Raw genomic sequence first — 121,896 nt, 5'->3', positions numbered from 1 at the left:
ATTATTATTATTATTTTTTTTATTAATCTTAGTGATTGATTGTATTGATTTCCTTCTGTTTTTTATGCATGGAAATTATTGCTTGATTATTATAATTTTATAATATTTTTATTAATTTGCGGTATTTCCAGATCTTTACATTAGGGCATGTCAGCACTACAGAACAAATGAGGCAAAGTAATACAAGCTAAGATTTACAATTTTTGTTGTGATTTAGAACACTTTTCATAATGTTTAGGACTAAAAAATTGTAGTTAACTGGATTTACTTTAAAGTAGATTTTATATTAGGATCTATTTTGTGTGCATTTCAGACAGAAAACAGCATTCATATATTTTTTCATAGCTGCAACTTAACTAAAAATAAATTGATTTAAACATTCAGGAAATTGCTGCTGGTAAAATACTGTATTCTGTGTGCTAAAGTACTGTTTATTCTCTACAGGTGGGAACAGTATACAGTAGATGTGGTTCAAACCTGCTCCAGCAGGTGGCGGTACAGACTCAGCCTGCGCTCGTATAGCGCATGCGCGTCTCGGCCGCTCAGACCCACGTGTTTTACAGCGGCTCTCCACGCGTCTCCACTGCGGGCATGAGGAACTCCAGCCATGAGGACAGAAGGAGCCCGAATTCTTTTTAAAAACAGATAAATACTGTATTATAAATCCCACAGAGCTCGCCTTTATCTCCTCTCCTTTCTCCAGTAGCTGCGGGGTGATTAGTTTACTGACAAGATGGGGAAGGAAAAGGTAGGAGGTCAACCACACATCACAGCGTGCTACTTATGCTAATGCTAATGCTAACTTAGTGTTGGTAAAGTAACGTTAGTTAGCCTATATGTTCTGTCCTGCTGATGCATTTATTGTTTTTAAATTAACGTTAGCTTCCTTAATCGCGTTAAAGGGTGATTTTGTGTGTTTTTTTTTTATATACCTAAACTGACACCAGCATACCTAGAGCTAACTAAGCCTAACTAAATTTTAATGGTAGAAACTCTTATTTTTAAATATTTTGCAGCGTATATAATAGTTTTTAGTTTTTAGTATGTGATCATATTTTTAGAGGATTTTGGTGTGAAATGGACTTTTGTTTTAGTTTAATATGAAGAGTAGCAACGTTTGTCGAACAGTTGAATTTAAAAAAATCTCAGAAACTGAAGTGTATTCGTTTAAAAAGTTTATATGTATTGTTGTTTTTATCTATTTTTATTTTTTTCCAATTTTTAATTTCTAATCAAATGTTTTAATCCCTTTTATACTGAAAATGCTCACCTGCATTGTAAATAAGGCTCACCCGTAATGTACTGCCGAGTTAGAATAATTGATTGAATGGTTGATTGACATCATTTAAAGGTCTCATTTCCTTTTTTTTTTTTTTTTTTTTTTTTATTTAATTAATCAATTTTGCTGGCTTAAACAGGCTTTTTTGCTCAGTCTAAAACCCTGTTTATTCCCTTCAGACTAAGAACCAGAAGACGATACGAGGGACCAGCTCTCACCGGGCTGAGGAGGATTACAGTACTGTACCGCACTCCTTCGTGTTTCATCGTGGTCAGATTGGTAAAAATATCGGCCAGCTGGTTGAAGACATGCGACGTGTCATGGGCCCCTACACAGCAAAGTCTCTGCAGGTATGGAGCGCTAGATTTTATATTAATTCATTTATTAGGAGAACTTTATTACTTTAAAATGTTTGAGTCTCTGAATGTCTGTTTTTTTTTTGTCTTTTAGGTTCGAAAGAAAAACAACTTTAAAGATTTCGTGACCGTAGCCGGACCTCTGGGAATCTCACACTTTCTTGTGTTCAGTAAAACACAAACCCACGTTAACTTTGTAAGTAACTGAATCACGTTCTTTTATAGTGAGCACTCTGTAGTAAATGTTATAGAACATTTCTATAGGTCTTAAATCTCCTTGCTTGGCGCTCTGGACCAGTATTTTTTCATCTCCTCCTACCACAAATAATTCAGAGGTTTCACAAAAGCTACTGAGAACTAGTATGATTGTTATGCTGACCTTAAACCAATAACACCAATTTTCAAGCGATTTCACTGTCACAGACAAATTTCCGGTGTCGGGTTAAAATCATGAGTTTAAGCTGGTCCTTAAACACTTAAAATCTCTTAAATTTAAAAAGCAGGGTTATTAAGGTCTTAAATTGTCTTAAATTTACTGTAAATTTGCTGTAGGTATTACATTTTCAGGTGGTCTGTTTAAAGCCGGTGGGAAAGCACATATTAACATTAGTTTCAAGTTAGCAACATTACCGGGCAGAGAACTAAGTACTAACTATTTATTAAAGTCTTAAAGATCTTAAGAAGCGTTAAATTTGACTTTTAAAATGGGGGAAGAACCCTGCATCATCCCCAGTTTTTGCAAAATCTTAGCCGGTGACTAAAAAGTCTGTCTATAAATTGTGACTTGTCTTCAGATGTGAGAGGGTGTCAGACTTCAGTCTGTTAAACGTTTTTTTTCCATAGTCTTTTTGAAGTTATCTAGTGCAGTGGTTCCCAACCTATGGGTCGCCAAAGATCCACGATGGGTCGCGAAGCCCTCTTGATTTTAAGGGGTTTCATTTTAATACTATATATAGTCTAGGGTAAGCAAAATGCGCCGCGCTGCGCTGCGCTCTCTCTGTCTCTCTCTCTCTCTCTCTCTGGCGCGCGCGCGGGCGCTCTCTCCGGCAGTGCGGAGCTGAATTCAGCGCGAGGCTGAATATAATAATATAAGAATATAAAACTCAGTTTAGTTAAATAAATGAAAATGAGTGAGGGCCTGTAAAGTTAATCAATTATTGTCCAATATTTGGACAGGTTGAGGTTTTGGTGAGCTGTTTTACTGATTTGAAACTGAAACTTTGTTTGTTTTTATTTTATATAAATTATTTTTTATTCAGTTTAAATAGTTGTATTATTTTATTGATCTAATTATTTTTTTCTTCATAAGATAAAAATTCCTTATGTTTTATGTATCAATTTTTCCTTTTTTACGTGTTTATTTTATTCATCTATAGTAAATGTCAGTTTTTATTTGTCATTTCTAACCCCCCCCAACCCCCCCCCCCCCCACCCCAACCCAATTATACACTTACATCTTTTACATTTGGGGGGGGGGTTTATGTTGGGTCGCCAAAGCTTTCAATGGTAAAAATATGGGTCCCTGAAGAAAAAGGTTGGGAACCACTGATCTAGTGTATTGGTAGTTTAAGAAAGATGCCATAGGTTGTAAGAACTACCTCAGGGGGGCGCCATACAGCATCAGATGGAGCAAACTGTAACTTTACACATCTGTCTGTTCGTTTTACTGGAGAAAAGCCTGGGTTCCAAACTGTACTGTGATTTTTCTACTGTTAAACCTTTAATACCACTTGAACTGCAGATGTCCACACTTCCATTACTGTAATATTACTGTAACATTTCTTTCTACATTATTTTTTATGTAGTTATTTATTTAAATAAACCTGATATGAGATCATATTGCACATTTATTGGTATTTTTCGTACCAGATTGTGTACTTTTAAGAAAAAAAAAACTGTACAATATATTTACATACAGTACTGTGCAGATGTTTTAGGCATCTGTTTGAATTTCAGTGAAGAAAAATCTTATCTCAGCAAAACACTAAAGCATTACAATAAATACAAACAGCAATTTTACAAAAAGCAGAGCTTTTGTTGCACCATTTTCGTTAAAGCATCTCCTAATCTCTCCTCCTCATCAGAGTTTAATAGAATTATTTCTAGTTCTCATCATATTAATCAACACCTGGTTTGTTAAATTTTGGTAAATGTGGTAAATCAGATGAGCTGCTGACAGAACTGGACATAATATACACATGCTGGCTGAGGAGCATCCAGGAGAAATCTGGAATCTCTACACTTTGTTCTTCAGCTCGGCTCACAGGATATAACATTTTTAAAGTTTAAAAGGAGAATTCCTTGTTACGTTTGTGCCTTTTCAGGTAAAAACACTCATATTCCTGAGATAAATGGATTGGTGTAATTTGCTTTGGTGTTTAAAACTTTTGCACAGTACTGTTAAAAAATTAAAACAGGCTTTTAGTTACAGTAAATAAAAACATAGCTTTACGAATAAAATAAGTGTGACCAGTTTCTCGTATTTTATGTTCAAAATATGTTCTAAACTTAAATTGCAAGCATGATATTTTATTATACTTTTTTGCTATGCTTCGTGTCCATTATGTTACAGAAATTTGACTTATATAATAAGAAATTACACAGGTGCAGTATGTTGACGTTTGCTTTGCCAAGAAATATGAAAAAAAAAATTAATTACTTATGGTATTTGGTATTGAGCTCTTTAGAACTGTAGAAGTAGGAATATAAATAAGACTTCAGCAGGCATTTCACAGCTGTACTCAGTTTGCGTCAACCACGTGAGCTACACGACTGGTATTTCTGGGTGTTTTCTCACACTAGCAGCGTTTTGTGAAGTATGTTTTTGGTCATTGAGCTCCACTGGCTACCAGTTGATGCTCGCATCAAATTCAAAGCTCTTACAATCGCCTACAAGGTGATGACAGTACAGGCTCCTTCCTACCTGCACTCACTCCTGAAGGCTTACGCTACCTCCCGGCCGCTGCGCTCCTCCAGTGAACGTCGCCTCGCTTTGCCAAACAAACATTCACACAAAGCAATCCAGACTGTTCTCATACAGAGTTCCCCAATGGTGGAACAAACTACCCTCCACTACCAGATCAGGAGAATCTCTCGCTATCTTTAATAAACTCCTGAAGACAGAGCTCTTCAAAGAGCACTTACTCTCCTAACACCTCTAACTAACTAACTACTTCTAACCTCATCTCCTTCTTCCTCTCCTTCACTCCTCTATCCTATTATTCCCCTTTGACCTCCTTTTATCCCTATCCAAAGATGTTTTACCTTTAAACTTATTTTACATTGTACTTGACTATTGTAAGTCGCTTTGGACAAAAGCGTCTGCCAAATGTAATGTAATGTAATGTAATGTAATGTAAGTATTATGAAAGTGACAGTTTTAATGTGTTAACCGTTTGGGAAGTAACTAAGCCTTTGTTTTGAGAGTAGATGTGGGCAATATGGCATTTTATTATATGAAACATTTTCTTATTATACAATATCTATTACTCACTCATTTCATTATAGAAAGTGTAGGTTACATATTTGTTAAATTTAGCTAAATGTGGTAAATCAGGTGAGCTGCTGACAGAACTGAACATATTATACACATGCTGGCTGAGGAGCATCCAGGAGAAATCTGCAATCAGATATGTTAATATTTCTTGGCAAAGCAAATGTCAACATACTGTACCTGTGTACATTCTGATTATATAAAAGTCTAATTTCTGTAACATAATGGACATGAAGCATAGCAAAAAAATATAATAAAATATCATGCTTGCAATTTAAGTTTATAACATAAAATATGATGGATCAGAGCCTAGGACTGAGCTCGTACTGAAAAAATCCAGCACTGATCCAGCACTTTCTACAAAAACATCCGGTGGGATAAAACATATATTTAACTAGAAATGAATCCTACAATTTTTAAAAACTGCAGTGTCATCGTTCTCCTGTGGGGAGCTGTGATTAATTGTGGAAAACAAAAATAATAGCTCCTTTAAAATTTCTTCTGACTCGTTTAGTGAGATATTTAAATTTTTTTAGTCACAAACCCGATTTCTAAATATGTAACCCGATGTACGTCAGTGTTTAACATGAGATCAGCGATATAAAAATGTTATGATTTATGATATGAACGTATGGGCTTGTAAACACAACTCAAATAATGTCAGGCTTCGAATTTTACCAATCTTACCAAAACCAGTCTTACCAAAAGCTGTATTTTAAACCATTTTTACACAAAATTATTTAATTAAGTGTATGTTCCATAAAACTAGGTCAGACACCTAAAGCAAATTTCTAAAGCAAAATTAAAGTTATGAAATTGTCATTTGTTACATAAGGATTTCAACTTTACAATATTTAGTCATATAATTAACTGATCATTTTTTTTTATATTATATAAAAATTGAGACATGGGTCTGGGCTCTTATTGGTTAAGGATCTGGTGCATTTTGACTGCAGTTGTGTAAAGAGAGAAATAGTGTGGTAAAAAAAAATTGGGGGGGGGGAGGATTTCGTGATATTAAAAAATTGTGTATATGTGTGTGTGTGTGTGTGTGTGTGTGTATATATAAGAGATCAGGGTCCTCAAAGCACCCTGATGTTCCTGAATGCGGATGAAGATATGTGTGTCTGAGTTCATAGATGTGATTTAAGTGCTTTGAATCCAATTTCTGATGCATCAGAGCAGATTCTTTTAAAAAGCTTGTAGTAGTAGTTTAATTAGTTGAATTTTTTCTAATTTTCTGTTACAGAGGCTGGCACGACTTCCCAAAGGCCCCACTCTGTGTTTCCAGGTCACTAAGGTACGGTGGTGAATCCTTTCTCTTGTGTAGAAGGCCTGTCACTATGTAGTATATTTTTAATGAGGACGAAAAGACACAAATGATGAAAAATTGTAAAATGCTGATTGCACAGTGATTTTATTCAAAGTAAACGCGCTGATGTGTCTCCAGCAGCTTCCATCACAGAGAATGAATAGTTTTGGGTTGATTTTATTTATTAGTAGTAACTTTTTAATCATTATTTTTTGTTTGAAGTATTCTCTCATCAAAGACGTGGTTTCATCGTTGAAAAGGCACAGAATGCACGAGCAGCAGTTCACTCATCACCCGTTGTTGGTGATGAATAATTTTGGCCTGGACGGGATGCACATCAAGCTGATGGCCACCATGTTCCAGAACATGTTCCCCTCCATCAACGTGCACACGGTAACGATCACGGCATCAACCATCATTTCTCTGGTTTCAGATTTGTTGTACTGTATTTTTTGCACTATAAGGCGCTCTGGATTATAAGCTGCATTTTAAGAGATACTATAAGGAACTTCTAATTGAGCAAGTGTATAGGGGTGTTGCTAACTAAGTTAAGTAAAGCTAAGCTAAGTAAACAAAACTGTAATGAAAAAAAAACACTTTCTTTTAAAGTCAAACAAGTGCTGTATGTTAAACTACACAGATTTACAGTAAGCTTAGATTCCTAAATTTCTCCAGAACTAAGGCAGGAGCATTAGCATTAGCGGCTAACCACTAGCAGCAGTTCTAGCCGGGGCTAGGAGCAGACTACATGCCGATAATACTTACCTCTAAACAGGGAAAAAGTGATCATGGTTAGCAGGAAATGCTAATGCTGCTCCAGCAGTGCTAGCCAGGTTTAGGAGCAGACTACAGGCCGATAATTCTCAACTCTGAATGAGGAAATAGCGATTATTGGCTAATGCTAATGCTTCTCCATTACATTTTTGGGAAATTAAAGTATTTTAGGTGCACCTTATAGTGCAAAAAAAAAAGGTATCTTATGTACTTATGGAAAATATGATGAATGTATAGTCTCCTGAGGTTGCCAGTGATTTGACTTCTCTTCTGAAGATTTTTTGACTTATGTTATCGTGAACTAATGCCAAGTCTGTTATATAAAGAAACCTAAATGATTTCTTTTTGTTTTTAAGGTCAACATCAACACCATAAAGAGATGTGTGCTGTTCAGTTACAATGCAGAGACTGAGGAAATAGAGTTTCGACATTAGTAAGTACCCTCTTGTTGTTCTGTATAGTGGGAAATGTACAGGGTACACATGATGAAAGCTTTGAAAAATGATTCTGCTGTGATTGTTTTCAAAGTAAACGCACTGATGTATCCCATAACATTTTAGATTTATAGCTGTGTGCATCGAAAACTGGCCTATTAATCCATGCATTCTCTCTCCTGCGCCCTGCAGCAGCCTCAAGGTGGTTCCTGTGGGCATGAGCCGAGGTGTGAAGAAAATTATACAGGAAAAAATCCCCAATTTGAGCAAGCTGGAGGACATCAGTGACCTGCTGTTGGCGTAAGTTGCTAAAAGGACGTGAAGGAAAGGTTGCTCCGTTGGGAGGATAACCGTAGAAAACGTACAAAGAATGTCCTGGAAAAGTTAGTTTCTTAAAAGACAAACAAGAATATAAACATGGAAACATTAACTCAATAGAGCACATGGTGTGGCGTATGTGTTACAGACCCTTTAACAGATGTGGAAACTTGTGGATCAACACCAGCAGAGGACATGTCTCTCCAAACCCACACTGATTGGTGGAAACTTCACCTCAACTAGACCTCGAGCAGTTTGGACTGTGTGTCTCTCCACTCTTCCTTCAGACTCTGCTCCCTTGATTTTACAAATAAAATGTAAAAATTACTGATGATCAGTGATGGTTTGGAGAGACATGTCTGTCATCTGCTGGTGTTGATCCACTGTGTTTTATTATCAAGTTTAAAGTCAGTGCAGTTTTGTTTTCCCGATAAATCTTACAGCACTTCATGCTTCCCTCTGCTGATAACAACTTTTATGTAGATGTGGATTTCATTTTCCAGCAGGACTTGGCACACTGCCCACACTGCCAGAAGTACCAATTGGTCTTATAAGACATAATTAATGTTTAAAATAGATCAGAACTAATATTTTTTTGAGATGCATCAGTATTTACCTGATTCTAAATCTTAACAAAACCATCAAGTTCTGGTGAAATTTAAGTTTGGGAAGATTTGGGAATTCTAAGCGATATAGCTTGAGGCTGGTTTAAAATATAAACATTTATAATATATATATATTTAGTGAATTCTTGAAAGAGCCTGTATTGTTTGATGCAGATGATGATGCTTTTAAACTGTGTTGATTGCTCAGTGATCTTTCAAAGTAAACGCTCTGATGCATCAGTTTCAGTCTGGTCTTCAGGAAGTCGTAGCGTTTTGAAGATTATAACTGGATAGAGCTAGGCGATTAATCGATTTTATCGATTAATTCGAATTTACAGTTAAGGACGATGAGTTTTAATTTACCTAAATGTGTACCTTTGCTTGTTTCTGGTTACAGTTTAACCAAAAAGGGGACATTTAAATGAAAACTTAATAAATAAAAAATATTTAACCATTTTTTAAAATCATCTTTATTTTGATTTTTAGTAGGGGCCAAAAATTGATTCAAATCTAAAATCTTTTTTTATTTATTTATTTATTTATTTATTTATTTTAAATCAAAGATTTTTTTTTTTTTTTTTTTTTGGGGGGGGGGGGGGGGGGGCCATATCGCCCTGCTCTATAACTGGAGGAACGTTTCATGTTCTTGCTCTGTTAGGGGGGCGAACCTGTCGGAGAGTGAAGCCGAACAAGACGGGGATCACAACATCACAGAGCTGCCTCAGGTGTACTCAGGCCGCGGGAACATGAAGTCACAGCAGAGCGCCGTGCGACTGACGGAGGTGCGGGATTGTGCCCATAAAGATCATAAAGTCTCGAGTCTGTAAGGATAAGCCACTCAAATCTGTTCTCACACTGTGATTTGTGATGTTTTATAGATCGGCCCTAGAATGACGATGAAGCTGGTGAAGATCATGGAGGGCATGGGAGACGGGAATGTGATGTACCATTCGATTTGTAAGTATCTCAAGATTCTGACACTGAATGAATATTTGTTCCTAATATCCATATTTTTCCTAAAAATCGTGAGTGCACCTAATGTATGAATTCTACCAGTCAGATATTAAGGAGCAGTAAAGCCACTCCACTAAAGTACAGAGTTATAAAGGGTGCGTTTTCAGTGAAGTTTCTCCAGCACTAATGCTAATGCTGCTGCACCCAGCCTTAGTGCTGGAGAAACTTTACTGAAAACTTACCATTAGACAAAATATTGAAATTCTAAGCTTACTGTAAATAAAAGGATGCGCTTTACTCACCCAAATAAATGGTTTTCAAAAGAGAAGTCTGTGTAGATTAACATGCAGCATATTTTTTTTGTTTACTTAGACGCTTCCCCCGTGACACCCTTGTTCCCTTCGATGTTAGGCATCCTTACTAGTGTGCTTTATGCACCTTATAGTCTAAAAAATATGGTACATAAAACACTAGAAATGCTAATATTATTTAAGAAAAAAAAAGAAAATGCTTTTGATGTTTAGACGTTGGCTTCCACTTAGTTAAGAAGTTTTTCCTTCTCTTAAAGAATAGTCTGTCACGGAAAAGATATTAGATTTTTTTATGTGTACGTATATAAAGCAAATCAATGTTTCTTTTGATATGTTGGTGAAAACATAGTGTACCATGTAAGTATGTTTGTATTTATTGTTTGCTAATTAACAAAATTTTCTTAAAGATACAAAATCAGAGAAGGAGCTTACGGAGATCCTGAACAGGAAAGAGGCTCGTCTAAAGGAAAAGGCTGAACGCAGGCGGAAGCAAGAGCAAAACATCGCCCAGAAGAAGCAGCAGCAGGAAGAAAACAAGTACGTATCTTGCTCTGACATTCTGAGAATTGAAACTAACTTTCCTGATTTATTCTGTAGTTGCACCTTTCAACTGTAAAGTTAAAGTAGAAACCAGTAAGTGCTGAAGCGCTGTGCGCAGGCTGCAGTTCATCGTTCATCCACTAGACTGCAGCATAAACCTTGTTCATGGGTTTAAACCCTTTGGTAAATCCATTGCAGAAATCTTCTGAGAGCTGATTATTTATTTTTTCTTTTTTCACTTGTGGAGGAAGCAACATAAAGACTAAACACCATTAACTGGATACCCCTCTTGAGAGTACTTCAGTCAGTCCAGTACAGTGAGTTTAAGAGCACAGCAGACCAGTGACTTTGAAGCTCTGTAATTGAATAGAAGCACTTGCTCTTGAGTTGGACAGCTTTTGAATGTTGGGAGACGATTCCGAATATTACAGAAGCCTTGCACGATGATGCTGTATCAGGTTTGGTATCTGCGATCGGTTGATGGTGCTAAAAGGTGATCATTGATCAGTACCAGCCTTTAAAAACACTAGTCAGTCCATCTTTAGTATGAAATCTGATTCTTCCTTTAACCACTATCTTTAACTGTTTGCAGGAAAAAGAGTCTGGAAGGGATGAAGAAGAAGAGGAAGTTGGAGGGAACAGCAGCCAGTGACAGTGAAGTGGAGGATCCTGGTATGCAGGAGGACCAGGCTGCAGACACAGAGTCGGAGGATGAGGCAGAATACTACAGGCAGGCTGTCGGACAGGAACCTGATGAAGGTAGTATTTTACATAAGTTTATATTTATCTAAGGTTAGAACAAGAGGTATAGCTGTAAAAGCTGCCATTTCATTTACATTTTGGCTTAAAAGTCTCCACTAAATTCCACTTTTTCTTGTTCTTTGTAAAATATAATGGGTCTCTCTGAGTTGTTTATGATGCTGCACATGAAACTGCTGAAGCTAGTATAAAAAAAAAGCAGTGTCTGTCAACCTGTGAATTAGTACTAATGGCCTCGACCACTTTGGCTCGCGACCGCCCACAGACAGAGGTGAAGCTGGGCTGCAGCAGAGCAGACTCTGCCTCTTTAGCTAAGCTTAAAGCTTACAGCTAGCTCTGTTTACACAGCTAGTTAGTGTTAGATATCTTGTGTAAGTAACTGTAGGTTTAAATTGGATCTCCGGTTGATTCTGCATTTTACAGAGACCTTAAATATACACTAGGGAAGCACGTTTTGAGAGAGCAGCACAACTCAATAGAAGCTGATTACTTTTTCGAGTAGTCAACGATTATTTTTGCCTTGTCTTCCATCTCTAAAAATAATAGAAACAGTTAAACATGAGATTTAAAAAGCTTTAAAATGTCTGGATGTTGTTTAAATGTGGAAAGTACTGATATTACTTGAGTAAATATGTAATCTGTTCTGTTTGGACACTTTTGGAGACACAGACTAAGTTGAGTGTAAACTGTATGAGTGAGCCAGTTACCCATCTCCCATTGCACTTCTGTCCCTAGCACTTAATAAAGTGACGGCCTCTTTAGAGACCACTAATCCAGTGAACTAAAACAGGGTAATACAGAAACACTGGAGCACTTTTTTTTCCCCCCACAAAACACAGCTCACATGGCATTCTTTCATATTAGAGACCCAAATTACAGATATTTTAAAATGATGGAATGAGACCTTTAATTTCTCCTCCCTTCTGTCTCCTCAGACATGTTTCCAAAAGCAAAGAGGAAACACGGCCCTGGCAAGTCACCTCAACCCTTCAAAAAGAGGAAACTTTCTGCCGCCAACGAGCAAAAACAAAGCCCTCGCTTTGCGGGTAAACCCTCTGCTGGCAGGCAGTTTGGGGGGAAGAAGATGGGTAAAAGTGATGGAAGGAAAGAGTTTGTAGCTTCAAAAAAAGGACAGTTCAGCAGCAAGTTCGGGAGGAGCAAAGAGGGAAAGAAGTTTGGAGGAGACAAAGGAAAAGGCTCTGGAAGAAAACATTCTGGACCAATGAAAGGCTCTGGTTCTAAGCCTAAAGGACAGAGACCAAAAACAGGCTCTGGATTCAAAGCAGGGCAGAGAGGCAGCAAAGCAAAGAAGGACTTCAAGCGCAAGAAAGGCAGGGGTTGAATGATCAGCGGATGCCGAGATTAAACAGGAACCTGAACTTTTACAGCACTTCAGCTGCACTGACTCTTAAAAAAAAGCCTTTGCTGGTGGTGTTGACGGAGTTTTCCAGGTTTAGATCTGCTGAGTTCGCAGAATCCTCTTCTCTCAGAGCCAAACAGAGACTGCTTTCTGTCAAAGTCTTCCTTGTAGAGGTTTGTGCCTTGTGTAAAAATGTTCGTACAGTGTACAAGTTGCGTTGCGTGTGCGATTGTTTGTTTGTCAATAAAAAATCGGGTCTGAAAACGAGTGTTTTGTGTTTTTGCATCAGATTTTTATGGTCTAAGGTGGAAGTGGGTGTAGCATGATTTGGAGACGCTGGCGTGGGTCAACAAGTCAGCAGAGGAAGTGAAAGACGTCAGGCTTGAGTAAAGTGTGCGCCAGTGTCATAGTAAATGTCAAACAGGAAAACGTACATATCTGAATGCACATCGCTGCTCAGTCACTCGCTGCTCAGAGAGCTGTGTGCAGCGCGTCTTTGGGTCACAATACGGTTAGTGAATTTTACTTTTTTACCACCTGAACATTCACTGAATTGCAGTATGGAAATGTATATTTTGAATTAGTTAGCTTAAGTTTGTACTTCTTGTGGGAAGGATAAGAGCTGTATTTCTCTGTTTTTATCTTTATATAAGTTTAGTGTTTAGTGAAACATTTAGTAAGCTTTTAGTTCCCTGTGTGAGAATTCTAACTGTGCTTCAGATGCAGTTCTGTGATTGTAGTATTTTCTTCTAGCAAATCTTCAGAAAGGATTTTAGAAGGTAGATTAAATTTTTAACTGAATTACCTCATTTTAAGTGTCATGGGCTTAATTTATTCATCTTATTTCATTTTTTTTATTCTAAATTCGGCTTAAAAAGAAAATCACTTTTCTGATAAAGTTATGCCTGGAATAAGCTTTATGATTTTTGGAAAATGTGAGGTTTAACTGTAAATGAGGTTCACTCAATGTAAACTGCGGTTGTTCATTTTGGATTTATTGATCTTTCGGGTTTTCCCCTTTCAGGGATTATATTATTATATTATTAATATTATATTATATAATATAATAATATATTATTATTATTATATATTATATTATATAGAAAGTTTTCAATAATTAAAGGAGAATTTTATAGTTTATGCATTTTTTTTATGCTAGACCGCTTCTGAAATCATTGTAGAATCCTTTGCGGCTAAGTTTGTTCAAAATGCTGTGTAGTACAAAGCTTTTTTTGGATATTATTTAGTTTAAGGGAGCCCTTTCAGTGAAGAACCATAGATCAAGAAATAAATGGTTAAAGTATAATTATTCTTGTCTTTTAAAAAAAACGAATGTTTTTTATTAATTATATTCCTTCAGTTATAAAGGCAAGTGTGCACAGCTCATCAAAATATTAGTTTCTTTTTTACTATTATAAGTATGTTTTTGAATTAATTAATTACTCCCAAATTCTAAATAGAATTTTGTGATTTAGAGCATTTATCTGCAGAAAACAGTGAAGGAGATGCAGTACTTTCAGATGTCTAATAATGCAAAGAAAACTTTCATATTCATTTAGAAACTACAAGAAATACTTTATAAGTTATTTGGTACAATAACTGCTTTTTAATCACAGCGTTTGTGCTTTTTGGCATGTTCTCCTCCACCAGTTTTACACACTGATTTTGGGTGACCTTATGCAACTCCTGGTTCAAAAAATTCAAGCAGTTCAGCTTGGTTCCTCAGGGCTGGAGATTGGGCTGGTCTTGACAGAGTCTTGATCTGGTGGTCCTTTGTCCACGTTGATAGACCTATTGGCATAGAGCATTGTCCTGCTGGGGAAAAGTTGGGAGTTGGGGAGTATTTTTTGGGCAAAAGAAAGCAAGTATTCTTTTAGGGTAACTTTGTGTGTGAGTTCTTCAAAAAAATCTAACTTAAAGTATGAGATTATGAGGGTAAAACACTCAAGTACACACAGAAAAGTATATATAGAGAGAGAAGGCTTTATTGTTAAGACAATTAATTAATTGTGGAAATGTGATGTTTGGGCTACCATTAAAATCTACACTTCTGTGGGACCAGATTCATTTTATTGGGTTAAAAACATGGATTTCAAAGCTTTGATTAGTTTAGATGTTCAAACGATGAGATGTTTTATATTTAAAACACTGAAATCAGTACCTGGAACCAAAAATTCATAAGAAATCTAAAATAAAAAAAATGAAGTTAAATACAGAGAACGGCTTAACCAGAACTTTCCTGTGCTCACTGCGTTACCATGGAGGCTGCTGATGTTATCAGACCACAGACTCTCCATTCCTCAAAGTGCTTCAACCACTTCTTGCTGCATGCAACGCTCCAAATTTCCAAGACCATATCACTTTTCATGTTTACAGTTCCTTAACCATTGTCTGTTGCTACACAGTTAATCCGTTTCTAACCAATTCTGACCAATCAGTGGAGAAAAAAAAACACCCTTTACGAGTATTGGAGAATCCCACCTGCATGTGTGTTGTTTTTTCTTCTTCTAACTTCCACCAATTAGTATTAGCAACCACCATCACACAGTTGAGTAATGCGAAGGAACACACTTAAACGCACACAGCAGAGAAATGCACTCAAATACAGTATAAATCGGGGGTTCCTAATGTAGGGGTCATGACCGATTTTAACCAATAACATGATCTCTTGCGTTAATCAGCCTTTCTAAGCCACACACAGAACATCTTTGTGCATTAATGCAGACCCAGCTATGATATTAATTAGTTATGTTTTTATAAAGATTGGAGATTTTGTTGGGGTTCACAAAATGTTGCACAGTAAAAAACATTAAGAACCTCTGTCCTTAATTGACGCTGGCTTTATTAATGCTATCAACAACTATCAGTGAGCGATCCAGCTCTGAAAAACAGTTTGCATTGCAGCCAACTGCTCCAGCACTGTCAAGGCACTGCATGAAACCATTCAGTGGTTTGTCATACGTGTCTCTTCACATGTCTGATATTCGAGCATGCTTCTTTAGAGCAGTGGTTCTCAGAAGTCTTAATGGACCCTCAGATGATAGAATCAGACGATTCAATATTTTACAGATACAGCTCTGGGGAAAAAAAGGATGCAGAGCTTTCAGACCTCAAATAATGCAAAGAAAACAAGTTTATGTTCATAAAGTTTTAAAAGTTCAGGAATCAATATTTGGTGGAATAACCCTGGTTCTCCTCCACCAGTCTTACACACTGCTTTTGGATAACTTTATATTACTCACTCCTGGTGCAAACATTCAAAAAGCAGTTCAGTTTGGTTTGATGGTTTGTGATCATCCATATTCCTCTTGATTATATTCCAGAGGTTTTCAATTTGGTAAAATCAAAGAAACTCATCAATTTTAAGTGCTCTCTTATTTTTTTCCAGAGCTGTATATTTGACAACCACTGCTTCAGGTGTATCCTCTGATAATTCGATCAACATAAAAATAATTTAAAAAATCTTAGCCTTTAGGGTTTTTGTATTAGTGATATGATAATATGATAATTTGGTCATCTATACTTTACTGGACTAATACATTTTTGAGACGACTCTTTATTTTAATTTCTTACATTTTCACACTTAATTATCTGTACTTTTTAAACATAGCGGTAGAATACAATTTTTACTTCCTAATAATAGCCTTAAAAATCTCCTCCTAAGCCTCCTATTACTCCTGTTTCATTTCAGCTTGTTTTTAATCCAGATAATCCAGATAAATCTCTCTATCCAGATAGAGATAGAGAATCTGATTGTGATTGGATGTTGAGAAGTATAATCATATACCATATTTACCTACATCCTATTGGTTTATACTGTGATCCATAACACCTGCACACCAAGTCACGCCCTCCACAATCCAGCAAGAACATAGCAGTTTTTAAAACGTCCAACTAAGCTTCTTCAATATATTTACATTCTACTAAAATACATTCATTTTCAATGGGCATATATGCAACTGAAACACTATTGAACCTAGTGCATCCCAAATCTACCAACATTACCATTAATTACTTTTATACTTTAAGTATAGTACAGTTTTAAAACCAGTACTTTTACACTTTTACTTAAAAGAGTAAAAAGCTTGAGATGATACTTCAACTTCTAGAGAAGTATTTAAAACCCAAGTATCCATAATTTTACCTGAGTGATAAATGTAAATACTTTTTACATCAAAGAATAATCAGTAGTATTATGAAATGGATTCAGAGTTAGGGAATTGGTCAATTTTATAGTCCTCTTTTGCCTGCGCAGGATTTTCGTCTGAATTATGAAATAAAACAGAGTTTTAAATGTATGGAGTGATGGTATGTCCTTTTTCTTAACTTTTAAACTTTTAAGCTTTTAAAAATCCAACAAGCTAAGGGCAGATGGCACTTTTAGATGGTAGGGTACACTTCAGTCAATGGCAGTTCAATCAATGGCTGTTATAGATACACTTTATTGGCCAAATTGTCTCTTTGCCTGCCTCTGATTTAATAATGTACGGCTTGGATGCATCTGTCGGCCATGGAAACCTATTCCATAAAGATCTCTACGCTCTATTGTTCTTCAGCTTATCTAAAGATGCTTTTTTAATGTCCTTTAAAGAGGACATGCCAGCAAAATAGAACGCAGAATGTTGTCACCATAATCAACGTAAGTAATGTCTGGATTTCCGAGAGTTAATATCACAAAGCGTCGTCTGTACTTTTCTTTTCAGTGTCATAGTTTGTGGTTTTTAGATGTCTAGAAATAAGACTGATAATAGATTAAAGGAAGTTTGGTGCAGTTTGCAGTTGGTGGTCAAACATCCTGTTTGTGAACTGTTTTTTTTTTTTTCATAGCAGATAGAATCACATTGGCAAAGATAGCAAATCTTTGAGGTACTGTCCCAATTTCATAATACAAAGCAAACGAAACCTTATCAGCAAAAGCCAAAAACCAAACCCTGTAAAGGTATGGCGTCATATCACTAAACATAATCTTGTGCCTACTGTTATTAATGCAGCATAAATGCAGAAAAGTAAATTCTATTACCTACTGAGATTTTAAAGCCAACTTATTCTCCCTGGAATGCTCTAGACTGTTTTCTAGGAATGTTCATGCATTTTTTAAACAAGATAATACAAAAGCACATGCTGCACACATTACAAATGGCTTGGCTGAGAAAGAAGAGAGTATGGGAGAATGTGTGGAGAATTTTGAATTGTTGTTAAGCTTATGATAAAATAATAAATAACATATATTGGATTCATACAATCCATTCTAAGAAACTTTTGTCCCAATTTGTCTCTAATTTGAGGTTGTAGTCTATATATACTAGTGCATCTCAAAAAAATATAAATCATTGAAAAGTTACTTCATTTTAGTAATTCAGTTAAATATGTGAACCTCATATATTATACAAATGTATTAAACACACAGAGTGATCTATGTTAAGCATTTATTTGTATTTTTTTTTTATTGTTGATGATCATGGCTTACAGACAATGAAAACCCTTAGAATTAAAATAAAATTAGAATATTATATAAGACCAATTGGTACTTTTGGCAGTGTGGGAAGTGTGCCAAATCCTGCTGAAAAATGAAATCCACATCTCTTTAAAAGTTGTCATGAAGTCAAACCATCACTGATTGGTGGAAACTTCACACTAGATCTCGAGCAGCTTGGACTGTGTGTCTCTCCACTCTTCCTCCAGACTCTGCTCCCTTGATTTCCTTTAAATGAAATGTAAAATTTACTGATGATCAGTGATGGTTTGGAGAGTCATGTCTGTCATCTGCTGGTGTTGATCCACTGTGTTTTATTATCAAGTCTAAAGTCAGTGCAGTTTTGTTTTCCCACAAAATCTTACAGCACTTCATTCTTCCATCTGCTGTCAACTTTAATTTCTTACATTTTCACACTTAATTATCTGTACTTTTTAAACATAGCGGTAGAATACAATTTTTACTTCCTAATAATAGCCTTAAAAATCTCCTCCTAAGCCTCCTATTACTCCTGTTTCATTTCAGCTTGTTTTTAATCCAGATAATCCAGATAAATCTCTCTATCCAGATAGAGATAGAGAATCTGATTGTGATTGGATGTTGAGAAGTATAATCATATACCATATTTACCTACATCCTATTGGTTTATACTGTGATCCATAACACCTGCACACCAAGTCACGCCCTCCACAATCCAGCAAGAACATAGCAGTTTTTAAAACGTCCAACTAAGCTTCTTCAATATATTTACATTCTACTAAAATACATTCATTTTCAATGGGCATATATGCAACTGAAACACTATTGAACCTAGTGCATCCCAAATCTACCAACATTACCATTAATTACTTTTATACTTTAAGTATAGTACAGTTTTAAAACCAGTACTTTTACACTTTTACTTAAAAGAGTAAAAAGCTTGAGATGATACTTCAACTTCTAGAGAAGTATTTAAAACCCAAGTATCCATAATTTTACCTGAGTGATAAATGTAAATACTTTTTACATCAAAGAATAATCAGTAGTATTATGAAATGGATTCAGAGTTAGGGAATTGGTCAATTTTATAGTCCTCTTTTGCCTGCGCAGGATTTTCGTCTGAATTATGAAATAAAACAGAGTTTTAAATGTATGGAGTGATGGTATGTCCTTTTTCTTAACTTTTAAACTTTTAAGCTTTTAAAAATCCAACAAGCTAAGGGCAGATGGCACTTTTAGATGGTAGGGTACACTTCAGTCAATGGCAGTTCAATCAATGGCTGTTATAGATACACTTTATTGGCCAAATTGTCTCTTTGCCTGCCTCTGATTTAATAATGTACGGCTTGGATGCATCTGTCGGCCATGGAAACCTATTCCATAAAGATCTCTACGCTCTATTGTTCTTCAGCTTATCTAAAGATGCTTTTTTAATGTCCTTTAAAGAGGACATGCCAGCAAAATAGAACGCAGAATGTTGTCACCATAATCAACGTAAGTAATGTCTGGATTTCCGAGAGTTAATATCACAAAGCGTCGTCTGTACTTTTCTTTTCAGTGTCATAGTTTGTGGTTTTTAGATGTCTAGAAATAAGACTGATAATAGATTAAGGAAGTTTGGTGCAGTTTGCAGTTGGTGGTCAAACATCCTGTTTGTGAACTGTTTTTTTTTTTTTTCATAGCAGATAGAATCACATTGGCAAAGATAGCAAATCTTTGAGGTACTGTCCCAATTTCATAATACAAAGCAAACGAAACCTTATCAGCAAAAGCCAAAAACCAAACCCTGTAAAGGTATGGCGTCATATCACTAAACATAATCTTGTGCCTACTGTTATTAATGCAGCATAAATGCAGAAAAGTAAATTCTATTACCTACTGAGATTTTAAAGCCAACTTATTCTCCCTGGAATGCTCTAGACTGTTTTCTAGGAATGTTCATGCATTTTTTAAACAAGATAATACAAAAGCACATGCTGCACACATTACAAATGGCTTGGCTGAGAAAGAAGAGAGTATGGGAGAATGTGTGGAGAATTTTGAATTGTTGTTAAGCTTATGATAAAATAATAAATAACATATATTGGATTCATACAATCCATTCTAAGAAACTTTTGTCCCAATTTGTCTCTAATTTGAGGTTGTAGTCTATATATACTAGTGCATCTCAAAAAAATATAAATCATTGAAAAGTTACTTCATTTTAGTAATTCAGTTAAATATGTGAACCTCATATATTATACAAATGTATTAAACACACAGAGTGATCTATGTTAAGCATTTATTTGTATTTTTTTTTATTGTTGATGATCATGGCTTACAGACGATGAAAACCCTTAGAATTAAAATAAAATTAGAATATTATATAAGACCAATTGGTACTTTTGGCAGTGTGGGCAGTGTGCCAAATCCTGCTGAAAAATGAAATCCACATCTCTTTAAAAGTTGTCATGAAGTCAAACCATCACTGATTGGTGGAAACTTCACACTAGATCTCGAGCAGCTTGGACTGTGTGTCTCTCCACTCTTCCTCCAGACTCTGCTCCCTTGATTTCTAAATAATATGTAAAATTTACTGATGATCAGTGATGGTTTGGAGAGACATGTCATCTGCTGGTGTTGATCCACTGTGTTTTATTATCAAGTCTAAAGTCAGTGCAGTTTTGTTTTCCCGCAAAATCTTACAGCACTTCATGCTTCCCTCTGCTACTGACAACTTTTATAAAGGAGACGCGGATTTCATTTTCCAGCAGGACTTGGCACACTGCCCACACTGCCAAAATTACACAATGAATTTTATGTTTTTTTATTAGCTGTAAGCCATAATCATCAACAATAAAATAAATACAAGCTTAAAATAGATCGATTTGTGTGTTTAATACATATATATAATATATGAGTTTCACATTTTGAACTGAATTACTGAAATAAAGTAACTTTTCAGAATCAGAATCAGAATCGGGCTTTATTGGCCAAGTATGCTCACACATACAAGGAATTTGTGTTTGGTTTCAGTAGCTCACAGTGCACAATAATTGACAATAACATTACAGAAGTAAAACATTTACTCACATAAACACACGCACACACATACAAACATACCTGTAACCTAACTTTACGTGTGCAGAGTTGTATATTTACAGTAAAGTGCTGAGTGCAGCAGTAAGGACACTGGTGCAGTCTGAATAAATAATTAAGTTAAACTGAGTTAAATAAGGCATATAAATATGAGAACAGAAGAATTACTTGCAGAGACAGTACAGTGTGTTGTAGCCACTATCACCAGATTAATAAAGTGCAGTACAGAGGGTTAACAGAGTGAGAGGGATGACATGGATATGGATGTATGTAACAGTCTTGTGTGGATGTAACAGACTGTATCCTGGATGTTATGTTGTAGTGTTCAGCTATTCATGAGAGTGATGGCGTGTGGGAAGAAGCTTCTCTGTAGTCTGGTGGTCTTGATCTTCAGTTGGCTAAAACGCCGTCCTGAGGGGAGACGCTGGAACAGGTGGTGTCCAGGGTGTGACGCATCAGAGACAATGTTCTCTGCTCTTTTCCTGGTTCTGGAGGTGTGTAGATCTGGCAGGGTGGGTAGCTTCACACCGATGGTCCTCTCTGCAGACCTGATGATGCGCTGCAGTCGGTGGATATCATGTTTGGAAGCTGAGCTGCCCCACACTGTGATGGATGTGGTGAGGACAGACTCAATGGTGTTTTCAATGATATTCAACATTTTTGAGATGCACTAGTGTAATATATAAATATAATATATTACATTAGTGCTTTACAGTGCTGTAAAGGTTAGAGAAGGTGATTTGGAACCAGAAGGTTGCTGGGTTGAGATCCACTGGATCGTCATTCAGTGGCTTCTGGAATTCCAAATATGCACCTTTATCCTAATGTATGTGTTTTACATGTGGAGGAGGAATTCTGTTTTATTCAAATGCATACTATCACTGAAGTTCTCTTATGAACTTATGATGATACACCGTTATCTTTAAATAATCTAGCAGCACTCCTGCCGCAGTTTTCTTCACGGCCAGATTTGTCACCCTTTTCCATAACAGTCACGTAAACTCTCAGTGAGGTTAACATGTGGTTATCATTTATTAATCTTCCATAACATCACTTGAACTTTCTTAGTCAACAGCTCACTCATCACTGGACGAGTGTGTGGCAACTTCCACTGTCTTGTTGGTAGATTGAGTAATTTTTGTGGTTTTCCAGCAAAAAAAAGAAGTTTAACAACCTCAAATCAGGATCAGTTCATCTTTATTTTCACTCAAAAATACATAGAGTGTGAGCCTCATTTACAATGCCGCCGATCATTTAAAGTTTAAAAGGGAATTAGAAATAATAAGGAAAAAAATAGTAAAATAGTATCAGGTTTCCGTTTTCACACTCTGACCTCTGATCTAACACCGATAAGTGTGGCCCTTACACAAATAGTAGCAATACTTTAAATGCACTCGTCTGATAAACATGCAGTGAGAAGGTGAGAGCAGCGTGTGCACTTTAAAAATAATAAATAAAATAAATTTCTGAATCAGTTTCTCTGATTTTGCTATTTATAGATATATGTTTGAGTAAAATGAACATTGTTGTTTTATTCTATAAACTACAGACAACATTTCTCCCAAATTCCAAATATAAATATTCTCATTTAGAGAAAAAAAAACAAGTTTTTTTTAACTAATATTAATATTTGGTGAAATAACCCTGCTTTTTAATCACACTTTTCATGCATCTTGTCATATTCTCCTCCACCAGTCTTACACACTGCTTTTGGATAACTTTATGCTGCTTTACTCCTGGTGCAAAAGTTCAAGCAGTTCAGTTTGGTGGTTTGATGGCTTATGATCATCCATCTTCCTCTTGATTATATTCCAGAGGTTTTCAATTTGATAAAATCAAAGAAACTCATCATTTTTAAGTGATCTCTTATTTTTTTTCAGAGCTGTATGTAAAAAAAAAGAAATTCTAAAAAGACCATAAAAATGTACATATAAAAAGTAAAGAATTTATAAGATATAAAATAAAAAAAGTTAGAAAAAGATAACAACAGTAAAAGTAAAGTAAAATGATAAGAATTATAAGATTTGATTAAATGATCAATGAACTAAGAACATAGTAATCAAAATAAAAACATGAGAATAAAAAAAAACTAGCTAACTAAATAAATAAATAAGTAAATACAAATAAATAAAACAGTGCTCCAAAAAAATTTTAAACATGCTCCAAATGTAATCTCTACAGGTACCCTCTGATCACTCATCCTCACAAAAGCTCGTATCAGGTTTCCGTTTTCACACTCTGACCTCTGATCTAACACCGATAAGTGTGGCCCTTACACAAATAGTAGCAACACTTTAAATGCACTCGTCTGATAAACATGCAGTGAGAAGGTGAGAGCAGCGTGTGCACTTTAACACATAGACAGCGCAGCTCAAAAACAAATCTTAAGCAAAGCTAGCACTTTAATGCAATTTGAACATTTACATTTTATTTAAAGCAGCTGTCCATATTTTTTCTTTTATATTAAAATATGTATTTCAAGATATTTTTAGTGTCTCTGTATATTTTTTTCAGTATTTCTTAAATGAAAAAGAAAAAATAATAATAAACAACGCAATATACTAAAAAACACAGCATTTCATTAACCTGCATTAAAAGTACTCCCCTACATGCTCTGTGCAATTACATGTTCTCACCAGAGAGGTCACTAAATCCCCCATGCTTGCAGACTGCTACTTTAAATTATAGTTTTTTTTTCTTTTTTCTTTTTCTTATTTCATTTACTTTTATATATATTTTTTTAAATTCTAAATACAGCAACACTTCTACCTCAAACAATTAAACAATTTATGGCGATGTGGATTTCATTTTCCAGCAGGACTTGGCACACTGTCCACACTGCCAAAAGTACCAATTGGTCTTGTATAATATTTTCATTTTCTGAGACACTGATTTTTGCGTTTTTATGCAATTAAGAAAATAGCTCATTTCCTGCACAAATGCTCATTTTGTTGTCACAACACAAAAACCTGGATTCATTTAAACTACTGTAATTCATTCAAAACACTAATGCAACATATAGCCAATCACAGTTCAACCACTGTCAAAATTATAGCAGATAATATTAATAAACTACATAAACAGGTAAAAGAAAAAAGTTAAGAGTGTCACTAAAATATTATTGAAATAGATAGCAAAAAAGCGAAAATACTGAAATAGATAGAAAAGTATGAAAAGTATGACATTCTCTCTCTCTCTCTTTTTGTTCACAGGTAGCACAGTATGACGGAAAGGAACAGTTCCAGATGTGATGACACATTTAAATCACAGCTGCTGCCGTACATCTACGGCGTAGAGCTGTGCCTGGCTCTGGTGGGTAACGTTTTTGCCCTGTGGCTGCTGGTGACAAAGGAGAGGAGGAACTGGCACACTGGGGTGGTGTTCTCCTGCAACCTGGCCATCAGCGACATCCTTTACGCCCTGACCCTCCCTCTTCTGATCATCCACTATGCAAGGAGAAAAGGGTGGCCCTTCCCTGAAGCCGTCTGCAAAATAGAGCGTTTCCTGTTCTCCTGCAACCTCTACGCCAGCATCTACTTCATCATGTGCATCAGCGTCAACAGGTACCTGGCCATCGTCCACCCCTTTTTCACCCGCAAGCATGTGAATCCAAAGCATGCCAAGATAGCCAGCCTGCTGGTCTGGATGGTCGTAGCCATCATCTCGTCTCCAATCCTAAGTTTTGCAGGCCTTCGAAAAGTGAGGTGCAGATCCTTCTCAAACAGAGACGAAGTACCGAAGTACAGCTACAGGATCTTCATGGCTATCTCAGGGTGCCTGGTTCCCTTTGTGGTCACGTTTGCATCGTACTTTGGAGTAATATGGGTGGTGTTAAAAAATGCCAACATCACCACCCTGGAGAAGAGAAAAGTGGCTCTTATCGTGTCCTTGGTCTGCGTCCTCTACGCCATCTCCTTTGTGCCGTACCACATCCTGCAAATATGGCACTTTCACTTAAAGGACAAAAAAATAACCAACTGCACCGTGGACATCGCGTACCAGGTTTCAAAAGGACTGGCGAGCCTGAACATGTGCCTTCACCCCATACTCTACACTGCTGTGTTCGATAGCATCAGGACTGCTGTTTGCTGTAAAAGGAGATCCAATGAATCTCCAATGAGTCTCCAATAAATAAATAAATGAATAATCGGTCTTCATTTATGTATTGTCTAACAGTAGGCCTATAAATTGCACCTATAATTTCACTCATCATTGTGTCATAAGTTTGTCTCATTATTTTATATTTAGCTTTTCAATTTGGCATTCCTACATCCTACCATTACTGTCCTAGCCTGCAGTCCAAGCCTTCTGGTCTCTGTATCTTAGATGTAAGATTGATTAAAGCTGTGTTAATAAAGACATATTTTATTTTTGAAAATTTGTCTCCTGGTCTAAATGATTTGTGCATTAAGCGGATTAAACAAAACACTTTGTTTAACAGTTTTGCTAATCAGTGCATACACAGGACCAGGAAGAAGAGTATATGGGTGACTAGAACAACTGGCAGAACAACCTGTTTAACTCTTAACAAAAAAAAAAAACAACAAAAAAAAACGTGTTATAAAGCTCTGGAAAAAAATAAGACACCACTTAAAAATGATTTATTTTACCAAATTGAAAACCTCTGGAATATAATCAAGAGGAAGATGGATGATCACAAGCCATCAAACCAAACAGAACTGCTTTACTTTTTGCATAAGGCATAAAGTTATCCAAAAGCAGTGTGTAAGACTGGTGAAGGAGAACATGCCAAGAGGCATGAAAACTGTAATTAAAAACAGTGATATTCCAGTAAATATTGATTTCTGAACTCTTAAAACTTTATAATATGAATATATGTTTTCTTTGCATTATTTGAGGTCTAAAATCTCTGTCTTTTTTCTTATTTCCTGCAAATAAATGCTCTAAATGACAATGTTGTCAAATTTTGTCTTATAGAATAAAATGTTCATTTTACTCAAACATAAACCTATAAATAGTAAAATCAGAGAAACTGATTCAGAACCTGAAGTGCTATCTTAATCTTTTCCAGAGCTGTACATCTGAACAATATAAACTGCCTAATGTTTAATTCTCACTAAAATGACATTAAATACATTAAAATTCTCACTCGTTAAAATCTAGCCAGGAACTGATGGTGCTCATAAAAACCCACAGCAGATTCACATCCTGGCTTTTTACACACATAATCAGTTTTAAGGTATTAATAACAGCATTTTAATAGTGCTCATATGTAATGGAAAACTCTCACCAAACCCTTCTCATGTTTTTCTGAAGGTGAAAGGAACTTCCTTTGCTTTAAAGTCAGTTTAGACCACAAATCCACATCCGTCCAACCTTTAGTGTAAATCATCTAGAGAGGGGATTTTCTTTTTAACACTAAATCATGCATTTAACTGAACAGGTTTTTTTGCACAATGTTTTAAAAGCATGCGAATCTATCCTTACAAGCAGAGAAGATATAAAAGCTATACATGGTATAGAATGAAATAGCACAGATTATTTTGTCGCTGTCAAATCAAAAACACTTATCTCCATTTTTGTCGATTTTTTGTTTACTACATAATTTGAACAGACAAACTGTCCCTTACACTGTGCCAAAATTTCTTGATGGACGGACCAATAGAAACTCTTCAAAATGACCTGAAATAAACCTTTTTTTACATTGACTTCCATTGAAAGTTTACAAGTTTTTTCCTCTCTCCTGTACAGTTGCTGTTTTGTGTTTTTCATTGGACAGTGACGATATATTAACAACCAGTAACAACACAATTATAATAATTTGGGTAATAATATGTTGTATAAACTTCTGTATATATTTAATACTTCTGTTGATTACATGTTTGTGTTTCTTGACACAATCTCAAAAGTTGATTCAAGTGTATTTGTGAAGACAATTCTACTTTTACTTCTGTTTCAGTGCTTCACATTTGGTTTCCACTTCCCTTTTTGCATTTATTTTTAATTCTGTTCTGCTGGTAACAAGTTGTTTTGCTGCTAATGCTATCTCTCACTTTCGAGATTCAAGAAAATTATTTTACAATCAGATTGAGGGGGATTTTAATGATCTTTATTGTACAAAAACTAAACCTTTTGCCACAAAATTATCTCTATAGATTTTACTGTGTAAGCATTTTCAATTTATATTCTAGTGTTTGAACATGAATATTGTGGTCCCTTGATGGCCCCTTACAAAATTGTACATTTCATACACATAGAAGCTACAAAATAAAGCAGAAACAGACGAGAGATTTGAAAAGCAAAATCCACAAAAAACCACAAAAATTAAAGCAAAGAGTGGCAAAATCCAAACGCAAATAGTTTTTAAATTACCACAAAGAAAAATAAAGTAACCAAGTATATTTAAAAATATTTTTTTAATTTTGTTCTCTCTGTTTCTAATTTAATTAAAACTTTTTTATATTGATTCTGATTTTTTTCTGCAATACTTGCCCCCTTTATTAATACTGTGCATTTAAATATATATATATATATATATATATATATATATATATATATATATATATATATATATATATATATATATATATATATATTGATTTGAAAAGTTACTTTATTTCAGTAATTGAGTTGAGGAAAATGTGAAACTCATATATTATATAGATGTATTACACGCAGAGTGATCTATTTTAAGCGTTTATTTCTTTTATTGTTGATGATTATGGCTCACAGCCAATGAAAAACAAAAAAAATCAGTCTCGAAGAAAATTTCGAATTCGAATATTTTATAAGACCAATTGGTGCTTTTGGCAGTGTGGGCAGTGTGCCAAGTCATGCTGGAAAATGAAATCCGCATTTCTATAAACGTTGTCAGTAGAGGGAAGCATGAAGCGCTGTAAGATTTTCAGCTAAAAAACTACAAAACTTCAGTAAATTTTGCATTTCATTTGTTAATCAAGGGAGCAGAGTCTGGAGGAAGAGTGGAGAGACACAGTCCACGCTGTTTGGGGTCTAGTGTAAAGTTTGCTGACAACTTTTATAGAGATGCGGATTTCATTTTCCAGCAGGACTTGGCACACTGCCCACACTGCCAAAAGTATCAATTGGTCTTATATAATATTCTAATTTAGTAAGACACTGTTTTTTGGGGGATTTTCATTGGCTGTAAGACATAATCATCAACAATAAAATAAATAAAGGCTTAAAATAGATCACTCTGTGTGTAATACATCTATATAATATATGAGTTTTACATTTTAAACTGAATTTCTGAAATAAAGTAATTTTTTAGTGATATTTTAAGTGTTAGAGATGCACTAGTATATGATATATAACTACAGTATGGGGCTGACTGAGCTCCTCCCCGCCCGTAGATAGTGCTGTTTAGCCCTGATCTCCAGCTCGGCCCCCAGCCCGGGTCTTTTCTCACAGGCGCTGCGCCAGGATGCCGTCGAATGAATACGACGAGTAAGTGTTTAATTTTTTTGATTAAACTATAAACTGATAAATACGGACATTTATTAAGCTAAACCACACTTATAACGCTCTCTTTCACAGCTCAAAGCCCAGCTGGGCAGATCAGGTGGAGGAGGAGGGAGATGAAGGTGCGTAACCCGGTCTGTTACAGTTAGCATTAGCATTAGCATTACCTATCCGGCGTGTCTGAGTAACTAGCTAGCGATTAGCTTAGCTTAGCCTAGCCTAACTAACTGAAGTGAGGCAGGCCACAAGGAGCCTTACCAGAGCTTTAACTCCCCCCAAACTACCCGAAAACTGCAATAATATACCACATTAATCTAATATATGCGTTTAGTCGAGCCCTGTGATAAAAAAAATGAGAAGTTAAATGACAGAAATAACAGAATTTGAACTATTGTCGCCACATTAGCTCGCAGGATAACTATTAGCTTAGCTAGTTAGCTTGGTACAGTAAGCATTAGCTCAGCTATAGTGTAGCTTATCTCTTTACAAATGGAGAGCTAAAATGAACGTTACCTCCTTAACTTATATATTAACGCACAATTCAGATAAAACACATTGAATTAGAAGAGCTGTGTCCAAACTTTTGACTAACACCCTGTATAATTAGCTAGGAAACCCAGGTTAATATGTGTATGCTGATAAGGCAGATAACTACTAGTGAATCTCAAAACATTAGAATATCATTAAAAAAAAGTTACTTTCTTTTAGTAATTCAGTTAAAAATGTGGAACTTATATATTACATTTTATTTATTTTATTTAGTGTCTCAGAAAATAAGACCATCATATAAGAACAGTTTTGGTACTTTTTGCAGTATGGACAGTGTGCCAAGTCTTGCTGGAAAATGAAATCCACATCTCCATAAAAGTTGTCAGCAATGGGAAGCATGAAGTGCTGCAAGATTTTGTGGGAAAACACTGCACTGTCTTTGGATTTAATATATAACATAGTGGATCAACACCAGCAGATGACATGTCTCTCCAAACCATCACTGATCATCAGTACATTTTGCATTTCATTTGGAAATCAAGGGAGCAGAGTCTGGAGGAAGAAGAGTGGAGAGAGACACAGTCCAAATTGCTTAAGGACTAGTGTAAAGTTTTTACAATCAGTGATGGTTTGGAGAGCCAGGTTATCTGCTGGTGTTGGTCCACTGTGTTATATTAAGTCCATAGTCAGTCCAAAGGCATAAATGTGGGTACTCACCAAGACAATATCAATTTGTACAAGAAGCACTGATTTTGAGGTGTGTGTGTGTGTGTGTGTGTGTGTGTGTATATATATATAAATAACACAATGTATTTATTAATATTATTTTTTCCTAAAGGCACTCTCCCATCACCGAAAGAAACTGTCAAGGGTAACATCAAGACTGTGACAGAATATAAGATTGATGAGGATGACAAGAAGTTCAAGGTATGAACTGATATTTATAGAATTGCTCAAAAAGCAGGATTTTGAGTTTTCTAAATAAGAACTTCACTGACTTTTTTTTTTTCTGTTTTTCTACAGATTATCCGAACCTTCAAAATTGAGAATAGAAAGGCTTCTAAAGCAGTTGCCAGGCGAAAGGTATGGTTGCTTTTGCTAAGACTTGTTTAAACTTTTTTGAATGTCTTGCTAACTATTGTCTCATGGAGGTGTGTTTTTTTTTCTGATATCTGTACAGAACTGGAAAAAATTCGGTAACTCTGAATTTGACCCACCTGGACCTAATGTTGCCACCACCACTGTGAGCGATGATGTGTACATGACCTTCATCTCCAGTAAAGAGGTGAGTGATTTTTTTTTTTATTATTATTGAGCGGGATTGACCATATTTGTCAAGGACTCCTTTGCTGTGTGCATGTTAAGGCATGTTTTGTTTTAATAGAGTTTCTTGCTATATTGTAGTCCCGATCCGATACTTTGGCAGTGCAGTAAAAAAATAAAAATAAAAAATACATAAATAACACATCCAAGTTGTCCCTATAAAGAAAAATTACTTAGTTATTATTGAAACGATTGTATTAACATACCATTTTAAGTTAATTTTAATGTACTAAATATCCATATAAATAATTTATTTTTCTTAAATAAACAAACTTAATGTCTATGAAATCAAATATCAGACATAAATATGTGTGCATGTGGTTTCTCAGTTGGGGAATCATGTTTGTCGTGTTGAAAACACATTTTTCCTTCCTGTTGCATGAAATCGGATCCGATTTCGGATCACGTGATCGGATTGGGGACATCCCTAGTATTGCAGGGTACACACACAGACAAACTTTACTACATCTACTAGTTTATCAGTTTCATGTCAGTTTGTTTGTTCTGCTATTTCTACTGTTGGTTGGCTCATTCTTTATTTTTCACCTGCACACCTTCCAAAAAACACTCCTGCTTCTGCTTTCAGTGGGAGTTATGGTGCTTTCACTCTGACTTTGTTTGGTCTGGACCTTAAGACTTTTTAGTTTTGTTTAAACCAAACAGACCCGGCTGCAGAAACATTTTAAAGGGGGGGCATTGTATTTTTTCAGGGGGGCACATTTTTTTCAAAAAGCCTTTTATTTGCTTCAAATTGAACAGCGGCTCTATGGCGACTCCAGTGCCGAGAAACAACAATCTGTCAATAAAATCCCAAAATCTAAACAAACAAACAAACAAAAAACAATAGTGCAGTGCTTTGTTCATTCAATTAAATTAAAAGTCAAATATATGCAAAAACACATGCAGTGAAAAACATAAGCACTGATGTCAGAACACTGACTGAAGTAAACATTCATGCTAGTAGGGTTAACTACAACAGCTAGGGAGTACAAGGAGCAGAACAGAGAACTGTTCTGCCTGCAAGAAACCTAAGTTTGTGCATGTGAGGGAGGAGGTGTGGTGAGCAGAAAGAGGTTTACTCCACTTTTAGTAGAGTGGCAGACGGCGTTTGTGTTTACTCCAGTGTTGACTTCAACGCTTACGTTTCCAACTGAAATGAATGGTGCTGCTTCCTGTCCATTCTCATGTACTCCAGTGTCACTTGTTGTCCTCTTATTTGTTTGGAAATAAGTCCGAATATCCATGCCACACGAACAACGGTGAGCGTAGCTGTTTCTCAAGTATGAACTTTAGTCAGTGACCCGCCCCCCTCCAACTGTAATTGGCTAGAACGTTGCCTTCCTTCACTGATTGGTTGAATTGAATGACTGACAAACTGAGATAGGAAAAATAGAAAGATGGTCACTCAGAGGTGAAAACAAAACAAAACAAAAAAAAAAACATATACGGCTTCCAGTCCAGTCAGGGGGGGCGTAGCTGACTCTGTGGGGGGGCACTGCCCGCCAATGCCCGCCCATGCCGCCGGGTCTGAAACCAAATGAGCAGACACAAAAAATGCTGTGAACCAAAGTTCAAACCAAAGGAATCATATTTGGCCTGACCAAAGGTTTGGTTAATTTGCGGTGTGAAAAAAGTGGTTTAGACATTTGGATCAATAATAGTAATTTTATGGAGACTATCACCTATTAAATAATATAAGAAGGAAAAAGAACAGGGGTTGCACTTTTATCTTATTGGCGAATATTTTAGAAATGTAGTATTTTCTCTGCATTGAGCAGAAGTTCAAACATCCACAACTAACACCATAAATCGGATGGTAACGTCTGCTGACTGCTTGAAGCAGCTGTGATTGGCTTGGCAGTATTTGGTGAGCTGAAAGTGAGCATTGGCTCAGTTTATCACTAGTTAACATCATATCTGAAAGGGATGAACTGTCTTCCTCCTGCTCCTCTCATCTCCTCGATTCCTCCACTTTCTTTTGGGTAAGGAGAGTAGCAGTAGGAAGGAAGTGGAGGGAGAGGAGGAGTAGCAGAAGTTTCTGGATGCTGGGAGGGTCTTTTTTTTTCAGCAGTCATCTGGTGTATGTGCTGCCCTCTAGAGGAAGCCTCCAGTAATACTGTAGCACATAGACCAGAATGTGATCTATTATCTTTACAGTGCCGTCGGTGGTTTATGTGAATGCATGGTCAAACAGATAGTATATTTCTAGCCTTTGTCTTGTGTAGTCGATCCTGTGTGCTCATTATAGAATGTTACAAACCAATAAATAAAGGGTATATGCCAATTTCTGCCTTCACTGGCTTATACCATTGGGTAATCTTAATGTTGTGCTTGATGTGCTTCCTTTTTATATCTTTTGAGACTAAATAGTTGCATTTTTCCATCCTTTGCAGGACCTTAATGCACAAGACCAGGATGAGGATCCTATGAGCAAGCTGAAAGGTCAGAAGATTGTGTCTTGCCGTATCTGCAAGGGAGACCATTGGACCACCCGCTGTCCCTACAAAGACACCCTGGGCCCCATGCAGAAGGAGCTTGCAGAGCAGTTGGGTCTGTCCACAGGGGATAAAGAGAAAGCAACAGGTGTGTTATCACAGACTCGTAGCTGGTAAATGTTTTAAAGAACAAAATTATTGTAGTTCAGCGTTTTAAAATCATGTTTTCTTTTTCCCTCATCCAGAGCCTGAGCCTGCTCAGCCAGTCCAGAGTAAAACTGGGAAGTACATTCCTCCCAGCCTGCGAGACGGAGGCACGCGCAGAGGAGAATCCATGCAGCCTAACCGGAGAGGTGAAATATCATAAACACAAACACACTTTCTCACGTTTATTGGATGGTTCTTATTAGCCAGTGCTAATGGTTTTACATTTCTCTCCAGCTGATGACAATGCTACCATCCGTGTCACCAATCTGTCGGAAGACACGAGGGAGACGGATCTGCAGGAGCTCTTCAGGCCGTTTGGTTCTATCTCCAGGATCTACCTGGCCAAGGACAAGAACACTGGCCAGTCTAAGGTAATTTACATGCACTCAAAAATCACGAGACCACTTAAAAAAAAGAGTTTCTTTGATTTTACCAAATTGAAAACCTTTAAAAACCTTCTCAATTTTTTAAATGATTCCAAGATGCATGAAAACTGTGATTAAAAAACAGGGTTGTTCCACCAAATATTTCAGATTTCTTTGCATTATTTGAGATCTGAAAGCTCTGCATCTTTTTTTGTTATTTTAGCCATTTTCATTTTCTCCAAATTAATGCTCTAAATGACAATATTTTATTTGGAATTTGGAAGAAATGAATGTAGTTTATAGAATAGAACTATAAATAGCATAGCAAGTAACTGAAGTGGTCTCTTTAATTATTTCCAAAGCTGTATACAAATAGTGAGGTGAAATTACATGCCTTTTGATGGGTATCTGTTCTATAAGAAAACTGCAGTAGATGTTGCAGTAATGCTTTTAGTGAACTGGCTTTAGCTCTAATTTGCTTTTCTCTTGTATTTTTTTTTTTTTTGCTTTCCAGGGATTTGCCTTCATCAGCTTCCACCGGCGGGAGGATGCTGCCAGAGCTATTGCAGGAGTGTCAGGCTTTGGATATGATCACCTTATCCTCAATGTGGAATGGGCTAAGTAAGTGTTTCTACAGATAAAGCATGTGTTTCTGATTTTATAAACAGGGTTCGTTTCATTTTAGGCCTACTATAAGTAATTGCAATTATAGTTTTAGTAAATTTTTGGTTTTAACCATGTCTGTACTGATATTTTAAAAATCGTATGGTCATGAATGCAGGGAAAAGTCATGAAAAAATCATGGAAATGTATTGGTTAAAAAGAGTAAGAACCCTGTATATAACTAATAACTAGCTGCACCTCAGTAACACATTGTCTTTCTTTTTCAGACCTTCCAACAACTGAGAGTAGGACCTCTGTTCATATTCCAGGAGGATGAGGAGCATTCTTCCAGTAGAGTTTGGCTATTAATTGAATAAACATGTTACAGATTAAATGCATTTGCTTCTTATTTCACATTTGTGTGAGGTTACTGTCATTTACCCTGAATAATGGATAAAAACACCACATCCATATTAACCAATACTCTTGTTTACCATGTCCTTCTCTCAGCTGAGAGTTAAAACTAGACTAGAGGAACTGACACTGATCTGAAAGGAATTACCACACTTTTAATGTAACATCTATTTCTGTAATTAAAAAGAAAACAGAAGTACAGCCAACTTTTGCTATGACTGTTAATAAACAAACAGGCTGGTCAAAAGGTTTACACTCTCTTGGATTGATGATGGTAGAGTCTGAATGTTGCACAAAGCAGTGCTTCTCCATCCAGCACATCCCAAAGATTCTCAATGAGGTTAAGATCTGGACTCTGTGGTGAACTCTCTCTCAATCCATGTGTGAAAACGATCTCATGCTCCCTGAACTTTCACAATTCCAGCCCCATAAATCCTGACATTTATTCAGGTAGTCAGCTGACCTTATTTTTTCAGCACATACTGTTGCTGAACCTAAACCTGCAGACCAACTGCAGCACTTTCTGCCATCTGAAACACTAACAGTAATTATCTAATGGAGGGCTGTTTAAAAGCAATGTTGTGACCTTTTTTTGTATATACATATTCTAACATTGATTAAAATATTGAAGAGGTACTTTCAGTCAAAATGTGAAACTGATGCATGACAGATAAATGCTTAAAATGGATCACTTTTTGTTGATTATAGCTTACAGTCAAGTAAAATTCAAAAATCAGTATTTTAGAAATATGTATAATTTAAGACCAATTGGGACTTTTAGCGTTGTCTTAAGTCCTGCTGGAAAATGAAAGTGGCATCTTTATAAAAGTTGCCAGCAGATGGAAGCATGAAGTGCTGTAAGATTTTGTGGGAAAACAAAACTACTCTGACTTTAGACTTGATAAAACACAGTGGATCAACACCAGCAGATGACAGACATGACTGCCCAAACCATCACTGATTGGTGAATAATAATTAAAAATAAGACTGAGTTTAAACACTGTTTAAAACCGTTAAAGCTAAATATAATACAGATCAAATTTAAGGACACAAGAATTATTTAATGGCTGTAAGTAAGTGTTCCTCAATCCTGGTACTAAATGAAACATTTGCTTCCCACTGTTAAATCAGGGAAACTGAAACACAGGAACCATTAAGACCACAAACAGCTAACATGTACACACTACAAATACCGTAAGATGGATCACTGGATCAGAATTTAGTCTTAAAAAAAACAACAACAGTGACACGGATAAGAGCTTTATTTGAAATATTACAACATATAAAAACTACATAGAATTTATTCCACTGCCTCAGAGTGGAGATTGCAAATACACATAAAAATCACATTTAGAAATTGATAAAACATCACTTGAAAATGGCACTGCACTGCACTGTCCATGGAGACGCCACTCGAGTGGCGGCTGGGCTCAACACCAGCTTAGTTAATGGAATGGATGAAAAGAGCTGTGTAGAATTAATTATGCTGTAGGAGAAGAGCTCTAGTCGGACATCTCCATCTTCTCCTGTTTCACAGGTTCTGGAAAAAAAATCAATAGGGGGGGACAAATTATTTTTTTGACTTCACATAAACACTGAACTTTAAAATAAATAAATAAATAAATAATAAAATACATCCAACACCACAAAAGTCCCACCTGTTGCATTATCCTTCATCTTCTCCAGGACGCATTTCTTGATTTCAAGTCCAATGGCTTTACTGAGGGGTGGAGGCACTGCATTTCCAACCTGGCAAAAGTAAAGAAATGTATTAAAAATAAGATACTGCTTGTTTAACTACTCTAGCAGGCTCTAGTAACACTGAGTGAGGGGAAAGAGGAGACACACGCACACTAACATTAGCTTAACTGAACCTGAAAGGATTTCCTACAACTTTGATTGGCTTACTGCCAAATTATACTCATGTATAATAATGTAGACTCAACTAAATGATTTATTCAGGGTTCATACAATTTATAACCAATGAATTTCCATGACTATCCATGCATTCAAGGCAAATTTTCTTCATGCCCATTTGATTAACATCAGAGCAGATAGACAATAAAACCAAAAGTCAACTAAAAGTATGAAAAAAAAAAAAAGAAAGAAAGAAAAATGTATTTTAGTAGGCCTGAAATAAATAAAATAGACCATTTTTAATAATAAAATATGTGTTTTAAGCCATTGTGTAGGCTTAAAATTACTGAATTAACTCTGAGCTGATGTATTTGTTGGTTCAAAATAGATTCTCCATAGATAAATGGAAACCATGACTCAACCATGATCAAAACTTGGGTATTTTTATTTTTCCAACACTTATCCAGGCCTGGAAATTGCCATTTTCTAATTTTTTCATGACCGTACGAACCCTGTTTATTAAATTCGTACCTGTCTGTGTTTGTCCAGGACGTTGCCGAAGAAGCGGTATGTATCTGGGAAGCCTTGAGAGCGAGCACATTCCCTGACGCTCACCACACGGTGCTGCTCCGGGTGCAACACACGTCCCTGGAAGAAGACAATAGATCTTTGTTCAGCAAAGCTCCACCGCTGATGTCTACAGTGGCTAAATTCTGTACCAAAAGTAGCTTATAAAAATAAGCAATTATTAAAAAATTGCTATTTTTTCTACTACTGATGCAAGTTTCCAAATACGTGTAGAGCTGTACCTGCTTGCCCATGGGCTCAGGGTTGGTTACAGTGGTGCTGAAGAAACCGTCCCACTCCAACCTGCCATAAAGTCCAGCCCAGTGGTTGTGGCGATTCCCCGTGTGGGGCAGACACCAGGGGATCAGGGTGTTAAACTGCCTGTCTGCAGAGTCACAGGGTTTTCCTGAAGAGACAAAATTAATATGCAGTTAGAAGCACAATTCAGTTATCAAAAACTAGCTAGAAAAACACAAAACGTAGCTCTGCTCAGCCTGAAACTCACCTCCAGCACAGGCACACACTCCTCTTAATGCTCCAGTTCCACTGCGGCCGTTCTTTTTATCAGCATGGGTGTAGCGGAGCTTCTTCGTGGTGGTCCCGTCCCGCAGTCGTACCTCAATGTTGGGCAGATCCCTCCAATCAGAACCCGGGGCCAGAGGAATGTGTCGCATACGGGCTGCCACCAAGGCACTCATGTCCTGTAAGAAAAAGTGAGGTTTAAGAATCAATAGCACTAAAAAGACTGCTGTACAAACTGATCTTTTACATTACTGTGTTTTTTACAGGCATATTGGTGCATTTTCTCTCTACTTGGTACTTTTAAAGTGAAGTATCTAATGATCCATAATGAATCCTGCTATTAAACAAACAATTCCAATTACAATAAGAGGGGAAAAAAAAAAAGTTCAGTTAATTAATTGATTAATACAAAAATCTAACATTTAAATATGGTTATTAGGGTACTGGAAAGGCAAGCTTCTGCTACAATATTAAAACCAGCTACAAGATGGTGATAACATTATGGCTAAGCAGTGCAATGTATGTATACAGCTGGCTGATGTATATTGTGTTTGTAAAACAATGTATTCATCCTCAGATCAAAGTATATAATCAAGCTCTTTTACTGGTATAATACTTTAGGGCAGTTTGATACTTTTTCAAGAATAATGTGCTGTGTTAGTTTAACTGGGATATTTAATGAAAGAAATAAATCAAAGTGTAGCTTAACATTCTAACCTAACTTAGAATAAAGAAAATATGCCATTAGCTGTGCACAAGAGTGTGAGACACAGCTTTAAAAGGATATGTTTACTACTACTACTGCTGCTTGGGCTCTGCATTTGATCATTTTTGTTAAGATTATCAAAATAATAACATTTTGCACTTGCCCATGATACTGCAGTTTAAGCTCATCATAACCTATTGTCCTTGACAAAGCTAGGCGTGCAAAAAAAAAAAAAAAAAGCTAGTTTTATTCTGCCTTAAGATTAGAAAAGTTTCTGATGTGATGCACCATTTCAACACCAAATAATCAGTAAGACCAACCTTGCAGATATGGTCCCTGAGGATTGGCTGGTATTGTGCGCCTCGGATATGCCTCTGGAACCAAGACTGTGGCTCCCCATTGTAGGAGATCTCTAAAGCAGCAGCTCCGTTACGAATCTCAGGAAGGTCAGACATAGTGTCCCGTACAGTAATGGTGCGATAGACACCACCGTTCCCTCTGAAGCATTAGAGGGAAACAAAAAAATAAAAGTCCAGGCTGATTTTATGCAACAGTCCAGGAGAAAACAGGCAAGATCCTGCTTTAGACAGACACACTGCCATCAATAAACTAGTTACCGTGTGACGTTGGTGACGTATTTCTTTTCGTCCACTGCAACGTTGAGGGAGCACGCTCGTGGAGCAAACACGTGCAGGGGTTCAGGGTAGCGAGGAAGCTTCTCACCAGGAGCAGCAGCCAGGATAATCGCCCTGCGTCGTGTTTGAGCAACACCATACTGTCCAGCCTATAGGAGTAAAGGTACATGCAAAGGACATTTAATAAAAAAAAAAAATAGATCTGTTTTACCTCACAGTTTAACCTTCAATCTGTAGTAACATTTTCAAAACTCTAAATACAATCTGTGTTTGCAGACTTTACTATTGAAACAGTTTGTTGGTTGTACACTATGAATTAAATTAGATTTTATTTTTTTTTAACAGTAAATACCAGAAATGCATACCTGAAGTACACCAAACGTGCACTGGTAACCCATGCGCACTAGGCACCGTAGAGTAAGCTTTAAGACCATGGAGCGTTTAAAAGACACAAAGTTCCGGACGTTTTCCAGCAGGAAGAACTTGGGCCGGTAGTAATCACAGTAACTGTAAGAGATTAAAAATAAAGCTTAATAAAAAAAAAAAAACAGGCCTGACATCACCTGACTGCAGGCACTCAGATCAGTCACATTATTCTGAAGCCCATGGCCCATCAGTAGTGTTCTGACCTCACCTCAGATAAGAGACAACCAGGGAGTTCTTAAACTTGGAGTAAGTGCGAGAGTTGAATCGGTTCATTCCACTGAAGCCTTGGCAAGGTGGCCCTCCACACAGCATTTCTACATCACCCTTCTGTGGGAGTTTCTGGCCAAGAGAGTTGGTCTTCTCACCAGACATGACCAGCTTCAGGAGCACATTGCAGTCCTCTGTGAACACGGTGGTGCCGGGGTTGTTCAGCCTGAAGGCCTGTGCAGCAGGATCCCACATCTCAATAGCCCAATTGGTCTCAGAGATGCCTAGAAAAGAATTGAAGACGTACATAAATAGAGTTTTACACCCATAGTTAATTGTGCAATGCATAATCAGGGGTCTGTTACCTGCTTGGTGGAAACCTTCAGACAGCCCACCACAGCCTGAGAACACATCAAGTGTGCGCAGCTTTGGGACCTTAAGCTCCTGAGCCTCCTGCTCCGGTACATCCTGAGAGGAAGCCTTCCCTTTTCCTTTACCTAGAATTGGAACAATGGTCAAATACATATTTTCCATAAAAACTACCAGACATGAATAAAGTTTGAGAGACCTTAACTTGAGTAAGAGTGCTCTATCAAAAAAGTGGAAAGTAAAAAGTTGAAAATGTTCTTTAAGCGCCACATTTGTGAAGTACTAAATTATTCAACTTCTTTGTATTTAAGAATTGAAAAGTTTATTCTAAAAAACATACTACAAGCACTGAATGTAAAAGTACAGGACTGTTTTATGTAGTCATTACAGAAAGCATTGAAAAGTTTAGAGTAAAAGGCAGAACAGGAGCAGTGAGTTCTAATAAGATCAGTTTGATCTCTTTATTTACTCAATGATGAGCATAAAAAGTAGTAAAAAAAAAGTATAAAACTCATTGAAAATATGGTTAATTAAAAGTGGAATGGGGAAAAAAACAAAAAAAGCATTTTAGTATTATATAGGGTTTAAATACCTTTTCCCTTGCCTTTTCCTTTGCCCTTATGCACAACTGAACGTGCATGGTTTGGTGGGTCTTCAAAGCTCTTGGATTTGGAATTATATGCCTGTGTTGGAGAGAGGGATTCTCAATTTATGCAAATCAGTTCCTTAACTAAAAGTAACCCATTTTATAAGCAGGTCTTCCTAAAGAAAGTCTCAAATCTTACCTCTAGGAAGTAGAACCGATCAGGTCCACCGGTGGAATACTCCTGCACACTCTCCACCAGGTCCTCCCCATACTCTACACGACACCGGCCTAGCACATCTGCCATGTTTACAGTCGCCTCCTCGTCACTCCAGTACAGTTGGTTTATATCAGTGTGGTAGCCTGCTTTTGGCCCCTTGTGAGTGTTCTCTGGCCTGTGGAAAAAGGTTTGAAAATAGTAGTTATACAAGAGTTAAAAAAGGACATAAAATGAGCTCTTGAAATCTTCAAAAAGATTCAATTAACACTAGCCTGAGGGCTGGGAAAGACAGAACAGCTTTGCTCAGCTTATTAAAAAACTGTTACCTGTAGAATTTGTAGATGCGCAGTTTGATCTCTGATGTGTCCGATTTGCCATTGCTGCGCTTGTTGCAGAAAATCTCTTTAATACGTCCAACACGGAAGGGCTCTGGTGCATCCAAGTTGGATCCCTTTATGTAGTCGGAAGACTTCCTGTAGTATTCTGGGTACAAGTCCTCATCCACGTCCTCCTTCCGGTGAGGACGCTTCATTGGACTTGCAGCTTTCACACTGTCATAGATAAAACACCCAGTCAAATAAATGGTCTGAAATTTCCAACATGGGGAAAACAATTGCACAAATAGGGCAGGCAATAATTGTGCAGATTTTACCCTAGTCAAAGATGTCAAAAGTATTGACATTCATTACTTTGATAGAAGTATAGATACTAAGGTTTTAAAATACCTGACGTATTTACACTATAAAATAAAAGAATAAATAATTTAAAAAGTGAGTTAATACTAACTTTTTAAAATCAAGTGTAAAAAAGGTACTAGTTTCAAAACTAGTAAAAGCTTTTGCTCTTAATGGATTGTATCCACTTTCATTAGGTTTACTTTTACACTTTTTTTTAAATGCATGTTTTAGATGCATATGCGCTCATTGAAAATTAATGCATTTAAGTAGAATGTAAATATGTATTAAAGAAGCTTAGTTGGACAGTTTGTCTCGAGTTCTCTTGAGTCATACTAGGCTATTATACCATTCCGACACCCTATTGGTTTATACACACTATCACAACTGCAATCCTAGTATGAAGCCTAATATAATAAAAGTATGTGTTAATACCTCTCTACACCCAATCACAATCAGATTTACTCCATCTGGATTGGAGAGATTTATCTGGATAGTTTTTTTTTTTTAGAGATTAAAAGAGGAGTATTAGGACATTTAAAAAATAGTATTCTAAGGCTAGGTTTTTAGAAAGCAGAGATAATTACGTGTAAAATGTAAGGGAAAAAAAAAGAAAAGTTATAAGCTGTCTAAAAAATAATCACTTCAGTAAAAGAAACAAACATTTCTGCTTAAGTAAGGTAACAGAATGTGTATTTTGGTACTAATTGCAGAAGTGTTTAATACCTGTGTAAAAGAAAGACACCTATGTAAATGTTAAATATTGCAAGCTGTAATTGGTACAATGCTTACCCAAAGTTAAAAGCCTCAGATGGGAGATAAACACTATCCCCCACTTTGTACTGCTCATTCTTCAGGCAGGCCAGAGAATAGAAGACTTTGGAGTCAGTCTCCTCATCTTCCAGAGGCTCAAAAACATGAGGTGTTGCCTGCTCCTCTTTCTCCTTGTTCCTGGTACAGCTGGCACAGAACCTGTAAATACAAACAAAATGTAGGATAAATTTCTATTGAACTGCCAAACAGAACCTCAAACTAAAAAAGGGATTATAAAGCTAAACTCACTTGTACTTGCAATCTTCATCAGGAACGACTTCAGGCGGAGTCTCAAACCGAGCAAAATCAGCTTCGTACCACAGCTGATAAAAGAAGCTTTTCCCATCGTCGTCAATAACTTTAATGTCATCGATCAGACCACCCTGCAGAAAAGAGAATTGTGTATATTTAAACTGTTTTAATAGGTTACATGGAGAAGTAGAGAGATTACAGCAGTAGTGGTGTGGCATAGTGGATAACACCACCACCTGCCAGTGAGCTAACAACCACATCATGCGGGAGACTAGGGTTCAATTCCCGGCCCGTGTGACTGAATGCTATGCTACACCGATAAGAGTCCTTGGGCAAGACTAAACACTACATTGCTCACAACGCTCCTCATCCATCTTACTCTAGAAGACATTAGTGGCGCTGCTACACTCCTGAATATATAAAACCTATGTGGATGTATGAAAGACTCTTTAAAATTTATTTTAAAGCCATTTGACCAGTGGTAGGATGTTCCCCCCCCCTTAAATGTGAGGTTTCTTCCTCCTCCTGCAGCTCTGAGGGAGTTTTTTCCTTGCCTCCGCGCTCACTGGGGGTTCTGTATTCTGTATTTTGTATGTTTAATGTTTTGCCTGACTCTTTGTCCTGTGATCACGTTTCTGTAAAGCTGCTTTGTGCCAAAACCAGTTGTAAAAAGTGCTATACAAATAAATTTGACTTGACATTGGCCAACCTCTAACAGGAACAACTCTGTAAAGGTATGTAAAGGAAAAACGTCTAGCCTAATCACCTAGTGACCAGGGCTTGTGAGAAAAGCCATGATTTAAAATCTCACCTCCATAAACCAGTTGTCTGAAGGTGTCTTGTAAAGTACGTTTACTTTTTCATGCACAAAGCTCAGCTGCATGTCCTCACACTCATCCACAAGGAAGAGCTCCAGAGGGTCTGAGGACTCGCCCAGAACTGTGTCCGTGCCACGGCAAAACCAATGAGCGTGAAACATCATCTCATCGTCCTCCCACAAAGCTGTGATCCTAAAAACAAAACATGAAAAAATATATCAGTCCAACGTTTGTTATTCAGGACAGATGTGCTGATTTAACTAGCCAAGCACTTACAACACTACAGTTGTGTCAAACTTATTTGCATGTAGTTATGCATGGGCCTAATAAACAGGCAAAAGTTATTCAGCAAGTTTTACTCCATTGTCAGAGACTAGATTTTATTTTATTTTATTTTATTTTACATATTCACATAAAACTGAATGATCAAGTATGCTCTATGAAATCTTAAACAAACCACTGGATTACAATATTTTGATCAATCATATTCTAGAGATTACCTGGCTAGGTAGAGTGGATTAGAAGGATCTGCTGGGCTGACCGACACATAGTCTCCAACTTCCAACACCTCGTTCTCCACACGAACCTTCATGTAATAATCCCGCTTTCCTTCAGTCTAAAGTAAACAAAATATTTGTTATGTAACTTCCAGTTCTAGAAAGTGGATAATCAAAACTCTACTGCAAACTGCACATACCTTCACAGGCTCTCCCACCCATGCAATTTTGTTTTTGGTCTGCTTCTTCTTGGCTTGAGACATTTTCTTTGTATCTTTGAAAAGTGGCAAAATGTCTTCTTCATCTATATTCTCATCCTCCTCTGCTTCTTTCACAGCCATGTTGGGACATCTGAACAAAATACAAGACACATACTTACAATCCAACCTTGATAACTTGCCAGATTAAACCAAAACGTTGATTTAAAAAGAAAAAAAAAAAAGAAAAAAAAAAAAAAGCTGGCACAAGTAGTTTTTTCATGGCAACTAAAAGGGTTAGATTGTAGGTTTTCCTTCCATATTAAGCAGCAAAAGCCTGATTAAGCCATTTGATTAAGCTTGCCGCATGAAACATTTCACATCCTGCATGCACACACCAATGACTATGCTCAAATTATATTGTGCAGCCTTTAATCATTTACAGGCTTCGTACACTTTTTAACCAATAAATATCCATGAAATTTTCATGACTAACTAATCAAAATCGATTTTATTTGGCCTAAAACGAATCTTATAAAAATGCTGACACACAATCTTTAATAATAAAATGTCAGATCCTGAGAGCTCCATTGTTTAAGGCTAAATTACTGAATTAGTTCTAAGCTGACATTTGTTAACTCAATAGATCTTCATCAATAAACAGAAACAAATATTTGTAGATTAAACTTCCATGACTTTTCCAAATTTTTTTATTTTTATTTTTTTTCCCCCCAAAACTTATCCAGGCCTGGAAATTGCCATTTAAAAAAATTCTATGACTTTTCCAGGTTTTTTATGACCGTACAAACCCTGCATTTATCCATTTAACAAACTGCAGTGTGATCTAGAACACAATCTTGTAGATAACACTACTACAACAAACATGCAGACAGCAGGACACTGCAGCTAGAGTACAATTAAACAAAAGAAATTGTGTTTTAAGGGAGAAAAATGTACCTTCTCTTCTGACAGGCCTGCTTGCTGCGACCACTGCCTCCAAATTTGATCATGTCTTTACAGGCTGAACACTTGCCACAGTCAGATGCTTGGCATACCTGGGGTACACATTAAATCATTGATTTCCTGCAATGATGCACTAATAAAAACAAGAGAATCCATGGATAAATCAATAATCTAGTAACATCCTCATCAAGAGGGGGAAGCAATGGAGTATATTTAATTGAGTAAGGCATGAGTTCAATCATCTATAGACATTGAATTTTACATTAAGTATTTTACATTAATAATAAGTTGCAATTCTATTTAACAAAAATCTTAAACAATGAAATGCTGAAATTGATGTATTAAAACTGGTCATGATAGGAAATTAATATCTAAAACAAGACCAAGCTGAGCAGTATATTCAGATAGTGGAAGGTTGAAGCTCACCTCACAGACTCCACAGCGCTGCCTCTTGATTCCTCCATCTTTATTATTCTGATCAATCTGATCGGAGAAGAAGGTGTCGAAGATCTGGTAAACCAGCTTAGTAGTTGTAGCTTTGGTGGGTCCCTTGAGATCCTTCTCGATCTTTGTAGGATGGCGAATGGCCTGTCTTCTTGCTGCTCTCCTGCAATACGGGAGGGGAGGAAAATGTGAGATATAATAAAGCACACAAACATCAAGGAGATGAAACCACTATCAGCCAAGCAGAGATGGAACCATGCAGCTGATTATGGAAATAAAGGAGAGTAAATGAATGCAGAGCTTTTTTCAGGGTGGGTGAGGTAGGTTGTGTGACTGCTCAGTTACAAAATAAAACAAAAAGTCAACAAGGGTCAGACCTGACCTTCAGAATTTTCCTTTACAAGCAATTCTAAACTTTTAAAAAGCACAAACTTATAATAATAAAATTGTATAAGCAGTATGAACACAATAAACTACATCACCCATCCACTACAGCCACTGATGAAGCCTGGCAACAACACCGGCCACTGCGAGTAGCCATTGATCAAGAGATACCACAAATGCCACAAGCACTCCAGAGACTCAAAACAGGTGTTACCTACCAGTACAGCAGCATGCTGCATTAGGAAATGCCAGAGGAGTGTTAGACGAAAACAAAGCACAAGTAGCATCAAAGGGTTTAACAGTAACCCAGCTTAACCACCACCCAAAGCAGGTATTTAGTCATCTATTTCCAAGCTTTTTTGTAAAAATGTCGTAAAACTTTAGTGCAAAGGCATGGACAGAAAAGAAAGTTCCAAACGTTTTAAATTCTTTGAAACCTCTTGGCAATTCTGCATGATGAATAGCTTACAATAAAAAGCCCAAAAATAAAGCAACAAACTTCCTATAGTCTATATAACTTGATTTGAATCGATTTTTCACATTTCTGTGGTAACTGTTGGTTTAGATTAGAGCGTTTCTCATTCTTGGTAATGGATCAGACCTGCCCATCACATTTTAGAGGACTGCCTGCTTTAACAAGCACTTTTGCAGTTTCACTGAGGGTGTTTAATCTCCAGGGCGGCAGGTCTATAATTGGTTTGTTAACAGAATTTCTATAATTGACAATGAAACTTTTTTTGCATTATAAAAAATAAAATAAATAAAATAAATGGTAAAAAGTAATTTGTACTTCTATGCATCAGTCTGGACTTCCTAAATAACAAAAACGAATACCTCAATACAATGGAAACTATAGTTAAAGCACATGATCTACCAGATTTTAAGCTTTTAATAATGTGTATTTAAATGTAACAGTCAATATTAGTTTGTATAAAAATTATATTTATGGTGCCAAACACATAGTTCTGAAGATTAACCACTATAAATGATCTGAGGGCAGTTTTCTTTTGCTTTTAAAACTGAAAATGTTAAAAATGGGCAGAGTTACTGTGTTTGTAACAGAGAGCTGTGATTGAAGTGTGTTAGGAGAAGGGAAAGCCATTATTGCAGGAACAAAGAAAAGGGCTAAAGAACCAGAACCTGAGGCACCAGATCACAACACCTGCCAGCTAGCCAACTGCGGTGCTTATTGCCAAATCAGCAAACAAACATCTACCCCATTCCTACTGGAGCACACTAGGCCACTATACCCACCTCTTGCCCAGGGTGACTCCAGCAAGTTTGATCAGGTCTCTCATGCAGGGGGTAACAATGATGGGCTGCTCATCTGAGTCCCCAGCCTCATCATAGCTCTCCACCTGCTCCACCACAAACTGAGCATGGCGCAGCAGCGTGTCCTCAGTGAAGCGGTTGAAGTTCAGTCCGGCAGGGGGCACTGTGGTCTAGGAGAGGGTGCAGAGGCCAACATTATAAATTAATCCATACAAATGGTCTGCCAGTTGCTGATCAGCAAAGCTAAATTGTGTTAATTCTTAGTGCAGTTGAATAAAAAGCAAAAACAAAATGTTATATTCAGCTTAAGAGATCAATGCAAGTCATAACATGTTTTTATATATAGACTTCTAATATGTACACTGAAACAACTATTGATAACTTCTTTGAAATAACTCTTGATGACTTCCACAGTGCAGATGGGAACTTAAACCATGCATGCAGCTTTTATATTTAAAAGAAAAGTGCAAAATATTAAGGGTGCTGATATTGTCAGGATGGATGAAGTGGTCTTAACTTGTATATGTTTAATGAAATGTAAAGGAAACCATAGGTTAGCTAACAATCGTAAATCGAGAAATCACTCCTATTTAAGCAATTTTCTTTACCACAATATCACCCAGCCCTACTATGTAGTGATTCAAACCATTGAACTGGAAAAATAGGCCAACAAATTAACCAACTACTGCCTGTAATTGACTGCTCATCTCCTTAATGAGCTGAGAGATGGGGGGGGGGGATGACAGTGTAGAACAAGTGATTTTTAAATTTTACCTCAATTTTGTTAAGCAAGTCTTCATATGTGACATCAGGATTCTTCTGAAGAAACTCCACCACAATCTTGCTCATGTAGATCTTCTCCTGCATCAGGGCAAAGATTGGAGAGTATTCCTCACTCGGCTCCATGAGGATGTAGTCAGCAAAGGCTGTGGAGAAGATGAGTCAGAGTCAGTCAGGGCCGAAGGCTATACCCATCACGCAATCACAAAACCAAAAGACAAAATAATGAGTTCTACCGGTGGTGAAGCCAATCAGAGCTTTCTCTCCCCCATCAAAACCTGTGATCCACCAGGCATTGATTGGTCCCAGTTTTTTGGCAGGGACACCACCTAGAACACAATCAAGATGTTAAGAGCTTGCAACAGTGCTTTGATTGAGTAAAACTACACAATCTGTTCAACTGGATGCTCTGAACTTACCATCCATGCAAGGATTATCATCATAAATGGGTTTAACAGCACAGCTGAAGTACAATTCTACATTCTTTTCGATGAGTCCAGAGTCAAAAGGACACAAGTGGCCACGCTTGTCATACACACTGAAACAAACCAAGAAAATAAAATAAGTTAAATGTTGTACAGATAAAAAAGTAAGGCTGGGAGTATTAGAGTTTTAAATTTCTCATCAGACCTGAAGTTTGTAATCTTGTGCTGAGGAAGGTCATCATAGCTTTCAAACCCATCTTCGTTTGAGTCAAACAAGGAAAGACGCTCATCAGTCAACATCTCTGGTTCATCAAGCTGATCAACAGAAAAAAAAAATAAGGGTTAATAAGCACAAGAAAACCTAAGCAAGTTGCCAGCAAAAATGGAGTATTCTACTATTTGAAATAATGGAATGGAGGTAATTGGGAAAGACATAATATAGTGCAAGCAAACAATGTGAACATATAAAACATTACAACATTACCGCATCATCAGGATCTCCCTGGAAAAATTTCAGGTCAGAGTCATCCAGATACTGTCTGCAGTCAGGACACTTGGGTGGAGGCGTCTAAGTGTAGAAAAATAGTAATCTTTTAATTTACACCTATAGCTAACTAAATGAACAGGGTGTGCTATATAATAAATTAATTAATTAATTAAATAAGAAAACAAAAATAGGGCATCACCTTAGCTGTGCTCACAGGCTTGGTTTTCTCAGCATTGGCGGTTTCAATGTCAGGCCTGAAAAAAGCAAAAAAATAAATAAATAAATTACTTACAGTTCAGAATGATCACTTGCACAGAACAGTACATATCAGTGTGGAAAATAGGGCTATTAGCACATCGCTATTTAACAGCTATAAAATAAATTTTGAGTTAATCATTCAATTTATTAACACTTAATGCTGGGACAGCAAATACAAACTTACTTCTCATCAGATTCTGTTTTAAGACGTTTTTCTTCACGGACCTAGAGATTAATAAAATAATAGAATTACAAAACAGATAAGCATACTAATCAATTTGCACTTGCTTATAGGACATAATACATGTTCAAGTGTCTGGATAACTCTTAGTGAAAAAGTTTCTTTAAAAACATGGCTCAGTGGTTAGAGCATTGTGTTTAAGAGGACTGGTCGTGGGTTTAATATTTAGATTTGGCAAGCTCTTCTTGGCCCCTAAATCTGCCCTCCACTCCAGGCAAGTATGCTCACCAAAACACTGTGCTTGTTCACTGGAGATATGAGTCATAGCACAAGCATAGAAAAATTTTATTGCCTTCTTAACTGATGCACAGTGCATCTGTGCCCTGTAAAATGCATTTCTAATCAAATTCTGAAGCAGATAAACATGAAACTATATACACACACAGCACAACATTAAACTGGAGAAGTGGAACAGTTGTCTGGAATGATTATGCTCCATCCAATGTTTTTGGGATGAGCTAAATGCAAATCAAATCTCCACAAACCAAAAGAGGTTGTTGTACTGCATTTGGAAGCATAACTGCAGACACAGTTTCTCCAATTCAGTTTTTTTTTACTGTGCATTTAACAGTAAACACAAGCATATGGGCACTTGCCTCCTCAACATCAGCCTCTTCAGTTTTAGTCTCCATTGCCGTTTCTCCATTTACCTCATCAGACTTGCGCTTGGGTCTGTGGGACAAACAAAACACACATTACTCCACATAACACTTCACATCTAAAAGAGAACAATGGATTACACTTCCATTAAATTAACAAAATGTTGTTCTGCATAAAAATCTTTGTCCCAGGTTAGAAATTTAGTCACTATCAGTGTCAAATTGATTACACTAGAAAAAGAAGGTGTTCTTACACTCTGGAGAACATGGACAGGATAGTGGGTTGTTTCCCAGAGTTCCGTGTGACTCTAGAACTGCCAGGAGATTCTGTTGGGATTATCAGAAATACTACACATTACACCTATTTCAAGGCAACACATTAGCTCTAAAAGTTAAGTGCAAACCATCGCCTGCATCTTACTTTTGGGCTCAGAGTCTGCTTTACTGCGTCGGCCACCCTTGCCCTTTGTAGTGCTGGGAGACTTGATAGCATCTCCCTCCTCCTCTGCATCCATATCACCTTCCTTCTCTCCATTACCCTTATGAGATCCGTTTTCAGAGATGCCATTTGAATGGCCATTCTGCTCCACGCCATCGCTCTGAACATCCTTGCCCAACGCAAGAGCTTTCTTCAGCACAGCTTTTACCTCTGATGTGTACACCTCCTAAAAAATGATTAAAAAAAAGGAAAAGAAGGAAAGTAGTAAGGAATAGCTGCCACTGGAGGACAATGCCCATGATTAAAGCACTAAACAAATAAATAATACAACACTCACAGTGGAAAGTTCAGAGCTCTTCAGCTTGGCTTCAAGATTTTTGAGCTGGTCCTGAGTTTCATCCCGCAGGAAGTCCTGCAGTAACCTGAGCTTCTCCTTTACACATTCCTAGAGCAGAATATGCATGTAATAAGACATTTTGGGGAAACAGATAGGAAAATCTTAAAGTCTTTACGTTGCAACTGTCTGCTGTAGCTGCAACTGAACAGTACTTACCTCATCTGACAAATTCTCTCCACCCTTGTCCAGCACCTGCAACCTGAAAGTACAAACAGTAGCCCAATATTAGACCATTTTTCTACACACCAGTCCTACTTTGTGCTTTTGGGACATCAACCTTATTGTTTGTTTGGGTTTTGTGCCATATCAGCAACATGATGGCTATTTTATGGCATCAACAATGTTCATATCTTGAGCATCACAGTCTTAAATTAGTGTCTTCATATGAAGGACTTCCAGAAAATTAAGTATTTTAGCTGGTGGAATAGTTTCAAACAGTTCTCTCACGTTTGTAACCCTATAAAAGTCCTTTCTGGTGGTCAAAAGTGCAGGGCAGTCTACTTAGATATGTTTAATTGTTAGAGGAGTATCACAGAACTGGCAGGCTGGAGTCCGTTCGCCAACCAGGAGGTGACGGTGGGTAAGAGCAGTATGTCCAATTCGGCACCTAGTCATCACTGACTGTTCTTGTCTATTAAGGAAGTCCATATTGCATTTTCTATTTATGATTGGTGATATTTCATACAGTTTATTTTGTGGAGTGAGTATAGTAGGCATCTGTAATTGGGACATAGTTCCAAGAAAGGTCCTGGTTTCTTGCTTCCCTTGCTAAAATGTCTGCTTCATCAACCTTATTAACGGTCATCACTGCTAACAGTTTTCCCTGTAAGACTGGTTATCAGGCAGGTAACGGATGATTTGAACATGGCTAAAAGAAATAAACCGTGCACTGTAGAACCTTAAATGTTAACTACAGTACATGTCACTCAGGTGTCACTACTGCTAAAATGTACAAATGGAACAGAAGTTGCAGTGTTGCTGATTGGACCACAGCTACAAAGGAAGATCAGAAATTACATCAGAAGAGGGCTTAATTTAATGAAACAATAAGTAAATGCATGGAGCTTATGTATTTTAGAGAACGATAGGCAACAGGCTAGTCTGGGTGTTCAACTAATAGCCAGTAATTGTCCTGTATTTACCTAAACAGCTGTACACAATCAAAACATGAATATTCCACCACATAGCTTAAGAGTTTAAGATCTGGGTTTATACTAAAAATAAACAACTAACCAAGAAAAATAAATAAATAAGACAGTTACAGAAAGATTCTTTCTCCAGGACACTGTCAGAGTATATAACATACTACTCTTGATAAACTGAAGATTACTAGTTATTTATTAATACTGTGTGCAATAAAACCTGTTTAGCCATTACTTCTTACTACGTGTAATACCCCTATTCACCATGTGTAGCATAATCTGTTTATGCAGAATCACTGGTCACTGCATTCACCAAAATACACATACTGGGGAACAACGAGTCTTAAATTTTCCCCTCACGATTTGTTTTGAATTTTTTGTATTAATTGATTGATAGATAGTCTCTACATTTTCTGATACTTCTATCCTGATGGAACATTGTAAATTTTCCCACTGTGGGATGGATAAAGGATTATTTAAAGCTAATCAAACAGCAGAGGGAATGTTTTGGCCAAAATAAATAAACAGACTTTACTTCGGCCATGCATAATTGATTTTAATAAAGTTTCAGGTGATTATTCAGACATACAGGGAAAAATTAAAACCCCTACACAACAGTATTAGCTAACTGACAATACAGCAACACATGCCATAACAGAGTGGCAAACCCATGTTTACTAATGTACAGTACCAAAAAAAGAGTTTGGACAGATCTATACCAAATATCTCTTTACCCAAAGTATATGCCACATTATAAACTAATTAGCTCTTCAGAGCACATAGAAAAAAGGAGATTTGTTTCACACTGTTCTAAATTCCCCATGATAGATCTACTAGACACAGATAATCTGTCCAGTATCATTCACTTTACTTCAGTCCAGGATATATGAAGATATTCTGAATCACTGACTTCAGATACAAATCTGATAAAATTATTGTATTTTTAATTTCAGTTGGTAGAGTGCCACATCATATTGTATGCAACAACAAATTAAATCATTATTTGGTTGGAGAGTATTCTTAAAATATATTTTTTATTGAGTCTTGTCATATTGCTGGGAGTATTGTTAGAGTAAAAATAACATTAAATATTTAGCTATTATTTTAGTGTCATGTGACACAACCCTAATACAGTTTCTACTTTTCAGAGATGTATATACAGAGAGGGAGATTAAACATGTTTTTTTTTTCTCAAGGAATAGTTTTTTTGTATGTGTATAAGAAATATGTAAAATAATTATATCTTATTATTCATATTCTTACATATTCTCATGGTAACCTTAGTAAATGAATGTTTTCACTTGCTGCCTTTGGGCAACGTAATACAGGTAGAACACAAGCATCATGTTTTGGGAGCTTCCCAGCTCTGAAACACCCTATTCAAACGAATTGCAGTCAAAATATAAATTTATGTCTGACATATCATACTTTTCACACACTTTAGTTATAAGATATGGTTTGACACGGTCAGGCCAGGAACAGCAGCAGCAGCCATCATTTGGCGCCAAATTCAGGCTGCCCGGTGACAGCGAGCTAGCGCGAGCGGGCGCGCGGAGGGGAGACCAAAACAACTGCCTGACGGGTTAGCTTAGCCTAGCATGCTAACTCTAGTTATCAGTCACAGAATTGGCTGCAGTGCTTTGGCGGAGAGCCACAGCGCTAGCTAACCTAACCCGCCTCATTAACAGTAGTTAGAGCCACGTTTCTAACGATATTTAAGCTTTTAATCTTTATTAAAAAAACACACACACACAGCTAACCTAGCTAGCAGCTCAAACCCCGAACAACAGACTAGAGCCTGCTGTGGCTGCTGTGCTACACTGCAGGCTCCAGTCTGTTGTTGGGGGGTTGAGCTGCTAGCTAGGTTAGCTGTGTGCGTGTTTTAACGTTTTAATATAGATGTACAGCAAATTAAAGGTAGTTAGCAAGGTTAGGTAACGCTAGCTAACTAACTAACTAACTAAAGCCCAGGTGAGGTTAGGGTTTACCGTACCGTTCCTTCACATCCTCCGGCAGAGACAGCGAGGTCTTCGCAGGCATTTCAAGTGAGAATAAAAGCGGATAAAACAGCGAATACGTTAAAAACAACAAAAACACAGTGAACAATTAAAAGCGCCAATGTTTAAAACAAGCAGCAGCAGGAAGAGCAGCAGCAGCGGATCGCCGCAAGGGGACACTGGGGCTTTTTAAGGTTTCCCAGCAGATGCGAATGTGCGCGGGCCGCTTTCCCGCGGAAAGACTCGGACTTAACCATCCACAGGAAAAATAGGGTGCCTGCAGATAGAGAGAATACGTCCATTACATTTAAACTTAACTAAAAGGCGAATAAAACGCACCAAACTCACATAATACACTAATAAAACATTTACATTTATGTACAATAAAATGATAAACGACCCCCGCTGATATCCCGTCCTTAAACCATCCATAATCTAAACACCCCTTAATCAATCATGACGATATGGTTTCGTCCGTTTTTCATGTAAGGTAGGTGGTCCTACTGGAGAAACTCTACAGATGAGAGACTGCCCAATGGAAAACGTGCACAGGTTGAGATACCTTTATATACCTATATATATTTAGCTCTGAGAAATATTATCAGTTTCTCTGATATTGCTATTTATAGGTATATGTTTGACTAAAATTAACATATTATTTTATTTTATTTAGTTTATATTATTATAAAATATTGTCATTTATAGCATTTAATTACAGAAAATGAGAAATGGCCGAAATAACAACCCTGTTTTTTAATCACAGTTTTAATGCATCTTGACATGTTCTCCTCCACCAGTCTTACACACTGCTTTTGGATAACTTTATGCCACTCCTGGTGCAAAACGCCAAGCAATTCAGCTTGGTTTGATGGCTTGTGATCATTCATCTTCCGCTTGATTAAATTCCAAAGGTTTACAATTAAAGAGGTTTTATTTTTTTGTGTTTAAAAACACACACACAAAATGACCACTAAAGAGTCCTATGAAAACAGAAAACCAAACGATTTTAAAGTGACATTAAATTCTTGAAGAGCCATTTCTACACTGTTACATTTCTATATTGTAAGATTGTAGGATTAATTGGGCACCCAAATTGCAATGTACGTTTGAAATGATTCCTAACATTTTTATATTTGTAACGAGCAACGATGCAGCAGATAAAAAAATAATATAAAATTAATATAAAAATAATATTAAAATCATAGTAGTGAAGTAAAAGTGGAGGTAGGTGAAAAAAATAAAAATACTTCAGTAGATACAGATACAGCATTTAAGTACTAAGTACTTAGAAAAAGTATAGTTATGAACCTCCATAAAACAGCTCTGGCTGTGTCTTCAGCATCGGCTCTCCACCAACCAATCAGCACAGAGTAGCAGTAATGCTAGCGAATTTGTTGTCCAAAAATAGTCTATTATAGAAAAATGGAAAGGTATATGTAGGTTTTCTTTATTGTTTTAGTACAATACTTAATTATGCTTTCTAAAATTAAAATAATATCCTGGACTAGAAGTTACTATTGTTAATTTGTGTTTAGAAGCCGTTTAGCTCCATTTATCCCATTCATTGAAGACTCCCTCGCGGGCTCCCTCTAGCGGTGTAAAGTAATTTTCTGATTTAAAAGAGAAACAGAAAGTGTGTAGTCTCTTCATAAACCAGCTCTGGTCCTACATGACTTGAATCTCAACAAAGGCGGGAGATTCTCCCTGCTGAATACTGCATCCTGCAGCTGGACTGTAGATCTCTGTGTGTGTGTGTGTGTCTGAAGTGTGGAAATGCTGTCTGTATGGTTTAAAGGCAGGAAGGCATATCTGCCTGATATCTGAACTGAATATATATATATATATATATATTACAAATTACAAATTAGTACTTCAAACTCAAAAGTCATTCAAACTATGAAGGAACACATAAGGAATCATGTAATAACTTAAAATAAGTGTTAAACAAACCAAAATCCTCTGTGAAGAAGCATTTAGGAAAGCTAATCCTGTAAAACAGAGGCAATTCGTGCTCTTTCTTTTACTGGTGTGGTCCAGATGAGTGCCAGTTTCTTTCCTTTTTTTGATTAACTGACCTTCATTTCTTAAAGTACTATATTTCTTTACTTAGTTGAGTAGTTCTTGACGTAAAATGGATTAGAAGATTGCTCACAACTTTACAACTGATGCTCTCGAACACATTAATAGAGCAAGAAAATATTAACAGTTAGTTATTAACACTTGACAAGGGACAGCTGTTAGCTGTGAACTAATTTTTATGTTTTTCTTCATAGTTTTGAGGATTTTAGTGTTAATCTATAATGCGGAACATTTTAAAATAATAAAAACAATTGGATTTAAATCCAATTTCCAAACTTTAGACTAGAGACACCTGAGGTAAAATTTAAAGTAAAAGTTGAAGTAAAAGTCTTGCTTTAGAGATACTTTCTTTTCTGGATTTATGACTGCTGAGGTTGCCGGCTGCAGGAATGACTAACCTGGCTGATAGGCTACTGTCAGCCACAAGTGGGAGGGGATTTCTAATAACAGTGTCATTGTACTTTCCGGCATTGATCATCACATACTTTAAAGGGTTTAAATAGTTTGTCGTTGCATTTAATTCATAAGCCGTCATTGTCTGGGGACTCCAGGCCAGCTTTGGCCCTTGGCAATTGATTAGTTTGCTTGTATTGTTGCAACCATGCTGGTTTAAAGATCTGCCAGCAATTGTATTATACACTATTCAGCCAGTCCAGCAGAGGGAACTGTAGACTCATTTTGCCGAACTCCCCAGTCTTCTATCTCTTCTGTCTCCCAACATCTGTCCATCATGCTGACCACGAGATGGCACTGTTTGAGAGGAGTTTTAGCAGGGCCTGCTGCAGACACATGTGTGCAGTTGGGTGGGGCAGGAGGTTATGGGAGAGTAAAAAGAGATGTAAAAGATCTAGACTGCCAGCTTACAGCTACATGAGTTTGCAGCTGTTCTTCTGTGGTTTATCAGGCCTGATGTCACTTCCTGCTGACAGCTGTTGGCTGTGCTTCCAGCGGTATGGTCTCCCAGGGCCCTGGTGCATGTTCCCACCCAGGAATTCTGGACGTCTGACAGCAACCAGACCAGACCGTCCTCAGAAGCTTACTCACCCTCACTCCTCCGAGGCCCGGACGCTCCTCCTGAGCCAAGAACTCCTCCTGAGGTCTGGCGTCCAGAGGTCAGAAAGAGAAACAAGGCCTTCCCATGATGCTGTTCCCTTCCCATTGGCTCTCATCCTCCTCTTACCTCATATCACCCCCACACTGTTGCTCCACAACACTCCCACATGCCCTTGCAACTGGCAAAGCAACACTGCCCTGTCAACAATCTGAGCTAATGGTTGTAGGCCGCACCACTTTTCAAATCTGGTCATGTCCTAGCGAGTCTGTTCTTTGCTGTGTCGGTGCATGTTTTGCTTCACTCTGCCTATTTGGTTTTTCCAGGTAAGCTGTCTTTTAAATTAGGCAGAGGAAGTTCCCTCGGGTTGGGGCATAACAATAGCTTTCTTGATACCAGACAGAGCAGGGTAATATGACTAAAAACTCAAATATCGATATACAATATGATGAAATAGAGCTGGGTGATTTAGCTAAAAACTCATATGTTGATATACGATACGATACAATATGATGAAATAGAGCTGGGTGATTTAACTAAAGACTCATATGTTGATATACAATACAATACAATAGGATAAAATAGAGCTGGGTAATAAAATAAAAGTATTATGTCACAATATCTAAAGGCAAATTAAAGATACCTGATAATGCATCAAATTTACTGGTGTCAATCTACGAAAAAAAATCTGATTAATCAAAGCAATGTTTTTGTGATTAAGTCTGAAGCATTTAATATTAAAATTAAATAAAAAATGTATATAAATCACAAAAAAGTCTGTGATTAATCATAAAATCCTTTATTGTTGGGAGGAGACAAAATTAATAGTGTAGTGTGGTGTGGTGTAGGCCTATCGGAATAGAGCCTTATTTTTTATTTGTTAAAATATCTCGGGTAGTTTTGATGCTTTTATATTAATATCTTAGAGCAGCAGCTGTGGCAGTGTGTGTGTGTGTGTGTGTGAGAGAGAGAGAGAGAGAGAGAGAGTGTGTGTGTGTGTGTGTGTGAGAGTGAGAGACATTGGGGTTGATTTATTTTGATATGCAGTCCAAATTTGCAAACTACTTTCTAAACATTGCCGTAGAGACAGGTGTTTTTTAGTCTGGCATACCACAAACCACACTATACTTTTATTACTGTCCCCTCACAATAATACAGGCAAATACCAGTATTTAAAAAATGAGTAATGATTATAACAATATGTGTAATATTTTATACTTCATATTGACCTTTTTATTTCATAAAAAAAACAAATGAGTAAAAACCTGATTAAATTAGGATTAGTAAAAATGAGCTGTTACTTTGCCTCAATCGCTCTAGTACTCCTGTTTTTCCAGTACGGTGGGCGGGGCCAAGTTACTGTTTCATTGGTTTATAAACTTGTTAAATGGCTGGTTTATAGTCTATTCTGATGGACAACAGCTCTCAAATAGTTTTATGTGCAAAACAAAACCTTAAAATGAAAGAAAAAAAATACCCATTGTAATGGATGTAGGTTTTAAAAGGGTTAATTAAGCACCACAAACATGCCCATTTTTTGTTTTTGTTCCAACAAGATCCAACAAGATCAAGCCTCTCATGTTAGCTGTTAAATAAATATGTTGTGCGAGTATGATCATCTTTTTGTATTTTTCTTGGTACAATTAAGAAAAATGTATCAAAACAAGTATTGTTTTGGTATCAATATCAAATTTAAAAAGTATCTTATCAGTATTGAACATTTTTAAACGATATCCAGCTCAAAGAGACACTAACATTTTTTATAGCATTGTGACCTCACAATCGCTCAATACACTATGACATCACAATGTCTGAAGAGGCAGCCTCACTAGTGACTCATAAGTAAAAAGTACCAAAGGGCATTACAGAAACATCACAAAAAGCACCTGAAAGAAAAGAGGCTTGATCAGATTAAATGATGTCAAAGATGACAAATATTACACAAAGTGAAACAAGAGGATTTTGTTTGTATTTAATTTATTTTGTATAAAAAAAGAAAAAAAATGTTTATGTACCATTATTAGTGTTGTACCAATTTAGCACAGGTAGCTCACTACTAAACAAACACACACACACAAGGCTATTGCACACAAGACATTTTACACACATATACAGAATTTACACATACATACAATACATACATTACATACATTTTATATAAAGCGTAATAAAAAAAACACATTTTTTCCACAGGGTTATACACATGTATTTTACACTGAATGGAAGTGACAGGTATGCTTGCAGACGTAGCAAGTCTTCATGTAAAAAAAAGAAAAAAAAGAAAAGAAAAACGCGCAAGGGTGATTAAGGAAGAGCTGCCAAAGTGCTTTCTCTGATGATCAAGAGAAGAAAAGACTGCAGGGTTAGTGGGTTAAAAACAAACGCTGTGTTCTGAAGAAAATGTGAGATTTGTTTGAAAATTGAAGGATTGAGGATTGAAGGATGAGGTCAGCCCTGAACAACAGGAAGTACCGTAGGAAACGCTGGACGTCCTGTGGTCACGGGAATAATTAACCTCTAACCCGTGACATAGGAATAGACCACCCCTCCCATTTCTCTCTAAAGGTGTGTAACCTCCATGGGGCAGGACACACAGGTTGCGACAGGACCTGTTCGCTTTCTCCCAACATCAGAATTTCCTGCCTCATCAAATCTTATCAATGTTTCAATCAGTAAATGGTGTCAAATGTGGTTTAATGGTTTTCAAGACTTCACAGTGACCAAAACCCTTTTCTTTTCTCGACTCCCGACAGCTCAAAACCCAGTGAAAAAGGTGTTCAGTAATACTGTCACAAGGTGAAGCTTACGCTCCAAACACTTCATGCTTACATTCAGTTTCAGAAGAGCGCAAAACAGAAAGGGGGCATGGCGCTGCGTAGCGATGCTACAGCGTTGTCAAGACAAGTCCGGCGGATTACCGCCATCTCAGTGGAACATGTCAGTGCCATTCTGCTTTAGGAAGTGTATTTCTGATCGCGCCTTTCTCTTAGGAAACACAGTACAACAAGCAAAGGCCAGGGAGCAAGAGGTTGAGACAGAGAAGAGAACCAGAGACAGAGAAAAAGGGGGTTAATTATGAAATTGTACATGAATAAGCCATACATTAGATGGTACACAGGTTAGAATGCCATGCAATAATATAAGGCAGATTACTTTGCTTTCTTATTGTAGTACATGAAAGGGAATTACGCTTATATTAGAATACATAGGAAGGCTTTTTGCACTCTTGGCTCAGAAGGAGTGCACTGTGGAGTGTACTTTTTCACTCCCTCCCACTTAATCAGAACTGCTTAATCAGAGTTACTCCAACACTCACCTTTACGTGGCTTTGGACTGAGTGACTAACAGGTCAGTCATATATATATACAATCACAGAACGCTTAAAAGTGCATTATATTAAAGTTAGTTTTAAGACAAAAAAAAAAGAAAAGAAATCAGATTTTTTGGTCACTGCCTAAAACTGGGGCTAAATTGGCACAGACTTGACACAAAAAGTTTGGCTTTTCAAAGATTGTTTTCTTGAAGTGAAAAAATACTAAACACAAACGGTGAAAAATAACGGTTTCAAATGAGTAAAATCATTCAGTGATAGTCACAAAACCAGCCAACTTAGTCCATACCACAACTGTGACACTTGCTCTTAACTCTTAACAAGTTCATAGAAACTGCTTATGAATTCACGCACTTCTCTCTGTTTATGAGAAGACAACGCTGACAGCTCCAGCACAACTCTGATGCCTTCCGTCTCTCGCAGTTACGAGGCAGCTCTCAAGACACCTCTGCTTCCTTTCAGTCCTCTAAACGTGCTCAGAACGTGCACCTTTGCCCACGCAGCCTGAAAGGTCCTACGTTCAAACACAAGTCGTGCAGTCCTGCATGATGGGAATGGACTGGTGCTCGTGTTTGTTGGTGCAGTGCTCGAGAGAGCTGGAGCTTTTGAGCGGCACCATGCAACGCTCAGCTGGACGCCCACTCTGAAAGAGTCCCCAACAGCAGAGCACTCGCAGGAACTCCCTGCGCATGTCCTTGCTGCGTAGCGTGTAGATGAGTGGGTTCAAGGCTGAGTTCAGTGTGGCGAAGCCAAAGAAGATATCGGCATTGTTGAGGATTGGGCAGTTGGACATTTTGCAGGAGGTGTCCAACAGGAGGATGGTGAAAGCAGGCAACCAGCATACTATGAAAACACCAAGCACGATGGTGACCGTTTTGAGGAGAGCATAGGCCGGGGAGTTGGTGGCCTCCTGCTGGCTTGAGCGCACGATCAGGTAGATGCGGACGTAGAGTATAACGATAGAGAGCAGAATGATGCTGAAGATGGTGACCACGAAGCAGATGTAGTGCCTGGAGTTGAGAGGCAGAACGGCAGAACACACATTTAAGTCGTTAATGCAGTTCCAGCCTATGATGGGTAAGCCCCCGAGGAGAATAGAGGTGACCCAGCATGCTCCAATCAGCAGAAACATGCGGCAGGTCTTGTTGGAGCCATAAACTTTGACTTTAGTGATGGCAATGTAGCGCTCTATGGCAATGGCCAGCAGGCTAAACACAGAGGCGGCGAGAGCGATGAAGGCAGTGCCTTCTCTTATGAACCACTGCACGGGTACTAGCTGAAAAGTCCTCCGACCAGAGAGAGAAATGTTAGCGATGTAGGCCGAACCAGCCAGCAGGTCAGAAAATGCCAGGTTCCCAATAAAAAAGAACATGGCGGAGTGGAACTTCTTGTTCCGGAACACTGCAATGAGCACCAAAAGGTTCTCCAGGATGATGATGCTGCAGATAATGATAAAAATGATGTTCAACAAGCTGGGTCCATCTTTGCCATTGATGCGTTCATCCAGTTCTTCCTGGCTCATTTCCTTTGCACACTTATAGTGCAATTTAATGAGTGCCGTGTTGTAGTACTGGGAGTACTTGCTCCTAGTGAGGTCGTCAGTGCACTGTGACGTCATGGTCACAGAAGTCTCCACGTGCATAAGCATTCACCCAGTCGTCTGTTGGAGATTACCAGGGGGGCACCCAACCCGGAGTCACGTCTCAGTGGCCCAGGAAGTCCCTCTCGGTCGCCTGCACACAAACACACAAGACAACAAACAGCATGGTCACGGACAGGTCAAACAAATGTGGAGAACCAGATTTTATTAAATTACCTATTAATTCACATGCATCTGGAATTTGGCCCATTTTTCAGAGTCAGATTAGCATCATTTTATTTTAAGGATGGATGAGAGAGATCTTTATTTTGTTATCTGAAGGCGAGTTTTGATTGCACACATTGGTGTTTAAAAATAGCTCTAACAGAGCTCTGGAATTCCCCCTTTGAGTAAAAAAGTTCACAATGCAAGTCTGGCCACAGCCAAACTCTTATTAAACACATAGCAGAGTGTGTTTAAGAGTGTACCAAGATACCAAGAGAGTACTTACAACTTAGTTACAATCAGATCTCTACACCTACACATGAACTGAAGGTAGGATAGGAAAAAAGAATATTTTCTGCTCACTTTTTATGTGGGTTTGCAGAAAAGTGTGTAGGATGTGTGAAGAGAGAGCATGCTGTCTACATACTACAACTTTAAATAACCTTTCCTAGTTACAATCCCTGCGGTTTAAAAGAAATGGAGATGAGCAATGGCAACCATAGTCATTCAGATCAGCCTGCTGATAGATTACAAGCTTTTCCCCTGGTCAAAAATCCCCATTCAGCTGGAAATGAGTACAGACCCAAACAAAGCACAGGAAATGGTAGAAAAGAGGCTAATTCTGATTCTAAAATAGGCTTTCAGACCGCCCTCCACCAGACTTAATCTGTCAACATTCTTATTCTTTCCTCATTGTTTGCTAAAGCACCCCATCGCGCCATTGCTTGCCTCTCACCTCTCTGCTGGTTCTGCCACTTTAATGCACATTTTTTACAAAAGAGAAACACGCACAGAGCTTCAAACATGCAGAACATACCAAAACTAACCCATGCCACATCTTGTTTGCTAGAGATATCATCAAACCCCCCTTTTTTACAGAAATTATACAAAGCTCCCCAGACATGTTTCAGACATTTTAGTCATGAACAGTAATATGTTGAGTGTAATTGCATGAATCAGACTGGAACAAAATCTAGGTTTTCCTTTTTGGATGTGCAAGTGTGTACTAAAAGTCATTCTTGACTCACTGTTTCTGAGTCACTGAAGTAACTTCTGTACTGTCTGAAGCATGGTGAAAGGTGGCAGAAAAAATGAACTGATTGGAGCAATTCAATCTGTTTTCTGTATAGAGTTCTATATATTATTGAACAGCCACAGAGACCAATTAATGTCAAAAGACACTTTTTTTCATACACAAAAAAATAGAAATCATTTCTTGTCATGATATGACATTTCATTTACCTTTTAAAATGTACAAAAGTGTAAAATTGGAATCAGACAGCACTCAAAACACATAAACAAAAGACAATCTCATATTTGCAGTGCAACCACAGTATTACAATATCATTACATTTACATTACATTACATTACATTACATTTGGCAGACGCTTTTGTCCAAAGCGACTTACAATAGTCAAGTACAATGTAAAATAAGTTTAAAGGTAAAACATCTTTGGATAGGGATAAAAGGAGGACAAAGGGGAGTAATAGGATAGAGGAGTGAAGGAGAGGAAGAAGGAAATGAGGTTAGAAGTAGTTAGTGTGTTAGAGGTGTTAAGAGAGTAAGTGCTCTTTGAAGAGCTCTGTCTTCAGGAGTTTCTTAAAGATAGCGAGAGATTCTCCTGATCTGGTAGTGGAAGGTAGTTTGTTCCACCATTGGGGAACTCTGTATGAGAACATATCAGTTCAGTCAGTGCAAGTATTGCAAGTATTGGCCAATGCCCAACAAAGCTTCTTTACTGAGAGGCAGACTGGACTGAGCCGCAGAGACGACTCCACCAAGCGGAATGGCATCTATAGACAAAGGCAGGAATCTGAGACATGTGCATGACGCGCAAACACACACACACACACACCACACACATCACCTCACACAGCAACACAGGCGCTCAAACAATTAGATGAACACTACTCAAAACCTGTCAGCAACTTTCACACACGTACACACACTTGAAGTAAAGTAAACACACCATGACACACGGTGAAGGCACCGACAAACACCGACAAAAAGGTGCAGCTGGATTCGGACAGTTCTGTCAAACATCTGCAGCCCACAGCCCGTAATAACCAGCAGGCCATTTCCTTACGCAGGAACAAAGAACAATGGCCTCCTTCTCTATAGAGCACCGCTCATTCTCAATACCGCCGCTCGGAAGGTAAACTGATCTGAAATCATGCCAGACGACACTCCTTATCCCAAATTATGATTGATAAAGTCATCCTCACAGAAGAACCACGAGCAGTCACGTCTGAGCTCACTGCTAATGTTCACAGAGCTCACACGAGATTTATGACTTGATCAAAACACGAAATTTGAGGAAGTTTTGCTCACAGATTTTTTGTGCCTCAGTGGTTTCATCATTAACTTCCAGTCCACCAGGAAGCCCTCGTGACCTCAGCTCTACCTGTGAGACCTGGCTGTCTGTCAGGCCAGGCCTTTGACAGCGTGCAAAACCTGATGGACTAGTTTTTTGACTGCAGGACCGTCTCAGCAGACCCCAACAACCTTTCTCAGACACTTAAAGAAGAGATAAAGAAGAAAACACTCCTCTTCACTCTTCACCATATCCTGCTGCTGGCTCTCCAGGCAGTAACACACATGATGGGGGACATTCCCTTCTATAATCTCTTACAACCAGGAATGAAACCATGCTTATGAATGCATGACTGCACCACTGCTATAGAGCATCCTCTGCCAGACAAATGTCATATTTGTCATATTACCACTAACAAACTTCGGGGAAACTTGCCTTGGCCTTTATTAACGAGTTTTAGCTATAACAAGCTGAAGCTATTGGCCAATTTTTACTTTTTACTATCAAATACTGTCTCAATCATTTGTGTGTATGTACTGAAAATTAAGGAGGAAATATGCACATTTGTATTCAAAAGAAAAAGAGTCCTCAAACTGGTGATGTGCAGTGTATTTTTACATTTCCTTAAAGATGGGGAAAAGACAACTGAAAGCAAGCACTAATTTCTTATTGAGACCAGCTTACATGACATTGATATTTAGTGCAGCACATTATTGTGAAACCTGATTTAAACATACAGGAATTTTCACCAGGTTTCTCCAGGACTAAGCAGAGGTGAATGATTCAATATGTAATGTGATCGGAAATCGGGGCAGATCACATATTTTTCAAAGGAATGAAATCAAGTGGAGAAGATCTGGATCACTGATCTATCAAAAAATGTAATGTTATGTTGTTACTCCACAAGCTCACGCTGCCAATGTCACATTGATGAATGCTCTTGGGTGATCTTTCTCTTTCTCACACACACGTTTCCTCTTTACTAAATATATATATACATATGTTTATTTCCTGTGTAAAATCTTAGCAACTGAGTAACTTGTTAAAATATTCTAATAAAAAGCATGAAAACTACACCCTAATACAGTCAAGACTAAATTGAGTCTGCCAGGCCTAAACCACACTACTGTATTATTACTGTCTCCCTCCCACATATACAGAACTACCAGCATTTAAAAAAAAATCTATTATGACTAAGTATAAAACTGTTGTTGTGTGACATTTTCTGTTTGTTTATTTAAGAAAAGATGCATATTTAAATGAAAATCATGTATATGGTTGTTTAGTACTTGTTTATTTTGTGATAAAGATGGGATGTTTTGATACCATTGTTTTAAATAATAATACAAAAATAATTTTAAAAACCTTAAAGGCCACTTTTTTTTTACTGCATTGCCAAAGTATCTGTTACATGGATAACACATGGACGATGCACAATGAAGATGCAGAAACAATATATCGTGCAGCCCTAATTGATATAATATACATTCAAATTCAAGTAAGGAAATGCCTATAAAAAGGAAAAAGTTAATAAAAAGAAAAACTCAGACATGAGACTGATAATGCTTTCTGACACTGCTTACTTCCATCAGTTTTTTTAATTAAAAAGTAGTACACAGTCTCTGTAGTAAGTAAAATATTTTAAGCAAATCTCAATGCACAGTTACTTTGTGTTTTAATACAGAAACTCCTTAAAACCTAAGCATTGCAAAGGCTCAGACTTTTTAGACATTAATTAGAAAATCATGCCTAACACACCTTACTTACAGTTATGAGACATTCAGTAAAATTAAAGTTTTATAAATTCTCTGAAGAGTCTTCATAATTTGATTGCTCTTCTAAACAAGCGGAAGGCTATAAGCAGACAGTCAAACAATTACAGCTTGTGGTTTCTACACTGTGGGCTAATATTAAGAAATGTTTTAAAATTAAGAATGTTTAGCAAAATGGTAGTCAATTGGAGTCAAGACAAGATCTGAAAGACCAAGAAACCCACCATTTGCTGGTAAGAAGGGTTTCTCAAAACCTTCAAATGACAGCCATGAACCCGCAGAAAAGTTCAATCTGAGTAAGGAGTACTGATGCACTAATCCACTCTGTAGCGTTGGTTCACAAACTTAAATCTAATGAAATTTAAAATAGCAATTTGATCACGAAACGCAATGTTGTAAGTATACTACAGAACATCTAGGAACAAGTGAACAAGTGACAAGTGAACACAAGCGTTGTGGACTAGGTAATTTTGAAGAAAAAGGAACTGAATTAAAAAAGAACAAATCCCAGACTATGCCTGCACTTCATACAATTGCAAATGCACACCAAAACGTGTAAATACAAGGATTAGCTCTCCTTACTATGTGTGAATGTGTAATGCGTGTGTGTGTGTGTGTGTGTGTGTGTGTGTGTGTGTGTGTGTGTGTGTGTGTGTGTGTGTGTGTGTGTGTGTGTGTGTGAGAGAGAGAGAGCACTATAAAAAGGCCAGGGGAAACTTGCGCTGACAGAACTAACATCCTGTTCAGTCTACAGTGCCTAACTAGGAGACTGAGAGACTGAGCCAAAGAGAACAGAGATGTTCATACAAAGCTTTCCAGGTAAGGGGCAGGAAACAGCAGAAATAAAAAAAAAAATGCTTCTTTTGAAAGAAAAACCACATCACTGCCACGTTTCACTACAGATTTAAAGACGGCTTTACTTCTGAGATGGAGAAGCTGTGGTCTATTCCACGCTTTTGTTTACTGCTACTGTTTCAAAGATAAGGAGCATAAAAACAGACACAAAATCTATGTTCCAATCTGAAGGTGATTAATCACGCAATAAAAAAAAACTGCCTGAGGTTTAAGGGCATACTACATTGTAAAACATTATTAACAATTTCAATGAATTATAATGATAATGCTGGGCTATTTGAACATGTTAAAAAATATTTCCTTTATACTTCTGAACAGAAATCACAGTTAAATTTGGGATTTCACAAAGAAGAGTATCACTTTCTAAAGATCTAATAAAACAGAGTTCCAGAAAAATACACCCCTTAATATAATGTGCACTGTCAACAGATTGTGTTACGCAACAGCCAGTGGATGGGAGCTATGTTAATGTTACCTGTTAACGTGACTGAGGCTGCACTGATCCCAAAAGCTCTGAAACCTGAACTAAAGGCCTCAGTGTAGACAGGGCCCTACCCCACAGCGTACTGACAGTTCCACAAAGGCCCCAGGTGCTTGTTTGTGCTTCCCAGCAACACCTGATAAGCATTAATTAGTCCCCCTTTAAGGCACTTCGACAACCTCACCGCCCACCTGCTGCCTGGCTATGGCTTGACACCATTCTCCACTTTCTGCTGCGAAAGCTGCAATAACAATTGTAGCTTGGCTACGCAAAACAACACCTCGCATCTCTCAGTCAGAGCTTTTCCATGTCTGTATGTGAAATAAACCATATTAATACTGTGTTGAAAATTTTTAAAACATCATGCTTTGTATCACTTAGATAATGTCCACTTTCAATAAACATATACTGTATTTTTCGCACTATCAACGAACGTCTATTTTCTGGTCTACTTTCATACATAAGGTGCACTGGATTACAGGGCTAAAAGCTAAGCTAAGTAAACAAAACTGTAATAAAAACTACTTTCTTTCAAGTCAAACGAGGGATGCTAATCTACACAGATTTCTCTGCTGAAAATTGTTTATTTGGGTGAGTAAAGCACTTCCGTCTATTTAAAGTAAGCTTATATAACTGAATTTCTCCAGCACTAAGGCTGGAGCATTAGCATTGGCAGCTAACCGCTAGCAGCAGAATGCAGACTAATAATACTAATAATAATCTGAAAGGGGAAATAGAGGTCACCGGCTAATGCTACTCCAGCCCCGGTGCTGGAGAACTAAACTAAAACTCCTGTATAACGCTGTACTTCAGCAGAGTGGCTTTACTGCTCCTTACAACCTGACTGGTAAAATGAACTCAGAAGGTGCACTGAATTAAAAGGCGCACTGGTGATTTTTGGGGGAAAATTAAAGGATTTTATTTCAGGGGTATTTTGCCAATAATTGTTTGAATTCAATGCATATCTTTTTTCACTAATGTGGCTATTTCATTCTCATGCATGGCTCAGTTATGACTAAGAGAGTCCAGCTATCTATTATTACTGCTGCTAATGCATATCTGCTTATCAAGTACTTGTTTATTACTTAGCAATTAATTATCACTAAGTTAGGTCAATATAATGTGGCATGGGCAAGAGTGGCTGATAGCGATTATGCCTTCCTCTGTATCTTCTTTCCTCTTCCTGTCACCCACACTCAATTTGACCTTTCTTGCACAGCACTAGCACAGCCATTTTCCTCATTAGCCGCCACCCTCCTGGGCTTTTCAAGCTGTGTGTTTGTGTGTATGTGAATGCTTATATCAGCGTATGCAATGCAACCAGCCATTTCTCCTCCTCAGCCACCTCTTTTCTGTATGGCTGTGAAATGGGCCACACTAATGGGCTGGCTTAATGTGCACTATTACAGCTCTACGTGCTGGAAAACAGCTCTCAAGCTTCACTCAGCCCCATCATCATCCTCTTTATCACTTTCACATCCTTCTCTGCTCTGCAACACCTTTTAAGAAGCACTCAGTGGCTTTGTGGTGTCACGTCCGCAGCGGCACTAGAGAAAAAACATGATCAAACATGCAAGTCCATAGTTCACACACCATAATGCTGAGATTTATATCTAAAACACGTTAAATTATGTGTTATATCAGCAAAACATAAGCCAGCTCAATGCATTTAAAGATAGCAGAAGTTCTACACGCCCCCATAGCGTCCATGAATGCAGCCTTTCATGCTCTGGTCCACTGCACACTGTCAAACGTAATGATACTGACTGGACAGGTCAGAGCTACGTAATGTAAATGATATGGGAACTGAGGGAACTGGGAGGGAGTGAGAGAGGATGAGAAAGGAGGGAAAATTCCATGCTAAGCATGCTAAGGCCAAGGCCACAGAGAGAGTCATGAGTCAAGGCTGATCACTGAACAATAAGCTATTTTCACTCTCGCAGAATATTTACAGCATAAAACTGCTGTCAGCTATTCACACTTCTTTCTCAAACTGCTTGCTGAAGATAAAAGAGAAATACAGCCTCAAACTAGCTTGCTTAGAGTGGTGATAGGCAAGAGGTGATTAGTACTTCTGTTTTGTAAAAAAAAAAAAAAAACTCCAAACATATCTGTTTCATGTAGATGTTGAATATAAATATGTAAACTATGTTTTTTTTTAACCTTTGTAACCTAGAAAATGATCAAAATACATCTTTGTATTTTTTACTTCTATACTGGCTAAACTAAACTAAATTCTCAGTGCAACTCAGTGCAGCAAAACTTTCAGGTTTGCTGATATGCCACTAAAACAGCAAGAGAGTATTTTTAGAACTGTTTGTTTGCATGTCTATGGAAAGAGTTCAGGCAAGACTAATAAACAATAACCAAGAAAAAAAATCAGAGGCACTTGCAAAATCACACTCGGAAATGCAGTAATACGAAAACCAGTAAAAAAAAAAGGACAAGAAATGAAAAATGTGCAAAGGCTGACACATCAGCACATCAAAGGACAGATAAAAGATACATCAGACTCCAAAATCTGTCCAACATCGAGGGCCACCAATGCGAACTGTGCAAATAGAGCATGTCCGCATTTAAAAAAAAAAAACATTTACCCCATATTCGCCCACAGAAGACGATGCTCAGCGCTGCCTTCACCTCTCACGCACTCTGTTTCCCAGCCATCACAACACATGTAACCGCATTAAGCACTAAAAAAGCAGCTTCTGCAAGCTGCACCTCTCCGTTTATTCATTTTCCATGTAGGCAGGTTGGAGCATGCCCTGCATATGTACACACACACACACACATACACACACACACAGATATCCAAACACCCATCAGGCACCAAGCTGGGCTCCCCACCAGCCTGCTGGTACTGCTACTGAGCTTACCTCTGTACCACAGCCTCGGGCCTACTCTCACTCACACACACACAGACTGTTCATCGATTAGCCATGCAGAAACAAAGCAATTCTCAGAAATTAAGCGTGTTGTTCCACTCGACAGCAGCAACCGGGCAAACAGAAGCGGAATCCTGTGGAGACCTTTGGCCCTGAGCAGTCGAGAGGCAATGCCTATTTATATCAGGTTGTGAGAGAGGGCTTCAGATAGAGCTCCACTGGAAGGGTCTGCAATCAGAGCTCCTTGAAAGGTCTGACGGACTGGGGCTACTTTCAGATAGGCGTGTGCGTGTAGATACTGAGCGAGAGTAGGAAGAAGATAACATGCTAATTCCCAACACAAAGCACTGCATGACACAGTCAATTAGCTGAACATTGCAGTACAGTGTTAGGGATAATTGCAAATTGCTCAGCCAACTCAAGACGTGTGTCCTTCATTTAGTTGTACTATATTAAGGTAATTGCGCATAATGAATATATTGTTCTGAACTGTCCAATGCAGGCCTCTCAATTCAGTCCATATAAGTAGATACAATACATCCAACAGAGCAAATATAACACTGGGTGGACTGATTTCCCAAGTAATGAGAAAACCCTTCTTTTTTTTCTTAAAATCAAAAGCAAAGATGAAAAGTGTGCTCCTTGCATAAACATATTACACATAAAAAAGGAATTTTGCAAACGACTGAAGTGTTTCTTCTAGACTTTTTTTAAACATCAGTGGCAGGTCCACACTCACAACCAACTATGTAAATTTAAAGTCTCATGTGGTCCACTTGGCTTTCTGTGGTCTCAATATGAGTTCAATTTAATGTAGTACTGACACAATGGAGTACTAATGAACTAATGAAGTGATCACGTATTTCAGTGTTTCTGAAAAGGAGCAGTAAAGGGTAATACGTTTGAAATATTGACATATATTTCAAAACATTTAGTAAAGCCTTAGCGTACACTCAATAGTTTGAAGATTCCTCATAGGCAAAAAATATAAAAATTTAAAAATTGTTGTAGGCCAAATGCTGAGAAAAAGGTATGGATCATACACCTGAATATGTTTGGACAACGATTTTTTGTTCATACATTACAAAATTACACCATTCCTTTTTCATTTATAGTGATATTACAATAATTTCTTACTGAACTTTTGCCTCCTTACACATTGATACCTGTTCACAATTCTTCTCTAATTGATTTATTTTACTTTGTTTAACCAACTTAAGTTTAACCTTTCCTTGAAACAAGATCTTGCATGGTAGGCAGCATCTGTCCTGCATTATAAAAGCAGTTCACATTTGGGCACTTGAACAGCTTGACTGATGGAGAGAGCAGGAAACAGCATTAAGGGGAGGCAAATCTCCTTTTCTCTCCTTTCTTATCTCCAGAGCACGGCTGAGTGCTACCAGACAGGCTGGCCATATGCAGGCCTGAGCGTACACAAACATACAAACATATGCCGACATCCATTCACCCACATAAAAACAGAAGCAGAGGTATCTTATACGGAAAGCGTTATGTATCATTTTCCATATAAGCAGAAAATACAAACAGAGAGTGGACCATAAGCAACCATGATTACTTCCGTTTGTCATGCAAAGAAACTGCATATAGAGGCACAAGCAGCACGTGCATATTAATATAGGATTTAGTCAGCAGAGAATGCTCAGCTGTGTAAAGGTTAAGTTAAACAACAGAGGATGTCTTCGATGTGGTGAGCGTTTATATGAGTGCACTTTAACCATGTATGATTGCCGTGAGCAAAAACAGTAATACACTTGTGCTTGCACATGTGCTAGCAGCATACCCAACATATCAGATAAGGGTAGGACTTTATAGACACACAGGCCTGGTTCATGGAGAGCATGAACATCTGTGGTTAACACATTTCACATGACAAATGTGAATGTTCTGATCAGCCAAAAGTCAAGTTTAGAGACTTTTAATTTGCCTCCTTAGTAGCATATTTGCAACCAGCTATTTAAATTCACATTAATGACATTTAGCAGATGTCTCTGTCCAGAAAGACTTACAGAAATGCTTCACTTTTCACTCAGAAAATAAAAATTCTAGCATAAAAAATACAGTCAAATACAAACGTCAGAATATATTCCCAGGAACAAAAGACACAACAATCAACAGCTACACACAACACTGTGACTTAATGTACAAAGAATGAAAGTAAACCTTTAATAAGGGGAACATAAGTGATAAATTAGGTACTTGTGGAACAGGAAGCTCTTTTTTTGGCTTTTAAAGACAACAAGCAACTCTAATACTTGAATATCCACAAGACGATTGTTCCTCTACCTTCAGAGAAAACTCTGGACAATTCTGATCCTGGACTCTTGCGCTGTTTAAAGCTTTTACTGCTAAAGTACACCTAATTCAGCTTGCGTTTTAACAGGTAGTTTTAGTAGGTAAACCTTTACCTTTCATAGTAAAATCAGGGATCTGTGCTAGACTCTGATCCCTGATGTAAATGCTTGTGTTCCACAAATCTGCAAATGACCTACACAAAGTTGGAAGCATAAAATTGACCAAAATGACATAGTATGCTTTACATCAATCTGATAATTGCCATTGTGTTCGGAGATAAGGCTTGCATGTAGTTGCTTGGCCATGTTTGCAAGGTATGAACTTGTTTCATTGAAACACCTGAAATCCATGATTAAGGGCTGTGTCCCAATACATTTGTCCATATGGTGTATGCAGGGACTGGTCCATTTGTTGCTTTGTAAGCCACAATTGGCATTTTAAATCTAATGTGGTCAGGTACAGGAAGACAGTAAAGTAAACACAATAAGAGCAGGGGTAAAGAAGATGCTGTAAAACTGTACTGAGCTGATATGTGGTTTTGGACACCACATAATACAAAGCATCTCTTCTACAGACAATGCAATGCAATGCAAAGGTGTGCTGCACCAGAAATCCGGTAAGTAATCAGTAAGTAAGTGTCAGAACCCGCATAGAAAAATGTTTGCCATTTGCACAATGCTTGTTAATATTACTTTTCAGAAACAAAGACCATATAGCTACAGCCCTGGTACACAATTTTAAAGTTTTAAACTCAAGCTTAAATGCACTTTCAGTGATAAATTTGAATGTGGAGCCTTACAGCAAGACCTCAGACTGAGACAAAAACAAGAATGTACACAGATCAGCTGCTGTGGTGAGCAACAGAAAAAATCAGCCATAAAAAAGACAGAAGTCTGTGATATCTTGAGCATAGGAGCTCTAAGCCAAAACAACCACACGTTCCAGACTATAAGAATGAATATACCAAATAAACGTCTCTATCTTTGCACACTTTTTCAACTTGCTTAAGCTTGTTCCGGGCAGGCATGATGAAAAATGAGAAAGTCTTGGAAGAGCTCACTGCTCAAGGAATAAAGACACTGATTCAAAGCTGGTGTTCTAGGGCTCTTTGTTCTCAAAGCCTGTGCTTAAGGATGATATTTGTCCTTTCATTTGTAATGTATTCATCCCACTGGGGGGGAGAAAGAAAAGCTGCCCGGGAAGAGAGAGAGAAAGAGAGAGATTTTCATCTTTGCATCTCTTAATGGATCCTCTAATGAAGCATTTGTTTTGGATTGAGGTGAAACGAGTGGCCCTGGCAGAAGCAAAACTAGCATGGCGAGAGGCGGTGGCACTGTGCCATGTGCCTCGTGGACATGGCTCTGCTATGGTAATCTAAGGGAGATTTGGAAATTCGTTAACGATTTTACTCCGCTGACTTTTGTTAAGGGGGAGAAGGGGCGGGGCGAAGCTGCAGGAGGCCGTTTGGCCACAATTTCCTCTTAAAATACTGGGCAATGTCATCTTGCTTAAATGTGCTCTTTTTTTCTTCTCTCTGGAACTCTCTTGCCGCGTTTCTGCCTTGCTTTCACACACTTACGCCAACACATATATTACCACCAAACCCCAACGCATGAAAATACATTGTATGTATGAATGGGACAGTCTTAAGAGTTTACTGTCATAATGCCAGGAAATAAATGATCGTAGCTTCCTGTGCTATCATTTTCGAATAACAGCCTTCTGCAGTAGGCCAGCCCTAACAATCAGCCTCCTATTTCTTAATGATATGCCTTTATTATAAATGTGTAAAGTGCAATTAAATTGTTCTTTTTGCATTACACAACTTATAACAAGGTCAGAGCTCCTAGCTTGTAGTCTTGCTCAAGGGCCCAACAGTGGCAGTATCAAACCCACAACACTGTGATCAATAGCAATCTATCACCCCATCCACTGAGCAATCACTGACCTATTTATAACTAAGCAAAAAAATATGCTTTAAATTATTTTTCTGTAAAGAGAAAGTTCTGCTACTTAAAGTGGTATTTACTAGGGGTGCTAGGTGGTATTGATGTATGAACTCTTAAAACTTCATGAATATGAACTTGTTTTTTTTCTTTGCATTATTTGAGTTCTGAAAGCTCTGCATCTTTTTTTTTTTAAGTCAGCCATTTCTCATTTTCTGCAAATAAATGCTCTAAATATTACAATATTTATATTTGGAATTTGGGAAAATGTTGTCCGTAGTTTTATTTTAGAATAAAACAACAATGTTCATTTTATTCAAAAATATACCTTTTAATAGCAAAATCAGATAAACTGATTCAGAAACTGAAGTGTTCTCTTAATTTTTTCCAGAGCTGTACATGTGCATGACCTACATACGTTATAACGTTTGCTGACCTCGATATTGCCCATTTTGAAATTCTTAACACGGAGCGTCAATGAATGTGAACGTGCCTGTGTTTTATCTTGTTTTACAAACATTTATTTAAAATAATCAGAACATTCTGAATAATTACAAGTTCATTGCTCTGTAATTATTGTATTGTATTATTATGCTATTATAGTATCACTACCATTAATAGTGGCAAAAAACAGTTTTACAATAAAATGTAATGTTAGGAGATGGATTGGATTTTCACCAAAATGTACTGGTAAAACCAGTAACTGTGCCATCTCTAAAACAAACACACACACACTCACAGGCACACACACTTGCTATCTTTTTATCATGGTTTATTTATGGCTGCTGTTTATTTGCTGGTGGGTTCTTCGCATGTGGGTGAGAGGAGACACAAACAAAGGGGTGTGTAAAAAGAGACACTGCAGAGCCGTAGGAACGGCAGCCTCAATGATCGACAGCCCCCCCAATCTGCCCCACGGGGGGCCAGTCAGTAGAGAGGAGGGCGGGGAGGGGGGGCAGGGGTGGAGAGCCTCCGAGGCAATTAGTGTAATACATTCACTCTAAGACCAATCCTGTCAACCCTGAGCACGGCATGTCTAATTACACGTGCCCCCACATTGCCCCGTTTTGCATATCCTCTTCCCTGCACCCTTTCATCCCGCACCCTGCTTATGAGGACCATACCCAGCTTCCAACACCCACACACCCACAAATACACACACACACACACACACACACTCCTTCGTCTGCCCTCTCTCCTACATTTAAACCTGACCGCTGAGATCAAAGCCAGTAGCCACAAAGAGTCGATTAAAACATATCTGAGAGTCGTCCACCAGGATGTTATTACATTAGCAGCTAATGTCATTTTTGAAGCTCTCCACTGCTGATTTAAGCATGTCTAGACAAGGCTTTTCCTCAATAATGTGTTAATAGTGTTCAAATGCCCAACCTAAACATAACACAGGGTCACGTACAGGGGTTACGGGCTAGAAACACGGGAGTTCCACTCTACACACTCAAAACATTTTATAGAAATGAGCATATTCAACCACGATAAGCTTAAAGCATAGTCATATCATATATTGGTGGTTTGACACAGGGTTTGACCCTAAGATGTAAAGCACTACGGCAATAAAGTAGGCTGCAGCAGATCCGGCAAAAGAATCAGCCAGCCTGATCTGGGGCAGAGTACCTGAAACTGCTCTCATGTTTCATCAGCCCTGCTTTTCTCACACTTGCACTCACTCTCCCACACACACACACACACACATACACACACACACAGAGACACACATCCGTTAATGAAAGGCCCTGAATGAAAATCATGTTAGCTTTGTCTGGCACCCTCGCTCCAGTTCCATGCTGTCACCATAAGACGGACCCCACCCCTGCTCATATTCTCCAGCTTTATCAGGAGAAGCGTCTGTCTGTGTGTGCATGTGTGTGTGTGTGTGTTTGTGTGTGGGGGCGTATGTGAGAGACATTGCAAACAAGACTGTACATCCCGCATTTGCAAAAAAAGGAAAAAAAAAGCAGTGCTGATAACACATCATGTTTTGCCATCCAGAATTTGCAGGAACAATAGCAGACTCCCAAAGCTGCTATATCTACTAAATCTGTTATACGGGAAACCAAACAGAAGAGAGGAAAAAGAAGTAAAAAAAAATAGCCATCCCCTGTTCTGGTGTCACCAGCTGTGACATTAGGAGTGCTCTGTAAAGCATAAACGCACATAAATATATGTGAGAACTGGCTCGATCTCAAAAAATGAAGGATGATCTTCCAGGCCTTCTCAGAACCCCTTGACATGGGAGAGAGACACACCAGGGCACCCATTAATGCAAACCCCAACGCCCCACCCACCCCCCACACACACACACACAAAATGTGATATGGACCATGCTCCCCAGACAAAACTTGAAGGGCTTGGAAAGCTCTCCGATCTTCCAGAGCTCTCACAAAGATCGCATTTAACTTTCCCACTGGGTGTGGCTAAGACCTCTGTGCATACTACTGATCAAACTCAATCAAGGTCTACTTTAGGTGGTAGGTAATATACTATATACTACATAAGGTGAACTCAAACACAAACTAACTGAGAAAACCAAGCAGTGTGTCTGTTGTTTATTAAAATAAACATTTATAATGATATTCATTTGATCTTATATCACCAAGCACTAGTTTTCTATAGTTGAGTTGTTTTTTATATGTAAGGAAAACCTCTTGCGGACGCGTTTTCAGTTTTCCTGAAAGTAATGCAACACACATGACATAATCAGAAGTTACAGCAAAGACCGCAATCACTGCTTGTGTTAACAGTCAGTGAAGACATTGCTTCTGCAGTGCAAAGAAAAGCTTAAAAATTTCACAAATATGTATAATTTTGTAAATCAGCAACACAATGCAAATCATTGGCATTTGCATTGACAAAGTGCTAAGCACAGACAGAGGAACACCGAGAACTTAGAACAATGTTTAACTTTGACTTTAAGTTTGCAGTAATACCTTTTTGTTTGTATTATTACATACTATTTATAGTAAGTTTTCTGTTTTAACCGAGATTGAGAAAGTTTATCTAGAACTACATGAGAATTGGCAAACCAGAAATTGTACACACAAAATGTGTACAAGACACAGTGGAATTTTAATGAACGGCACCATGTGTGCACAGAAGACTGGGAGCTATTGTCCATGCCCTTGCACGTCCATGCTTGTGTGTTTTTGGGTCTTATCACTGTGCGTACATCTTATCAGTGACCCGTGTGTTTGTCACACTTTAGGGAGCACTGAACCTCTAGAAGCTCTGGAACGTTGAGATGCCACTAAACATGAGCACATGATCACTACACAGAAGAAGAGTCAAGAGTTGAGACAGACAATTACTCTAGGGTGATACCTTTTGTACTTTATTAAGTAATAATAAATTACTGTTTTTATAGTTATTTCAACACTTGCATAAAGTTTAGCTCTGCAAAGAGAACTTACACTAGTGTATAAAATAGGTGCAATTATGAAAGAGAACCAGCTGATGTCTCATCCTGCTTCAGTTAAATACTTGTGAAGAACACTTGTGTAATCTTTGATCTTCTGTTGCACCACATGACTATGTAATGATTAGGCCACACAATCCAACTGTAGCATGTCCCATGAGAACAAGAGCATTGAGAGATCTGCCTTTTTTCATGCTAAACAGCACAGTGGTCCGGGCAGGATCCATCTTTCACTGCCTCTCATGGACATTCATGACTCTGCATTACCATGTGGATGGGTCTAATCCCATCACAGAGGGCTGGGCTGAAAGAACAGGCTCGACGGAGACAGATCAGAAAGTCTCCACTTGCAGAAAACCCCCGACTCTTTCAGCAGAACCTTCTCTGACCCGTCCAGCTCCTGTACTCCCAGCTATCCCTCATCTCTACAGCCCAACAGGGGGGCGCTGCACCATCTTCTCCAGCTGCACAAACAAAGGCAGGCAGGGAAACAATGCAGTATCTGCTAAGCGGGTGGGTGGTGGGGGTGTGCGCCCCTATCTCAGCCTACCTGGCCCAGCTTCTCGGCATCAGATCCAGGAATAAGGCTGAAGACAGCAGAAAACCACAACGGCAATGTCTTGACAGAGCGCTTTTAGCCACAAATCCATCAGAAAATACTTTATGGCTTCATGCTTCAGTAACACAAGAAAGGTTTCCAAGCCTCTTTGTGGCCAGGAAAGTGGAGAACATTATCATAGTAGTGTGGGAGAGAGCCAGATGTGGAGCGTTTTTTTGTGCTGGTGCAACGATTGCACCTGTTTTTTTTCCTCTAATGCTGCAAAGCTGTGGTCTCATAATGGCAACGTACAAGGCTTCAACCATAACTTATAACGCTCAGAGCAAATCATTTAATGCACAGTTTAGCGAGAGAGCACAGACGTTTGTACAGACTTGACTGCTTTTGATGACTCACTCAAGAGCTTCCAACAACAGCAAAGGCTTGCTTATGTAGGAAGAAAAAAAAACAGATAAGATTAGAGTTGGTTTATGTTTGACTGCCTGAGTTTTGGTTCTGTTATGAAATATAAGCTCAGAAGCTAAAATGAAACAGCAAGAAGTTGGATGGGCCTTTTGAAGCTCTTCCATTTTGTCATGAGCTAAAAGCAAGCTTATCCTAAAATGGCTAAAGTCTTTCCCTAACTGAATCTCTGTTCAGTAAATATTTATAGTTTTCCCCCTGGAGTCCTGACTACATCTGTCTGCGGAAGACAGAAAAATTGAGCTGGGTGTCTGGACTGTATACAGCATAAATTGAGGGACGTGTTTTCGATTGTCGCCAGTGCTGAACGAATGCAAGCTACTGTTTATAAGAGAAGGGAATAGTGGGGGAAATGAGAGGCCGTGTGTGAGCTTGAGGTGAACAGGCGGAGGACGGGGAGTGTGTTGTCAGGGCACTCCTATTTCTTGGCACAGATTTTGAGAGCCACGGCTTGTTGGCTGTGAGTTGTGACTTGCCGAGCAGCAGCAGTGTCTTGAAACAGAAGGCGTTTATTTCGCTGCAGCTGCCACACCCAGGGAAAAGTGTTTTTCAGAACGGAGGGACGGAGGGAGGGAAGAGAGAGGGAAGGAGGGAGCGCATGCATGCTGGCTCTAAGCAAAGATAAAGTGGTGAAAGCCTTATGACCAGGGAAACACTTTAGGCCTGATTAATATCGAACAACCGCCATCAACACATACAGAGCTCTGAGAGATGGCACGTATTGATTAGCGAGAGAGGGGAAAACGCTGTCCTGCTTTACTCTCAATGATATTGCCAACAAAGCTTCAGAGTACATTGATAATTATTAAAAAGTAGGGAGTGTGTACAGTGATGAGTAGATGCTCACTTGTACAATGATTATTGGAATTGGACAATGACTACTTCTAGAAAAAATATTAGTAAATATTCTCAACTTGAATTAGGATAAGAGTGCATACATTAAACCAAAGTACACTCAATCAAAAATAATACAAATGTATGTAAATATAAATGACCTTTAAATATGTAAAGAACTACAGTTTCTTCACACGTTTAAAAGACGATTTACCCTTATTCATTACTAAAGACAACAGTAGTGCCTCTGTAACATTACTTACAGGGAAAATCACAGCCATTAGAACTTGAGCTTTCCCTACATGAATCTCTGCTCTGTGTGATGTTATCATTTCTGTGAAAACTGACACAATACAATGTCTATGTAGGCCGTGTCATGGATAGCCTCAGTACAATTACAGTACTGAGAATCTGGGAGCATGCAAGCAACAACAAGCAGTATATAATAACCAGTGTATGATACTGTTACTAGGTCTGTCACGATAATAACATCAATGGATTATTGTACGGATGTTGTATGGGTAGGACCTCAATTACTTTTGCTGACCTCAATATTGCTCATTATGTTTTTCTTCATTCCTTATAATAATTAATTGCTCTTAAAAATGGCACATTTGCATTAATTACATCAGTGGTGATAATACTGTTTATCACAATTATTCCTGTTCTCACTAATAAATTTACTTTATCTAAACCATGTTCTGATTGAATTTGCCTCATAGATCTTTCATTAACTGGCAGAAAATACAGTGCCATACAGAAAGTGATAATGCAGCATACTCATAGGTTTCACTATAATCAACATGAACCTACATGTTTAAAAGAGCTAAAGGGGAATCAAATTCTGAGAATGGATTGTGTGTCTTAATAAGTTTAGATGACATATAGATGTGACTTACTCATCCACCACAGGTTTTGCCTAAACCCAGGTGAATTCATACTTGAAATTTTGAAGCTGTGGACTGTCCCCATAGGCAGAGTTGAGAACCTTAACACTGGTTTATTCCAGTAACTGGAAAAAGTCTGTTTTTCCCATCATGCATTGGATTAACAAGTTTCTTTTGTTCTCGAAAAATCTCGCAGGACTGTCCTTGAGTTTGGCCAACACCAGGGATCTGAACTCCCCCAGTGACAGCTCCCTCCTGCCCTTCTCTACTCCTGCTGCCAAAACCCTCTGCTTCAGAGTCCTTGAGGAGTTGCTCCACCCACACAGAGACACAGCTCCACCCTTAACCCCCCCCCCACGTGACCGAGGCCAAAAATCCCACACTTCCAGTTCCCACCAGTGACTAACCTCCTTCATTTGTTTATCCTTCCGTTCACTTATACATCTGTTTATTTGTCCGCCTGTTTGTTTAGCTTCATTTCTCATGCAAGGTTCACAGCTCTGCCTTTAGCAGAAGTGGTCAAGATACATGTGTGACCTTGGAAAACAAAAGCCTCACTCATAAGGAACGAATTTTCCCCTCAAACCACTGGCTTTTTAAGGGCAAAGTTGAAATCCGGGTCATTGAAGAACTGTTCTCTTACCTACAACCCCTTTCAACCCCTTTCAGTAACTGTGATTCAGAGAGGTCTGAGATATCGTGAGTGTGAGACCAGACTGTACTGCGTCATTTCTGATACAGTTCAGTGTTGAGTAACACTGACATAAGATCAAAAGCACTAACTCAACATACTGTGCCAGCAAGCTTACCAGTATGTGTCAACAAGACCCTCAAATGTTTGCTGCATCTGCCTCTAGTTGTTTATTCTTGGCTAATCATTTCTCTTTCGTACATTTATGACCTTAATAAAGTTTGTTTAATTTAGAACAGTTATCTACAAGTCAGTAGTTCACTCAGTGATACGGGTTCATGAGTTAATTATCAACCTGGGGACTCCTAATCTGAAGATCAGATCTGTAGGAAGTCACTTTAGTGCAAATGCAATTTCAGAACTCAACATTATCTAAGCCTGTCTTTATCTCTTTCACACTTGCACTTTTTAGACTGGTTAACTTAAACTCTGGTTCAGTTTAATCTTTTAGGTTTGTTGAAGTTTGAATACGTTACTCACACTCAGATCAAAACCAAAACAACCACACTGATGCAATTGAGAGGAAGTGGTCTTAGTTTGGTCCAAAACAAACTCTGGAGCATTTTATTTGTGGCATAAACACTATCAGACATCAGTCTGGCACAGCTATCAGGTATACACTGCAAAAATTGAGCTAAAAGTCTACGTGAACACCATCTTCCTGTATTTAATTTCCTGCTGTCGTTCCAAACAGGTCTGACCAATAAGTGAAGAGAACTTTCTGACACAGTTTGTTGTGATGCACTGTGGTAAACCTGGAATTTCCCTGTGTGAAAACAAACCAAACCAAAAGGAGACTGCTAAAAATGTACACACTTGTGAACTGAATCGGACTAAATCAAAAACAACTATAGGTGTTCAAACACCTTAAGACATAAACTGACCCTAAGAGACTAGAGCACACTGTCATAATGACATTAAGTTATAAAAATCTTCGGAAATGATGTTATCATCACTTAGACACGTTCACGCTTCTTTATATAGCTTTTCTCAACTCCCTTGTCTCTGCTGCGGTCTTGGTCCAGACAGAAAATTTAATCGACTGTCCAGTGAGAATGGCCTAATGGCTGTAAGCACACACACACTCATACAGACACACATAATCCAGATTATCCATCTGCTATGCTGGGAAAGATGGACGATGAACACCTTTCACCACTGCAATAATGAGCATTTCCTCCTCCATATCAGGTTATCTGAGGAATTGAGGCATCTTGTACCAGAGGAACAGAAGAACAGACTGCGCCTCCCCCCTCGCCAAACACCCCTCTCACACTATCTCTAACCATTTGTCTCTCTCTCGGACACTGAGAAAAGCGTAACATTGCCTTGATGGTGTCACATGTTTCATTAACCTCTATCTGTGCCTATCCTTGCCCATCCATTCCATCATGACTTGACCCCGGTCCAGAACCTAGCCTACTCAAAATAACCTTGGAATGAAAAAGGAGATGAGGATATCTCTAATCCAAGATCTGCTCCAGCTGACCTACATGCATTCCACTCACCGTCTCTCTTCACAATAACCAGCTCACACAAGGAATGTCGCCCAGTCAAAACACACCAGAAGCAGGGCTTTGGGAGTCAAGCTTCATAGTGAAAAATGTCTGCACTGCTTTCCCCCTTATTGACTAGGAGTGAAAAAAGGGACTTTGAGAGCATTTCAAGTGTTTTAGAATCTCCCCACAGGCCCCCAACATGTAGATACCACCCCCCTGTCTCCTACATAATGGAATAATAGAGTCTTTTGTCTTATTAATACATCCTTTAAGAACAATGCAACGCATTGGTGGATGGGCAAATCATTCAAACTCTCAAAAGAGAGGAGGACAGGAGGAGGGGGTGCGTCTTACAACAGCAAGCTACATAATGTAGACTAGCACCCTGCCATGCATGGGCAAACACACTCCAGTCCTCTTTGTCAAATCAGTGATTACAATACACATTGTGTGGAGCAGGAACTCAGCACGAAACCCACAGGTTGATAGTTAACAAAACAGGCGTTACATATTGAAATAGTGTGGTGTAAACAAAATCATAACATGGTCAACACTGATCTTACAAACATCTAGCTACATGTGTGTTCAGTACATTTGCCAACCATCCTGAAAAACCCATAACCGTTTTTAATTGGAAACTTAAATTGATAAATGTTCCATATTGTACGAACTAGTATTGCACACACTTAGTTCCATATTTTTGAGGTTAACATATTATGACAGGATGTTCTGTATGAGATGAACCATCACACCTGATTAGAGTGTGTGAGAGAAAGTGTACAAACCCACCTGCTTTGCCTGACACCAGTTGTAAAATTGGTAATTTTGGTTCTTTAATTGGTAATGGAGCAGACTATGGAGATGTGACCGCTAGCTATATTACTTTCTATGCATTTTAGGGCTGCTCTGGACTCAAACAGCCACAAAGTCTGCTTGCAAAACAGTGACAATGGAGGATGTGCAATGTAAAATGACAAGAAATACATAATGTTATGCTATTAGGTATTTAACTGAAAAAAGATAATTCTTGTATTTTTATTTTGCAATATATATGATTATGAATATGCAAAATATTCATATGGAAATATCATTTCCAACTAAATTGTGCAGCCATAATGCATAATGTGTTTGAAAACACAGCTATTACCATGTTTAATAATGATCTTAATGCATGAAGGGGACCTTTACCATTTACATTTATGGCATTTGACTGACGCTCTTATCCAGAGCGACTTACAGAGGTTGGCCAATTTAGTGTTAGGAGTCTTGCCCAAGGACTCTTATTAATGTATCACAATATAGTCACCCAGACAGGGAATTGAACCCCATTCTTCCACATGATGTAGTAGCTCACAAGCAGGCAAGTGTTATCCACTGAGCCACACCATCCACCAAACGTGTTGAAGTGAGTGTAGAAATGAGGGTGTACGTGTTGAAGTGTGTAAATTAACGCTAGTTACATTAGAAATATTCGTTTTTTTCAGCTTCAATAACCACCTCATACAAAGTGGGAGATATCTGAGGTACAGAATCTATGTTAATCCAGCCAAAAAATAAACATTTTATGATTTCTAGTTGGGAAAGTTGGCAGCTCTTGTGTTCAGAACAGCTCGAAGTGACAGTAGCTGTATCACGACATTAACAGGAATGCTGATAAGGCCGTGTAAAATAGATAAGGAAAGGGTCATCTGTGATTTCGAAGGACGAGCCACTCGTTTGACTAAACAAACTAGAGTATTTGACTAACTTAAATGAAGCGTGTGGGTGTAACAGTGTATATAGTAGGAGGTCGAGAGACATAGAAAGAAAGCGGGAGACTGCGAGAGAGATAGAATTAGAAAAGTGACGGTTAAAATACGGTTTAAGATTTAACCTACGCTAAGTAGCTAACGTAATTTGCGTAAATTAAACGTAAATTCAAAGTGAATAACGTATACAAATGTTACAGTTTTCACAGTTTTAAGATTTTTTTCGTAACATAAAACGACTCTGCAGAGCTTTCAGACCTCAAAGAATGCACAGAAAACAAGTTCATATTCATAAAGTTTAAGAAAAGTCTAGAAATTAGTATTTGGTGGAATAACCCTGGTTTTATTCACAGGTTTCGTGCATCTTGGCATGTTCTCCTCCACCAGTCTTACACACTGCTTTTGGATAACTTTATAAATTACCACTCCTGGTGCAAATATCAAGCAGTTCAGTTTGGTTTGATGGCTTGTGATCATCCACCTTCCTTTTGATTAAGTTATAACTTATTCCAGAGGATTTCAATTTGGCAAAATCGAATAAACTCATCGTTTTAAGTGGTCTCTTATTTTTTCCCAGAGCTGTAACGTCATAGTTAACCGTTAATTTAACCTCGTTAGCCAGGCTAGCTAACCTAGCTTGCTAACTAAGCTAGGTTAACTAGTTACTTAGCGTAGCTTAGCTAGTTAGCTAACTAACAGTTAGTTAACCAGTTAGTAAAGATACTTACCCCATGTGCGGTGCAGGGAGAGGGAAGAACCGTGTGCTCCTGTCCTCAGTCGTCGTTTAACGTTAAAAGTTCACTCGCATTCAGCGTCGTTCATTCCTGACAGACGTTAGCCAGATGTTTGAGTTACCACAAGCCGAAACTTCAGTTAGTAACCAGCTTTACGAAAGGTAGTTAGCGGTAAGGTAAGTTTTAGACGGCTCACTGAGCCTCTCCAGAGCCTCCACAGTCCCACAATCAGCTCTGTCTGCGGTCAGGATGTACGAAACAAGATTATCGTTTTAAAAAGCGAGTAATACAATCCCCGTTTAGCGATAAATTAACGTTTATTCCACAGAGAAGGCGAGAAGGCTAGTCAGAGCGCGCGCTCGTTCTCTCGCTCACTGATGAAGCCACTCAACAACAGACTGACCGCTCGCGCGAGCAGCAGCAGCAGACGTCAGGGGAGGCGCGCACAGCTCTCTCTCTCTCTCTCTCTCTCTCTCTCTCTCTCTCTCTCTCTCTCTCTCTCTCTCTCACACACACACACACACACACACACACACTTTTTGCAAAGACCATTGAATAAACGTTAGCATCTTTCAATCAATGTTGGTCATGCAAAACCAGCCTTTTCTACCTATTTCAATACTAATAATCAATTTGTGTTTTTACATTCTGACATTTAATCAACTTATATTTAAATATTTTGAATAGTTGGGTTTCTTTAACACTTATCAAAGGCGTCAAAAGTATTCACATGCATTAATCTGTAGGTAGAAGTATATATACTAAGGTTTGTTATGCTATCCTATTACTTATTCAAAATGTATACAACAGAAGATCATATATATATACATATATATATATATATACATATATATATATATGTATATATATATATATATGTATATATATATATACATATATATATATATATATATATATATGTATAGCTCCAGATAAAATAAGAGACCACTTAATGATGATGTTTTTCCTTTATTTTTCCTTATAAAAACCTCTGTAATATAACCAAGAACAAGATGGATGATAACAGCCATCAAACCAAGCTAAACTGCTGGAATTTTTGCACCAGGAGTGGCAAAAAATCCAAAAGCAGTGTGTAAGACTGGTGGAGGGGAACATGCCAAGATGCATTAAAATTGTGATTAAAAAACACCAGGGTAATTCCACCAAATATTGATTTCTGAACTCTTAAAACTTTATAACATGAACTTGTTTTCTTGGCATTATTTGAGATCTCTGGCCAAATAAGCTCTGGATCTTTTTTGTTAATTCAGCTAATAAATTCTCCAAATGACAATATTTGTTTTGGAATTTGAGAGAAATGTTGTCAGTAGTTAAATAGAATAAAACGACAACGTTCATTTTACTCAAACATATACCTATTAATAGCATGGATCATATAAACCAATAGAGTGTCTGAATTGTATATGTATATATTTCTCTACATCCAATCACAATCAGATTCACTTTATCTAGGTGGAGAGATTTATCTGGATAGGGTTTTTATATGATAAGAAGCCAGAATGAAAACAACCTGAAATGAAATTGGAGTTAGAGACTATTTTTATATAGTAAAATAGAAGAGTAGAAAGTTTAGATAATTGTGTGAAAATGTTAGGAGAAGATTTTTAGGGCAAAATGTGCTCCCTACAAATTAAATTTATTAGAATAATAATAATTAAAAATTATTATTGTCTAAATATCTCTTTCTACACTGAAACAACACAGTGTAATCTATGTAAGAATAGATCACAAACAATACATAAATATTTAATGCAATTAATGCAACAAAAATAAACATAGTTTGAACATACTTTTGCTATATGGGATATTAATGCACTGCACATGCTCACATTACAGAGCAGTGAGCTCAGGTTTAAGCTATGTAGCTACCTGGATTTGTGTTGTGAATGAAAGAAAGTTAAAAAAAATAGAGAAACTAAGGAAGAGAGAAATAGTGGGAGGAAAATCTCTTCACTTTCTCTCAGAACAGTGTTTTGTTTTAACAGCCAGTAAAAAAAGAAAGTTTGAGGAAAAAAGAATGCAGTTTTTTTATTGTAGGACTTTATTTTCGCCCTTTCCCCAGGGTCCAAATGAGCTCCAGATGTTTTTCTTCTTCTGCGCTCTCTCTTTCTCTCTCACTCACTCTCTCTCTCTCTCTCTCTCTCTCTCTCTCTCTGTCTCTGTGTTTTCAGTTTCCACCTCCTCACTTCCTCCCTCCTTGCTTGAAAGTTGTGGGCTTCTTCTCACATTGAAACTACTTGGTTCATAAGGAGCTCTGACTGAGCTGGGGGTTTCTGTGAGGTTTAAAATGATAGACAACTGGAAAGAAAAGTGCAGAAATGAAAAAACAAGTAGTATTCAACATGTTTACATTTACACACTATTAAATAATCTTAAAAATATGTCTTTTTGTCTACTGATTAACACTGGCTGCTGGATCTAGTTGCTGATTACAGTATATATGGTCTTTTTTACCCTTGTTCCAGGCCTCATGTTGACCTCCACCAGTTATACACACTGCTTTTGGATAACTTCATGTTACAAAACTGGTGCAAAAATTCAAGCAGTTCAGTTTGGTTTGATGGCTTGTGATCATCCATCTTCCTCTTGATTATATTCCAGAGGTGTCCAAAATAATTAGGACAAATTCAATAGGACAGTTGGATTCATACGCTAGGTGCATTTTGTCCAAATTCTGCATAATTAAATCATTACCATGTGAACAAAGTCATGCAGGGTGGCTTGGTGTGAATTACTCAGCTGTAGAGGAACTTGCAGAGTCAGAATTGTTCACAGTGGGAGTGATAGGAAGCAGATGTACGAAGCATATTTAGTTTCATGGCACTGTAAGAAAAAAAGCACATGGACAAAAGTGTTGGGACACCTACTCATTTATTGTTCTTTACTTAAAAAACGTTTTTACTGCATTTGTTGGAGTAACTGTTTCTACTGCCCAGGGAAAGCTTTCTATCAGATTCTGGAGCATTGCTGTAGGTGAACAGGTGGTTTGGATAGTAAATAAAATGGCTTTATTTCTAGTATGTTTCTCTACAATGAACTACATAATGTTGTGTATTTTCTTTTCTTTTTTCGTTTTCTTTAAATATTGTTCTTAAACTATTTTTTTCTTAAATTACAATTATTTTCACTTGTCTTGTTTTAATCATGTTTTATCCATGCTTTATTCTTATTTTATTCTTTTATTTTCATTTTGATTGTTACATGTTTTTGTAATTTGACTTCTCTTTGTGTTTTTTTTTTATTTGTAAAGCACTTTGAATGACTATTGTGTATGAAAGTTGCGATATATATAAACTTGCCTTACCTATATGATTTCACACTCACAATCTAATGATGAGGTCAAATTGTGTTTAACCATGTTTAATGATGAAATAAAACTTTATTAGTATTTTTAGATCAATTCATATACATATAATCAATATTTTGCGTCATTAAAAAAATCACCCTTTGCAAATAATGATTCACAATTCTTGTTTTTTTTTTTGTCAGTACTGGGCCAGAACTGACTGAAACATCATATATATCTAATAGAAACATATATGTGCATGCATAATTTAATCACATTAAATGATGAGTTATTTTTCAGTTTGCATATTCTTTACGTTCTTTAAGCCTAGCCTAAAAATTAAGGATTTTTTTTTACTTAAAAAATAAATGAGTCAATTTGATCCACAACCTAACAGGAGGGTTAAGTAAAAACAGATTTGGCTTCACAGCTTGCCGTGACCTTTTTGACCCTTTCCTCGACCTGTTTAGATTATGACTGTTTGTTTGGGGTAGAACCAGCGATTAAGAAGACGGAAGGTTAGGCACCTCATTTGGTGCATTAAGCTGCAGACATAAAGAATAAGAAATGATCCTCCCTCTCTCCGTCTCTCCCTCTGTCTCACTTTCTGTCTCACTTTCTGTCTTCTAGTTCTTTCATCTAGGTGTGTGTGATTTTCTAGTGTGTGTGTGTATGTGTGTATGTCTTTGTGAGTTTCTATATTTGCGCCTGTGTTTTTGTGTTCTGAGCAATCACTTAGGCGTCTTAGTATAATTGCTGTAATCCTTATTCTTTTCTTTTTTCTCTACTCGGGCGGCCCGGGCTTGTTTGTTATTGGGGTTGTGTTGCATCGTGCCTTGTCATGAAAAAAAAAAATTGAGCCCTGTGTGAATTGAGCCCTACGGTAAAAATCCAATCGCACGAGTGATGACGAGGCTCCGTTAACACAAGGCAGACACATGCTCCAGGGTGAATGACATGCTGTCAGCCTCGCTTTGACTCATTGCTGAACTTTTCTTTAATATGGTAATCACACTCACTGCTTGCTTAAGTTCACCACACTTGAGATTAAAAGGGAATTTTACTGATTTGTCAACATTTCTGCGTATTTTAAATGAGACAATTACATTGTCATTCTGAGTGGTTTGGTATGAAATGGATTGATGGGGAAAAACCTTTGACTTTTTAAAGAGCCACTAAACCCTAAACCATATATATTTTTTAATTAAAATAAAAAAAAAATTAATACATTTATTTAAGTTATAAAATATTAATAATAATTAATAATTTCTGCCTCTGCAGTGCCCTCACAAGTTTAACTGTGTGCTATAGATGAGGATGATATGTCCATGTACATTGCAGAAATGTCGCAATATGCAAATCAATCAATTAATAATACCGCCCCCTTGTGATGTAATTTTATGTCCTGCCCCTAAACCCATACATCACCCAGTGCAACCTCCCAAACTACTCAAAAGCTAAACTAAAAGCAGGGGTTTGGTGCCCCTTTAAAGTTTTCTTTCTACAGTTACACTCAAGCAAACTAAATCTTTATGTGCATAAGAGTAATACGCTTCTCCTTTTTTCTCTTTTTTGTACACTTAGTAGTACAATAAACATGTTCATGTAGAAAAAGAGATTATCATAAATAATATAACATAATACAAGCACTTTCACAAAAATAGCATATCTGAAAGTGTATCCTAATCCTAATCCATATTAATTCATATTTTGTTAGTCATCTGGTTTCCTTCTCTTGCTAACAATTCTCAATTAGCATCTTTCTCCAGAACAGATCATTCAATACATCACCCCTTTTCAAATTCAAATATATTTCAAACATATTTCTGTATATGTGTCAGTAGTATTTAAGCAAACTTAAACTAAACTGTTCATAAAGTAATTAGTCATTTGTTTCTGTTTTTTTCTCTTTTATATACATTTGCCAGAACAATAAACATAATTTTTGTAAAGTAGTAGCATTTAGTATCTCTCTACCATGAATATGTTTTTGAAAAAATAGAGATTTTATCATAAAGAATAAAACAAAATACAAGCACTTTTACAACAATAACATATCTGACAGTGACAGTGACAATGCATATATAATTTAATACATTTTTGTGATTTAACTTTTAAAGCTTTAAAATTTTCCAGACTTATTTCCAGCTTTTTAAAATACTTTTTGTTAACTAAACCTAATAACAAAAAAAATGTACATTATTACATAATTACAATTTTAATAGATACCAGGGGTATGTTTTTTTGTATTTTTTTTTTGTTTCAAAGTTCTCAGTCTCTTAAGTTCACAGATCATATGTTTAAAAACTATATTCGCAGGTATTTGAGTTTTCCATAATTTACTGTTTACTACACATAAGGTGTACTTCCAGGTTCCATTCACCACCACTGTTAACTGTTCTCAGTTAGCATCTTTCTCCAGAACAGATCATTCCTCACATCCCCATTTTAAATGACTTTATTTCCAGCCAGCCACTTAAACTATGCATAAATCTTGACTAACTGTTGGAAATTCCCTTTACCTAATGCTAAGGTGTGGGAGGTGTGCTCGTGATTTGAGTCGTGATTCTTGTAAATCTTTCAGCTGAGGTGACGTGATACGTGAGACCCAACAATGCGGGGTTGCCTTGGATTGCTTCTGATATAAACCCCCAGCTGCTCTCCTGCTCTGGGCTCTGGTTGGAGGAGGGGGTCGGGAACCCTGACCTCACTTCCTGTCGGTGCGTCTCACAGGCACAGCATTGTCTGTGAGAATGTGACGGGGCTCATGGGACGCCACCACATCTGGCAGCTGTTTTGGTCGCCCTCCGTTTATAGCCTTAGGAAGGCTCTGTATATGGTGGGTGCTCTCCACAGGAAACTCGTACAAAAAAAAAACTACGCTTTAATCTTGCTCCTCCCATTTTCTGTAATGTACATAGGCTTTGGCCTGTTGGAAGTTCCGCAGAAGCTGGCACCTTCAAAGTGGTGAGACCATACACGAAAGCCTGGTCTGCCACAGTCTGGTTTCCACCTCGATGTTTCCTCTATCTATTGACACATATTCAATGTTTTATGTGGCTTTTGCATTTGCTGCCATGGCGCCCCCCACGCTGCGAGGACATTTGTACACACTAAGTGAGACGACGGCGACGACGAAGGGGCGCACGACTAGTGTGTGGATTTAAAACCTCAGACGGCCCATTTCTGCTTTTTGTGCTTACCTAAAAATATTTTCTAAATTTGCACTTTCTTTTCTGCCTACACGGAAACAACCCAGATTCTCTCATTAATAAAGGGGAATTCCATCAATATTTCCACAATTTCTATCTAATTCAGTGGCTTTGCTCTAAAAGGATAGGTCTGGCTTTAAATGCTTTATTCTATCAGATTAAACCAGGGGTCGTAACCAAAGGCGTAGGAGCGGGTTTGACATTGGAGAGGGGCAAATTTGCTAAAATGAATCAAAGCCCACCCTATAGTGACTTATAGTGAACCCTATAATTACCATTTGTGGACACTTAATCTAATCAACATTTGTGGAACACTTAATTGCAAAAAAATATATATTTTTGTTACTCCACATTACATTTACTGTTGTTAGAAAAAAATATACATGCAATGTCTGAATTATATACATATGACAAAAAAGCTGATCAGTTACCAGCTAATATTAAAAAAAATATATGACAAGAGATTTGGTTATTATTATTATTATTATTATTATTATTATTATTATTATTATTATTATTATTATTATTTTGTTATTTATATATTATATTTTCCCCACTCTTTAAAAAAAAATTATTAGCGTTGGGTCCTGTGTCCTGTGTTTTCTTACAATGGTGTCCTTTTATTAAAAGAATGTAACTTCAAAGAGATTTTTGTTAATAAAATTTAATAGAATCGTAAGTTAACTCAAAACCTCTAAGTCTGTTAGCAGAAAAAGACAATACCCAGAAATATATATATATATATATATATATATATATATATATATATTTTTTTTTTTTTTTTTTGCAGTATATTGTTAATGTTGCGATGCATTTCTCTCATCACTGACCTCAAGTGTAAAGCTCATGTTGTGCCGAATTCAGCACCCCCGCCAGTAAAAGCACCCTCTCTCACGTCTTCTTGATCCGCTGAAAAGCAGAGATAATTGCTTTACTTTACTTAGAAATGGCGCTTCTGGGAGAGGGTGCTTTTCGTGGCAGGGGTGCAGATTTCAGCACACTTTCAAAATAAAAGTTTATTTTAAAACTTTTTTTTTTACAGCGTCAGGGAGTGTATTTGTAACCCTTTTGTGTAATATGTTTCCAGTGATGTACCCCTTAAAACGTTTGTTTCCATATACCATTATTGTTCCATTGAACAATCATTACCGGGGCGTTTCTCCAAAATAGAGCATTTCCCCAGTAAACCACTCTGACTAATTTTACGCACATCTCAACCTTCAATTATGCAGAAATGGATCAAAACCAGTGGAATTCCCCTTTAAAAGACTGAGAGTCCAGAATGGACAGGCCTACTTTTAGTATAGTTTGTGCACTCTGGGGAACTCATTTTAGGGCCAGCATATGGTTTTCTCATGCTCTGTTTAAGTACGCAGGTTTGCAGTTCTCATCCTACAGTACCAGTCAAAAGAGTTTTTTCATTATTTTAAAATGTTCTGCATTGTGAATTAATACTAAAGTCATTCAAACATATGGAAGAAAAACATACAGAATTATTTACTAAATAAACCAAAATATGTTTTATATTTTAGATTCTTCAGAGTAGGCACACCATGGCAGCTTTATGAGGTAGAGTCATCTGGAATTCAGGGTTTCAGTTAACAGCTGTGCCTCATTAAGAGATGTCCAACATGCATATACACCACACGCTGCATCTGCAAAACCACCAGCATTGTGGACGACCCAACCCATTCTTCACACAGACTTTTCAATTTGAGCATCAGAGCCTCCACTACCAGACTCTGCAACAGCATCTTCCACCAGGCAGTCAGACTTCTCAACTCACAGAGTCTCCACTACCAGACTCCTCAACTCACAGAGCAGAGCCTCCACTACCAGACTCCTCAACTCACAGAGCCTCCACTACCAGACTTCGCAACAGCTTCTTCCACCAGGCAGTCAGACTACTCAACACACAGAGCCTCCACTACCAGACTCTGCAACAGCTTTTTCTTCCACCAGGCAGTCAGACTCCTCAACACACAGAGCCTCCACTACCAGACTCTGCAACAGCACATGCACACACACACACACACACACCATCAAATCCATTTAATCCATATTATGATAAGCAAGAACTACGCAACTAAGTAAGAGACATACAATAAATATAAAACATTCTATAACTTAAAAAACAAGTGCAGTAGAGAATGAGGATATGCAATAATGCTATATGATATGCAACAAAAGATGTGCGTGAAAAGTGGAACTAAATATGATCGTTTCCCCTCTCAAAAGTAGGGAAAACAACCAGACTCAACCCTTCCCCTTTTTTCACTTACATGCCAAGTCCAAACCAGAAGAGTTATATTTATATCCTATATATGCTTTCTTCAGAAGTCATGTGCTTCATTGCCATGTGACCCGTTCAGAACTGGATGCCCGAAAGCGCTGAAAAAGTGTTTGCATTCAGAGCATCAAATTATCCACGCCTGCTCTGGGTAAAATGTGCTCTGTTTGAAGTCAGATCATTTCCACTGTTCGAATGAATGAGCAGATGATCTCCTATCCTTTGATAATGTTACTTTATGACCGTGAAAATGAGAAGAAGCAAAACAAAAAACAAGAAGGCCTGGGCTGTTCCTTTTCTTCAGGTCACATACAAAAAAACCAAACACATTTGTCTCACGAGAACCTGACTCTTCTTTAATTATGGGTCACGCCCATGTATTTATAAGGACACACCTGTTCTAATATGATGGGTTAATGGCCGCTATATTGAAAACGTTACTAACGTAGTTGCCCGACCTTCCTGATCCTGTGGTCAAAAATTGATCAGCGTTCATTCTTTAATAGAATCTATAAAGTGAATCTGTAATGTATTCCTAATCAGAGATTATAAAGTGGTCACTGGTGATTCTAATAAAATGAAAAGTATGTTTATGTCTACAGACCACTATAACATGTTCAGTTGCTTACTATAGTAATTGTCAGTCCTGACGCTGTCAGTCTGCCTGCTCTGGACTCTGAAGGACACAGAGACTCCATTTCCCAGCATTTTCTCACTCAGGACTACAATACTCATTGGATCACACAACACTGGGGCATTCCGTTTCACCTAGCTATTGATCTTTTGCACCTAGACTATTAGTATAAATACCCCTCAAGTATTGATCTTCTGCAATGCATTTTTTCTCTGCTTACATGTGAGCAGATTGTTTTATTTGAATAAATCAGAAAAAGTTGGATTTCCATCCGGTGAATGAAGTAAACAAACCATGTATATTTGAGTAAAAGTAAAGATACCCAAGATAAAATATTACTCGAGTAAAAGTATACGTCCTCCCTTTAGAACTCCACTTGAGTAGAGGTACAAAGTATTGACCTTTAAATATACTTAAGTTTTATGACTTTTATGTCCTATTCTTTTTCATCTTTATCTTCATCTTTATATTCTTTTTCTTCTTCTTCTTCTTTTCACAAGACTTGTATCATCTAAATTTAAGTAAAAACATACTCTTGATACTCTTGATTCACCATCTTTTAATAGACTGTTATTAATTATTATTTAGTCTGGCACTGATATTTATTAAAGTGATCATAAACACAAAACACTAAATACAAACAATTTCAATTAGGTACAAACAATTGGCTTTGATTAACTATAATAATAAAGTAAAGTTTCACTTAAAAACTAAAATTAGTTTTTCAGTTTAAGCCAATTAACACTTGCTGTTTTAATAATTAGGTTTTTTTTTACTGTATTGCATCTAAATAATCCATATATTTCACTGACAGGTTAAAAAAAAACAAAAACAGTTGTGATATGTTACATTTTATGCAAAAAATTAGCCAAAAGTTTTTTTTACATTTCTCATAATGTAATGAAGTAAAAAAGTAAATTTTTGAGTAAAGTAAAAAAACAAAAACAAATGGAAACTCTTATTCTTATCACATCTTATTACATTTATTTTGTTACCTTCCACCACTAGCTTTTCATGGCATGGATTCTTTAATTAAAAATACAAAAAATGGAAAGCACAAATTAAATACTTACTAAAGTAAAAGAGTAAACTAAGTATTGGTTTTATGTTAATTTACCTGGAAATTGGAGCCTGTAATTAATTGAAAATTGAAACCTACATTTATTAGGTTTTTTTACTATTTATAGTTGGGGTTGGGGTTTAAGGGGGGGTATTATTGGCGGTAGTATTGTCACTCCAGTCTTTAGGTCCCCATTACTGAGAGATTAAACAGAGACGCCTGGAGTCAAGAAGGCTGATCTCTATCCCTCACTAATCATCCATTAGTGGCTTAAGCGTGGGCTTTGCCACATGTTGCTGAGAGCAGGCAGGTTATGAAGCAGAGGTGGCCCCATGCACACCTCCCAATCCTCAGCCATTATCACCTCACATCCTCTTCCTCTTCTCCTCTAAAGCCCAGATTTCTGTTCCGTTAGCCGTCTGTGTTTACGCTGTGGGGCAGGGTCTTTACTCCAGCAGGCCTGTGACCTCTCTGCCTGGAGGTTTGTTTGGCAGGCAGAGCGAGGAACCCATTCTGGAAGAAGTTTATCCATCGTTCACTACTCTGTTTAGTAGGTTTATCTAAGCTAAGCCTCTGAGACGTAAATCATTGGCACATTGGTTATTAGCGCGCCGTTCTCTCTAGTGGTGCAATGGAGGTCCCGTATTATTGCAGCGGGGGCAGACGCAGCCGTTCCCATGCTCTAATGTGTGTGTGTGTGTGTGTGTGTGTGTGTGTGTGTGTTTGTGTATCTTCGTGCTGATTGCTATGCGTGTGTTTTCTCAGTGTTGGGTTTCATCCTGAACACATCCCGGATTTGTCCTGTTCAGACAGAAACTGGAGAAAAAGAGAGAGAGAGAGATGGAGAGATACATGGACACTTCTTCTACTTTTTTTAAGTTGCACCAATTGCTGACACAGATGTGAATAAAAGTAAAACACAGCTTTTCTAATCCCTGAAGAAAAGTTTTGTCAATTGAAGAAGACGTTCTAGCTAGCATTGAGCTGTAGAGCAGAGGAACTGATGGAGCTCCAATTAAAACTTTTTTTAGATGGATGAAGTGTGAGTACTTGTTGCAGAATTCAATCAAATCCTTACAGCAATGCTACAAAACTAGTAATTTTGTCGTGTCCCAATATTTTTTTAAATTAACAAAAAAATACAGTGCATTATAGTGAGAAAAGGAGAGGGATTCTGAGAGATAAAAAGAGAAAGAGACTTAGACACGGAAAGTGAGAGATGATTAAAGAGAAAGAATCACAGAAAGAGGTAGCAAAAGAAAGAGGGAAAGATAGAAAGAGTGAGAGTGAGGGAGAGAGAGGATGTTTAGATGTGGTTAGAGAGATTGGGAGAGAGAGGTTTTGACACAGGAAGTGAGTTAGTGACACAGGCAGACAGACAGACAGACAGACAGACAGACAGACAGACAGACAGATAGATAGATAGATAGATAGATAGATAGATAGATAGATAGATAGATAGATAGATAGATAGATAGATAGATAGATAGATAGATGATAAAAGGGTAGATAGAAGGGAGCAGACATAAAGAGATATGGAAAGAGAGAGAGGGTTGGAAAGAAAGAAAGAAAGAAAGAAAGAATGGTGAGGCAGAGGGAAAGAGAGACAGGGAGAAGATAGTTAGGTAGACAAAAATACAGACAGAGAGATAGAGAGAGAGAGGCAGGGGGAGGAAATAGAGGTACAAACAGGAAAGATATACTAGAGAGATGCAGAGAGAGAGAGATCGAGAGAGAGAGGTTTTGATACAGGAAGAGATAGATAGATAGATAGATAGATAGATAGATAGATAGATAGATAGATAGATAGATAGATAGATAGATAGATAGATAGATAGATAGATAGATAGAAGTCAAGAGACAAAGAAAAAGAAAGAGGAAGAGGAATGGTGAAGCAGAGGGAAAGAGGGAAAGAGAGAAAGGGAGAAGATAGATTGACACACAGAGAGGGAGAGAGAAAGAGAGGGGGTATAGAGGTAGAAACAGGAAAGACAGACAGACAGATAGATAGATTGATAGATAGACACATAGAGACTGCTTAGATATAATTAGAGAGATGAAGAGTGAGATCTAGAAAGAAAAAAAGAAAAAAAAACAGAGGAGAAAAAGAGAAAGAGAGATTCCATGTAGACGAGGAGGGGCTGAAACCACCAGGATAGAGTAGGATGGTTAGGAGGAGATGAGATGCGTGATTTCCTGGAGATTAGGCCGTTATTTACAGAGCAGCACTCAGGAGTCCTTAACAAAACACCCTCCAACCTGCATCTCTCTCTCTCCTCCATATTAGTACTGTTCTGGAGAAAATGATGTTTTCTTAAGCAGCTCAGATCATCTGCTCCGTAACACGACACCAGCCCACGAAGTGTTTCAGCGCGAGAGAAAACCCCAGACTCCTATCGATTGTTTTAGGTCTGGTCTTCAAACATGTGTTTCTTCATAAAGAAGAGACGTCTGCGTCTACCAACAGCCGACATGGCGCTGTCTAGTTTGAGGGAAATACGGAGATAAGAACAATAGACATATGGGTGGGATGGAGGGGCACCATCAGCGCTGCTGATATTTAATCTTTGAGCACCCGGAAGGGGGCAAAGGCAAAATCTGTTGTTTTGACCTGGAACCATATGGCAGCCGCCTGTGCCTCGTCCACTTTGGCTTGAGGAGCAGACGCTGACAGACGTTTACTGCGTTTACTGTGAGGCTGGTGTCAGATTTAAAGGGGTGTACCTGATGCTCTGCCCTCAGGTGGGGGTATATTAAGGATATTAGGAATATTAGGGATATTAGTCAAATTGAATTGGGAGCTCTGCTAATCTTTATCTTGATTTATATAATACAGATGTAAATGCTGAGTAAAACATTTTAATACTTCATTTTAAAACAGTGTTTTTATTTATATTATGTATATTGTGTTTATTTATCTTTGTTATCTACTTTATTCTTTATTTTGCATTTTATTTTATTACATTATCTACATAACAATTGATCTTTTAAGTGGAACTGGACTTTTTGTATGACTGTACTAATAAACATATACAGCTCTTGAAAAAAAAAAAAGAGACCACTTAAAAATGATGAGTTTCTTTTTTGATTTTAACAAATTGAAAACCTCTGGAATTTAATCAAGAGGAAGATGGATGATTACAAGCCATCAAACCAAGCTGAGTGGCATAAAGTTATCCAAAAGCAGTGTGTAAGACTGTTGGATGATTAAAAAAACAGGGTTCTTCCAGCAAATATTGATTTCTGAACTCTTGAACTCTGAACTTTATGAATATGAACTTGTATTCTTTGCATTATTTGAGGTCTGAAAGCTCTGCATCTTTTTTTTGTGCTATTTCAGCCATTTCTCATTTTTTGCAAATAAATTCTATAAATGACAATATTTTTATTTGGAATTTGGGAGAAATGTTGTCCGTGGTTCATAGAATAATTTCAAAGCAAATCAATTTAAATTGTTTTTTTTTATGAGCTTAATCACAGAATTATTGTACATATAAATTATTTAAATTTGTATTGCAATTGCTGTTTAAGAATGTACCTTTTAGCACTTTTTTTCTAATAAGATTTTTGTGTATTAGGACACAACACAGTGTATCTTTGGCGTCTTAGTGTTAAATGTCTCGACACACTGCCTGTGTTAACTAGGAGAACATGCTGGAAGTGTCAGAGGTAACACAGTATGTGTTGTCTTTAACTGAACACACAGATGTGTTAAAGAATAACCCATTGGGGTCAATGTGCTCCTTTTAACACTTCTGTTTTAACACAGAGGCTGCATTATTTCAAAGTGCTGATGCTTTTCTTTCTAATGATTTAATCTGCTTTCATTAATGAACTGCTGGCTGTTGTGCAGAATAACGGTTAGGTGCCGCCTATGTCCAGTTTGACCAGTTTTAAAGGAGTAGCTGTTTTTCTAAGGTTCCCTCGTCCTTTAATGAGTCAGTGAGGTTAAAACACCCGCAGATGTTTGAGCGCAGGTTTTAATGCAGGGAAATGAAGCGCGGTCTCGGAGCAGTCATGCAGATTGCTGCGGAGCTTTAAGGAGGATGAGGGAGGAACGGGGGAGTGATAGAGAGGGGAATAAAGGAAGGATGTGGATGAAGGGAGAGAGGGATGGATGAGTGTGAGCAGACCGCCAGGGGAGAGGAGTAGGGAAGGAAGTGCAGTGAGGTGGGGCAGCAGAGGGTGAAACAAGCTTTGCAAGGGCAGGTCATGCGTGCGACCATTGGAATCTACAGAGACCAAACACCTTTCTGGGCTTCCTCTACAATTCTGCTTACAGGGCCTGTAGATCCTGCTAGACAGACAGACAGACAGACAGACAAACAGGACAGACAGAAAGATACTGTAGATAGCTTGTAGATAGATAGTATAGGTATAGTTATATAAACTACCGGTGAAACGTGGTTTAAAAAACCCAAATTTTTCCCCTTTATTTTTGCCATTTAAACTTTTAAGGTCCAGTCAGTAAATCCAGTGTACAAAGTGCCAGAGCCTTTAACGAAAAACAAAATGAAATAAAAACACATATTCTTTAAAAAAGAAGAATGATTTTTAGCAAACAGTTAATTGACAATGGAAATAAACCAGAAACTGTGCTATAAAATAGATTTGTTTTTAAATGTCAATTTACAAAGTTTCAGTCTGTAGTAAAGCAGTGCTAAAACACTGGATGGAGATACTGCTGTTACTCTCTACTTTAGCATTTACACACAGCATATTCGCACTTTCATCATCATAATAACTAGAAAAAGACACAGAAACAGAGAGAACTCTGTAAATATTAACTATGAACTCCGTACTGTTTTCTACACCTTAAAAAAGGCTCTTGGAAATGCCTTTAATTGAGTGTATATATACCTAGATATATAAACTGTATTTTTCAGACAATAAGGCGCACTTAAAATCCTTTAATTTTCCCAAAAATTGATACTGCATCTTATAATCCTATAATCCATCTAATAAATGATTTCTACCAGTCAGGTATTAAGGAGCAGTAAAGCCACTCCACTGAAGTGCAAGTTTCTCCAGCACTAAGGCTGGGTGTAGCAGCATTAGCATTAACTGCTAACCGCAGTGCTAGCTTTTTTGCCATTCAGAGGCGAGTACATTGGACTGTAATCTGTGTGTTTGCCATGTTAAAACAAGCTAAGTGTGTTATTAGAACACTCAGACTCACTCAGTATGGCACTATCTGGCGGCATTTACATCCCATTAGTGCAACGGTTAGTGGCTAATGCTAATGCTGCTGCACCAAGCCTTAGTGCTGGAGAAACTTCACTGAAAACTCACCCTTAGACAAAATATTGGAAATCTAAGCTTACTGTTTTCAGGAGAGATTAACATCTAGCACTTGTTTGCCTTTGAAAGAAAATGTTTTTTTTTTAAGAATTACAGTTTTGTTTATTTAGTCGCTTTCCCCAGCTTCCCTATTAGAGGGGAAACATGGACGTTCATTAATGGTGCGCCTTATAATCTGGAGTGCTTTATAGACCGAAAAATACGGTATTCTGGTGTTATAGAGTTTGTTTACAGGTACAGCTGAAATAAACAGTTCTAAATAGTTTTCAAGTGCTTGTGTTTGTTTTTCTTTCTTCACTGTTTATAAATGCAGGTTCACTAAATAGTCACATTGTGCACAATGACAAAGACACACAAACACTCTTCTTTCCTGCATTTAATCAACCTCAACTCCTACAGCCCTCAGAGCGAGAGTGCAGAGTCAGGGGTCAGTCTCAGGGGTCATCAGATAATGCGGAGTGCAGTCGGCCCTCAACAGGGGCTTTCATGTGTCCACCTGATGTAACCCATCTCTCGCCTGCTGTGCATGTGCACACACACACACACACACACACACACACATGCAGGATTACGTGCCGCACTATGGATGGCAATGTGAAGACTGATGAATGCAGCGAGTGAAAAGACTCCAAACACGGCGGGGCGAAACCGTCTGGGATGGGGGGGCCAGGTGGTGCGTTGTGTGTCCTGCAGAGGACAAAGGATCTAAAGAAGGTGGAGGAGATTAATGAAAAGGTGAGGAGGGGAGTATCAATACAATATATCCAAAACAACAGAGCCGACAATAACAACAGTATTTTACATTTTACAATGTAGATCAAAGCACAAACAGATAAAGAGGCATTATTCACAAACAGAAGTAAAGATGAGCAGAGAATCTTTAGGTTGTGAACAAATGTGGGAGATAATGCACATGTTTAATCTTATTAACCCTTGTGTGGTGTTCATATTTTTGTTACTCGTCTACTTTGTTACTTGTATTTAATTCAGCAAAATTAAGCAATTTTACATTAAAATGTTTTACACATGCTCGCTTCATCTAAATTGCAAGCAATATAAACAGCTTACATGGTTAATATTTGCCCTTTACCTTTCTTATGTTACATTTCTTTCAAAAAGTGCTACTCTTTTTTTATTAGTTTTTTTTTTTAATGTAAAAGAAAATGAATTAAACTCAAGACATGAGTAGAAAATTTGTTTAGTTTCAAATTTACAAATGAAGCAATGTTTATTAGCCCTTGGCCAAACATACTGTATGTAATATAAATGTGTGTGTGTGTGGAGGGGGGGGGGGGGGGGGGGGGTGTACAGTGTGTGTTTATTGAAAATGTGTTTTGATATATGTTTTTCACAAAAAATGAGCCAATGCCAATGAGTTTGAGTTAGAAAAAATATTTTTTTAGTATCATTTGATGAAAAATTAAAACACCACACAAGGGTTAAACAATTCAAGAAATCAGGAGGAATTTTAGTGCATAACGTGTTGGGGCACTATAACCTTGTCAAACACTATAATCTGGAATATTTTGGTAAGACAAATCAGTATTAGGGTGTTTTCACACCTTTAATTGGTTTCTATGGTCTGGATCAGTTGATGAGTTCATTTATTTGGAGCTTCAGTTTCTCCCTCTGTTTGGTTTGGTTTCACACAGGCATAAACCTAAACACTCCAAAATACGCACCAATAAACCACACGATAAACCACACACTGTCTCCTCTAATTGGTCAGAGCTTTTTGGCATGGGAGCAAGAAAGTAAATATAGTCACATGTAAAGTAAACAGAGGACATGCAGTGCAGATGTACATGTAATAAACGTGTTGAGTCACCTGGCTGCAAGCAGTGAATGCAGCACAGGCCACGCATGTAAACAGCATGGAGCAGCAGAGACAGCGTTTGTTCATAGCTGTGGTAGTTAGCGTTATCTGGCTAATATATCAGACTAAACTGCACCTTATCAGCATAATAAAAGGAGTATATTTGATAGCTTGGTCGAATCGAGACCGAATCACATATTCACCACAAGTGAACCGCTCCAGAGTTCAATTGGGACCAGACCAAGAGAAGTCTTGGTCCGGCTGTTTTGATATGCACCCGAGTGCGAATACTGTTTTCACACTCCGTTTTAACTAGACCAAATAGATAAAAAGAGATATTTTCCAGGATGCTTATGCATTTTCAACAAGACAATGCAAAACCACAAGATATATTAATTAGAAAGGCCCTAAAGGAGAATATATGAGGAATATGGTCCAGCAGACTAAGTCGCCTAAAGCCCAAGGATTGCTTGTTTGTATCGCAGGTCATTTAGGCAGAACTACTGGAGTTCAATAGGATTCAACTGCTCTTGGTCTTTAAGTGGGTAGATAGTACAGGTGTCTGTTAGCTGATATATCAGAGTTAAGGATCTGGCACTTTCCTTTGAGTGTGCTGGCTACCCGGTAATCCTACATCAGCTACATCAGGGGCAGTGTTTAAATCTGAGAAAGTCTGACAGCACTACAAACTTTCAAACAATTTGTAGACCTGAAATGCAGAACTGAAATAAAAAATCAAAGTAAATGTAACACTGCATACTGTCTAAAAATTTACAATTGCATAAACATTTTGTGTGCCACTGTATTGTCAAAGTTAATAAAATAAAAGAAATAAAAGAACTGCCTGTTTGACTGCGTGAAAGGGAAATGAAAACGCCCATTTTATTTAAAAAAAAGGCTATATAGTGGTGATGCAATGCTTTACTGTGCAGTGATACCTGCACGAACATGTCCTTTAAAAGGGATTAATCAGAACCAAACCTTCAGCGAAATTTGGCATCAGAAGTTTCCAGGAAATCAATCGGTAATGCTTTATAATACAGTCCGCGTTTTAGAGGGTAAGTACTGAGTACTTACAGAGTAAGAATAGTAAAACACTGTACACTACATAATACAGCCCAACGCTCCCTGTTGTTTCTGTTGTTACTTACAGAGTAAATACTGTGTACTTACAGAGTAAGAATGGCAAAAATCAGATAATGTGTGGGTTTATTAACCATTAATATAAAACCTTGTGGTTTCTGTGTATTCATGAATACATTTTCTTTAAAATCTCAGCATTTCTGATTGTGTTATTATACATATATAAATATTATTATTGTATTTAAGTCTTAGACATTAGACATTACAAACTATACATTTTCTTCCTACTCTGCTCCACCCTCGACAGTTTTAAAAGCATAAATCAATTTCTCATCTTCTTTTTCAAACTCTAATATTAAAATTATTCGAATAATAATAATTCCCTGGAGTGTGACTGGAATGATGCCTTTATTACTGCCATGAATAAAGGGCCAAATGATTATATATTATTTTATATGAAAATTGCACCACAACTTTAGGGAAATTGCAGGATCTCCTGTGCTTTATTTGTACCTACATTTAAGTTTGAGTAGGAACCCATGAGTATTTTGTATTTACTGATTCATAGAGAACAGCATAGTTAAACCATAAGTGCTGGGAAAGTACAAGATAAGTTTCAGAAAGTTACCTAGTTGTTACACTCTTGTTCCTGGTTGTAGTTAATTTATACGTACAGTTAAAGTAACTGTAGGAGCCTGTAAGTATCTTGAATGTACTGATTCATCCAGAGAAGTTACACCATAACTTACCCTCCAAAACACAGGCTGTATTATAAATAGTTATCATCAAATCAAACCAAATTAAGTTTATTTGTATAGTGCTTTTTACAACTGATGTTGTAAAAAAAATCAGCTTTACAGAATTGTGATCACAGGACAGAGAATCAGGCAAAACATTAAACACAAAAATACAGAATACAAAGCCCTCAGTGAGTGCGGTTTCCAGAAACATCTGATCATATAGGAATAACCCCATTATTTCAGGAAACAAATCTTGTATATGGATGAAATTGCAACAGAACCTTTTGGCTGCAATGACCAAAGTTATACATTTAAAGAGAAAAGAACATTAAAAAGAACCAATGTTCCAACTGTTTATCACAGTATTTAAGTAAGACAGTATCTTCATTCGTCAGACTGATATCTGCTGCTGCTGCTGTTTTATTCTGTTGTAATCTGTCTGTTCTTCTAATGAACAGCAAATTACAACAGCTGGAATAACAGAGAACATGCGTGAGAAAGCGTGAGTCAACTTCTCAGAATGGCTAAATGTGGCAGTGTTGCTAATGACTGGCACTGAATGCATGATAATCCGGCCTGTGCTGGTATGAGTCAGAGATCAGACACAGCGGTGCTGCTGGAGTTTTTAAACACCTCAGTGTCACTGCTGGACTGAGCGTAGTCCAGTCTGTGAGCGGTGTCCTGTCACTATTGATGAAGACCTAGAATATGACCACGGCAAACTGTGTTCAAGAATCAGTGAAAAAGTTGAAGTTAGGCTAGAGATGGATCCTTCAACAAGACAACGACCCTATTGAAAGCGAGCTGTTCATGCTCAGAAACCATCAAACCTGACTGAACTGGAGATGTTTTACAAAGAAGAATGGTCCGAAATACCTTCAACCAGAAACCAGATTCCATTGAAAGCTAAAGGAAGAGTTTAGAGGCTGTTATTTTTGAAAAAGGGGGATCTACTAAATATTAATGCAATATTTCTGTTGGGGGCCCAAATTGATGCACCTCTGTCATTTAGTTTTAAAATGATTATGATGATTAAAGAATTATTGCACACTTTCTGTAAATCCTATAAACTGTATTTCACTTCTCAAATATCACTATGTTCATCTGCTATATCATATATTTAACAGAAATTGCTGATCCAAAAAACTAATGATTTATAAGGGGTGCAATGCGGAGTCCTTCTTTTCAGCTTTCTAACCGTGATTTTAACCATAACCTTTTAAAAGAAAAGTGTGCAAAGTATATTTTTTAAAAGTATACTTAACAGGGAAAACTTTTTTCAAATTAAAATATGTACTTAAATACATACTAAATGTACTATTTTGGAACAAGTATATTTCAGTTGTAATTAAGCTGTTTTTAAATACAACACATTAACATAACAAGTCCATTTTTACACTTGGAAAAAGTATATTGTACTACTTTGTGTCTTGATATACATATATTGTGTCCACCTTAATGCTACTGGGGAAAAAAACTACACTAAAGTGCACTTTAAGCGGTATTTAATGCCACTATATATTTTTTCTATTAATACAACATATAATTTAAAGTGTATTGCTTAAAAAAATACATTTTATAGCAATACATAATACGGAAAGTATATTAATGTGTATTTCTATAAAGTTTATTAAATACAAAATGCACTTTTAGTTGAGGATGGGAGGCAATGGCTGAGCATGTATGATCTTAAAGAGTTTGTATGTGATGTAATGTGTGGGGGTTGATGACTAACAATGATTAAAGACCAGAAAAAAAAATGTGAAAAAATGTTTTTAACTGTGAAGGGTCTCAAAAAGTCCTGTAGTGTGGTCCAGACATGCAGTAAAATAGCTTTATGGTTTGTGATGTATGATGTAGGCTAGATATGCTGCTCAGGATGTGACGATATGTGACTTTTGGACTTGTACTTGTTTTGCTCTGTTTATGATGAGGCTGGGAAACAGGGCTAGGATGGGCAGGTCACATTGTAAGCATTGTAAAACTAGCAAAGGCAAAAGTGAGGTAGGAGATGACAGGGTTGCAGACCACCTCTGAATGTCACACTCCTCTGATAGAGCTCTCAGCAGTTGTTATTGTTATTACACCCCTTTACCACACGTTCACCCTCCCCAACCACCGCTCAGAACCTCCGTCGTAAGGTCTAGACTGCTACTAGACAGGGAAATGAGACCTTGCGGTACTTCACTGTCTGCTACCCTTTGTTTTCTAAAATTGTTCAAGAAGTGATACAATGGTGGTATAAGATTTTTTTTTACTCCGCAAAAAAACTTCAGTGATTGCTTAACACACAAAAAAAGTGTTGCACAAGGTCAAAATTGCCAAATATACAAGTTATTTTAAGTATTTGGGATGCTTTGCACTGACAGCCTACAGTAACCTCACCTTTTTGTACAGTATATTGTATATCGTCGCCATCCAATGAAAACGACTTATCACTAAAACAGCAACTTTACAGGAGAGAGGAAAAACCTTGAGAACTTTCAATGGAAGTCAATGTAAAACGAGTTTATTTCAGGTCATTTTGAAGAGTTTCTATTGGTCCATTCATCAAGAAATTTTGGCACAGTGTAAGGGACAGTTTGTCTGTTCAATTGATGTAGTAAACTAAAAATCGACAAAAATGGAGATAAGGGTTTGTTTTTATTGGACAGGGACGATATGCAAAAATCCTTATTCACTTTGATTACATTACATGCATGTAAAAGCATGTAAAAGTGGCTCAAATCATTTTTTTTTTAGTAATACAGTACCAGTCCGGAGTGCGGACACATCTTCACCTCATTCAATGTTGTATGATTTCTTTCTTTTTATGATTTTTTACACTGTATATATAATACTGAAGACTATATTTAAAAAAGGTCTAATTCCTTTATTTTTTCATTCATTTTAAAATGTCTAGTTGTGTTCTCTAGTATGAATGAATGCTATGTGAGCTGGTTGAGAAAAAAAGTCTCCGGTGTTTCTATTTAGCCCTGCTTTAGATCCCTGAATTAGTGGTCTCTGAAGAACGACAGGTTTTGGCTTTTGCTCATGAATATTCATATATGTAAACATATCACCTCTGATTGGCTAAAAGCACTGCAGTTGCAAAGCAATTGCCTCCTCCCCCTTCCCCACAGCCAGTTTTACAGCTCTAAAACTTAAAGGACAAAATGTTTTCAGAGATACAGCCTTAGTTAAAGATAATATAGATGTTAAAGATATAGCACTGAGCGCTAGGTAAAGTTAACCCTTAAACTTTGCTTAACAGCACTCGGTGACCGGTGTTCTGTCGAGTTGTGCTGCCTTGTCAAACCGTGCTTCCCTAGTGTATATTTAAAGTCTTGGTAAAACGCGGAATCAATCGGAGATCCTATTTAAACTCACAGTTATGTACACAAGATAGCTAATGCTAACTAGCTGCTGTAAACAGAAGCTGTAAGCTCCTCCTTAGCTAACTAGACAGTGTCGGTGTGCTGCTGCCCGGGTTCAGCTCTATCTGAATAATGTCTTTTAATTTATTTATATTTGCACATCTAAATTAAAATTGATTTTAAAAGTGATATAGGAGATTTGGAAGCTAATGCTTGGCAAAAAGAGCTGGCTAAAGCCTAAAACCTAATGCTAGTTGAATGCTTATTGAGTGAACATGTCAAAAGTCATGGTATTACAGTAAGTAAATTGATCATGAAGTCTTATCTCACTTGGCCAAGGTTAAGGGGTGTTCCATACGAAAGTGCTTTTAGGAAAAAACGGGTTGTGTTGTTCTGAAAGAACATTTAAAGAAACCTTAGTTTAATTGCTGAAATCTGAAACCCCGTATCAGCTTTAATAGACATCTGGCTCATATATTTCCACTTCACAAAGCTCTACAACGTCCTCTCGTAAAAACAAAGGTGACAACATGTTCTTTCCAAATGGTTACGAAAATAAAAGGCGTATTGTAGAAGAGACGTGTGTATGTAAAGAAATTAGAAATACAGAATGCTACTCTATAACTGTTAAAGTTTTTTCTACTAAAGGTTTCAGGGTTGCAAAAGTATTCAAAGAATAATGATAAAAGCTGATAAAAACATTTTGTTGGTCCATTGTGGATTTTTAAGTAGGCTTAGTGTCTTTGTCTGGTCCGTTGCGGTCCATAAAACATCTGACTTAACATTTTGTGGTGATGCCACAATCAAGATTCCCATCAAGATAATCTTAATGCAGGTACCACTGCACAGTAGAACAGTGCTCTACCAATCTAGAGTCTGTTAAATAAAGGTCAACCAATCAGACAACAGTATTTATTATTTGCATTTCTAGCAATCTGGCAGTTCTCCTTTTCAGTTGTTTTTGTTCCTTCAGGCCTTAACTTGAACTTCACCATTCCTGACAACAGTCGTATCCAAACCACATTATGTATGGAGTAAAAAACACCTATTTAAAAACATTTTTCTATCTATTATGTGTATTATGTGTTAAATTATATTATTTTAAATTTTTAGACCCATTTTATGCTACTGATATGTTGATAATATTTATTTATTTATTTATTTATTTCTAATATTTATTTAATTGTTGATGATTATGGCTTACAGCCAATGAAAAAACAAAAATCAGTGTCTCAGAAAATTATATATAACTGATTGGCAGTGTGGGCAGTGTGCCAAGTCCTGCTGGAAAATGAAATCTGCATCTATGTAAAAGTTGTCTGTAAGAATTTTTGGGGAAAACACTGCACTGACTTTGGATTTGATATAACAAAATCAAAGGACCAGAGTCTGGAGGACGAGTGGAGAGAGAGAAAAAGGTGTTCCTCTCGTGTGCATAATAATGAAGCACATGCAAACAGAGAGGATTCTGATCCTGTTCTCTGATCCCGGCCTGTTCTCTGCAAAGAGTGTGTGAGTTAGCCAATTCGTTTTTAGTGTGGGCGGGTAGCGTTTTTTTCCCTCCTGGATGGGATGCATTCAGGAGCATCATGGCTCCCATCAAAATACTTTAAAGACTATCTATCTATCTATCTATCTATCTATCTATCTATCTATCTATCTATCTATCTATCTATCTATCTATCTATCTATCTATCTATCTATCTATCTACAATAATGGTAACCAAAAGTAGCCAAACTTTTTCATGCTACTGCACAGTTCAGTTTTTCTTCTTTCCACAGTAGAAGGCCTCCTCGAATCTCCCACTGACCCCTGTGACACGTTTCCTCATTGCAGGCACGTTCCTGATTGTTCCAGCTGCTCAGTTTTGGAGACACCTTCTGCACCTTTCCATTATCTATCCAAACACTCAAGCTATGTTGTCCCTGGCCTTTGATTTGAGAGTGCAGGTTCCTGCAGGAGTTCGGAGTTCTCTGGAAGGACAGGGCTTCTTTTCTCTCTCGTTTTTTTATTTATTTATTTTTTGGTAAGTAGCAGCACTGTGCTCTGTGTAATAGGGTGTGGAAGGAGCTCTGGAAAAAGTTTCAGCGCTGTTGATACAGCTGTAGCTTAACTACAAAATGACCTCATAGGCCGCAGCGAATCAAAAGTAAAACAACACGCCGGCCAGATCCAATCAAGAGCGCAATAACACCAGTTATTGAGGCTGGAATTCGAGCCAGCCATTCAGAATGTTCAGTTCAATAATGGCTCTTAGACCAGAGAGAAATGGCAGAAATTCATTAACCCTATCAAAAATCAAACATCTTAAACTCAGAAATACAGGCCTCCGAACTGTTCTTGCTTTGTACATTGTTATAGGAGAAATTAAAATCAACTGGAGAGTTGAAACAGCTCCCAAAGTGCAATTTAGATTTAAATGGTGTTCAGTGCTGGAGTTATTTGACAGAGTTGAATATTTCAGTGTTAACCCAAATAAACCACAATGAATATAATGAACCCAACTCTACAGAAATTGAACTAAACTCCACCTAATTAAACTTATTATTTGCATAATAAGTAATCAGTGTGTAGTCTTGCCCACAAGGTCTACCTTCCATTTGGTATCCCATTATATTTTATATAAAGGTTGTTTGCCTAGCCAATGTGTACGTTGTAGGCTATAAGAGCAAATTACCATCTTCTGTACTATAACTTGTGACAAGGTTTTGGCAATGCACTGGAAAAAGCAATGCAGGTATAAAGTTCCCATGCAATAAATAAATAAATAAATAAAAATACACTGGCAGGATGTAAGCAGGGATGTTTCTGTCCTTCATAGCTGTTAGCATCACGGTTAACTGGCTCCAAACTTGCTGGGCCTGGCTGCTGGGTCTGTTAGCATTGTGACTCCAAACTTGCCACGGCCAGCTGTTAGCATTGCAGGTAACTTGCACCAAACCTTCTGAGCTCGGTTGCTGTTAGGATCTATCTATCTATCTATCTATCTATCTATCTATCTATCTATCTATCTATCTATCTATCTATCTATCTATCTATCTATCTATCTATCTATCTATCCATATTCATTATAGATTTGCCATTTAATGGGAACCAGAGGACAGCACAGATAGATGGATGGATGGATGGATGGATGGATGGATAGATTTGCTTTGCATATTAAAAAGACAAATGATGTTGGCTAAACAGAATGTGCAAAAAGTTATATAATTAGCAGTGTAAACTGTAAATATGTAAACAGTGGACAATAAATAAAGTATTACTGCAGAATAAGGTAAAACTAAATAATAATGCTTAAAATGTCAGATTTTGCACCTTGAAAATAATATTTAATACAAATAATTCTATGATTGATGTAATAAAAGAACCACTTTTTCTTCCTAAAGATCTCTCTTTTTAAGAGTGTCGTAATCTGAGTGATAGACGTAGACCCACTACAATGTTTGATTGATAAAAAATGAACGGCTCGACCACAAGCACAGACGACTGCGACCAAAACTATGCCCTCGCTCGTTAAGCACGGCTTGACTTCCACACCACTTTTCTTTTCCTCCCTCCAGACTGCAGCCACATTCAATCCACTCCAGCGGATGATGATGGATGGTTTAAGCATGCGGCCGTGCTTTGGCTTGTCCGGCCGGGGATTTGATCGGAGCTGCAGCGTCGAGCAGGGATGGCGGTCTTGCATGTCTGTGACCGAGGTTTTCACAAGACAATGAGCACAGAGTGCTGTCAGCTGATTGCACAAGTTGTGTGGGATGTGCTGTGAGAGTCTGGTGCAATATTTTGTAGTGATATTAGATCTTGTGATGATTAATCATGTTAAATTTAGTAGATAAGTCGGTACCACTTTAAAATAAGACTACCATATAAAGTGTTTATAAATGGTTTACAATTAGTTTAATAATGGTCACTAATTAGGTTGTAAATGCCTTAAAAATAATGAATAATCAGTTATAACACATAGGTAGAAAGGGCAACAATATAGAGGGCTGTGGGTTCACTATTAGGCAAACAACAGGTCATTGTTGCCCTTTCTACATATGTGTTATAACTGATTATGAATTATTTTTTATGCATTTACAACCCAATTATTAACCATTAATAAACTGATTGTAAACCGTTTATAAACCCTTTATAAAGGTAGTCTTATTTTAAAATTGGTACCGATAAGTCCGATCTGTGTAGCACTGGGAATCTTGTTGAGAATCTTGAAGGATTCTCAATGGTGTAGCATGGAGTGATAGCTGGGATGGGTAATTGAACAATTGAACCCTGGTCTACTATGTGGAAGGTCTTAATGTCCACATTATACCAGATTATTATATTATTATTTTATTGGATGCAGAACAGCACAATACCACTGTTGAGTCAAAGCTGAAGCTTTCTAAACATGTTTTGAAGTCAAATAAGGAACTATACCTTCCTCTTCTGCAGCCATGCTTTTGTAATGTGTGCAGCATATGGTTTTACATTGTTTTATTGAAAAATACATGGACGACCCTGGAAAAGGTGTGCTTTTAAGGGCAGTATACCTGTATGTTGTTCTAATGTCTTAATGTACTTTTCCCCATTAATTCAGCATCATTAAAGTGTACTTTTTGGACTTTTTGTATTTGTTCCGGATTCATCTAAACACAATACACATATCCACTGTGTGATAGAACCATCCGAGATGCCTCTGAGCCAAAAGAACTCAACACCGCTTCTGAACATCGCTAACTCATGGCTTCTGTTTAGCACAGTAAAGTTTAGTTTATGTGGGATTTGTGAATGTGAACTACAAAACTCTGTATTGTAGTGTTTAACAAAATTAAACCAAAGGTTAATCCACTCAGCAATTCTTGACGCAGCGGATTTGAGATCAAGGATGTTCAGCTTAGGTTTGGCGGAACATGAAATATCTTGGGTTTATACTGTCTGCAATTAAAAATAAGTCAAAGTAAATGTAAAAAACACTGCATTAGAATTAGAGTTTATATTCTCTGTCCGAGCCTGAACTTGGGCCCGGTCTGGCTGAGATTTTCCCCCACTTTGCTCAAGCCGAGTTGGGTCTGGCGCAAGAAAATGATCTGTGGCGTAGGCATTTTTTTTTTAATGCTAGTTTTATTATATATATAAAGCTACAGTGTGATAATCACAAGATAGCAAAGTGACAAATCAAACTGTTTGCAAATGTTATAATCATGCAGTTCTGGCCTGTGCAGTTTGTGTTTTCACACTTTCACAGGCCATCTGCTTAAAATAAAAAAAATAATTTGTAGATAGATAGATAGATAATAAAAAGTACTTTTTATTCTCAAACCTTGTTAATTATATTGGAGTTGGAAAAACTCATTGTAAAGTATGTTATTGTCTGTTTTTGGTCTATTTTGGTTTTATGATTGTGTAATGCATAGCCCCATTGCCGCTTTTTGTGTGTGCTTTGGATGTAGGCTATATTTGCTAAATATTAAAATATTTGCTTGTTTAGAAAGTATTTCATATTTTTATATCTTAATACAATTTAGTTATTTTAGAGTAGAGGAAAGTGATTGTAAATTATATTATTGTTGTTTAATGATGTTGGTTTAATGATTGTGCAGTTTGTATAGCTGTATCGCTGTTTTTGTGTTTCTGGATGGAGGCTATAAGCTTATATTAAAAAGTTTGTTTGTTTAGAAAGTATTTTATATTATATTATATTAGAGGAAAGTCATTCAGACATCATTCGTGTAGTCTAATTTGTTTGTGTTTTAATCTTTTGGAGATCTGTCCTTAATAAACATTTTTCTTAAATAATAGGTCTATGCTTCTTCAGTGTTGCAATGTTAATAAACAGTGTCATCATTCTGAACAGATTTTTATGCTCTACTTACTAATAAAGTGCTGGGTTTAAATCGGGCTCAGGCTCATACTGACAGTTTATGGGGCGGATCGGGCTCGGGCAGAATGTGCAGAGGCTCTGGCCAAGTCGGGTTGCATTTTTGGGATGATCTAAGTTCGAAATAGAATGTCTTGTTTGGGAAAACTCTGGGTCCGGTTGTAATCAGTTGTAGACATGTTGTACTGAGCTCGCGGGGAAATAAGGGTTGTCTGAGAGGCTGAGAGATCATCCTCCATGGAATCATGGGAAATTCCCAGAGTTGTGGGCCTGAGGGTGTGTGGAGGGAAATAAAGGATTAAAGCTACTTCTGACAATGCAACACTCTGTCCGATTCAGTCAGAACAGAGTCCTGATAAAAGACATACTGGCAATTGTGCTTCAGTTCTGTTTCGGCATGTATATGTGTATGTATATGTGTGTGTGTGTATGTGTATTTATATGTGTGTGTACTTAGCTGTTCTGTGGAGAAATTCCAACATTTATCTAGAAAGTCAAAGAGAGTTTGGCAATGTTGCAGCTCCTCACAAGAATGCTCCATAAAACGATGAGCATGAGCAGCAGCTCGAAAGGACTGGGAGAGAGAGAGAGAGAGAGAGAGAGAGTGATTCAGAGAACGAGAGAGAGAGAGAGAGAGAGAGAGAGAGAGAGAGAGCTGCTTTTAATCACGATCTCGCATGAATCCTGACATGCTCGCCTGTGCTGGTGCTAACTGAAAGCAGATTGTCCCCGATGGGCCAAGACTCTATGGTGAAACACTGTAGTGCTCAGACCCTGTGGGTGTTAGTCATTAAGGACGGGGGGGGGGGTTGTTATTCCGTGAGTTTTGCGTTGGCAAGGATGCTGATAATAACACTTTTTTTTCACTTTTGATCTTAAAGGCCAAGGACTCGGTCACGCTTTTGCTTTCCGCCTCCTTGTTGACGATACATGATCCCTCTTTCTTTCACATGAGAGCACTGCAGCTCACCAAGTACTCAACTACAACTTCTGCCCAGGCAAAATCCTGTCTTTGTACTTGGCGACTATCTTGGCAACACCCTCAGGCAGCTATTTCCAGTCATCCAATCAGGCCCTTGTCTAGTTGAATAGGAATGGGAGAGCTATTAACCTAAAAAAATGGGAGTTAGGAACACTGTAGCAGAGGAGGGGTTCAGTAGCTCTGAATGCATGTATTCTTTAATTTGTGACAGTAGTGGACGCCATTGGTATTGGCTTCAGAAGACTTCTATATAGTACTGAATTACATTATTTAACTACTGACAGTAATGGAACCCATATTTGTGTTGGTCCCAGGGACACTCTGGCCGAATGAAACAGATAGAAATATATTTAGAATATATATATAGAGTGTAAACCATATTGGACTCCAACATACTACTATATAGTACTGAAAATGAATTATTTGACTTTGAATAGTAATGGAACCCATATTGGTGTTGGTACCAGGAACACTCTGGCTGAATGATACTTCTATATAGTATTAAAAATCTATGTGACAAGAGTGGAACCCATATTGGACTCCAACAGACTGTTATATAGTAAAGAAAATTAATAATTCGGCTTGTGACAGTAATAGAACCCATATTGGTGTTGGTGCCAAGAAGACTTTGACTTCAACAGGCTTCTATATAGTACAAAAAAAGCATTCTTTGACTTATGAAACTAGTGGAAACCATATTTCTGTTGGTGTCAGGAGCACGCTGACTGAATGATACTTCTATATAAGTATTAACAAAACATTATTTGACTTGGAACAGTAGTGAAACACATATTGGTGTTGGTGCCAGGAAAACTTGAACCTCAAATGGATTCTTTATAGTAAAAAAAATAAGTTATTTGACTTGTGACAGTAATTGAAGCCATATTTGTGTTGATGCCAAGAACACTCTGGCTGAAAAAGACTTCTACATAGTATTAAACATGCATTCTTTGACTTGTGACAGTAGTGGAAGCCATATTGGTGTTGGTGGTGGGAGCACATTGGCTGGAAAAGACTTCTACATAGTACTGAATTACATTATTTAACTACTGACACAGTAATGGAACCCATATTGGTGTTGGTGTCAGGAACACTTTTGCTGAAAAAGACTTCTACATAACACTAAAATACATTCTTTGACTTGTAACAGCAGTGAAGCCCATATTGGTGTTTGTGCCAGGAAGACTTTGACTTCAACAAACTTCTATATAGTACAGAAAATGAATTATTTGACTAGTAATGGAGCCCATATTTCTGTTGGTGCCAGGGACACTTTGGCTGGAAAAGACTTCTATGTAGTACTGAAAATGCATTCTTTGACTTGTGACAGTACTGGAACACACATTGGTGTTGATGCCAAGAAGATTTTGACTCCAACAGACTTCTATATAGTACTATATAGTAGTTATTTGACTTGTGACCGAAATGGAAGCCATATTTATGTTGGTGTCAGGAACACTCGGACTGCAAAAGACATCTATATAGTATTTTTTTTTTACTTAAGACAGTAGTTGAACCCATATTGGTGTTGGTACCAGGGACACTGAGAAAAAGCCTTGTATATATATAAAAAAAATGCACCATATACCATTTAAGAACTGACAAAAGTTGCATGGATTATTTAACACCTTTATCTCACATAATAGGCCTTTCTAGTTATTATATATTTTCATATCATACAACAAATGGTGCATGCAGGGAATGAATAGGGGGGTATCATTATCATTATTATACTTGTAGAGTACAACAAAATAGTTCTATTCACATATCCCATCCTGTAATCCATCAACAGCTTGGAAAGCTGGGGTCAGAGCTCAGTGTCATCAATGCTATATCGCCCTTGGAGCACAGAGAGTTAAGAGTCTTGCTCAAGGGCACAACAGTTGCAACTTAGCAGATGCTGGATATTGAGTCCACAGCCATATGTTCAGTATCCTACCTGAACTGTACTTGAAGTCAGCAGTGAAATCTAACAAAAGTCACATTAATAATGTATGGCTTTTGCCACAAAGAGTTAATTGTTACATATTATGGGACAGTAAAAACTGATATTGTGTACACAAATGGATGAAAAGATATTTGGAGGGATGTTAAGCCATACCGTTTAAAGTCTCACCCTTCAACAGAAAAGAGCCAAACAGCTTGCTGCTTTCTGTGCACCCACACCAAACACGATGCAAGCAACAAAGCAGCCAGAAGTCGTTTTGTCGTACTTTTACTTAAGTTCAGCTTCTCTGCAGTTTTTTTTTTTTACTTTTTACCCCTCTAATCATTACAGCCCCATGCTTACTCAGTTGGATGCCACTTATGCTAATGCGGCACTTTTGTATGTGTTACTTCATCTTCTTTCTAACCCCATCTCTCATCCTTATTTACTTGACTCAAGAGTTCTAGAAACAATCAACCCTAAGCCAAGAGAATATTTTAGCCGGTCTCTAAACACACAAACTATCCAGCCTAAAGAGTTCTGCTTGACCCCCTCTGGACTGAAGCCCCGCTGTGGGTCAGTGCAAAGGCATGACGGAGTTTGCTGTCAGGCGCTCCGGTGTCACGTAACACCCTCCTCCTTTAGGTCTTCAGGGTTTAAACCAGGGAGGAAAATGGATCTATCGGGAGAGGCCGGGGTATGTAAACTCAGTCAATACACCTCCAGCTCTCGCTGCATCTGGAAGCCAACTGATTTAATGGCTAATGGTGAAATACGGCCCCTTAGCTGCCCTCAGTTCACAGTCTCCCAGCAGCGCGCCTTCGCCAAACCCCCTCAGCTCCTCAAGAATAAGCCTCGGATTCCAGGAAAGTTAGAGCACAGTTCTTGGCTCTATAAATCAGCCACACCGCCACCCCCACCCCCAGGTCAGAAGAACTAGAGGCTAGGGATAGAGAGAGAGAGAGAGAGAGAGAGTCAGAGAGATTCAGAGAGAGAGAGAGACTGAGACCCTCCACCCTCCTCTCATCCATCTAAGCGCCGAGGGTCGGCAAGACAGGCTAGACGTTTTAGAGCATCCCGTCCAATCGTCTGCCCCAGGTGTCAGCCACAGCCACAGAGGCTTTTACGGCCCAGCGGTGTCGGTGTCCGGCTACTTCAAACGCTTCCAGCACTCTTTCCTCCATTACAGCCAGTGTGCGCACAGCCCATGCTTTACTGCCAGCAATCAAATTGGAAAAAAAAAAGAAAAGAAAAAGAAAAGGCTCGGCTCCTAGCCGTCATTACTGGGCCTGGTTTGTCTCACTGGACTGTCACGGGAACGAGGGGGGAGCGAGTTCGTGTAGACAAGCCAATGGACGGATGCTACATTTGCTCAAAGAATCAAAAGTTCAGTTCTTTACTTTTTCAGCCTCGAAATTTGGTAAACAATTCAAAACTGTCAGACTTTTAATTCGAGTGAGTTACAGTATAAAAAAATATTAAAAGTCTGCACCCCCATAGGATGTTCCCTCTTATTAGGATGTTACTTTTATAAATACACTAAATAAAAGTCTAAAATACAAGTCTCCACCTGGATTTAAGTAAGTAAATGATGTGAGGTTGGTTGGTTGATGCTGCAGACCAACTGAATGAATAAATAATTATTTTATACACAGATTGGGGAACTCATTCTGTGCAACAGAGGGAACTCTTGCTCGTCCTTTCCTGGGAAGGTCCAGATGTGAGCCAGTTTAATCATAAACTTAAAAAAAAATGTTTTTTTTTCAGACTGAATCTCCTTCATTTCTTAAAGTATTTTTTTCCTTACTTAGTTGAGTAGTTCTTGCCATAATAGAGCTTAAAACATTATAGGAATTAAAACATTGTAGGGATTAAAACATTGGGCACACAGTGGCTTAGTGGTTAGCATGTTCGCTTCCCAGCACTGTGGTCTTGGGTTCAAGGGTGGAGTTTCAATGTTCACCCTGTTTCTGCGTGGGTTTCCTCTGGGGACTCTAAATTGCTGAGAAAAAAAAAAACTCTAAATAATCTGGTGAATTGGATACAGAAGGAGAGCAGTAACAAGATTTAAATCTGGATTACAGATCACCAAAGGTCTGTGGAAGACTCCAAGATCAATTGGAAATGGGGTCTTTGGTTTATTAAGATTTAAATGAAGCCAACTATACCAACTACATTTTGCTGCTCCACCTAAACCCTAAACCCATACATCACCCAGTGCCCCTACCAAACTACTCCTTTCATTTATTTATTTATTTATTTTTTAATTTTTCAAATTTGAGCTGAGGATGTAGCTAGAATCAGCTAAAACCAGGCGGTTTAGTTAGCCTTTAAACAAGCTGTGCAGCAAGATGACCCAATAATATCTCAGTCCAGGGAGCCTATTGAAAAGAAGAGTGGGGAAAAAAATCCCAACTACAAGAACGTAAAGACTTTTAACTGCCTATAAAGAGTGTTTGCGAGCTGCGATTTCAGCCGAAGGGGTAAGCAAGTCTGTTAGACATTACTGAACAATGTGACGCAGACTGAGGCAACTGTGGGATGATTCTGGTATACTTATAAGCTAAATTAGCCTCTTAGCTCCAGTGAAAAACTACAGCAGCGAACTGCAGACACCCAAACAGACTAACTCAGTACATTCGGGGTGAGAGGAAAAAGTGTGAATTGGACGTTTCGTCAAACTTTCGCTTCATTTGCTGGGAGACTGGTTTCATTAATAGATGATAGATGTGTGCCTGTGCTCGAGGGCAGCTGCTTAAGCTTTTGTGTGGGACCAAACCCATGTGAATTATAAACCTGTCCGCACACGCATATTAAACTTGTTGAAGGGCGATTAGCGGCGGGGCAAGGTTCAGCGGAGAATGACGCATCCATCATATCGCACGTCCTCTGGAGACGGCTGCTGGGAGCGGCCGAAGAGCAGCGCTTCGTCCAGAGCCAATAAACAGCGAACATCCGTAAACATTTGAAAGGTTCTTTCTCAGGTCTTTCCCGGTCGACCCTGAACTTTCTCCCTCTCTTTCTCTCTCTTTCCCTCTCTCCATCTCTCTCCACTCTTTTAGGCCCGATAGGGCGTAGTGGCTGCGGCCTACCCCCTTCTCTCTCCTATGGGACGTCCTGCCTTCGCAAACAAAGCGACCCCCGGGCCTCCAGTCTAATGGGAACCAGACCTGCCCCGTCACGGAGGCCCAGAAACACACATGCATTAGTGCACATACACACACAAACAAACACTCAACATGCACATGTGCACAAGTAAACACACCCACACTAAACGTTCAGAGACACTTGACCGAACATGACTTGCTGAAATGTGGAAATCTTGAAATCTGGACTTTACAACTCAATTAAACAATACAAGCATAAGTTTTATATTCACCTAAAACAGTTATCAAGTAAGCCTTTGGCTTTATTTCACAATACGTTTTATGTATTTAACATTAATCAATGTGTCTCCCTTAGTATAAAGGGCAGGCTTTTCCTGAATGATGAATGATGAAATTCTGTAAAACTTGTTCTGTAAAACTCTTTAGTATTACATTGTCATGGTTTGGACACCTTAACCTTAACTGTCTGCTTAAAGCCGTCCCACCAGCCCAACGAAGGTTCAGTATCTCTTACATTTTAAAACAGGTTTACAAAAAAAATCTAAAATAACCACATGTGAACCACTTACACGCTACAATTAGATTATCAGAATCTGAACATGTTGTGGACATTCCTACATATGTCATTCTTTTAATACAGCCAAATTAAAAACCCTTTTCTATATCTTTTTTTTAAATTTAAGATTTCATGTCTTTTTTGTAATAAATGCACTCTTTTATATGATTTATTTATTTATTTAATGGATTTAAAATTGAACAAATTCTGCAAAATGACTGTTGGTGACCTAAAAATGGTATTATGAGCTTTTACTAAAAGGACATGGACCAGATATATTCCATCAGTAAAAATTAGTCCTAAGGGGCCTGCACAATAATTTTTAATTAATACTTCTTCCTTTTGATCACTCCACCCCTGATCAGTTCAGTTAATGTCGGTCCTCTCCACATTTCTAGTTAAACTGAGTCACAAGCTGTAATTTTTTTTATTTTAAAAGGTTTAATCTGTGTGTTTTATTTCGGAGTATTTTTAAGCAGCTATCAGAAAAATCTCATCACAGTTTCCATGATTAGACTACCGTTACCTTTCTTTTAGAAAAATCGCTGCATGTATGTTTTAACATCAGCAGCTCCAACTAGCTGCCTGAACTCACAGCGAGGAGGGCGGGGCTTCCCCACACTGACCCTCCTTGCAAGCTGATTGGCTGTTTCTCCTGAAAGGCGGGACTTTCTCCTTGAACCGGCTCCACGATTGGTTAAGAGACACAGAGCGGTCAGTGCCCTGTATCCTCAATAATATATATTTTTTTATTTTAATAAAATACGGGAAATGTACGGGAAAGAGGAGTAAAATACGGTAGTTTCCCGGCCAAAACGGGAGACTTGACAGGTATGATATAAGAAATAATAAAAAAAAATAATAATTCCTATTTTCTCCCAATTTAGCTTGGCTAGTTGTCCCACCCATTTATTTGCCAGTCAGCTAGTCCCCCAACACAAAGAGGGTGAAGATAGTATCTGACAAATATCATCATGCATTAAAATGTGTGCACACTAGGTGTCCACATATGTTTCACAGGCACACACATTTAGACACACACATTTAAACACACACACTCACACACACATATGCAGGCAGGCATGTGCACAGTCCCACAAGTCTGTACTGTTCCCCAGCTGAGGGAGGCACACCAATTATTCCAAACAGACCTGAAACTATTCCCTAAGCTTTTTCTCACAACTCTCCCACAGCCTGCTGCTGTTCCACCTCTCCGAGCTGCAGCTGACCTTCCGTGACCTTCCGAAAAGAGCCTTTCCTCCCTGTCCTCTCATCCAGACACCTCTCCAACCTCACCTCCCTTTCTCCTTCACTCCTACACACACTCACATACACACAAACACACACATTTTATTCTTTATTTTTTCCCAAAATAGATACTATATAAGATAGAGAACCTTGTTTTGAGCACTGTAAGGTGCACTGGATTATAAGGCGCATTATGTGACACTAATAAGGAATAAGGGTGTCGTTATGGTTTCCTTTCTAATTCTTCTAATTCAGCAG

The 121,896-nt window shown here is 37.8% G+C and overlaps 5 protein-coding genes across 5 annotated transcripts; 3 read left to right on the top strand and 2 right to left on the bottom strand.

The window, feature by feature from the left end:
- The first annotated feature begins 543 nt into the window (after positions 1 to 543).
- Positions 544 to 12,759, top strand: ppan (peter pan homolog). The gene is made up of 12 exons (XM_022668111.2): positions 544 to 748; positions 1,459 to 1,629; positions 1,730 to 1,831; positions 6,378 to 6,428; positions 6,663 to 6,833; positions 7,571 to 7,647; positions 7,841 to 7,948; positions 9,230 to 9,353; positions 9,450 to 9,528; positions 10,244 to 10,373; positions 10,969 to 11,135; positions 12,071 to 12,759. The coding sequence occupies exons 1-12, from the start codon at positions 734 to 736 to the stop codon at positions 12,475 to 12,477; spliced, it is 1,602 nt and encodes a 533-aa protein (XP_022523832.2). The 5' UTR covers positions 544 to 733; the 3' UTR covers positions 12,478 to 12,759.
- Positions 12,760 to 12,858: 99 nt separating this feature from the next.
- Positions 12,859 to 25,403, top strand: p2ry11 (purinergic receptor P2Y11). Its single transcript, XM_007241032.4, has 2 exons — positions 12,859 to 13,006; positions 24,238 to 25,403. Exon 2 carries the CDS (start codon positions 24,248 to 24,250, stop codon positions 25,154 to 25,156), a length of 909 nt encoding a protein of 302 aa, XP_007241094.2. The 5' UTR covers positions 12,859 to 13,006; positions 24,238 to 24,247; the 3' UTR covers positions 25,157 to 25,403.
- A 2,940-nt stretch (positions 25,404 to 28,343) lies between these two features.
- On the top strand, positions 28,344 to 34,284 carry eif3g (eukaryotic translation initiation factor 3, subunit G). The gene is made up of 10 exons (XM_022668037.2): positions 28,344 to 28,453; positions 28,544 to 28,590; positions 29,796 to 29,884; positions 29,981 to 30,040; positions 30,138 to 30,242; positions 32,674 to 32,863; positions 32,961 to 33,068; positions 33,157 to 33,293; positions 33,802 to 33,908; positions 34,178 to 34,284. Exons 1-10 carry the CDS (start codon positions 28,431 to 28,433, stop codon positions 34,191 to 34,193), a joined length of 882 nt encoding a protein of 293 aa, XP_022523758.1. The 5' UTR covers positions 28,344 to 28,430; the 3' UTR covers positions 34,194 to 34,284.
- A 1,264-nt stretch (positions 34,285 to 35,548) lies between these two features.
- On the bottom strand, positions 35,549 to 53,703 carry dnmt1 (DNA (cytosine-5-)-methyltransferase 1). Its single transcript, XM_049476055.1, has 34 exons — positions 53,472 to 53,703; positions 50,493 to 50,535; positions 50,277 to 50,384; positions 49,922 to 50,165; positions 49,755 to 49,827; positions 49,498 to 49,573; positions 48,845 to 48,885; positions 48,602 to 48,656; positions 48,400 to 48,483; positions 48,121 to 48,230; positions 47,910 to 48,028; positions 47,727 to 47,819; positions 47,485 to 47,636; positions 46,693 to 46,880; positions 45,037 to 45,217; positions 44,605 to 44,702; positions 43,651 to 43,801; positions 43,454 to 43,569; positions 42,947 to 43,145; positions 42,133 to 42,266; positions 41,863 to 42,042; positions 40,723 to 40,947; positions 40,379 to 40,571; positions 40,186 to 40,276; positions 39,590 to 39,721; positions 39,226 to 39,508; positions 38,957 to 39,098; positions 38,574 to 38,740; positions 38,277 to 38,454; positions 37,234 to 37,429; positions 36,971 to 37,134; positions 36,693 to 36,809; positions 35,963 to 36,053; positions 35,549 to 35,844 (listed from the first exon to the last, which is right to left on the bottom strand). The coding sequence occupies exons 1-34, from the start codon at positions 53,516 to 53,518 to the stop codon at positions 35,807 to 35,809; spliced, it is 4,509 nt and encodes a 1,502-aa protein (XP_049332012.1). The 5' UTR covers positions 53,519 to 53,703; the 3' UTR covers positions 35,549 to 35,806.
- A 4,862-nt stretch (positions 53,704 to 58,565) lies between these two features.
- Positions 58,566 to 85,581, bottom strand: s1pr2 (sphingosine-1-phosphate receptor 2). The gene is made up of 2 exons (XM_022667997.2): positions 85,150 to 85,581; positions 58,566 to 61,669 (listed from the first exon to the last, which is right to left on the bottom strand). The coding sequence occupies exon 2, from the start codon at positions 61,582 to 61,584 to the stop codon at positions 60,457 to 60,459; it is 1,128 nt and encodes a 375-aa protein (XP_022523718.1). The 5' UTR covers positions 61,585 to 61,669; positions 85,150 to 85,581; the 3' UTR covers positions 58,566 to 60,456.
- Positions 85,582 to 121,896: the final 36,315 nt, after the last annotated feature.

The sequence above is a fragment of the Astyanax mexicanus genome, chromosome 3 (assembly GCF_023375975.1).
Source record: "Astyanax mexicanus isolate ESR-SI-001 chromosome 3, AstMex3_surface, whole genome shotgun sequence".
Taxonomy (NCBI): domain Eukaryota; kingdom Metazoa; phylum Chordata; class Actinopteri; order Characiformes; family Acestrorhamphidae; genus Astyanax; species Astyanax mexicanus.
Note: the sequence above shows the minus strand (reverse complement) of the source record. Positions and strands in the feature narration are given on the sequence as shown.

Bases quoted from the DNA above. Each gene is read 5' to 3' on its own strand.
- s1pr2 (XM_022667997.2), bottom strand. From the start codon at position 61,584: ATGCTTATGCACGTGGAGACTTCTGTGACCATGACGTCACAGTGCACT.
- ppan (XM_022668111.2), top strand. The intron at 10,374-10,968 runs GTACGTATCTTG...AACTGTTTGCAG, and splicing joins CAGCAGCAGGAAGAAAACAA to GAAAAAGAGTCTGGAAGGGA. The intron at 11,136-12,070 runs GTAGTATTTTAC...CTGTCTCCTCAG, and splicing joins CGGACAGGAACCTGATGAAG to ACATGTTTCCAAAAGCAAAG.
- dnmt1 (XM_049476055.1), bottom strand. From the start codon at position 53,518: ATGCCTGCGAAGACCTCGCTGTCTCTGCCGGAGGATGTGAAGGAACG. The intron at 48,657-48,844 runs GTAAGTTTGTAT...TGCTTTTTTCAG, and splicing joins AAAACAGAATCTGATGAGAA to GCCTGACATTGAAACCGCCA. The intron at 35,845-35,962 runs GTGGGACTTTTG...TTTTTTTTCCAG, and splicing joins GATGAAGGATAATGCAACAG to AACCTGTGAAACAGGAGAAG.
- p2ry11 (XM_007241032.4), top strand. From the start codon at position 24,248: ATGACGGAAAGGAACAGTTCCAGATGTGATGACACATTTAAATCACAG.
- eif3g (XM_022668037.2), top strand. From the start codon at position 28,431: ATGCCGTCGAATGAATACGACGA. The intron at 30,243-32,673 runs GTGAGTGATTTT...CATCCTTTGCAG, and splicing joins CCTTCATCTCCAGTAAAGAG to GACCTTAATGCACAAGACCA. The intron at 33,069-33,156 runs GTGAAATATCAT...ATTTCTCTCCAG, and splicing joins CATGCAGCCTAACCGGAGAG to CTGATGACAATGCTACCATC.